The sequence below is a fragment of the Choloepus didactylus genome, chromosome 1, assembly GCF_015220235.1.
Source record: "Choloepus didactylus isolate mChoDid1 chromosome 1, mChoDid1.pri, whole genome shotgun sequence".
In the NCBI taxonomy this organism is placed as follows: Eukaryota; Metazoa; Chordata; class Mammalia; order Pilosa; family Megalonychidae; genus Choloepus; species Choloepus didactylus.
The window spans coordinates 196,351,466-196,495,644 of NC_051307.1; the positions used below are offsets into that span (position 1 = coordinate 196,351,466).

Sequence of the window (144,179 nt, forward strand, 5' to 3'; positions counted from 1 at the left end):
TTTTTTTTGCCCTAAAAGCACTATAATCATAAAATCAGTCCTCTTCGGTTCCTTTAAGAGCCCCAATAAAAAAAAAAAAAATTGAAGGCATAGAGAAATCAGCTACTCTAAATGCTAATTGTTTTAGGTTCTTCATATCGCCCACTAGAGTTAAAATCTGTGCAACATCTCCAAGTAAAATCCTCCCCAAGACTAAATATGAGGGGAGGGTGAAGCCCTCATGCCTATCATTTCTGTGGCTTTTTAAACTAGCCTTTTGCAAAGGCACTGGGCCAGGAATCTCCAACCCAGATTTTAGATTCAACCCATTTCTTCCCCTACTTTCCTGACCCTGAGTCATTTCTCCACTCAGAGCCTCAGTGTCTTCGTCTGAAAATGTGAGGGTTGAATTAGGTTATCCATGATCTTGCCATTCAGTGTGGTCCATGGATCAGCAGTGCTGGCATCACCTGGGAGCGTGTTGGAAGCACAGAATTTGAGACTCCACCCCAGACCTGCTGAATCAGAATCTGCAGGTGATCCCTGTGCCCACGAGAAGCCCTGATCTACAGGGTACCTTCTAGGAGCCTCAAATCCTGTGCCTTTGAAACCAGTTACTCTACTGTGCCTTTCCTGGCATGCTCCTCCCAGTGCCTTTGGTGAAAGCCTGTCTTGAAGGTGGTTCTTGTCTCTGGTGTCTCTGTGGTCGGAAATGATGCTTATTCATAGGGCCACGTTCTAGGTAAAGAGGCCTCATGTTCTTTCACGCCAAGGATGAGGGGCCAGGAAAACTGGAGAAGCTTGTAAGCCATGCAAAGTCAATAAGAGAACTGTACTCAAAATTCCGAGCAAGCCTCATGCAAGTCTGGGTCACTAGGTATGTCAGGATCACAAAATAGATTGAATGTTACAAAAGCAGGAAGGGACAGAAAGCAGGTTAAGGAACCAACAGCAAGGAAAATAGAAGCATGCAGGAAACCTATTTTCCATTACAGCTTGTCAAAAATGTAGGCTGATATATGCCCAGACATAAGAGATTATAAATTTCCTTCACTGTTTTGAAGAGGAGCTTGCCAGGGAGTTGGAGCTGTGTTGATTGGCAATTTGTTTGTGAATTGTTTTCTGAAACTGGAGCCTCCGCTTTTTGGCTCACTGTAGTTTGCAACAAGTAACTGTGGGTTTTGTGAAAATTTCCTTTCTCCATCAAGCTCGGTTCCTGTTCCTACCCTACATACCTCCTTCAAAGGTTGTGACCATTGAAATAACAGGCCCCCAGAAGCTACTGGAAGATATACTTTTCTTGTGTTTGCTTGGTGCCTTCTGAATTATTCCTGCCTCTTCATAGTAGTACATCAGCTATTATTTATTTTCCCATGTTCTTCTGCCTGGAGGCATGGACAGTTTATGCATAAAATCCACAGGATCATCTTTCATTCATGTCTCAAGGCTAGCTCAGGAGCCAAGGACCTTGCAGACATTGGTCAAAATGGCATAGTCATGGTAACAAAGAAGCAAGATGTCTACCCTGAACCAGGAATCATTTTAAAGAAGCAGTTTATTGAGCAGGTACTGGGTGGGCTAAGCTCTTGGTAGTGAAGATTGAGATAGTTGGTGCTGTCACCCTTGTGCAGGTAAGGATGTGGGGGATCAGACAGAACTAATGGTTCAAGGTCACAGGGCCAACAAGTGTGGGTAGAGGTCCAGATGTAGGCCTCTTGGCATCAAGCACATACCCTGAGCCCCTTTCTCGGCGTTTCCAACTAGGTGGCCTTCTTTCTCATCAGACTCGGAGAACCTCCCATTAGAGATCAGGCCAGACTCTCCATTGCCTCCTTCCCAGGCCCCAGAACCCAGAACAGTGATGGCACGAATGGGTCAGGGATGTGCAGGTTCCTTGTGTTAAAACCATCCAGTGGAAGGCATGTGAGTGCTGCATGCATACCTGGGTATTTCTCTCCACACATACCATATTCTACTGTGATCATCACACTTTAAAATGTTTGTAACTTAACAAAGGAGACAGGGCTAAGATGATATCAGTGACTCATGAAAGCAAGATGGCAGGACCCTGTCGGGCTGCCCTCAGTGGCGGGGGAACCTCCGTCAAAACTCAGAGCCTGTCAGCATCCTGATTAATGTTTCGTAAGATGTCCACGGTTTGTTTTTCTCTATCAAGACCCTTATTTTAGCCATTAATCATGCTGAACTGCTCTGGACAGGGGTCAGTGGAGCTTGGCATGTTCATAAAGGTGAGCAAACGTTTGCTTTTCTGTGTGGATTCCCTGTGGAAATGAGACAGCTCAGTTCTGAGACTTGGAAAGGAAGACGACCAAGTGTGACTGTGTGAGATGCAGAGACACCCCCGCCTTGGCTGGTCTCTGGGGAGTCTCTGTTGCACAGTGGTTAAGGCAGGGGTGTTGGAGCCTGACTGTCTGGGTGGGGTCCTGGCCTGCCCAAGTGAGTTTGGGGGAATTGGCACAGTGAGGGGGCTCGGTCGTTTCCTTATTCTGTGATGTGGGGTAATAATAATAATACCTTCCTCAAAGGTATATTAAGTAAAGGTATGTTAAGTAAGTTAATGTAAGTGAAGCATTTAAAAGACCTGTTGACACACTGTGAGTGCTTTTGTTATCTCCAGGTCCTTACAAATCTGCCCGTTGGTAGATGGGAGGCTTCCAGAGGGCAGGCCCGTGTCTCCAGCTTCTTTGTGTCCCCTCTGCCTTCAGCACAGTACATCAGACAGAGGGGGGCAGTCAACAAAGATTTGTTGAATAAACGGGTATTACTCCTGGCCCTGGCGGGCAGGGTAGAATAAGTTATGAGCTGACAAAGAAGCAGTTCACATTGGCTTTGCTGAATTTAGTAGACTCCATTTGTAATCAGTGGCTCAGTTTCTTATAACAAACAGAACTGTCCTTGAGCCCTGTAACTACAACAGGTCATAGCCGAGAATTTTCAGCTGAATCAGTGAAAAGCAGTTGTCCTCCAAACACCAGGAACTGAATCAGGACAGAGGATAACATGACCTGTGACCTTATTAACCACATGAAATCAACTTAAAATGATAATAGGCGGCTCGACAGATGGGTGTTAAAGGCATCTATGCTTTCTAAAGTCCTCCTCTCTCTCTGACATTACCGGGACCCAAGGCACAGTGAGGTGGTCTGCTAGGCAGGGTTAGCGTGGCAGGACAAGCCAGGCCATTGAAGACATGAAGGACGCTGGCGAGAGAGGGCAGACCTGGCTCTCTGTACTCGTTAGATAAGCAGATCCCAGCCCTGGGGGCCTGGCCCAGTTAGCATTTGGTCTGGACGGATACATCCCCTGGTTTCCTTCTCCCCCTGGCTGCTGACGCCCAGGTGAGATAGTGATATACCCGTAGACAATTTTGGTGTCAGAAGGAAGGCAGGGAGCTTGATTTGCTTTGGGCCTGATGGACTCTCAGTTCTCCATCAGAGGCGACGGCCCCAGAGTGGTTGTGGCTTCGCACAGAGGTGGGGATGCTACGTGGTGCTCTTGCCAGGCGAGGCCAGCCATCAGCCGGAAGGACAGCTTGGTTTTTCTGCAGCTGCCGCAGTCCAGAGCCCAGATCAGTCAGAAAAGGCCCTCCCCACTCATTTTCTAAGAGCATTTCTAGGCTGATTTCAGGTCATGATTCCCCCACTGAGTTCTGCCTGCATCCACTGGGAGGGTGGCAATGGGGGTGGCACCACTTAGGGTAAATAATGAGTTTCTCCTTCCACGGAGTCCGTGTTTGTGTCTCCATCTCCTCCTCTGATTTTGCCCTCACATGTGATCAGCGTGATGCCAGCCCTCGGCATAGTGGGTGGTGGGGGTCTGTTTGTTTGGATGGTTGGTCAGTACGTCTTGGTTTGGATTCCCCCAGATGCCAAGAAAGAGACAAGGACTCAAGTGCAAGTGGTTTACCTGGGAGGTGGCCCTGGCAGTGCTGATTAAGGAGGTAGGGAAGTAAGCCAGGGGAGGAAGGCACCCAGGCAGCGGCACTCATTCTGAAATAGGTAGCTGTGTCCCCCCAGGGCTGAAGGAGCCAGGCAGGGCACTCATCCACCAGCTCCCACCCTCGCTGACTGGGGCAGCCCCTGGGGCTGCTGATGCACCAGCACTTCCGCAGAGAAGCCAGGCTTGCTGGGGCGCTGGTGAGGGTTAGGGGGCAGTTTGCCCAGGAACTGTGGGCAGGGCAGCAGTGGCACCTGCAACGTTGATTTGGAGAAGAGTTGTTTAGTTTATCTTTTGAGGCAGATTAAGATTAAGCCCATTGTACAAGAGGGAAAACCAGGGCCCAGCATCTCAGCAACTTATCCAAGGCCACTCAGTGGTTGGTTTTCCTTAGTGAGATGTGTCTGCTACCACTGGCAGGCACTGGAAGCATCACTGGGCTCTGTCACCTCTGCAGCACTCTGAGCATTCCATTGCAGGGCAGAGCAGATTTTTCTGGGTATTATAGGTCAGATTAATTTGAGATGAGAATGAAGTATTTTAGTAGATCAGGGAGTAAGCCCCTTCAAATGGCTCACCTCACTCTAAAGATCATATATATTTAAATACAGCTATTTAGTTTAAATACAGTTTTATCATGAAAAAAGTGAAACTGACTCTCTAAGCTTAGCCTTTTCTGCTCAGGAACTGTGCTATGTACCCATTGCAGTGGGGATTCAGACCAAAACCTCTGCCTCTTCTTTTATGCCCTGCAGGCCAGAGGGCATGTAGAAGGACATTGAGTGACATTTAGGCAAAAACAGGAAGGAGGGGTTACCAAGGCTTCTGGGTGGACAGGTCTGGAAGGAGTTGTGAGCATGGGATGGCCTGGAGGCCTTGGGAGGAACCAAAAGGTCAGAGTTGTAGAGACTGACATGATTAGCTTTGCAATTTTTTTTAGTTTTTTAATCACTCTTGCTGTAATGGGGAAAATGGATTAGACTGGGCAACTGTAAGAGGGGTGGACAGTTGAGAAGAGATTGTAACTCTCCAGGCAAGATGTGACAAGGTGGCTTGCCCCTGAGTACCTGCGTGGGGGTTGGTTACTGTCTCACCTAGGGTCAGGATATAGAAACATTTATCTGTAAGTCATAACCTAAATTTGAATGGAATTTGTACTATATTTAATCAGCTGTAATGAGGCCAGATTTATATAACAAACAGAAACCAGCAATTGGAAATCTCTTTGTAGGTGGTTTGGAGGACAGCAGGGATTGGAATCACTGTCCCTGTGCTTTCTGTGGTTCACAGGACACTCAGAAACCCAAAAGGTCCTGGCAATCTTTTTATTCATGTATGTCCCTGTCATAAAATGGAGGGCCACAGCCCGCATTTTAGGTGTCTTCTGTTGGTATCGCACTCCTGCTAGATGCTGGTAGCAATAGACACACAGATTAAACAGCCACTCTCCAGAGAGCTGTGGATCCGGTTGGGGGCGTTGGATGGAGGCTGCTGAAGAGTTAAATGTGTGACTTTAGTAGCCCTTCAAGGCAGCCAGACAAGAGAAGTCGCAAAGTAGGACATGATTAATTGTTTGATGATAAATGAGGCAGAAAATAAGGAACTTTAGGAAATGAAAAGGAGCACCCCTTTGGGTTTCCTGAAGTGGTCAGGGACTGGGCCGGGGAAGGGGAGGTGCATGGGGCCAAGTTCTCAGTGGGGGTCATGGCGTGAAGGGAGTGGGGGTGGCCAAGGGCTGGTGGGTGGAGGCAGCCAGGGGAGGAGCCCCACGCAGAGAGGAGGTAGAAGGCCTTCATGGGGCTGGAAGGTAGTGGGATACCCCAATTGTAAGCCAGGGGAATGGACTTGTGCAAACCGGGAAGCCAAGGGCAATTTTGAGCTGTTGGGTGAGATGTTCAAAATGGTGTTTTTAAGAGGATTTGTTTGTCGCAGTGGGTGGGGAGACTGAGACTGGAATAGAGAGGCCATCGAGGAGGCCCAGGAGAGGGTGTTGTGAGAGAATCAAGGGCTTGGGATGGGCCTGGGCAGTGGGCATGGAGAGGAGGGGGCAGATGTGAGCATCATTGTCAAGCACATGTCAGGAAAGGGGGATGAGGTGGAAAGAGCGTGGCCTTGTAGTTAGTTCTAAACCAGCCAGCTGACCTTTAGAGCGCTCACTCACCAAGCTTCAGTGCCCTTATTGGGTTGGCCCAGAAGGTCAGAGGCCTCTCTGAGCTCGGCAATTCTGAGACCGTCTGGGACGGGGGAGGTGTGAGAGGGGATGAGGTGATGGCAGTGTGGGGGCCCAAGAGGGGCAAGTGGTGATGCTCGGGAAGGGGGGGGAGGGGAGCCCGTTTGGGAACCAAAATGAGCTTCTGAATGTGATGTGTCGGGGGACTTCTGAGGGGAACAGTCTATCAGATGGAACAGAAAGGGCAAAGAGAACAAAGGTGAAAGAAAAGGCCATTGGGGACCTCTAAGAACATGAGATGTGTTGGGTAGAAGAGCTCTGTGTCAGGGGTCAGGGGCCCAGGGGGGAAGAGATGGCACTCGCCAATTGGGTAACTTGAATTTAATAAAGAGATCGTCATGTACAAAAGCATGGGCAGGGCGTGGGGGAGCCGCAGAGATGGACAGCAGCCGGGACTGGGAGCAGAGCAGCCCCTGGTAGGGACCAGAGGAGCGAGCTGTAACCAGAACCCCGGGACAGAAGGAACTGTGTGGAGAGGGAATTGATGTCCTGACTTCAGTCTTCTCCCGCCAGGAGGGTAGGGAGCCATGGGTGACTGGTCAGTCCCCAAGTGCCCAGAGCTGGGTGACAAAGGGAGGAGAACTGGAGGGGCCAGCAGAAGACCCTTGCTCAGCAGCAGCCAAGCTGCAGGGTGAGGGAGACAGGAGAAGACGCGGGTACAGTGGCAGGTTAATGGAGATGGTGAAGGCAGAAGGGCTGGGTGGGAGGCAGCCTGAGCGGGTGATGGTGGGAGGTGGGAGTGAGCTGTGACACCTCTGCTCAGGGGAAGGAGCAATGCAAAGTGGGGAGAAGGGGAGATGGAAGGCAACTAAGATGAAAGGGGGTGGATTTGTGTCCAGTGACCAGGCACAGGAATATATCACTGGTCAGACTTCCCAGCAGAAAAAAATAAAATAAAAACCTAATTAAAGAGAAGAGAACAAATACACTTTAATAATCCATGAATGATACAAAGTGAGCCCCAAGCAATTTATGAGCCTTTGTATCCCATGACTTGCTTTTATGAAATTAGCAATAGCCATATTCCTGAACTCTTTACTTCCCCTTTTTTCTTTCCCTTGGTACTTGGCAATAATTTTCTTAAATGTAGTAGAAGGAGCCCCTTTCTTCAATTCATCAGAAGCTGCATTTTAGCAAGGATTGCTCTGGAGCCAGGCTCCTCAAGCTTTCACGAGCCCATCCATGAGCTGGGATCTTGTTAAGTGCAGCAGGTCTGGGCTGGGGGCGGAGATTGGCATTTCCAATTAGCTCCACAGTTAGATGCTGTTGGTCCCTGGAGCCACGCTGAGAAGCAAGGTCCTAGGGGACCCTTTCTAAAGCATAAGGAAGAAAAAACAAACAAGAAACCAAGTGACTACAGGTATGAGAACCAGATGGTGAATTTCTACATGAAAAAACGCATCATGTGGCACGAGCACGCGGCTACCCCACCGCTATCGTCCTCGGCAGCCCTTCTGAACAGATAAAGCCCTGCATCTCCAGGTGTTCTCTGGAGCACACTGCAGGTGCTGCTGGGGACAAAGTGGTTCTTGCACGTTGTGAATTACCTGGTAATATCTGAAGGCCCCTCCTCACAGCCCTGGGGTTTGCCGATTAATGACTTCTTGGACTGGTTCTCTAGTTCATACGTTGGACATTTTTCCATTCCCTCTTCCACCCACCACACACACTAAAAGTGTTTTTCTTCAACTTCTTGGGGTGATTTGAGTCCATGGATGAAGGCAGACATCTTGCCAGCTCCTTTCAACGCCTCCTTAACAGCCGCTAACTGTAAGCCTGGCCTCCCCTCCCCTAGACAGTTACCAATACATCTCAAAAGGCAGTTCCCCGGCATCCACTCCACTCATTAGCTGAAGGGGGCTGTGATGCTTTACTGGATTTGAAGAGCAAAGGGCATTTGAGGATAGTGATTTCTCAGACCCTCCCTGAGGCGGCCTTTGCTAAGAGTAAACGGGGTGCGAAGGTGGTCCCACCTTTCGCTTGTCACCTGTTATTATTCAGCTCTTAATCTTTGGGTAACAGCATGAGAGCTAGAGATGTCTTATACTGCCATGAGATAGTTTCTTTTGAAAATTAAGGTTTAGGAGGTGGGAAAACCCCATCCAGCCTCCTCATTCCACCCCAGCCCATCCCCACCCCCTCTTCCACTGTCTTTTCCTAACATTTCTCTTTGAAAAGCAGGTTGTGGCATTTATTAGCATAAGTGGCCTGGACATACTCGGGTCCAGTTGTCATTTCCTGATTACTACTTTTCATCCCCTCAAAAACTCATCAAGGAGAACAGGTTCACTCAACGACCGACCCATGCCGGATTATATGGAGACTTAGTTTACTCCAAGTGGGTTTGGAGAAAGCCCCCCACTCCAGCTTGAAGGGGCAGCATCGGCAGCAATGTTCTAATAGCAAGTGTTATTAAGCACATATGTGTGCCAGGCACGGAACCAAGCACTCTCCATGCAACAGCTCATGGCTGTGCCAGGCACAGCCAGACGCACAGGACTGAGTTTTGAAAGTCTGCCTTGCCCTCTCCTGTCTGTTTCACAAACATCTGTATCTGGAAATGGGTGGGTATTTCTTTTCCACACTGGGGCTTTTGTCTGGGCACATTCCTTCATAAATGAAAAGTCCCACTTCTGCCCCAGATCCCTGGGTGCCTTTTCAGGGATCCTGAGGGATTCTGACGTCTGGTGCCCACCTACAGCCAGCAGGGACTCGTCTTTGGTTCTGGGAGGATCTGGATCCGGCATGCGCCTGATTGGGGTGCACATCTAATACCGTACCACCAGACCCTGACTGGGGGATCTCTGAAAGCTGAGGCATTTAGTTTGGGGCAACACACTTACAGTTCAGCCAAAGCGTGTGTGGACTTACTGAGGGCAAGCCACAGCCAGGGTGAGGCAGAGAGGGCAGAGAGAGGGATAAATAAGACACAACCCTGTGTTCTAGGGCCTCCAGGGCACCGGCAGTGGGACACCTGGCACTTCATAGTGTGTACCGTGGTGGTGCCACAACATGCCAGGGAACGGAAGGGGGAGAGCTGGCTGCAGGGGACTGGAGAGGTCTCATAGAGGAGGTGACATTTGAGACGAGACTGGAATGAGGCAGTAGGACTCAGCGGGACAGAGACTTGAGGTGGGGCATTGCTGGTAGAGGCAGGGACTTGGAAGAATGTCAGTCAGATGGGGAGCACTGGAGGGCCTGGAGCTGGGTTGCCATGTGTACTTGGGGAGAGCCAGACTTCTAAATTCTCTAATACTAGAGCCAACGTGTAGAGTATTAACTCCACCAAGTGCTTCAGAGATACTTAATTCCTCCCCTCACCCTCTGAGGTGGGTTTTATCATCTCTATTTCACAGGCAGAGAAACTGGACCAGAGAGGCTAAGGGACTCACTCAAGGCCACACAGCTAAGAAGTGGCAAAGTGAAGAGTGTTACCCCAGGTGGCCCTTGCAGGTGACTGTGCTCCTTGCCTGGGCTTTTTGCGTCACTGTTGTTAACCCCTGTCAGGAGAGCCGAAAGCTGCTCTGCAAAACCACAGGGCTTTAACACTGTGCAAGCTGCCTCCCTACCATGTGTGAATTGAGGCATCTTCAGCCTGATGGGCCTCTAAACGCACAGCCTGCATGGGGTAGGAGATGGAAGCGCCATCAGGACCTACACAGGCCCCTGCCTGGGTGGCATGAGCCTTCAGGGCAGAAAGCCACACCGTGGGGTGCGGTGCCGAGAAGGTGCTACCAGCTACCGAGAGGCAGGCCACCTCTGGCTGGCGGCTGAACTGTGAGTTCGCCTTGCTGTCTGCAGCCCATTCTCTCCACTTGGCCACGTGCACGGGTGTGCAGAATCCACTGCGCCAGGCAGCTCCTGTCCTCTGAGCACCCCGAGGTGGAGGGAAACAAGGCACAGCAAATTAAAACAGTTCAAGTCACATCACTTGTGCCTCTTTGAGGCAAGCCATAAATACATAAATACTTGAACATGCTATTCAGATTCCACCTAATATGTTTTAACCACAGTCTGTGGGCTCTGGAAGGGATCAGGAAAGCAGCTGTGAGGAGCAGAACAATAAATTGGATTGTAAGAGTGCAGGATAGAAAAATGATTGCAGCAGTTTTACAATTACCTGGTTTTCCTCAGTCCACAGAGGAAAGAGTGCTTTCCCTTTGTACTTCTGCAGTAAAAGCAGATCCAGGTTAAGTCCATTTCATTATTGTATCATCATAATCTAGCACGTACTGATTGCTCACCCTGGGCCGGGATACACGGTAACACATTTAACCCTCACACCCACTCCCCCAGACAGGCTCTCCCAACGTTTCCACGTTTATGCAAGTCTGCTGAACTGCTGAGAAGCTAAGGAATACCCGAGGCCGGGGCTGGTAACTGTGGGAGCCAGGAACCCAACCCAGGGTGTCCACTTTCAGAGCCCACTCCTCCCCAGAGTGAAGGTTTTGTTTTTTTCTTACATTACTGTGAAGAGAGAAGGGAAGTAGGTCAATTTTCATTTTTCAAGTCACATTTTCTTTTTGCACCTAAGGGATTTGAACAGTTTCTGGGCCCCCCAAATTCAAGCACATCCTCTCTAACTGGAGCAGCTGGATCCCCTCTTTGTCCTGGGGGGGCCAGCTGTACCAATGCTTTGTGTTCAAGCACGTTGCTGTGTTCGTTGTCATCCCTGTGCACTATTAAGAATTTCACAAAAGCAAACTTAGATCCATTGTATCAAGCACAAGCCACTTGCTATTTTTTGCTCTGCTACTTAAATTTTCAAAGAATCTAAAATAGCAGTTACCATTTTTTACCATGTTCTCTTCTGAAATATTTAATTCTTCCTTGGGTAGTTTAACATTGTGTTGCCCAAGGATTGACATCCATTTTTGCAGAGTCTATTAGCTGAGAAAGGCAGAAAACGTATTTCACCAAGTGGCAGAGATGGGGCCCAGCAGCACAAGTGGAGAAAGCCGGGAGGTCCCCAGCTTTTCCTTTATCAAGCTGCGTGCCCATCAGCAAAACCAAGCCCAACTTGGGTTATTAAATGTATACTGATTTCTAAAAAGCAAAGTTTCCCTGCAAAGACCAATTGTTAGGAGATTAATGCTAAATGATTAATGCCCTGGGGGAAAGAACTACAACAATAATACTTAATTGGAAGAAGAAAAATCAACTGTGCTGAAGTCGTACAAGTCACCTTCTAGATGCAAAGCAAGTTTTGGAGTCTGTGGGTTTTAAACCAATCGAACTTGAGGGCTGCTTCCAGGTAACCAGCCGGAATGGTGACCTTAGGATCACCGGCCGCTGCTGTGAACTTTGTCTGTTTCTTAATGACGGCCAGAGAAGAGGGTAGAAAAACAAGTATGAAAGAGGCGAAAGCTTTGGTGATGGCCATCTCCTTATTGAAAGTCCTAATCAAAAGCTTAATTTCTCCCTCTTAGATAATTAAGTCAGATGATGTTAGTCTCAGGTTACTCCTTGGAGCTCTTGCTTGAGTCTGTCACTGGCTTCCATATCCCATTCCCCTTGGGCCAAGCCTAGAAAGTTTGAGGTTCATCTCCCCTCCAGGGCAGCTTTTTCTGACAGCCTTTGGTGGATAGCTGTGATAGTTTCACTGCTTTCCTTAGTGTTCCTTTCCCTTCTCTCTTGTTCTGTTCGGCAAACTGTTCCTTATTTCGTTTATGGGATATGCAGTTTTTTCTTTTTTGGCCAAAGGATCAGAATTCATTCACAGTGGTAGCAGGAGAAAGGGATGCTTTTCTCCCTTAATCCTATCTCACTTCATTTTTAAAAGGAAGATTTGTAAGCAGTGATGTTGGAAATGGATTTGCCAGGTCAACAAGGGAAAATGTAATTCTTGGCCAATTAAGTACAAAGCTGATTTTCCCAAATCCAGGTTGGGTAATGATGCATTGCTGACACTTATCAACTATCTTTTTCTTTTTTTCCTTGAAAAAAAAATGAAATGAAATGAAAGGGGGCCTCTGAAAATTAAGAGATAACAAGGATCCCACTTATAGCACATTTCCCACCCTGCAGCTTTCCCCTGTAAGGACACACAGGACACCTGGCACTCTCTGCTTTGCATCAGGATCACTGATTTATAGCCCATGGGTAGGAGGGACACCTATCCCCGAGGAAGCTATGAGTGTGCAGGGTCTCCTGAGGTGCTTCAGAAAGGGCTTCACCTGTGCAGGGAGGGGCCCTGGTGGGAGGGCTGGGCCTCCTGCTCCCAGGTACTGAAATCTTTGTAGTCCCCAGGCTTGCAGTAACCTGAGGACCAGGCACCCGGTGGATGGGGCTGGGGAACACCCCCTGTTCTGTAGCTTCTCGGGTTCAGTGAGGCTCAAACCTTCCTGTCCATTAGAATCAAAGGGGCAGGAGGAAGACTTTTAAAAATCCCCTTCCCAGGCTCCCCCAATACCAATTAATTTGAATCTTTTAAGGTGGGAACAGACATTGCTATTTTTTTAAAAAGCAACCCACATGATTCCATTGTGCAACCTAATTTAAGAACCAGTGATCTCCAAGGACATCCTGAGGCAGCACTGGACAGGGTTTTATTCAGAATAATATCTGCTTGAATCCTAGTCCTCTTTTTTTTAAATAGGATCTCTGGGTCACTTTTTTTCGTACATTTCTCACTGATTTTTTTTTTTTTTAATGCATTTCATGTTGCAGCTCTGCTTCCCTCCAGAGCTGTTCAGGTACAACCTCTAATAGTTGAGTTTCTCACTTAGAAGGTGGTTTAAAGCTTTAAGCAGTACACGAGCTGATGCTTAAATCTGTCTTTTAACAATGGTAACGAAAACTTCAGTAGTTATTTTGTTGTACTTCACCAGATTTTTTTCTAAAAGCAAGGATGTGTTTGGGTTTGTTCTTTAGAATATTGTTTTATAGATATATAGATATGTAGATAAATATTTTTATGTATATATATATTTTTTAATTAAGGGTGCCTTGTGCCTTTGGGCCAGAATTTTAGAATCTTCAGTAGTATTTCTTTAGAAAGTGACTTAAGCTCTTTCACAAATGATATGTTGGGGTCTCTAAATTATTAGATTTTTAATAAATGTCTACCAAGTATATTTTTAAATTTTCTTTTAGAGGGAAGTGCAGGTGTAAAATTGGGGTGTTACGTGACGTGAAAGAGCCATCACTGCAGTTAGCCATTCCTTTATTATAAAACTCTGACAAATAATGTGTTTATTTCCCCACGGTATGCCTTCGTGAACACGTAAGCATGGAATAATGGGAGGCAGAAATCTCTAGCTCATGCACTGTCTAAATGTGAGATAGGTATAATATGTGATTTCTTGAGCTTGTTTCTGTTCTGCCTACCTCACAGGGCTGTTGTATGGTTTCAGAGAGAGGTAAGTGATGGCATCTTGAAAAGGCTCGAACAATATGTGAAATAATGTACATTTTTAATGTTCGTAATAAAGGTTTCTCTTTCTGCCGTGGCATTTTTTACATGGGTGCAAGGCTGCCCTAAAATAGGCACATTCAAGAAATGAATTCAGCTTCCAAGTTGAAGTCCTGAGACGAGCAGGAGGTGAAAGGAACACGGGAGGGTGCACTTCAGTCTCCTTGTCTGGGAGGTAATCAGGGGAAATGTCTTAGAGGAAGTGATGATTAGCTTAGGACCTTAACGAAGAAAAGCTGACCGTGCAAAAGTCACGGGTACTAGAGGATCCAGGAGATGCAATGCTTTAAAATTGCCGTGGACTCAGTTTCATAACAAAAAGACAAGAAGAGTTGGGAAAAGAGAGCGATTCTCAAGTAAGTAGATATTCTTTATATACAATAGTGTCTCATTGAATTTTTAAAGTTATTTCAAAGTTTACTTCCTGGGCTTGTTTTATATGTAGCATACGTTTTCCATCCTGAGGTTCATTATTGTGTGACTGATTTTTCGTAGACAACCGGAAAGTAGAGAGATGTCACAGCTGGAAAATGCTGTGAGCATCATGGCTTGGTTGCTGTCATAACACTCTCGTTTCTGTTTATGCCACAAGGCTCTTCCACTTGTCATCTTCCAGGACAGTAGAATGAAGACACAGAAGGAATTACCTTATATGTATATATCTATGAATTTTTTAGGATGAGCATGTTATAGTTTTTAAAAATCATTAAGATGAGAAAGATCGTCTTTTGGAATGATGGAGGTATAAATGAGTGGAAAACATAGTCTTTAGCTCTGTGTATTTCTGCAGTATTTACAAGATCTCCCTCTCAGTTCCTCCCAACTTCATCTCTTCTGTGTCTCTGTCTGTCCCTGGAAATAACTAGTTATTAACCATGTAGTGTTTATGGCTCCATTCATTTCCTGCTTCCAATCATGTGCCTTTAGAACAAAGCCCCCAAATGAGACCATGCTATATGTATGTATCATACAGTTACCAAATACTGATCATCGACTATGTACCAGGCACCGTTTAGGTGCTGAGGATACGATCACTGAAGGATAGCCAAGGTCACTGGACTTAGGTTACTTGTTTTCCAGTGGTTAGTAACTTTTTAAGAGAACTTTATTTTGAAATAGTTATAGATTCACAGGAAGCTATAAAGATAGTACAGAGAGGTCTTGTGTACCCTTTATCCAGTTTTCCCCAGTGGTTATATCTTATATAGTTATGGTACAATATCAAAAGCAGAAAATTGACATTGATACGTGTTGGTGTAGCTTTGTTGTTTTATTTTATATGTATCTTCTCATAACCAGCACTACAATCAAGATACAGAACTATTTCATTAACACAAAGATCTCCCTCATGCTGCACTTTTATAGTCGCACATACCCTGCACTGCTCACCGTCCTTAACTCCGGCAACCACCAACCTGTTCTCCATCTCTATAATTTTGTCATTTCGAGAATGATATAGTATATGACTTTTGAGATCAGATTTTTTTCACTCAACTAGTTCCTTGAGAGTCATCCAGGTTGTTGCATGTATCAATAGTTGGTTCCTTTTTATTGCTCAGTAGTATTCCATGGTATGCATGTGCCACAGTTTGTGTAACCATTTAGCTTTTTATGGACTTTTTGCTGTTTCCAGTTTGGGGCCATTATAAATAAAGCTGCTCTTAACAATTGCGTACATGTTTTTGTGTAGTCATAATTTTAAATCTTTCAGGGACAGATAACCAGGGATATAATTGCTTGGTCATATATATTTATGACATATATGTTTAATTATAGAGATATCTCATTGTGGTCTCAGTATGCATTTTCCTAGTGAATGGTGATATTGCCTTTTTTTTTCATGTGCTTATTTGCCATCCATATAACCTCTCCAGTCAAATGTCTTTTTCCCATTTTCTGATTGGATTGTTTATTATTTTATTATCGAAGCTTGAGAGTGCTTTATATTTTCTATGTAGTAGTCCTTTGTCAGATATGTAGTTTGGTAATATTTCCTCCCAATTTTTAGCTTGTCTAGTCATTCTCTAGGGTCTTCCATAGAGCAAAAGGTTTTAATTTTATTAAAGCCCAATTTATCAAATTTTTTTTTCTTGTATGGTATCAGGTCAAGTCTACGAAGTCTGCCTGGCCCCAATCCTGAAGATTTTCTTCTATTTTTTTTTTCCTAAAAGTTATATAGTTTTACATTTTACACCTAAGTTCATGATCTATTTTGAGTTAATTTTTGAATAAGGTGTGGGACTCAGGTTGAGGTTTATTTTGTTGCCTATGGATGGCTATTTGCTCCAGTACCATTTGTTGAAAAGGCTATCTTTCCTCCATTGAATTGCTTTTGTACCTTTATTAAAAATAAGCTGGATATATTTATGAGTTCTGGGTTCTGGGTTTTATTCCATTGATTTCTGTGTCTATGCCTTGGCCAGTAGCATAGTCTTGACTAGTGCAGCTATATAGTAAGACGTGAAATCAGGTAACCCAACCCATCTCACTTGATTCTTCTTTTTCAAAATTGTTTTAGCTATTCTAGTTCCTTTGCCTTTACATAAGAATTTTAGAATAATCTTGTCTATAGTTACAGACTATCTTGCTGGAATTTTCACAAGAATTGTATTAATCCTGTTTATCAACTTGGTAAGAATTGAGATCTTTACTAAGTTGAGTCCTCCATTCCATGAACATATGTCTCTCCATTTAGATCTTTGATTTCTTTCATCACCATTTTGTACTTTCAGCATCCAAGTTTTGTACATTTTTTGTTAGATTCTCACCAAAATATTTTTTAGCAATTGTAAATAATATTATATTTAAAAATTCAGTGTCCATTGTTAGCATATAAAAATATAAGTTTTTTTGTATGATTATCTGGTATCCTGTGACCTTACTGAACATACTTAGGCCTCCTAAGAGTTTTCCTGCAGATTCCTTGGGATTTTCCATATAGATAATCATGTCACCTGCAAATAAAGACAGTTTTATTTCTTCCTTTCTGATCTGTATTCCTTCTATTTCTTTTTCTCATCTTATTGCACTAGCTAGAACTTTAACAATACTGTTTTGCATAAGAGTGGTGAAAATAGACGTGCTTTTCTTGTCCTAGTCTTAGGGTGAAAGCATTCAATCTTTTACCATGAAGTATAATGTTAACTGTAGAACATTTTGTAGATGCTTTTTATCCAGTTCCTTTCTATTTGTTTTTTTCGGAATGTTTTCATCTTGAATGGGAATTGAATTATCATGCTTTTTGTTCATCAATTGATATGATCATGTGATTTTTCTTCCTTAGCCTGTTAAGAATGGTGGATTATATAGATTTATTTTAGAATATTGAATAAGCCTAGTATCACTAGAATAAACACTACTTGGTCATAATGTTCCATTCCTTTTATATATTGCTAAATCCTATATGCTAATATTTTGTTATGGATTTTTGCATGAGCGATAGTGGTCTTTAGTTTTCTTTTGTTGTGCCCTCTTTGTCTGGTTTTAGTATCAGGGTAATATTAACATCATAAAATAAATTGATTAGTGTTTCTTTCTCTTCTCTTTACTGGAAGAAAATGTGTAGAATTGGTGTTAACTTTTCTTTGTTAGAATTCTCCTAGGAAACCATCTGAGCCAGATTTCTTAAGAGATTTTAAATTACAAATTCAATATCCTTTAGAGTTATAGGGCTATTCAGATTGTCTGTTTCATATCAGATGAGTTGTGGTAGGTTGTGGGTTTTTTTAAGGAATTTGCTTATTTCATCTGAGTTGTCAAATTTGTGTGTATGTATAGAGTAGGACCTTATTATCCGTTTGATGTCTGCAAGGTCTGTAGTGCTATCCTCTGTTTAATTTCTGATATTGCTAATTTCTGCCCTATTTTCATTGTCAGTCTTGCTAGAGATTTGCCAATATTTTTTAAATTTTTTTTTAAATTTTATTTTGAAATAAATTCAAACTTACAGGAACAGTTGCAAAAACAATACAAACCCCATACACAGAACTCCAGCATACCCTGACCCTCCTCCCCTGATACCCAAATCCACCAACTTTAACATCCTGTCATGCCACCATTTCTTTCCCTCCCTTCCTCCCTCCCTGTCATCCATCATCTATTGCTGTCTTCTGAACATATAAGAGCAAGCTGCACACATCCTTGAACAAACCCTATAATTCACATATACAATTCCCATGAACAAGAACATTCTTTTATGCAATCCCATTAAGCGCAGATAAGAAGTTCAAGAAATTCAACATTGATAAAGAAGTTTAGATTCTATATTTCCTTTTTTTTTTTTCTTATGTCCCAACTGTGTCCTTTTGAGCCTCCTCTCCTTTATCCTCAGATCCCATCCAGGATCATCCTTGGCATTTAATTCTCATTATCTATTTAGACTGTCTTTTTTTTTAATTAAATTCAGTTTTATTGAAATACATTCACACACCATACAATCATCCATGGTATACAATCCGTTGTCCACAGTATGATAACATAGTTATGTGTTCATCACCACAATCTATCTCTGAACATTTTCCTTACATCAGAAAGAACCAGAACAAGAATAAAAAATAAAAGTGAAAAAAGAACACCCAAATCATCCCCCCATTCCACCCCATTTGTCCTTTAGTTTTATCCCCATTTTTCTACTCATCCATGCACTAGATAAAGGGGGTGTGATCCACAAGGTCTTCACAATCACACTGTCACGCCTTGTAGTCTACATTATCATATAATTGTCTTCAGGTAGATTCTTTTTTCTTCTTTCAATTGTGGAAACATATATATACAGCCTAAATCTTCCCATTCCAACCCCTCCCTAGCATTCCATTAGGAGGATTAATCACATTTAGAATGTTGCAATGCTATCACCTTCCACCATCCATTACTAGAAATTTCCCTTCACCCCAAACAGAAATCCTACACTCATTTCTTAACTTCCCATTGCCCCTTCCCCCACTTCTCATAACCCATACTCTACTTTTCATCTCTATGGTTGTATTCTCTGATACTTTCTTCATGTTTACCGTGGGACTTAAATTTAACCTCTTTAATCTGTAACAATCTTGTTTTTCTTTGATACCAACTTAACTTCAATAGGACATGTAAACTATGTTCCTATGCTTCTCCATTCCCTCACCTTTATGTAGTTCTTGTCAAAAATTACATATTTTACATTGAGTCCAAAACCACTGATTTATTATTACACTTTATGTATTTTAGATCCTGTAGGAAGTAAATAGTGGAGTTACAAATCAAAAATACAGTAGTATTGGTATTTATATTTACCATGTGATCTTTACTGGAAATCTGTTTCTTCATATGCTTTCAGTCAATTGTTTAGTGTCTCCTCCTTTCAGCCTGCACAATTCCCTTTAGCATTTCTTTTAGGACTAATCTACTGGTGATGAAGTCCCTCAGCTTTTGATTATCCAGGAATGTTTTCATCTCCCCCTCATTTTTACCCTCCAGTTGTTTGTGAATTTTCTAAGTCTCTGATGGTTATTGCCTTCTATTTGTATACCATTGTGGTCAGAGAATGTGCTTTGAATATATTTAAATTTTTTTTTAATTTATTGAGGCTTTATGTCCCAGCATATGGTCTATTCTGGAGAAGGATCCATGATCACTTGAGAAGAATGTGTGTCCTGGTGATTTGGGATGTAATGTTCCATATATGTCTGTTAAATTTCTCTACATATCTCTCTCCTTTCTTTGTTTCTCTGTCAGTAGGGCTCTCTTTAGTATCTGAAGTAGGGCAGGTCTTTTATTAGCAAAATCTCTCAGCATTTGTTTGTGAAAAATTTAAGCTCTCCCTCAAATTTTAAGGAGAGTTTTGCTGGATAAAGTATTCTTGGTTGGAAATTTTTCTCTCTCAGAATTTTAAATATGTCATGCCACTGCCTTCTCACCTCCATGGTGGCCGCTAAATAGTCACTACTTAGTCTTATGTTGTTTCCTTTGTATGTGGTGAATTGCTTTTTCTCTTGCTGCTTTCAGAACTTGCTCCTTCTCTTCAGTATTTGATAGTCTGATCAGAATATGTCTTGGATTGGGTTTATTTGGATTTATTCTATTTGGAGTTCACTGCGCATTTATGCTTTGTGTATTTATATTGTGTAGAAGGTTGGGGAAGTTTTCCCCAACAATTCTTTGAATACTCTTTCTAGACCTTTACCCTTCTCTTCCCCTTCTGAGACACCAATGAGTCTGAAATTTGGACGTTTTATTTTATCTATCATATCCCAGAGATCCATTTCGATTTTTTCAATTTTTTTCCCCATTCTTTCTTTTGTTCTTTCATTTTCCATTCTGTGGTCATCGAGGAGGCTGAGTCGTTCACCTTCCTCTAATCTTGTATTATGAGTATCCAGAGTGTTTTTAATTTGGCCAACAGTTTCTTTTGTTTCCATAAGAGCTATTTTTTTATTTACTCTTGCTCTTCTAGGGTCTTCTTTATGTCCTTTATATCCTGTGCCATGCTCTTCTTCATGTCCTTTGTGCCATGCTCTCGTTGTTTGACTTTAGTTCTTTGATTAATTGCACCAAGTACTATGTTTCTTTTTTGATTTGAGTGTTTCGGTTTGGGTTCTCCATATTGTCTGGTTTTATCATATGCTTTAAAATTTTCTGTTGTTTTTGGCCTCTTTTGCTTTACTTGATAGGGTTCTTTCTGTATATAAAAAATACTGATCTCTAATTTGTCAGACCTACAGCTTGGTGGCGTACACTTTCTCTAACTAGCCAGCAGATGGTGTCCGTGAGTCACCTATTCCCCTGAAGTCAGTTCTCCCCAACTTTGTCTTTGTGGTGTGTTGGGATCTGGCTCTTGTGGGGTTCAATTGGTGCACTAAGTTTGGGTGTGTTTTTGGTGCTGTCTGCCCTGAATGTGGGGCGTGTGTCTGGGTGGTTAGGGAGGCAGGGCATATTTAATAATCAAACCTCCCAGGTGTTCCTGGAGATTTAAGGCTGTTGCAAGAGTCTAAGCCTTCATTTCGGTCTTGCCACAGATTGTCTCTGCCGCTGACCCACAAGTCCTTGGTATTGGCGTAGGGTCCCTGGGATTTCTGACAGGTTCCCCTTCCCAGCCGTGCTCTTCCAGGACCTCTGCTGAGGGAAGGCTGTGCCATGTCACAAGTGCGCACTGGCCCTCCAGGGAAGCCCTGGGCCACTGGGCCATGCAGGGGCATTCCCAGCCTGTTGTTTCAGAACGCAGACTCCCGGTTTCACCAAATGCACGGTCCCTGTTGATTTAGCAGACCTTGTCTGGCTGGTGCATCACTGGAACTGGTGTTCTGGGTCACTTTCTGACTTTTATCTAGTATTTTTCACAGAGGTGTTTTTCTGCCCTGTCTCACCTAGCCGCCATCTTAGATTCTCCGCCAATTTTCTTGATTGTTTTCCAAAGAACCAGCTTTATGTTTCATTCATTCATACTCTCTCCTCTTCTGTTTTCAGTTTCACTGGTTTCTGCTCTTTATTTCCTTTCTTCTGCTTGTTTTGTGTTTATTTGGTTCTTCCTTTTCTAGGTTCTTAGATGGAAGTTTAGATTGTTGATTTGGGATGTTTCTTCTTTTCTAATGTAAGCATTTAATGCTATAAATTTCCCTCTCAGCACTGCCTTAGCTGTGTCTCACAAATTCTGATATGTTGTATTTTTATTTTCATTCAGTTCTATGTATTTTTTAATTGCCCTTGAGACTTCCTCTTTGACCCATGGTTTACTTAGAAATTCATTTTTAGTTTCCAAGTGTTTGGAGAATTATGTGTTATTTTCTGTTGTTGATTTCTTGTTTAATTCCATAGTGGTCACGTAACACACTCTGTATGGTTTCAGTTCTTTTAAATTTGTTGAAATTTGTTTTATGGCTCTAGATATTACTTTTCTTGGTTGATGTATGTTCCGTGGGCACTTGAAAAGAATATGTATTCTGTTGTCAGTAAGTGGAGTGTTCTATAAATGTCTTTTAGATCTTATTGGTTGATGAGGGTGGTGAGTTCTCTATCCTTACTGATTTTTTTGTTTGATTGTTCTATCAATTATTGAGTTAGGGATGTTGAAGTCTCCAATTATAATTGTATATTTGCTACGAAACTTACTTTATCTGGTATCAGTATAGCTATTCCTGTCATCATTTGATTAATGATTGCATGATTTATCTTTTTCCATCCTTTTTCTTTCAGTCTACCTTTATCATTATAGTTTAAGTAGGTTTTTTGTAAATAGCATATAGTTGAGCCATGTTTCTTTATCCGCTTGGCCAATTGCTGCCTTTTAATTGGTATATTTAGACCATTTACATTTAATGTAATTATTGATATATAAGGACTTAAGTTTGATTTTTTGTTTTTCAACAGCCTGACAAGGGTGGAAGTCTGTGATCCCCACTTGCCCTTTGCTATTATGGGTGGGGTTGGGGCCACACTTTTTTCTGTGGTAGACTGGAGTAGGATGATTATTGTCTAAGTGTGTTTGTCTTGCTAGGCTTGCCCCTTTCTGGTTCTTTGGTAGAACAGCCTTTGTTGGATCTCTTTCCACTGTGCCCATTGGTGTTTCCAGGTTTCCAGCTTCCTCACCTCCAAATCTGGGATACATAAGGCAAAAAGAAAACCCAGTGTTTTAGTTTCCTAGGCTGTGCAAAGCAGACGCCATGAAATGTGTTGACTTTAAACAATGGGAATTTATTATCTTGCAGTTTGAAGCCTTGAGACTGTCCAAATAACAGCAGCATCAAGGTGATGGTTTCTTTCTGAAGACCAGCTGCCAGTGATCCTTGGTCCTCTGCCACATGGCAAGGCACATGGTGGCATCTGCTGGAGTCTCCCTTCTCTTCCAGGTTTCATTGCTTTCAGCTTCTTGCTTCCCTTCCTTTTTCTCTCTTTGTCTCAATTTCATTCTCTTATAAGGGACTCCAGTAAGAGGATTAAGACCCACCCTAGGCCAAACCTTAACTGAAGTAATCTCATCAAAAGGTCCACTTCCAATAGGTTTACACCCACAGGAATGGATAAGATGGTTTTCTGAGGTACTTAGAATTCTAGAACACCACACCTAGGGAACTCACCACCATTTCATTCCTTGAGTTCCAGGGTCCCTAGCTGAGCTGCCTTCTTATCTCCACATTTCAGCTATGTATTTCCATAATGCATGGATGTAAATATGGATATGGATGTTGTTTCGATTTGCTAAAGCTGCTGAAATGCAATATATCAGAAATAGGCTGGCTTTTAATGATGGGGATTTATTAGGTTACAAGTTAAAATTGTAAGGCCATGAAAAATGTCCAAGTTAAGACATCGGCAAGAGGATATCTTCTCTGAAGAAAGGCTGCTGGCATCTGGGGTTCCTCTGTCACATGGGAAAGCCCATGGTGATGTCTGCTGGTCCTTCTCTCCTGAGTTCTGGTTTCAGTGGCTCTCTGTCTCAGCTCATGTGGGTCCTTCTTCCTTCTCTGGCTGTTCCTTTCTCTCTGAGCTCTCTCCAAATGTCTCTGCCTTTTATCCTCTAATAAAGGACTCCAGTAAAGGATTAAGACCCACCTTGTATGGGCTGGCTCACATCTCAATTGAAACAACCTAATCAAAAGGTCCTACCCACAATGGGTCTGCACCCACAAGAATGGATTAAAAGAACAAGGCCTTTTCTGGGGTACATAACAGCTCCAAACTACCACAGATATCCTATCCTATATGTAGGCACCTCACTTAACAATTTTAGAAGTTCTAACCATTTTAAAATTTATGGTCTTGGATTTTGGAGGATGACAATCCCATGCTTTGAAAAGAACTATGCTTTCTTTTCCTAATATCTGTATCTTACTTCAACTTCTGGTCACTGCCTTGCCCAAGACCACTGGTGTAATATGGAATAGCAGTAATGATGATGGCCTTCCCTCTCTTGCTTCTAGTCTTTCAATGTTAAGTTAATGTTATGTAGGTTTCTGTTCATACCCTTTATCAATGTTTTCTCTGAACTTAGCTTATGAAGAATTATTACGAATGGATGTGCAGTTTATCAGAGCCCTTGCTGAATTTATCTAGGTAATCATGTTATTTTTGTCTTCTGATCTATTAATGAGTTAAATTATATATCAATCAGATTTTTCTAATGCTGATGCATCCTTGCATTCTAAGGATAAACCCTCCCAGGTCATGTTATGTTACTCTTTTAAGACACTACTAATTTTGATTTGTTGTTGTATTTAGGAATTTTGCTTATGCATGCATTAATAAAATTGTGTTTATAACCCCTGCTGTACATCAAACTGGTGACCTCCTTCGGATCGGGCACATGCTGTTCATTTTGCCTGGGACCACTCTCTATGGTCACTCTCTTAAATTAATGTGATAAATTTCTTCCTTATTAAGTTTCCTGCCTGGCTTTTGTAGCATCTTGAGTTGTTGAACTCTTGTCTGTAGTTTGCTATTTTAGTGCCATCTTAACCACTTTTGGTATCTAGGTTATACTGACTTTGTAGAATAAATTGAGAAGTTTTACGTATTTTCTATGTTCTATAACAGTCTAGCACAGGAATTAATATGTACTTTAAACTTTAAAGGTTGTTAAACCATCTGGGTCTGGGAACCTGGCTGGCATTGGGAGGAGATGAGGAGGGGGAGCCAGGATCTTTGACTACTCTTGCAATTTTTTGCTGTACTTACATGTCTTTCTTATTGAGTCATTTTAGTAATTTATATGTTCCTAGAAAGTTATTTCTATTTTCAAATTTACTGGTATTTGCATATATAATAATTTTGAAATTTAATCCTTGTCTATAGTCATAGCCTATTTATTATTCCTGATTTCATTTTGTTTTGCTTACCTTTTTTATCAGACTGGTCTCCTATTGGTCTTTAAACATCTTTTGTTTGTATTTCACTAGTTCTTGCTTTTATCTTTATTGATTCCTTCTCTTTGACTTTGTTTTTCTTTCTCATTTCTTCAGTTGCTTGAGTGCATTTTCATCTTTCTTGTTTTCCAAATAAGTTTTAAACTCCTAGTCCCCCTTTGATGCATGCTTTAGACTTTTTGAACTGAGTGTTTTCGTTATTGTTCATTGCTATGCAGTCTTTAAGTTCAGCTTTGATTTTACTTTATAAATAACTCTTCAGTTGGAGTTCCAAGAGGCCTATAGTGTTTCTCCTTTGAGGGTTTTATTGAGATTATTGTGCCTAAATACATACTTTTTCAAAGTGTTATGTAGGTATTTTAATGTGTTTGCAGTTAGCTGGGAATTTAAATGTCAAATTCATGTAGCTTGATGATTTTGTATTCAAATCATGTATATCCTAGCCTTTTTGTTTGTTTTGTTTACTTAACCTGTCAATATTTAAGAAAGATGTGCTAAAGTTTCCCACTAGGATCGTGGATTTATCAGCTTTTCTTTGCATTTCCATGCTGTGTTGCTCAGTGGAAAAAGTTTGTTACTATTATTATCTCTGGATTGTATCTTTAATCAATATGAAATATTCCCTTGCCTTTGGCCTTGAATTCTATTTTTGTCTTATAATACTAGATCTTTGCTTTCTTTTTGCAAACTTACAGGTATATCTCTGTCCATCCTATCTGGTGTTTTGTTTCATGTCTTTTGTGAACAGTGTATAACTGGGTTTTACACATTTCCCAAATGATAGTCTATCTTTTTTTTAAAATTCAATGTATTGAGAGTATTCACATACCATACAGTCATCTAACAATCAATCAGTAATTCATGGTACCATTATATAGTTGTGCATTCATCACCAGAATTAATTTTTTTTTTCAATTTTAGAACATTTTACTCCAGAAACGAAATAAAAATTAAAAAAAAAAAAACTCAAATCCTCCCATACCCCTAGTCCCCCCTCCCCATTATTGACTCATAGTGTTGGTATATTTGTTACTGTTGAAGAAGGAATATTAAAATATTACTAACTGTAGTACATAGTTTGCAATAGGTACATTTTTTCCCTATATACCTCTTTATTATTAACTTCTAGTGTCATACATTTGTTCTAGTTCATGGAAGAAAGTTCCAATATTTATACAGTTAATCATGGACATTGTCCACCACAAGATTCACTGTGTTATACATTCCCATCTTTTAACCTCCAACTTTCCTTCTGGTGACATATGTGACTCTGAAGTTCCCCTTTCCACCACATTCACACACCGTTCAGCACTGTTAGTTATTCTCACAATAATGTGCTACCGTTACCTCTGTCCATTTCCAAATGCTTACGTTCAACCTCATTAAACATTCTGCTCATAGTAAGCAACTGCTCCCCATTCTTTAGCGTCATTCTATATCGTAGTAACCTACATTTCACATCTATGAGTTTACATATTATAATTAGTTCATATCAGTGAGATCATATGATATTTGTCCTTTTGTGTCTGCTGACTTATTTCACTCAACATTATGTCCTCAAGGTTCATCTGTCAACTGGTATTTTTTTGATTAGGATGAAAGGTATAGTGCATGAACAAAACCATCTCAACAGTCAATGGTTCCCTGAATAATCACATAGTTATGCACTCACCACTATCTATATAAGGACATTTCCATTTTTCCACAAAGAAAGAGGAAGAGTTAAAAAAAAAAAAAAAGGTAGAAAGACAAAAGAAAAAGAAATGACAACTAAGAAACAACAAAAGAAAAGATAAAATTAAAATAAAGTATAATAAAAAAGTCAGACAGTATCACCAATGCCAAGAATCTTACACCCCTTCCTAATATCCCCCTCTGAAAGACATTTAGCTGTGGTATATTGCCTTTGCTACATTAAAGGGAGCATAATACAATGTTTCTGTTAACTGTAGACTCTACTTTGCATTGATTGTATTTTTTTCCCCAATACCACCCCAGTTTTAACACCTTGCAAGGTTGACATTCGTTTTCCCTCATATAAAAATATATTTGTACATTTTATCACAACTGTTGACCACTCTAGGTTTCACTAAGTTATACAGTCCCAGTTGTTATCTTCCCTTTTTCCTTCTGGTGTCCCACATGCTCCTAACCTTCCTCTTTCAACCATACTCACAGTCATCTTTGTTCAGTGTACTTACATTGCTGTGCTACCATCACCCAAAATTGTGCTTGAAACCTCTCACTCCAGTCTTTTCCTATCTGTCTGTTGTTGCTCCCTTTAGTATTTCCTGTGGTACAGGTGTCTTGTTCACAGACTCTCCCATTGTCTGTTTGTCAGAGAATATTTTAAACTCTCCCTCTTATTTGAAGGACAGTTTTGCCAGATATAAAATTCTTGGTTGGCAGTTTTTCTCTTTCAGCATCTTGTATATATCACACCATTGCCTTCTTGCCTCCATGGTTTCTACTGAGAAATCCGCACATAGTCTTATCGACCTTCCCTTGTATGTGATGGATCGCTTTTCTCTTGCTTTTAGGATTCTCTGTCTTTGACATTTAATAATCTGATTGTTAGTGTCTTGGCATAGGCCTATTCAGATCTATTCTGTTTGGGGTATGCTGTTGTGCTGGTTTGAATGTATTATGTCCTGCAAAATGCCATTATCTTTGATGTAATCTTGTGTGGGCAGATGTATCAGTGTTGATTAGATTGTAATTCTTTGAGTGTTTCTGAGGAGATGCGCCCCACCCAACTGTGGGTGATGACCCTGACTGGATAATTTCCATGGAGGTGTTACCCCACCCATTCAGGGTGGGTCTAAATTAAATCACTGGAGCCATATAAATGAGCTGACAAATAGAAGGAACTCAGTGCAGCTTAGAGTGACATTTTGAAGAGGAGCCACAGCCAAGAGAGACACTTTGAAGAATGCACTGGAACTGAGAGAGGGGCTTCAGCTTACAGAGACATTTTGGAGATGGCCTTTGAAAGCAGATTTTTGCTCCGGAGAAGCTGAGAGAGGACAAATGCCCCAAGAGCAACTAAGAGTGACATTTTTGAGGAGCTGAAGCCTAGAGAGGAATGTCCTGGGAGAAAGCCATTTTGAAACCAGAACTTGGAGCAGATGCCAGCCACGTGCCTTCCCAGCTAACAGAGGTTTTCCGGACGCCATTGGCCATCCTCCAGTGAAGATACCCGATTGTTGATGCATTACCTTGGACACTTTATGGCCTTAAGACTGTGGCTGTGTAACCAAATAAACCCCCTTTTGTAGAGGCCAATCCATTTCTAGTGTTTTGCATTCTGGCAGCATTAGCAAACTAGAACAGCTGTGCTTCTTGGATCTATAATTTTATGTCTTTCATAAGAGATGGGAAATTTTCAGTGATTATTTCCTCCATTATTGCTTCTGCCCCTTTTCCCATATCTTCTCCTTCTGGGACCTCCCATGGCACATACATTCATATGCTTCATGTTGTCATTCAATTCCCTGAGCTGTTGCTCATATTTTTCCATTTTTTTTCCCCATCTGTTCTTTTGTGTGTAGGATTTCAGGTGTCTTGTTCTCCAGTTCCTGAGTGTTTTCTTCTGCCTCCTGAGATCTGCTGTTGTATATCTCCATTGTGTTTTTCATCTCTTGTGTTGTGCCTTTCATTTCCATAGGTTCTGCCAGTTTTTTCAAACTTTTAAGTTCTTCCTTATGTTCACCCAGTGTTTTCCTTATATCTTTCATCTCTTTTGCCATATCTTCCCTCAACTCCTAGCATATTTATTTGAACATCTTCAAATTCATTGTTTCAATTCCTGTATCTCAGTTGAAGTATAAGTTTGTTCCCTTGCCTGGGCCATCTTTGTTTTTCCTAGTGTGGTTTGTAGTTTCCTGTTGTCTAGGCATCTGATTTCCTTGGCTACCCCAATCAGATTTTCCCAGACCAGAATGTGTTCAGGTCTCAGGAGGGGACTATATTAAGTATCAGGTTTCTGAGGGTGTGTCCTAGAAGACTGACAGACTTTCCTTGCGAGGCCTCTAGCTGCTGTGCTTTTCCTAGCCTGCCCAGAAGGTGGCACCTGTCAGTCTGTTGCTCCCCACTGGTGTAAAGAGGTGTGGTCCCTTTAATTCTCAGCTTAAGTTGTTTCTGATTTGATGATTTTCCCCCAGGCCCTTGGGTTCTGTAAGGGGTGGGGCAGGCACTTGAGCTGAGCTCTGACCCTCTCCTCTTAGGGAAGTTACACCCCCTAGGGATTTATCTTCTGCACTTGAATTACTCCTTTGACTCTCTGACTCTGTTAACTCCATCCCTGCCTGGGCAGCATGCCAAGAATTGAAAATGCCTAAGGTTTTCTCCACTGAGCCACTCAGATTGAGAGAGGAAAAAAGGGGAAAGAAAGCCCCTTTTCAGAGCCAGTCCCTGCCCCCCCAGTTTCGCCTGTCAGTCAGAGATAATACCTGGTCTTCTATGTTCCTTTTCCTGGGACACAGCTGTTTTCCAGTATTCTAAGCTTAGCAGTCTCCAAAAGCCTCTGCCCACCCCCCCGCCCCACCCCGGTCAGCCCCGTCTCCTCTCCACTGGGAACAACCTCAGGGTACTTTGCTGCTTGTTAGGGGTTTGTCTGTGTTTGTAGCTTGTATTCAGCAGTCCACATTTGCTAATTAATACCCCGGTTAGAGCTAGGTTGAGCTATATTCACTTGTTCCCAGCAGGGACTGCTTCTTTCATCCACAGCAAAGTTTTGCAGCTTAGCCTGCCACGGGGGGAGGGAGCTCCCAGCACGGTTCCGCAGTTTTTACTTACAGCTTTTATGCTGCGATCTCAGCCATTCCAGCCCGGTGTACGATGTGTAGACATTCACGGTTGTCCTCCCAACAGTTGTTCCAGACTGTTTACTAGTTGTTCCTGGCTATTTACTAGTGGCTCTAGAGGACTAACTAAATTTTACACCTCTATGTTGCCATCGTGCCCCGCCTCCAATAGTCTGTCTTCTAATAGAGGAATTTAAACTGTTTGTGTTTATTACAAATATTGATATGTTTGGACTTGTTTCTGCCATCTATTTTCATTTTCTACTTACCATGCTTCTTGTTTCTCTCCCTACGTCCCTTTTCTCTATTGCTGTACTCACAAAATTTTCTTTCTCCACCCATCCCCCACTGGAAGTTCTACATCCTACTCTTCTTCTAGTGGTTTAATTCTCATCCTCGTTTAATCCTCATCCTTGATAGGAAGATATAATTTATATTAGAATCTGTAAACTTACCTGCCCCACAAGGTAGAATCTTTAACACATTTTTAACTTCCAAGAATCTTTCTTAGAAGGTCTCTGATTTCTCCCTTTTCACAGTAGCCTATTGTTTTACCAAAGCAGTATCTCTCTGAAGATAGCAGTTGTTTGTGTTTGGGCTCATGTGCATATTTAAGTTCTGTTTTCTGTATTATCTCTTTCCTTGGAATTCTACTTCTGTTGATCTTTACCTTTCTCTATTGTGCTGCAAGTGATTTCCTTGCTTGTCCACTCATATTTTAGAATGCAGAACTATGTGGACTGGTTGGTAACTGTCATGTGTGGTCCTTAGCAGTCGTGCACCTTTGTTTCCACTGTAGATCTGACCTCTGAAAGGGAGATATGACAGAGAATCACGTCAGTTGATGGGTGGTATGACAGCAGATTTCCCCTCAGAGTGCATTGAGGACCCTCATAATGTGTGCCTGCCCACCCACCCACCTACCCAAGGAAGCTTTGCCCTGGGGAGGAGCAATTTCCCATACCTCACTTCTGGGTGGAGTTGCATCTCTCTGTTCCTTTCAACCTGACTCCATGTGCTGAGGTAGCTTGTTCTCTCTTCTGACTAAAGACCAGCATCCAGGAGGATAGCCCCTGCCCCATCCCAGACCAGTCCCCAGCTGCCTTCATGTGCCACTCTCACAGGTCACCTAGGCACACACTGCACCCAGAGTCGTGCACACCTGGGGGAAGGGGCTGGAAGGGCTGGCCCAGGTATCTGTAGATCCCTGACAAGTGCCCTCATGGTCTACCCTTTGTCTAAATTTGGAGTTTTTCCATGATACTGTTAGGAAAACTGTGTTACCTCACTGAGCCTACTGCTGGGCTTATTTTGAGTAGCAGTTTTCACTATTCTAATATTTTTTTATCAACCTGTCCCACCTGCTTTCTGCCTTGCAGAAATTCATCAGTGTATCTGCAGCAGTGATTCTCTTTTTGGGGGAGGGGAAGAAAGCATGTGTATTTACTCGGTCTACCATCTTGAACCAGAAGTCTGAAAGAGGATTTAGGATGTTACAAACATGTAGCTTTTTGAGTGAGGAAAACAAACCACTGAAGTACTTTTTCTATAAATAATTCCAAAAGAGACATCCCTTTTTCTGTAAATATAAGTCAAATAAGTGAAATACAGGGATGTGAGCAGTGTTTTTCTGCATTGGAATGAAGTGGGGAGCACTAACTGCTGCCCAGCAGGAGCTGGGTCCTGGGCTGTGTTTGTCTTGGCAGCCTTGGTCATATATACTGGCTGCCACTATTAAAATGTAACTTTTAGCAAAGGAAATCAAATACTTCTGTTGCCTAGTAACTAATCCAATCTGAGAAAGAAGCAAAAATAGAATACATAAATTTAGAATTTTTAGGCCACATGCCAAGTAAAGTATTCTTGCTTGTATCATCTACAATTTGAATGGAAGAAAGAGTACTTTAGTGTCAAATAGGCAACATTTTATGTTGACATTTCTTGCTAAAAGCGAATACCCCATGCTAGCTGAACATAAATGAAAGGCATGCTTCTCAGGGATCTCTAGCCATATCAGAGCCCCAGATCACCAAGTGGGGACAAGAGAGGTATGAAGCCCAGATTAACGACCAGGAATTTTCTTTTCTGATTTAATTTAAAAGCCAAAGGGTATTATACAATTTAAGCCACATTATACTGTTGGAAGAAAATTATAAGTGATCTGTTCTATCCATTTTCATGTAAAACAAAAATATTGTATTTCTACCCAAGCAGCTTTTCAACAAGACCCAGAAAATTAAGAAGCATTGTAAGATTATGTGGTTCATAGTAATGTCATTACTGGGATCATATAATTTGGCATCCGAAGAAATACCATGATAAATAAATTGACTTTAAATGTGATTATTGTTAAGTTGAAAGATTATTTTTTTAGGGATGTAGGAAAAAAGTAATGAAAAAGAAAAAGACAGTAGCATGAATTCATGGCTGATACATTTCAAAAATAGAAAGTAAAAAGAAAAGAGTGAGAAATTATTCTTCTCCCAAAATAAAATATTTTAAAATGAGGAGAGTTGTAAGAATAATGTATAGAATTCTCATATACCTTTTACCCAGGTTGCTTTTTCACTTTTCTCCCTCTCTGTCATACACATACGCCCACAAACCTTACACACACAGTGTATATTAGTTATCTACTGCTGCAAAACAAATTACCCCAAAACTTAGCAGCTTAAAACAACAAAAAATTTATCTCACAGTTTCTGTGGATCAGAAATCCAGACATGAGTCTCCTGGGTGCCTCCGAGTCAGGGTGTCTAAGAAGGCTGTACTCAGGCATCAGCCTGGCCTGCATGCTTCTGGAGACTGGGCTGGGGAGGACCCATTTCTTAACCATGGCCTCTAGCAACCTCAGGTCCTTGCTTGCTCTCAGACAAAGACATCTGTTCTTTGCCACATGGGCCACTCCCCAGGGCAGCTCAAGCATGGAATCTGGCTTCTCTCAGAGCAAGACAGCAGACAGAACAGGCAAGGTGGAAATCACAGTCTCTTCTTAACCCAGTATCAGTAGAAATAGCCCATCACTTTTGCCATATTCTGTCCATTAGAAGCAAGTAACTTGGTCCAGCCCATACTCTAGGGGAGGAGATGACACAAGGGCAAGAACACCAGGAGGGGGGACTCGTTAGGGACCATAGTAGAGGCTGCCCACCACACACCGCATGTACGTACACATACGCACAGGTGCACATGTACACAAATTTTTTTTTCTAAACCATTTGAGAGTTAATTAAATATTTCAGCATGTATTCCCTGAGAATGTAATCAAGTACAGTTATCAAATTCAGGAAATTTAACATAGATACAATTTTTTTTTTTTTGCCTGTTTGGAATAACCTGCCAAACTAGTCACAGGAAGCCAGGGTACCCTCATCCTCTATTTATGTTATTTTTTAGTAATTTTTTTTAAATTTGAGAAGTCATAGGTTTGCAGAAATATTGTGCATAAAATACATAAAATACAGAGTTCCCTCATAACACTTTATTATTAACACTTTGCATCAGTGTGGTGCATTTGTTATTCATGAAAGAACATATTTCTAATTGCACTAGTCCATCATTTACAGTAGGGTTCACTGTGTTGTATGGTCCTATGTTTTATCTTTCATATTTTTTTCCAGTAACATATGTACGACCTTAAATTTCCCCCTTTGAACCACATATCACCTATATAATTCAGTGCTGTTAATTACATTCACAATGTTTTGCTACCATCACCACCAACTATTACCAAAACTGTACATTTAACCCAAGTAGAAACTCTGTACAATTAACTCCCTAATCCCTACCCCAAACCCAGTCCCTGGTGAACTATATTCTAGATTCTGACGCTATGAGTTTGCTTATTCTGATTATTTCATATCAATGAGATTATACAATAGTTGTCCTTTTGCATCAGGCTTATTTCACTTAACGTAATATCTTCAAGGTTCATCCATGATGTTGCATATATCAGGACTTTATTCCTTTTAAATGCTGACTGATATTCCGTTGTCTCTATATACCACGTTTTGTTTATCCATTCATCGGTTGATGGACACTTTGGTTGCTTCCATCTTTTGGCAATTGTAAATAATGCTGCTATGAACATCAGTGTACAAATATATCTATTTGAGTCCCTACTTTCAATTATTTGGGGTATATACCTAGTAGTGGTATTTCCAGGTCATATGGTAATTCTATACTTAGCTTTCTGAGGATCTGCCAAACAGTCTTCCGCAGCAGCTGCACCATTTTACATTCCTACTAGCAATGAATGAGTGTTCCTGTTACTCCACATCTTCTCAAATATATGTAAATTTCTGTTTTTTTTTTTTAAATACTAGTCATTCTAGTGGATATGAAATGGTATCTCATTAGGGTTTTGATTTGCGTTTCCTTAATAGCTAATGATGTTGAGCATCGTTTCATGTGCTTTTTAGCCATTTGTATATCCTCTTTGGAGAAATGTCTGTTCAAGTCTTTTGCCCATTTTTAAAACTGAGTTGTCTTTTTATTGCTCAGTTGTAGGATTTCTTCATGTATTCTGGATATTAAACTCTTACCAGATACATTTTATCCCATTGAATTGGTTGTCTTTTCACTGTCAACATAAAGTCCTTTGCACAAAAGTTTTTAATTTTTGATGAAGTCACATTTCTTTTATCCCTTGTGCTTTGGCTATAAAGTCATTCATTGCCTGTCAGATATCCTGAAACTGCTTCACTGTTTTCTTATAGGAGTTTTATAGTCCTGGTTATTACATTTAGGTCTTTGGTCCATTTTGAGTTAATTGTTGTATATGGTATGAAACGGGTTCTCCTTCATTCTTTTGTATATGGATATCCATTTCTCCCAGCACCATTTGTTGAAGAGATGATTCTTTCCCAAATGAATGAACTTCACAGCCTTGTCAAGAATCAGTTGGCCATAGATGTGAGGGTCTATTTCGGAACTCTCAATTCAATTCCATTGGTTTGTTTATCTGTCCTTGAACCAGTACTGTGCTGTTTTGACCAATGTGGCTGTGTAATAAATTTAAAGGTCAGGAAATGTGAGTCCTCCAACTCTGATAGTTTTAGCTATCCAGGGCCCCCTTATCCTTCTAAATAAATGATTGGCTTTTCCATTTCTGCAAAGCAGGCTGTTGGAATTGTGATTGGGATTGCATTGAATCTGAATCGATTTGGGTATAATTGACATCTTGACAATATTTAGTTTTCCATTCCATGAGCATGGAATGTCCTTCAATTTATTTTGATCTTTGATTTTCTTTTAGCAACGTTTTATAGTTTTCCATCCTTTGCATCCTTGGTTAAATTTATTCTGACATATTTGATTCTTTTAGTTGCTATTGTTAAATGGAATTTTTTTTTCTTGATTTCCTCCTCAGAATGCTCCTTACTAGTGTATAGAAACAATATTGATATTTGTGTGTTGATCCTGTACCCTGCCACTTTGCTGAATCCATTTATTAGTGCTAGTAGCTTTCTTGTAGATTTTTCAGGATTTCCTATGTGTAGAATCATGTCATTGGCAAATAGTGAACGTTTGATGTCTTCCTTTCCAATTTAGATGTGTTTTATTTCTTTTTCTTGCCTAACAGCTCTGGCTAGAACTTCCAGCACAATGTTGAATAACAGTGGTGACAGTGGGCATCCTTGTCTTGTTCCAGATCTTAGAGGGAAGCTTTCAGTCTTTCACCATTTAGTATAACATTTCGCAGTGGGTTTTTCATATATGGCTTTTATTGTGTTGAGGAAGGTTCTTTCTGTTCCTATTTTTTTTTTAAGTGTTTTTATCAAGAAAGGATGCTGGATTTTGTCACGTGCCTTTTCTGCATCAAGTGAGACAATCGTGGCTTTTTCCCTTCATTTTATTAATGTGGTGAGTTACATTAATTGATTTTTTTAAATCCCACTTGATCATGGAGTATACTTCTTTTAATGTGCTGTTGGATTTGATTTGCTAGTATTGTGTTGAGGATTTTTGCATTTATATTCATAAGAGAGATTGATCTGTTATTTTCTTTTCTTGTAGTTTATTTATCTGACTTTGGTATTAGTGTGATGTTGGCTTCATAGAATGAGTTAGGGTGTGTTCCCTCCTGTTCAATTTTTTTTTAAGAGTTTGAGCAGGATTGGTAATAATTCTTCCTGGAATTATTGATAGATTTCACCCATGAAACGATCTGGTCTTGGACTTTTCTTTGTTGGGAGATTTTGATGACTGATTTAATCTCTTTACTTATAATTGGTATGTTGAGATCTTTTATTTCTTCTAGAGTCAGTGTAGGTTGTTGGCATATTTCTAAGAATTTGTCCACTTTGTCTAGGTTGCCTAATTTGTTGATGTACAGTTGTTCATAATATCCTCTTCTGATCTTTTTTATTCCTGTGAGGTCAGTAATAATGTCCTCCCATTTCATTTATTTTATTAACTGTGTCTTCTCTCTTTTTTCTCTGTCAGTCTAGCTAAAGATTTTTCAATTTTATTGATCTTTTCAAAGAACCAACTTGTGTTCTGTTAATACTCTATTCATTTTTTTTTAATTTTATTGAGATTGTTCACATACCATACAATTATCCAAAGTTCAAAGTGTGCAATCAGTTGCCCATGGTACCATCATACAGCTGTGCATCCATCACAATTATTTTTTTTCAATTTTTAGAACATTTTCATTACTCCAGAAAAGAAATAAAGACAAAAAAAGAAAACTCAAATCCTCCCATACCCCTAACCACCCCCCCTCCATTATTGACTCACAGTATTAGTATAGTACATTCGTTACTATTGATGAAAGAACGTTAAAATACTACTAACTGTAGGATATAGTTTGCAATAGGTATATTTTTTCCCGATATACCCCTCTATTATTAACTTCTAGTTATAGTGTCATACATTTGTTCTAGTTCATGAAAGAGATTTCTAATAATTGTACACTTAATCGTGGACATTGCCCACCATAGGATTCACTGTTTCATACATTCCCATCTTTTAATCTCCAGCTTTCCTTCTGGTGACATACATGACTCTGAGCTTCCCCTTCTCCCATATTCACAGACCATTCAGCACTGTTCATTATTCTCACAACATGCTACCATCACCTGTGTCCATTTTCAAACACTTAAGTTCAACCTAGTTGAACATTCTGCTCATAATAAGCAACCAGTCCCCATTCTTTAACCTCGTTCTATATCCTGGTAACTTATGTTTCATGTCTGAGTTTACATATTATAGTTACTTCTTATCAGTGAGACCTTATGTGTCTGACTTATTTCACTCAGTGTAGTACCCTCAAGGTTTCTTCATCAATCCATTTTTTTTATTACAGATGGGTTTGTTCACCCACCATATGTTCCATTCTAAGTAAATAATCAATGGTTCCCTGTATAGTCATATATTTATGTATTCACCACTATCTATATAAAGACATCTTCATTTCTTCCACAAAGGAGGAGGAAGAGTCAAAGAAGGTAGAGAGACGAAAGAAAAAGAAAGACAAAAACATGACCGCTAAAAAGCAACAAAAGGAAATACAGAGTTAACCTAAAGTAGAATGAAAGAGTCAGACAACACCACCAATGCCAAGAGTCCCACACCCCTCCCTTATGTCCGCCTCTTAAATGCATTTAGCTTTAATCTATTGCCTTTGTTACATTAAAGGAAGCATAATACAATGTTTCTGTCGACTATAGTCTCTAGTTTGCTTTGATTGTTTTTTTTCCCCCAATACCACCCTATTTTAACACCTTGTAAGGCTGACATTCATTTGTTCTCCCTCATGTAAAAACATATTTGTATATTTTATCACAATTGTTGAGCACTCTAGGTTTCACTGACTTATACAGCCCCAGTCTTTATCTTTCCTCTTTCCTTCTGGTGTCCCACATGTGCCTAACCTTCCTCTTTCAACCATGTTCACAGTCATCTTTGTTCAGTGTCCTTACATTGCTGAGCTACCATCAGCCAAATTGTGTTCCATACCTCTCACTCCTGTCTTTTCCTGTCTGTCCGTAGAGCTCCCTTTAGCATTTACTGTGGCGCAGATATCTTGTTCAAAAACTCTCATTGTTTGTCCGAATATTTTAAACTCTCCCTCATATTTGAAGGACAGTTTTGCCAGATATAGGATTCTTTGTGGGCGTTTGTTCTCTTTCAATATCTTAAATATTTCACATCACTGCCTTCTTGCCTCCATGGTTTCTACTGAGAAATCTGCACATAGTCTTATCAAGCTTCCTTTGTATGTGATGGATTGCTTTTTTCTTGCTGCTTTCAGGATTCTCTCTTTATCTTTGTTGTTTGATAATCTGATTATTAAATGTCTTGTCATAGGTCTATTCATATCTATCCTGTTTGGGTACACTGTGCTTCTTGGATCTGTAATTTTATGTTTTTCATAAGAGATGGGAAATTTTCATTGAGTATTTCCTCTATTATTGCTTCTGCCCCTTTTCCCTTCTCCTTCCTGGACACCCATGACACATACATTCATGCGTTACACATTGTCATTCAGTTCTCTGAGACGTTGCTCATAATTTTTCCATTCATTTCCCTATCTGTTCTTCTGTGCATTCAATTTCAGGTGTCTTCTCCAGTTCCGTAGTGTTTTCTTCTGCCTGTTGAGATCCGCTGTTGTATGTCTCCATTGTGTTTTTCATCTCTTGTCTTGTGCCTTTCATTTCCATAGATTCTGCCAGTTTTTTCAAACTTTCCATTTCTACCTTATGCTTGCCCAGTGTTTTCTTCATAGCCTTCATCTCTTTTGTTATAGCTTCCCTTAACTCGTTGATTCAGTTTTTGATTTGATTTAGCATATTTCTTTGAAAATCTTTAATAGATTGTTTCATTAAAGTGAAACAATATCTCAACAGTATCATGATTGAGGTATAGGTTTGTTCCTTTGGGCCATATCTTCGTTTTTCCTAGTATAGATTGTAGTTTTCTGTTGTCTAGGCATCTGGTTTCCTTGGTTACTCCAATCATATTTTCCCAGATCAGAACAGGTTCAAGTCTCAGAATGGGGTTATATTCAGGGTGTATCTTAAAAGAATGACAGGCTTTCCTGTAAGGTCTCCAGTCACTGTGCTTTTCCTAACCTGCCCAGCAGGTGGCGCCTGTCAGCCTGTTGCTCCCAACTGGGGTTAGGACGTGTGGCCTCTTTAGTTTCTGTTTTGGCTGTTTTCCCCCAGGCTCTGGGGTCTGGTTCTGAAGGGAAAGCTGGGCCCCACCTCCTTACTTTTATGGAAGATACCCCCCTTCCCAGGGGGTTATCATCTGCATTTAAATTGTCTCTCTGACACTGTTATCTCCACCCCTGTCTGGGTCAGAGTACTGCAAACTGAAAATGGCTGCAGCTCTCTCTTCGGAGCCCCCCAGGTTGAGGGAGAGCAAAAGGGACAGAAAGCCCCCTTTTTAGAGCCAGGACATGGCCCCCCAGTTTCACTTGTTGGCCACACCTGGTCTTCTGGGCTCCCCCTCCCTGGCTCCAATGATTTGTTTAAATTCTTTCCCTCACTTAGTGTCCCCTTTTGTTATACTTTCCAGTTCTGGGACTCATCCTGTCTTACAGCAGTTAACTCCCCCCACCCGTTTTTTTTTTCTGTGAGGCTTTTCTGCCTCCACTTTCTTCCCTGTTAGGGATCCCACCAGGGAGCCACATGGGGTCAGTCCAGAAAGGTCCATTTTGCATTTAGGTGATCCAGCAGAGACTGGATTGAGAGTATGCACCTCTTGCCAACAGCTCTGTCGCATTCTCTTTTTTTTTTTTTTTTTCTACCAAGAATCCCATATTACTCCCCTATATCCCCTTCTCATATACATTTAGCATTGGCATATTGCCTTTGTTACATTTAATGGAGGTTTATTACAATGTTACTGTTGACCATAGACTCCAGTTTGCTTTGATTATGTTTTTTCCTGAATACCATCCCTTTTTCAAATTTCTACATGGTTGACATTCATTTGCTTTCCCACATGCAAAAACATTTTTATATTTGTATATTTAGTAGCAGTCATTGGCCACTCCAGTTTTTGCCACGTTATACAGTCCCAGTCTTTATCATCTATCTTTACCTCTGGTGTCATACATTCTCCTATCCCACCTCTTTCAGCTTTACTCACAGACATCTTTGTTCAGTGTACTTACAATACCATGCTACCATCACACAGTATTATCCTGTCTATTTCTGGATCTATGCAATCAATCCTAAACATTCTGTAGTCCTTCAGCATCAAATGGCTGATCTCTACCCTCTTTCTATCTCCTGGTCACCTGTGTTGTCAGCTTTTAACTCCCAAAGTTTGTTCATTAATGTCTGTTCATATTAGTGAGACCATACAGAATCTGTCCTTTTGTTTCTGGCTAACTTCACTCAACATAATGTCCTCAAGGTTCATCCACATTATTACATGATCCATGTCTTTGTTCTGTCTTACAGCTGCATAATATTCCATCATGTGTATATACCACAGTTTGTTTATCCACTCGTCCTTTGATGGACATTTGGGCTGTTTCCATCTCTTGGCAATTGTGAATAATGCTGCAATAAACATTGGTTTACAAATGTCTGTTTGTGTCTTAAGTTTCAGTTCCTCTGAGTATATACCCAGCAATGGAATAGCTGGGTCATATGGCAAATCTATATTTAGCTTCCTGAGGAACCTCCATACTGTCTTCCAGAGTGGTTGCACCATTCTACATTCCCACCAACAATGAATAAGTGTGCCTCCAGCACTTGTCATTTTCTGTTTTTCGGATAATGGCCATTCTGGTAGGTGTGAGATGATATCTCATTGTGGTTTTGATTTGCATTTCCTTAATAGCCAGTGAAGTTGAGCATTTTTTCATATGCTTTTGAGCCATTTGTATTTCCTCTTCAGAAAACTGTCTGTTCATGTCTTTTGACCATTTTTTAATTGGATTGTTTGTCTTTCTGTTATTGAGATGCAGGATTCCTTTATATATTCGGGATATTAAACCCTTATCTGATATGTGGTTTCCAAATATCATCTCCCATTGTGTAGGTTGCCTTTTGACTTTTCTGACAAAGTCCTTTGATGTACAAAAGTGTTTAATTTTGAGGAGATCCTATTTGTCTATTTGTTCTTTGGTTGCTCGTGCCTTGGGTGTGAGGTCTAAGAAACCACCTCCTTTCACAAGATCTTTAAGATATTGCCCTACATTTTCTTCTAAGAGTTTTATGGTCTTGGTGCTAATGTTTAGGTCTTTGATCCACTTTGAGTTAATTTTGGTATAAGGTGTGAGATGGACATCCTCTTTCATTCTTTTGGAAATGGATATCCAGTTCTTCAAACACCATTTATTGAACAGGCTGCTCTTTCCCAGTTGCTTCGGCTTCACTGCCTTATCAAAGATCAGTTGTCCATAGATGTGAGGGTCTACTTCTGAACACTCAATTCGATTCCATTGATCAGTATATCTGTCCTTATGCCAGTACCATGCTGTTTTGAGCACTGTAGCTTTGTAATATGCTTCAAAGTCAGGTAGTGTGAGACCTCCCACTTCACTCCTCTTTCTCAAGACATTTTTGGCTATTCGGGGCATCTTACCCTTCCAAATAGATTTAGTTATTGGTTTTTCTATTTCTGTAAAGTAAGTTGTTGGGATTTGAATTGGTATTGCATTGAATCTGTAAATCAGTTTAGGTAAAATTGCCATCTTAACTATATTTAGTCTTCCAATCCATGAACATGGTATGTTCTTCCATTTTTTCAGGTCTTGTTCAATTTCTTTTTGCAGTTTCTTATAGTTTTCTATGTAAAGGTCTTTTGTGTCCTTGGTTAAGTTTATTCCTAAATACTTGATTCTTTTGGTTGCTATTGTAAATGGGATTTTTTTCTTGATTTCCTCCTCTTGTTGCACATTACTTGTGTATAGGAACACTACAGATTTTTGCGTGTTGATCTTGTAGCCTGCTACTTTGCTGTATTCATTGACTAGTTCTAGTAGCTTTGCTGTAGATTTTTCTGGATTTCCTACATATAGAATCATGTCATCTGCAAATAGTGAAAGTTTTACTTCTTCCTCTCCAATTTGGATGCCTTTTATTTCTTTTTCTTGCCTAATTGCTCTAGCTAGAACTTCCAGCACAATGTTGAATAGCAATGGTGATAGTGGGCATCCCTGTCTTGTTCCTGATCTTAGAGGAAAAGCTTTCAGTCTCTCCCCATTGAGTGTGATGTTAGCTGTGGGTTTTTCATATATTGCCTTTATCATATTGAAAAAGTTCCCTTCTATTCCTATCCTTTGAAGTGTTTTCATCAGGAAAGGATGTTGAATTTTGTCAAATGCCTTTTCTGCATCAATCGAGATGATCATGTGGTTCTTCTGCTTTGATTTATTGATGTGGTGTATTACATTAATTGATTTTCTTGTGTTGAACCAGCCTTGCATACCTGGAATAAATCCCACCTGGTGTATAATTCTTTTAATGTGCTGCTGGATTCGATTTGCGAGTATTTTGTTGAGGATTTTTGCGTCTATATTCATTAAAGAAATTGGTCTATAATTTTCTTTTTTTGTAGTATCTTTGCCTGGTTTTGGTATTAGGGTGATGATGGCTTCATAGAAAGAGTTAGGTAGCTTTCCCTCTTCTTCAATTTTTTTGAAGAGATTGAGCAGGATTGGTACTAATTCGTTCTTGAATGCTTGGTAGAATTCACATGTGAAACCATCTGGTCCTGGGCTTTTCCTTTTTGGGAGCTTTTTGATGACTGACTCAATCTCTTTACTTGTGATTGGTTTGTTGAGGTCATCTATTTCTTCTTGAGTTAATGTTGGTTGTTTATGCTTTTCTAGGAAGTTGTCCATTTCATCTAAGTTGTCTAGTTTATTAGCATATAGTTGCTCATAGTATCTTCTCATTATCTCCTTAATTTCTGCAGGGTCAGTAGTTATATTTCCTTTCCCATTTCTGATTGCATTTATTTGCATCTGCTCTCTCTTTTTTTTTGTTAGCCTAGCCAGTGGTCCATCGATTTTATTGATTTTCTCAAAGAACCAACTTCTGGTTTTGTTGATTCTCTCTATTGTTTTCCTGTTCTCAATTGCATTTATTTCTGCTCTAATCTTTGTTATTTCTTCCCTTCTGCTTGCTTTGGGGTTAGTTTGCTGTTCTTTCTCTAATTCCTCCAGGTGAGCAGTTAACTCTTCAATTTTTGCTCTCTCTTCTCTTTTAATATAGGCATTTAGGGCAATAAATTTCCCTCTCAGCACCGCCTTTGCTGCATCCCATAAGTTTTGATAAGTTGTGTTTTCATTGTCATTTGCCTAGAGGTATTTACTAATTTCTCTTGTAATTTCTTCCTTTACCCACTGGTTTTCTAAGAGGGTGTTGTTTAGCCTCCATATGTTTGTGAATTTTATGACCTTCTGCCTTTTATTTATTTCCAACTTCATTCCATTGTGGTCTGAAAAAGTGTTTTGTATAATATCAATATTTTTGAATTTGTTGAGACTTGCTTTGTGACCCAACATGTGGTCTATCCTAGAGAATGTTCCATGAGCACTTGAGAAAAAAGTGTATCCTGCTGTTGTTGGATGTAGTGTTCTATAAATGTCTGTCAAGTCTAGTTCATTTATCATACAATTCAACATCTGTTTCTTTAGTGATCCTCTGTCTAGATGTTCTATCCATTGATGAGAGTGGTGTATTGAAGTCTCCAACTATTATTGTAGAAGTATCTATTTCTCCTTTCAGTGATTGCAGTGTTTGCCTCATGAATTTTGGGGCATTCTGGTTTGGTGCATAAATATTTATGACTGTTATGTTTTCTTGATGAATTGACCCTTTTATTAATATATAGTGTCCTTCTTTGTCTCTTTTAATTGTTTCGCTTTTGAAGTCTAACTTGTCTGATATTAATATAGCTACTCCTGCTTTTTTCTGGTTGTTGTTTGCGTGAAATATCTTTTTCCAACCTTTCACTTTCAGTCTATGTTTGTCCTTGTGTCTAAAGTGAGTTTCTTGTAGACAGCATATAGATGGGTCCTGTTTTTTAATCCATTCTGCCAGTCTGTGTCTTTTTATTGGGGAGTTTAATCCATTTACATTTAGTGTTATTACTCTAAGGGCAGTACTTTCTACTACCATTTTGTTTTTTGGAATTTATATGTCATATCTTATTTTTTCCTCTCTTTTACCTTTCCTGATAATCTTCATTTCTGCACTCTTCTCCAACTCTCTCTCTCCTGTCTTTTCCTGTCAGCCTGTAACGCTCCCTTTAGTATTTCTTGTAGTGTTGATCTCTTATTCACAAACTCTCTCAGTGTCTGTTTGTCTGAAAATGTTTTAATCTCTCCCTCATTTTTGAAGGAAAGTTTTGCTGGGTATAGAATTCTTGGTTGGCAGTTTTCCTCTTTCAGTATCTTAAATATATCATGCCACTGTCTTCTTGCCTCCATGGTTTCTGCAGAGAAATCTGTACATAGTCTTATTGACTTTCCCTTGTATGTGATGGATTGCTTTTCTCTTGCTGCTTTCAGAATCCTTTCTGTCTTTGACATTGGACAATCTGACCAGTAAGTGTCTTGGAGTAGTTCTATTGAGATCTATTCTATTTGGGGTACGTTGTACTTCTTGAATCTCTAATTTTCTGTCTTTTATAAGAGTTGGGAAATTTTCAGTGAATATGTCTTCTATTACTCTTTCTGCCCCTTTTCCCCTCTCTTCTCCTTCTGGGATACCCATAACACGTATATTTGTGCGTTTCATGTTGTCACTCAGCTCCCTAAGACCCTGCTCATATTTTTCCATTTTTTTCACCATCTGTTCTTTTGTGTGTATGAATTCGAATGACCTGTCTTCCAGTTCACTGATCCTTTCTTCTGCCTGTTCAAATCTACTGTTGTGTCCCTCCATTGTGTTTTTCATCTCCTCCATTGTGGCCTTCATTCCCATGAGTTCTGCCATTTGTTTTTTTAAGTTTATGAATTCTTCTTTATGGTCAGCCAGTGTCTTCTTTATATCCTTCAGCTCTTTTGCTATATCTTCCTTCATTTCATCAAATTTATTTAGCATTAGTTGCCTCCACTCCTGTGTCTCAGCTGAGCTATTAGTTTGTTCCTTTGGCTGGTCCATGTTTTCATGTTTCCTGGTATGGCTTGTTATCTTAAGTTGTCTAGGCATCTGATTCTCTTGATTAGTTTATTTTGGAGCTTGTTTTCTGTCTTTTACCTAGTGGTTTTCTTGTTGGTTGGCTTTGTTTTCTGGCCTCTGTTATTCAGTTCAGCTTATTCTAGACCTCTAACTTAGGTTCTATTTAGTTGATCAGAATTTTTCCCCTCTTGTTTTTTCTGTTTCTTGCTCTGCCTCTATGTAACCTTTTTGTGAGTGGGTCTCCTCAGATATGGTCGACCCTAGTCAGATTTTCCCAGTCTAGTGAGGCCCAGGTCTCAGTGGGAAGGTATGGAGTTTTCCTGAGAATGAGACCCTCCTATGAGGCCTTTAGAATTGGTGCTTTTCCTCTCCTGTCCAGCAGGTGGCGCTGGCCAGCCCACAGCTCCCCCACCAGTGTAAGGAGGTGTGGAGCCTTTAGTTCTCCTGGTGACTCTGATCCTGTCGGGGGCGTGGCTGACTGAAGCAATGTTCGCTGTGATCTCAGCTTTTCCTCCAATTCCAAACTTGTGTCCAATGTGTGACTGGTTACTGGAGACCCCGAAAACACTGTTTCATATAGTTCTTGGGTAATTGCCAGCTGCTCTAGGGGAGAGACAAAATTCTGCTCCTCACCACTCTGCCATCTTGCCCTGCCTCCGCTCTTCAAGACTTAGGGCTTCCCCAATATTTGCAGGGAGTTGAACAGGGCGTGAGAGCCTGCTTCTACCCAGCAGAGTGCACACCGAGTATTTACGCTGTGACTGGTGCAACGCCGAGTCCTTCCTGTGAACTCTCCTTTTAATTTCTTCTTCCCAGCAACCCCATTGTAATAACCTCCCCTTTACAGGTGGGGAAGCTGATGCTTAGTTTAAGTAATTCTCCCGAGGTCACTCAGCTAGTGAGTAGCCAGCTGTGAGCTGGGCTTTGCATCTGATGGAAACATCCAGCACCTTAACCAGTACAGAGCCTCTGCTTCTCTGAGAAAGCCATTTTGCTCAGAACTCCACTCCAGGAGGACCTTGGGCAAAACAGCCTAACTGGAGCCAGCTCTGTCGCATTCTCTTTTATTTCTTGGGGACCTTTTTGTATATAAGCACTAGTCAGCCACTTGTGTTCCACCTGAGTCTCTGCAGATTTGTTTCCCTGTGCCTGGATGCATGGGGCTCTAATCTGCTGCTGCTAGTGCCTCTGTGGTCTGCGTCCACGACAGGAGGGACCCACGTCATGCTGTCTGTGCAATTCCAAAGCTGCATGGGGCCAAATGAGGGGGAGGGGTCCAGACTGGTGGATTCAGGTTGTGGATCACCTACCTGTTTTGGGTAGTTTTATTTCTTTTTCTTTGATTCAGCATTTGAAGAGTCCTTTTCCATCTCTTTTACTCCAGAGATCGAAGCAAGTGGGGTTTTCCTTTCATTAGTTGATTCTGTGGGGAAATTTTCCAGGGGATGTCTTATGTCACCATGTCGAGGACGTCAACTTGATATCAATATTACTGTCTAACATATTATCCATATTCAAATTTTGCCTGTTTCCCAATAATGTCCTCTGCAGTCATTTCTTTTCCCCTTGATCTGGGATCCAATCCAGGAATGTGCATTATGTTTGGGCATCATGTCCCTTTGATCTCCTTTAATCTGGAACAGTTCCTCAGCCTTTCTTGTCCTTCACGCCATTGACATTATTTGAAGAGAATAGAGAATGTGTCTCATCTGGGATTTTTCTGATATTTCCTCAAGATTAAATAGAAGACACACTTTAATCATTAATTTTTTTTTTCTTTTTTTTTTTGGATAGCCTAAGTTCTTGAGGGGTTCATCGAGTGGAGGATGGTTAGCAAGCGTCAGAGTCTCGTCACCCCACAGGGTGCCTTGGTTGGCCGTGGCTGGTGGTCCTGCCGGCCCAGGTTCTGTGTCCAAGGCCTCTGGCCTCAGCTCCCTGGCATGACACCACTTAGCACACAGCAAGTGTTTTCTAACCAAGTATCCATGGACTCATTCCAAAATGGAATTTTGATTCTGAAACCTATTTTTTTCACTCCATATTACAAGTGTTTTATAGATATAAAAGATTATAAAAGAAAAGGCCACATTAGCAAAAATATGTAGGTTATCTAAATGTTCTTTTACCATGAATACAGACGTACCTTGGAGATATTGCAGATTGAGTCCCAGAGCACTGTAATAAAGCAGGTATCATAGTAAAGTGATTCACACGAATTTTTTGGTTTTCCAGTGCATATAAAAGTTACGTGTTTACACTATGCTATAGTCTATTAAGTGTGCAATAAAAGCATTGGGTCTAAATAAAAAATGTGCATACCTTAATTTAATAGTACTTTTTGCTAAAAACGCTAACCATTATCTGAGCCTTCAGCAAGTCGTAATCTTTTTGCTGGTGGAGGGTCTTGCCTTGAAGTTGATGGCTGCTGATTGATCGGGGTGGTGATTGCTGAAGGGTGGGGTGGCTGTGGCAATTTCTTAAAATAAGTTTGCTGCATCAATTGACTCTTCCTTTCACAAAAAAAATTTCCTATAGCATCTAATGCTGTTTGATAGCATTTTAACCACAATAGAACTCTGAAGATTGGAGTCAGTCTTCTCAATGATTTTAGCTACATCTTCTGGATAACTTGCTGCTTCACCTTGCACTTTAATTTTATAGAGATGGTTTCTTTCCTTAAAGCTCATGAACCACCCTCTGCTAGCTTCAAACTTTTCTTCTGCAGCTTCCTCACCTGTCTCAGCTTTCATAGAACTGAAGGGAGTTAGGGCCTTGCTCTGGATTAGGTTTTGGCTTAAGGGAACATTGTGGCTGGTTTGATCTTCTGTCCAGAACACCAGTACGTTCTTCTTATCAGCAATAAAGCTGTTCCGCTTTCCTAAAACTCATGTATTCACTGGAGTAGCACTTTCAATTTCCTTCAAGAACCTTTCCTTTGCATTCACAGCCTGGCTAACTGTTTGGTGCAAAAGGTCTAGCTTTCTACTTATCCCAGCTTTCAACCTACATGCTTTCCTCACTAAGCTTAATCATTTCTAGCTCTTGATTTAAAGTGAGAGACATGGCTCTTCCTTTCACTTGAACACTTAGGAGCCATTGTAGGGTTATTAGTTGGTCTAATTTCAATATTGTTGTGTCTCAGGGAATAGGGAGGCCTGAGGAAAGGGGAGAGGTGGGGCGATGGCCAGTCAGTGGAGCTGTCAGTACCCACCCAACGTTCGTCAGTTAAGCTCGCCGTCTTATATGGGCGTGCTTCATGGTGCCCCAAAACAACTAAAATAGTAACTTCAAAGATCATTGATCACAGATCACCATAACAGATATAAAATAATGAAAAGGTATGAAGTATTTCAAGAATTACCCGAATGTGACAGAGAGACAAGCACATGCTGTTGGAAAAATGGTGTCGATAGCCTTGCTCAGTGCAGAGTTGCCACAAACCTTCAATTTGTAAGAAACACAATAACTGCAAAGTGCAATAAAGGAAAGCACAATAAAACGAGGTATGCTTGTAAAGAGTTAGCGAGTTAATTTTTTTTTAATGGATACCAACTTTAGCTGCAACTAAAGGAAAGCTGGCTCCTAAATTGAAGGGCTGAGAATTATGAGAAAACTTCACTGGAAATGCAACAAAATTAGTAAGTGAGATTTAAAAGGCAAGTCCCCACATTCAGTCCAGTAAACTAAATCTATAGCCTGCCAATTTCAAATCAGACTTTATCCTACATACAGGTTTTTTAAATTATGGATTAGGATAGGGAAGATTTTTGTGGGAAATATGTTTGTGTGTGTAGAAGTTTATATATTCACATGTAGCTTTTGGATTTGGAAGAAGAAATATTCAAATAACTGTTTCTTGTCCTTTGGACTGAATAAGTTCATATCTGAATCTTCCAAAGCCACAGGTTTTCTACTGACATGAGCCATTTTCACCCAAACCCACAGGCCCCTGCACAGTATAAATTCTGAAAACCATCACGTTTCTTCTTGGCCTCTATGTGGGAGTTCTTTGTTCAGTGTACAACTTAATATGTTAAGTATTATTAAAGTTTCTCTTTCCTTCTTCCCCTCCCCTTGCCTTTTTTTTTTTTTTTTTTTTTTTGCAGTTATTTTTAGTCTTAAAAATACATACCAGAAAAATCATAGCAATCATCTCTGGGCAGTGATGCCATGTTCTTGGGGCTTTAAACCAGCATAAAGTACTGATTTATAACTCTTATCTCTGCCATAATTCTGAGCTTAGGTTCTCACCTGTTGTCCTTCGGCTTCTGTAAGAACCTCCTCAGCTGCTTCTTCATTCCCTTGCTCTATGCAACGCCGGGGTTCTTGCAAAGACCAGGATTGGAAGGGAAATAATAGGCAGCTCTTTGGACCAGAAATTTTGCTTCCCATTCATTCATTCGGCAAGCCTTTATTGAGCATCTACTATGTGCCAAGAACTGTTCTTGCACTAGAGATATGGAACTGAGAAAGACAGATGAGATTCCCACCCTCATGGAGCTTATGTTTCAGCAGGGAATTATTTGATAAACTGGTGCATAGATACAGGAAGAACATAATTCCAGAAGATGATAAGTGCTGTGATGAGAATCATGGCAGTCTGATGTGAAAGATGGTGGGAAATGGTTAGGGCATGCACCCTGGCTTCCCCAGTCTGTTGTGTCAACCGCATCCCCACTCTGACAGAGGGTTTTGCTTTGTTGACTTTCACCAAGGAAGGACTTCTCTACCCTGCCCACACTTAGATAGCACCAGTTTACAACATAGACTTTTTCAGGGAACTTGTGGTAAATTCTAAGCATCCCTGTGATACCCTGCTGACCTCTCGTATCACCCCCTCCATCCCATGGCCCACCGCCCTTTCTCCCCCTCCTGGATCCCTGTTCCTGAGCTTGGCTGGCTGCGGTGTAGGAAGTGTGGGCCACTCACGTGGTGCCTTACCCCAAGAACAGCCTCCTCCTATGGAACAAAACATTCCCAACAAAGAAAAAATATCCTCCATCTGTGAGAAAGGAACCTGAAAGATAAAGAGAAAACTTTAGGAGCCAAAGGCAAGCACCGTACACACGTTCTTGCACTCTGCTACTGTCAGACTTCAGCAAGCAGCATCCCTGTCCCTTGCAGGCACGCGCACCCATCAGCATGGCGCCCTTCCTTTGTAGCGGCGCTTGGTGACAGTCTCTGCAGGGAAGCTCAGCCCATGTTGGCCACAGTTAGCTGGCCATAGCATACCTTCCCAAGGCGGAGCCCACCGATAACACCTTATTAAAAAAAAACCAACAAACCCCACCTTTAATTTTAATCTCTGGTGCTGGTACAGAAGCACAAGATATGTCTTATAAGTTTATAGACAGTCCTAACAAAAGCTTCACTCGCCAAGGAAAATTAAATGTTAAGTTTTCATAGACGATGATGGTGGGGGTGGGGTGTAAACTGCAGAAGGCTGGGTAGGATAGGGGACGTGTCATTTCCTTTCCTGTAGGAAAGAAAAATAGGGAATAAGCCACAAACATAGCTTCATTCCCAAGCCAGCAATTCTTACACTTAATATGTTCTGTCGGGCAAATCTTCAATACTGATTAAAATGAAATGCCAAGTAATTTCCACCTCCTGGCCACTTGCGTCTGGGAACAATAGAAAGTGTTTTGATGAATGTCACTTAATGGCACTTACACTCTTGTAAATTTGGTCCTAGCAGCAAGGAGTAAGAAATTGAGGCTTTGGGTGGGGGGTAGGGGGCAGGTTATAGACGAGGGTTGGGAAAGATTGTTCCATAATCCCTTTTGTGACTGATTTGGTTCATGATAATCCAAATTGAAAATGAACCAAAAACAAAATCAGGATGCCAAGATGAGGTGACCCTTTGTTGTTAATTAGGCTCAAAGCATAAAACATGATTTCCAAGAGCTGAATGAGTCCACTCGACAGAGGATTTCTTTGCATTTGAGATGTTTGTCAGGCAGACCCTACTTTAGTGGAAGGAAAGGGGGCAGCTGCATAGCAGGGGTCTAAGCCTCCGGTTCAGTTGGTATTTTTGCAGCCAGTCTCAAAAGTTGCACTTTTGAGTCTGCCCCTTTCCCACTAGGTTGCATCCTGCCAAAAATCAGGCACGGTGAAACCCACAGGCTGAACCATGTTATCTCATCCTCCCGCACATCACTGCCTTTGCAATTTTGCATTCTAAACTCCCAGAGTGGGATAATTTTGAAGAGTAGGATAAAAATTGAAGCACCAGCAGAATTCTGTCACCCAGGGATTTAAATCCTCACTTTTGTCCTGACTGGCATGTGCAGTGAACTTATTTCTCTCATACTATTCGTAAGCTTGATTGGGAGGATTTGGTTCTCATTTGGAATAGGAGCTTTAACTGGAAATCGCTGACTAATTTTATGGTTGTGTGGGTAACAGTTAACGCTTCTGTCCAGTCATCGTTGGGAACAGAGTCTCAGTATTCAGAGTCTAGTAGGTTAAATTGGTCTTTCCGAAACAGCAGCACGGATCAGCCTCTGATGACTTGGCTCTGGGGCTGACACATTTTTTGTTTGATTTTTTTGGATCAGTGGCTAGCAAATTGGTACTACAAGTACCCAGCCCAGTTTTTTACATGTTGAATCAGAAAGCAACTTGTAGGAATTCTTGGGACATGTGGAAAAAGTCTCTTTCTGTAACCAGATGGGAGTTCCAAAGGCAAGGGGAATAAAACTAAGGTTCATTGGGCCAAACTGTTCGTGGAATTAGTTAATATTAAGTATTTGTTCCCTGTGCTGGTTCCTCCTCCCCCCACCTCCTCTTTGAGCCTCACAACAACTCCCTGCGGGGGTTACTTTCCCCATTTTACAGAGGAAGAGAATGGGCTCCTACGGCCCATTCAATACCCACCGCCACAGCCAGGAGTGATGGCGCCAGGAGTCAAGCGTTTGAGTCAGTCTAACACAAAGCCCCAGCTCTCACCAAACCCTTATCATCTTTAAAAAACTCAACTGTAATTCAGGGATTGAGCCTGCTTGCTAAAAAACTGACTGGAGAAGGAAGTAGTTTTCTTTATACTTATATATATATATGATGCTGAAATCCTGTTTGAAAATTCTTTACCTTACACACTCTGGGTCAGTAATTGGAAACATGATTTCCAAGAGCAGATCCATCTGCAGAGGATTGAGTCACATTTAAGGAGCATACAATTGTTCATGTACATTTCAGAAGCAGCGTAAGTCTCTTAAATTCCCAGATAATCTGAAAGATTTCGTTTGCTGCCAATTCCAGGCTTTTCAAAACTAAAGTTTAAGGAGGTGCTCTTGAAGCAGGAGTAAAATGGAGTCTGAGTTTGTGACCTTCTACATCCAGGGAATCTGGAAAAGCAAAAGGGAGAGCAGGGAGCTGCTGAGAAAAGGAAGGGTGGTGAGGACTTTGGGGATTGCTTCCTGACTAGGCCCCGGGACTGAGGACTGTAGCCAGAACCCAAATCATATCTCCCAGGATTGACCTAGAAGCCCACTTTCCTCCCCGTCCCTCCCCTCCATGACCTGGAGGTACATTTTGTCATCTCTTCAGCTGGGGAAAGTAAACCCACCAGTAGGATTTGTCTTCACTGTCAATGGAAGCACATCTGGATGTGGGGGGAGCACATGAGTAAGCCTGAGCCTGTTTCTTCACCCATAAAAGTGGGGCGGTGATATCTATCTCACCAGTTACCACGTGGCTTTGCAAGAAGGCGTGTGGGCCACCTGGCACAGCAGGCTTGGGTAGAGGCAGAGCAGAAGCTACCAGCTCCTCCAGCCATCTCTGTCCCTTCCCAGAAGGCTTAAGCTCAGCTATCACAAAGTTTTCACCATCTGTCTTTATGCCTTTGATAACAATTCAAGATCAACTTCTAGCCCTTGGAGGAAGTATAAACATAGGAGTTTAAGGTGCCAGGGAGGTACATACTGCTTGAGACGCAATTTAGAAAAGCAGCGTCTTTGGGTTAGAGAACTCCAGGGCACTTCCTCAAGCTCGTTCTTCTGGGACCTTCTCAATTTCAAAATCGAAGTAAAATTTCTGGCAGAACACCAGTACAGAGCTATGTGTCTATGTTAGCAAATTTTGGTTCCTGAAAAAGTGTCCCCCAGGCCGAAACACCAGTGGTAGCTGGAGGAGCAAAAAGGTTTGAGGTGCAGAAGTCCTGCCTCGGCATAGACCCATCCTCCCAGGAGGGGACAGGCTGAGTCTGCCCCACCAGGACACAGGAGTGGAGAGAGGACTGGAGGGGCCTGCTGCCAGGGGAGTCTTGCTTGAACAGGGCATGAGGTCAGTCATCCCTGCTTAGCCTTTGGACAAAATAGATGTTCACTTATTGAGGATGTAGTTACTTTTTTCATTCAACATGAAGAACATGCTTGGGTAGTTATAAGGGAGTAAGGTATCAAGCTGGATCCTGAGGAGACAATTTAAGTTTATGGATTTTATGTATACAAATACTTTGCATTTCCTCAGATCTAAAAGGAAGAATTCTTTTATTTCACCTTTTAACTTTTTCAAAATCAGAAGGCAATGTCAAAATGATGGCTAACAGGTTTTCTTTTAGCATTCATTGTTACCGCCCCCCCCCACCCCACCCCGCACATAAGATGACCCAGATTCCAACTGCAAAAGGCAATAGAACTGGTGTTTGGGAAGGTCTGTCAGGGCTCTGGGTGCAGCTCAGTGATGCATCTTCCCTCCATGTCCTCCTGCTCACCGGAACATCCCTGCCCACTTCTCTGAAAAAATAATGTGGCAACTGCCTCTTTCTTCATCACCTCTTCAATTTGCTAGTCTGAACACACTGTAAGAGTACAGAAAATAAAAATTATTAGCGCTCTAGATCTCTCGTTGCTCAAGCAAATACCATGCATTGGGTTAGCTTAAACAATAAGAATTTATTTGCTCACGGTTTTGAGGCTAGGGGAAGTCCAAATCAAGGCATCCTCAAGGCAATGCTGTCTTCCTGAAGACTGTGGCGTTCTGGGGTCCTTGGCTCCTCTGTCACATGGCGGCCTCTCCTGGCTTCTCCCTTGGTTTCCGAGTTCTGTGGACTTTCAGCTTCGAGCTGCTCCCTTTGTGGCTTTTGTGTCGGACTTTCACTTGGCTTATAAAGGACTCCAGTAATTCAGATTAAAATCCCACCTGATTCATTTGGGCCATATCTTAACTAAAGTAACATCTTGAAGAGATCTTATTTACGAGTCCACGCCCACTGGAATGGATTAAGTTTAAGAACATGTTCTGGGATACACAGCTCCAAACCACTACCATCCATCTCTGGACTCCAGAAACACGTTCTTCCCACATACAAAATACAGTCATTCCATCACAACATCCCAAAAGCCTTGAGTCATTTCAGTAACAATGCTAAGTACAAAGTCTCCTCAAAATTGGTTATGGGTGTGGTCTGTCCCGGAGTACAATTCCCCTCCATCTATAGACCTGTGAAAGCTAGAGAGCAAATTACCTGCTTCCAGTAAACAAGAGAGGGCAGGCATAGGATAGACATTGCCGTTCCAGAAGGGAGACATTGGAAAGAAAACAGGGGTCATGGGTCCCAAGCAATTCCAAAACCCTGCAGAGCAAACTCTATTAGATTTCAAGGTCTGAGAGTCATCTATGGATGGATGTTTTGTCCCCTGGGCCTGAGAGAGCAGCAGTCCCACCCCTTCCAAGCACTTGTGCAGTGGCCATGCTCTCCCCAAACACTGGGGTGAAGATCCCACCCTCTCTGAGCATCAGGATGCCGGCGAGGCAACACAGAAACGCCAGGACACAGGCCCCACCTCCTCTCAGCTTTGGAGTGGCAGCACTCTGCCTGAACAATGAGGTGGAAGGCCTCCAAGCACTGGGGCAGATGGACTGCCCCCCCCCCTCCAAATACAGGGGTGAGCCTGCCCTTTCCACATACATGGGTAGACCTGCTGTCTTGACCTGAGGAGAGCTCTGCAGTCCAGACCTCAGCTTCCATGGCTCTGCTCTTAAATTCATTCTCCCTTTGATTTGTCCCTTCTCTGTCCCTTTCAGTCCAGGGTGGCAATGGTGCCATTCAAACAAATTCCACAGAAACATGGTGGGCTGTGTATGCAGTTCACAGGGATCCCTTTCCTATAAGCAACAAGGGGAAACCAGGCTGCACCTTCCATCCTTAGCTTGGAAATCTCGTTTAAGTATCCAAGTTCATCGCATTCAAGTTCTGCCTTCCATCTGACGTTAGAACTCAATTTTGCCAAGTTCTCTACCACTTGAAAACAAGGATTGCCTTTCCTCCAGTTTCCAATAACACACTCCTCATGTCCTTCTAAGGCCTCATCAGAAGTACCTTTAGCATCCATATTTCTACCAACAGTCTCTCCAAAGCAATCTAGGCCTTTTCTGCTAAGTGCCTCACAATTCTTCCACCTCTACCCATTACCCAACCCCAAAGCCATTTCCACATTTTTCATATTTGCAATAGCAGAACCCTGCTTTCCCGGTACCAAAAACTGTTTTAGTTTCCTTGTTGTTAAACAATTACTATGCAATAGGTTGGCTTAAACAATGGGGATTTATTGGCTCATGGTTCTGAGGCCGCAGAAAGGCGACGCTTTCTTCTGAAGACTGACCTGCCAGGGCTGGCTCCTCTGCCTCATGGCAGTGCACATGGCGATGCCTCTCCTGGTTCTCCCTTCTAACGCAGCTTCTGTTGACTTTCAGTTTCTGGCTGCTCCTCTGTGGCTTGTGTGTCTGTCACTCTGCTTATAAAGGATTCCAGTAATTCAGATTAAAGGCCAACCTGATTCATTTCAACCATGTCTTAACTAAAGTAGTATCCTGAAGAGATCTTATTTAGAGTGGGTCCATACCCACAGGAATGGATTCAGTTTAAGAGCATGTTTTTCTGGGATACATAGTTCCAAACCACTACAGCTGTGAAACACATTTTGCTTGAAAAGAAAGTTAAAAGAGTTTTGTAAAATATGTATGATTGGTTCCTGCCAATCTGTGATTTTCATAAAGGTTAAATAGGCTGTCCCTAGAAAAGGGTTGCTTTAAACCCTACTGCCTCAGTTTCTCCCGTTTGCAAAATGGGGACAAAACTGTGACCCATTCCCCACATCTCCCCGGATCAGGTGTATCTTTAGCTGAGTAGGCGAGCTTTACAGATGATTTTCTTGTTCCGCCCCTATCGCTGTAGGTAACCCTGAAAATCCCCACTTCTCCCGGCCCCATCCCTCCCCAGGTCTGCAGCTGTTGCCTGAGCCTCTGGAGGACAGGACGATGGAATAACATCAACTAGGCTGTGAACTCAGTCCTTTGAAGAGTATGGAATCATCCTCCTGCCTGATCTTTTCTGTCTAGGGATATGGAATGGGGTTGGAGGTGGGAGAGATGATGTCACAAACAATCTGAGCATCCCAGCCCCAAAAGAGGAAACTCTTGTCTTCTCTCACTACCTATGCTTAAAAGGCCCATAAAAGCCTTTTACTAGAAGCATCGTGTCCACCAAGAGCCACAAGGGACTTTAGGGTGCTGTGATGATGTTAGCTGTGCCCCAACACTTTGTCAAGGAACAAGCAGGTGCAGGAGAGAATCCAGCGGTGAATGCCCAGGATGGCAGAATTCCCCACCTGCCCTGCCCACCCACCCCTAGGATTAGGACAGCAAGTCAGTCACGAGGTGGGCCTCCTTTGGGGCAGAATGGCCCCCGGGTTGCCTTTGCTATGTCTAAAGGACTTGCCCTGAAGTCAAGATGACTATGAAGGTGACCAGTTTCTGAAACTTTCTTACAGAATGAAGAATGAAGCTGGACATCTGCTTTGTATCCAGAACAAGGATGGAGAGGCCCAGCAGTACCGAGAAGTAGGTAGGTTTTGGGTCACGTGGTGGGATTCTGAATTGGCCTCAGCAGTGAGGAAATCAGAGAGCCCAAGCCCAGCACTTTCTGACCTCAGGCAAGGCACCTGTCCTCTGGTTCTGAAGCTCAAGGATACTGTTATTCCCATTCTAGGAATAAGGCATGGAGTGAGGCAGAGCGTGTGAGCAGCATTACAAGGCTGTGGAATGCAGCCAGGTGCGACGAGCATCAGCTCTGGGGAGCAGAGGCCATCTTACCATCCATGCTGCTCTCCACCCCCTCCATGGCATCGCCATTCCCACAGGCAAAGGGCCCTTAATCTTTTCTGCATCGTAGACCCCTTCTCAGAATGCTGTCTTTAAATGCTTACGTTAAAATACCTAGGATTACAAAAGGGATTTACTTTGAGCAGTGTCTCGGGGATATTTGTCTAAGCATTCTTCATTCAATTGCATCAATAAATAATTACAGAAATATTTCTTAAAAATACATAATGTTACCAAGGAAACTGCATGGACACCCCCTGAGTTCTACCCTCTGCCTGGGTCCATCCGAGGACTCAGAAGCTCCTTTGCAGTGAGGTGCATCAGGCTGGGTTTCCAGAGGAATCCATGGCCTGTATCTCCTTTAGTGGCTCACAGAGGTGACTCCTTGAGCTGCTCCAATTGTGACATTCCAGAAGGGTCACCTCTGCATAGGTGCCTGAGCCTAGAGTCTGGGGAGAGGACCCCCATGGTGCTGCAGCTCCCAGCCTCCAAGGAGCTGGCTGGTAAACGTAGAAAGATTTGGGCTTGTGATTGGTTCCTCAATTTTGCTAGTGAGTTCCCTAAATAATGGCCAGACTCCTAACAGCCGGTGACAGTGAGACTGAAGCTAGTCGTGGCAGGTGTGCGAGCACAGATAGGAGCATGTGTGTGCCAGTGGCTCCCCCAGCTTGTGTGGCAGAGTGTGAAATAAGTGCGACTCATTCATTTGCAGAAGGCTATTCACTTCTGTTTGCTGAATATTTAACTCATTCTGTTTTTGAATATCCTAAAAACCACGTTTCGTTAAAGGGTTTTCTTCCCCCATGATTACATTAGTTGGTGCATTTTTAAAATGAGAATTTCTTGGGAGAACAGCTGGAGAGGAGAATGCAAACCTGTCGTGACAGAGGCCTTAAAGAACCTCTCATTGGAAATTCTAGGGGCTTCCTGGCCAGTCATTGTACAAAGGGAGCAGGACTCAAAAGGAAAAATTATGCCTCTGCTCATTCCAGAAATGCCCAGGCAGGCCTTTGTGGCTCAGTGACAGTAAGGTTTTTCAAATAACAACTTATGTTCTTCCATGAGAAAAATAATTTTGTCTGACGAGAAAGCATTTTGTCCTCTAGCCACAGAAACGCCAAGGAGAAGGGAGAAAGCTCCCCACCTAGTTGGTGGACCCCAGGGCCCCCTCTCAGCAGCCTGTAGTCTAAGTCGGAGGGCCTCAGGCTTGCCCCACAGGATCCCAGTCCTGGTCAGTGGGTGCTTGGGCTTTGTGTTTGAGAGAAAATGGAGATGGGGGCTGTCTTGTTCATTTGTTAATGGGCTTTTGTCACACACCAGGTTAGGAAATAATCCTCCTATTGTCAATCGGTCTCAGTCCTCCTGTTGTCAATATATCTTCCGGGGCTTGCTGGGAGGGGGATGTTTTAAGGAAGAAATCCCTTTTCAGAGAGGAATGCAGAGGTGCCTCTCTCTACACAATGGGTGTGTCTCTAAAAGGAAGTGTGTCGCACACATTGACATTTAGGGTAGTGAGGAAACTTGCTTTTTGAAGGATTTCTAGTAAAATCCCTTGAAGAAGTCACTCCTTTGATGGTATTTGTGTAAATAGAGGCTTCTATGTATTGGGTTTCTTTAAAGCAAGATTTTCCTGCATTTTGCTTGGTTCCTAAAATAGTAACAAACAGCAGGAAAGGCAAGGAGCTGACAACCTGTTTGGAAGCTCTTAGCTCACCTCTGATGAATGCATGTGGGATTTTCATTTTCTGTTATCCCTTTCCTCACCAGCCTGTCCCCCCACCCCCAACAAGCCCAGCAACTAAGATGACTGTAATAAAGAAAAAAAGAAAGGAAAGGAAATTCAACAACCTCTCAAACCTTTTAGATTCAAAGAAGAATTAGAAAAGCAGAGTCTCTGAATGGTAAGTCAAAAGCTGGTCTCTTTCAATTGCATGAAATAGCCACAGTTCAATCCTTTTGAGTAGAGAAACCCAAATACTTTCTCTCCCTCTGACAGAACACAGTATACTGAGCACATCCCTAGAACCACAGACTTAGGATTTAGCCAACTTTGATTTGGCTAAAGAACATCAGAAACACGCAAACAAACACACTGTAGAAAAGAAGAAATCATCAATTCCTTCCCGAATGCTAAGAAGCATTCACAGCAAAAGGAAATTTTCTGACAGCTAATCAACCACTAAAAAAAAACTTCCTGTGGCATGTGGCCCAGAGCAGCCTTCTGGAAACATCGGTGCTTATTAGTCTGCTCCCAGCCTTTATTTTCCTCCCCCCCACCCTCTCCCCAGAAGGCTGCACTCAGATACAGCAATCCATCGATTAATTACAGGCAGGCGGGTGCTGCAAGTCTGGCTAGGCTGCGTCATTGATCCTGTAGGAGGAAGTGCAATGAGAAGCTAATGCTGCCTTTATCCAGTAAGCAAAGTTCAGCAGTGTTTGCATTCTGCTAGGTAAGCATAGCTCTCTCCACACAAGGTGGATGGACTGTCCCATCGGCTCGAGTTCTCACCAGGGCCACACAGTGGGTGAGCCTCGGAGGACTGAGCCTGAGCCACAGAGGCCAGAGGGTCAGAACTGCTGATTTTGCAAACAGCTTAATTCTATCATGTTTTAATTAGTGCGAAGTATTGCAAACCGGTTCTATTCAAGAGATTGGCAAGTGGAAACTGGATTAAGATCAGTTAAGACCTGGGATAGAGCGTGTTTCTAATCACTGGAGCATGGTAAATGCTAGGATTGACATGAAGTGTCAAGCCTGATAACAGACATATAACAAGTACTCAACTAATGATGGGATCTTCATTTATTAGAAGATAGAATAGGACTGGAGACAAATAGGAAGTGGTGGTTAGTGGCTGGATTGCCAAGGGAAGCATGCAGCTCTTCCTCGTAGCAAAATACTCTCTTCACACCAAGGGCAAAAATCGTGTCCTGACAGATCTGATACCAAATAGGTTTAATCGTCCATCCTCAAGGTTATCACATCAGGGTGCATATTCAGCTTTGTCCAAACACAAATCCACACATGCACATTGCCATTTCAACACCACTAACAAGTCTTAACAGGGTTCATTTTAGAGTAGCACAAAAGGGACTAAATGGAGCTGAAGATATTTGGACAAGCAACGAGCCAGGGGGAGCTACTGCTTAGCAGCAGTGAGCCCAGCCTCATCCCTTGATGCTTTTTCAGAAGCAGCCAGGCCTTGTGCAGATGGCTTTCCCTGCACGATCCTCCGAAGGCTGTGGGGAGATTAAGGAGGCTGCTGGATGGAGGCTGGGAGAGGGAAGCCCAGGCGCCTTGCAGGGCTCCAGGGTCAGAAGAGCCATCATTTATAGGGCAACGTGCAGAGCACCTCACATGTGCTCTTTCATTTAATCCTCACAATAAGCCTGCAATGTAGGAACAAGTCTCCCTATTCCTAACGTGGGGATATAAGTCCCAGAGGTTGAGACTTGCCCAGAGTCACAGCAGCAGGCCCAGGAACTCACCCTCGGGGATCTGATCACACATCCTTACACTTCTCCACTCTGGAATGCTGCCTCACACCCACCAAAGGCTGCTAGATGCAAAACTAAGACCTGTGGCAGGGGACCTGGAAAGGTTCCTCATAGCTGCATTTCTGTGATTAGCAGGCCAGAGAGTGGAGATCCTAAAAGATATGCCTGGGTGGAATGTGACCATGCAGTTTGCATATGCACCAGTGTAATCTGCAAATGGGAGTGGGTTTGGCTAATCTATGCTATACATTAACCCAGTGCCTGCTGTGTGAGTGCCAGCACCTTTCTGAGTAATCACCATTTTCAGTTCACTAAATCCTCACAGCCATCCTAATAGGCGGATGCTGTAGTTATGCCCATTTTACAAACAAGGAAAGTGAGGCAAAGTCACTTGCCTAAGGTCACAAAGGTAGAAAGTAGACTAGCCAGGGTTTGAACTGGGCAAACCTGGCTACTAGGATCCTGCTCTTAACCCCACTCTGGGCCACAGGCTGGAAGACCTGTGACATGCTGTGAGGCCTGGAGACCACCAGACAAAGGCGATTACAGGGATGTGTCTCTTACAGTAATTCATGCCAGTGACGATGCCTCTGGACTGAAAAGAGGGTGGCACCAAAGATAATAGGTGATGTGTCACCTCCATTCAGCTGTCTTCTGGGACGTAAGCTGTGGAGAGCCTTGGAAAAGAGACATTTCACTTATTTTCCTGTTCTAACCCTTCCCGTTTAGCATATTCCGCTGACAGCTGGGCGGGGCTGCTGGGAAGAGTTTGGAGTTCTTTGACATTCTTGTCTGAAGGACACTGGCAGTTATCCAAACACTGTTTGACTTCCAGACCACTTCATTGAAACCATATTTAAAAAAAGAGGAAGGGATGGGTACCAGAGTAGGAAAAACGTCTTGGCATCAACTTACATTGACCAGACAGGGCCACAACGCTGAGACAAGAGGATTAGCACAACTGCATTGTTGGGCATAGTCACAGCATGACATGTGCTACTGCAAAGGAATTTGGCAGGATTAACTTGCCAAGGATAAAGATGTAGCAGACAAGGAGCTGAATTAAGGGAGTGCCATGACCAAGGCGGGGAAATCTATTTGCATGCGATATTAACTGTGCTAATAAACTTGGCCTGGCAAGCTCCGCAACCCTTGTTGAATCAGTTTTTATTTTAAAGTCCACTGAGACGGCATCTGCCAAGATGGGCTAGAGCAAGCAAGCTTTAGAGATTACCTTTTGGTTTATTTTTGCCATCACGTTCAAGTATATATGCTGTGTTAAATGCCTGCAACAGTACGTGTGACTTAATGACCCTGCAGAACAATCCCAATACCTCAGAATTCTAGTGCCAAAAGGTCTCCCATTTAGAGTGTTATTGCCTATAAAAAAGCAAAGAGGAAACATAGGTGCAACCCAAAAGAAACTCACACCCTAGAAAATACCAGTGTAGGATAGACTGTTTTGCCTGATTTGTGTATTCCGGTTCCCTGAAAGTCAGGGTGGGACTAAGGTGAGGCAGGCAAGGTGCCAAGTCTGCAGAATTTCAAGAGACACTCACGGGCTGGCTTATGAACTAGCAAGGTCAGTGGGTGCTATGCTCACCTCCCTCTGTTCCCCACTGCTGAGAGTTACTGTGGGAACCATTCAGAAACATGGGTGCACTTAACTACACTTAACACAGACACTAACTGAATGGCTGAGTGTGGGTGCCCCCAAAGCAGTCTCTAAGGAAATTATTTGAGCGCAGGTAATTTATATGGGCGGTGGTCCCAGGAAGCAGTGTGAGAGACCAGGGAGGTGAGACGGGAAGGGAGCCAGTAAGCTTTGTGTTCTCCATCAGGTTACTTGCCCAGGCAAGCGGGGACCTCTGGGAGCCAGTGTCAGACATAGGGGCCAGAGAGCCGGGGCATGTGTCTGCCAGCTTCCTGGTTGAGGGCTGCTCGGGGGTGTTAACTCTGTGGCACCAAGGTGGTCCCTGGGCCCAGAGTAGCATCCTTTGTACCTGCAGTGGTGCCAGGCACCAACAGTGCCTGCCATGTGCCCAAGATTTAATTTTCCTCTGAAGATGTCAAAGGAAGATCAGAGCCCCACTGTGCTGCAGCTCAATAGGAACACTGGTTTTTTACAGAGCCCTAGATTTATAGTAGTAGTTCCCAAACCTGGGGTGAGACGTGGATCCCTGGGTTTCATTCCTAAACTGACGGAATCAGGGTCTTGGAGTAGGGGTGGAGCCCCGAGTCTGTGCAATTTCAAGCCCCCACCACAGCCCCCTCAGGTGATCCTGAGTCAGCCAGATTCACAGTTGATACCAACAACTGCATGGAATCTGTGTTGAGCCATGATGAACCTCGGAGACCACTGATGAGGAAATACATCCTACATTTTGTTGCAGTCATCTTTTCCAGAAGTAACAGACAGAAAAACATTCCCTTGATGTGAGAGCTCTGATGCTATAAAGTTTAGATAAATGTCATGTCTTTGGTGTTGCCTACACCAAGTGATGATTATGTGATGTTAAAAAAAAATTAGAAGTAGCTGGCTTGACCCTGCCAAGCTAGACGTAAGGAAGGAATAACATAAGCAGGCCAGAGTGGAAAATAAGAGATTAAAGGGCATTGATTAAATCACTGCAGAATTTGGAATACTAGAAATCTTGCATTCTCTTCAGATACCCCTGGGGTAGCTGAGGTCCTTAAGGAGAAAACAGGTAAAGATGCCCCAAGGTGAGAGAGAGCAGGGCAAGGTCCAGCATGGCCACTGGGTGCAGCTGTATCACAGGGCACCCTGCCCAGAAGCAAGTAGGGGCTGAAATCCAGCTCCACTCCCCAAGTGGCCCACCTTGGCACAGAGTTGCATCTGTCCAGGGGAAGAGGCATCTTCTTCAAGCTCTCCAGGCAGAGGAAACCATTTTTTTCCATCACAAAAGGTGCCATATGGACCAGCATTATGTTTCCAGATCTGGAGGAAAGACAGTATGGCTGGAGTACACGAGGAGGGGGAGATGCGGGTGGGTAGGTGGGCAAGGCTGGACAACCAGGGCCTGTGGGCCTTTGCAGGGAATGTGGATTTTATTCTGGGTATGATGGGAAGTGAATGAGGATCCAAGGCAGGAGAGTGATATGATCTGATTCATGTTTAAAAAGGATCACTCAAGCTGCCGTGTGAAGGATGAGTCACAGACGGACAGGAGTGGGTTCTGAGACACAAGTGAGAAATGTACTGCATTGTCCAGGCTAGGGGTGTGGGGTGTCCATGGACATGAAGAAATGTCACTTCAATGACAAAATATTGAGATTTTCAGTACATTTTGATGGTTTATAGGGGACAAGAAAAAAAATTCATCATCATAATGTCCACTCACCCCAGCTTTCCGGGACTTCCTCACTGAACAAAAGCATGTCCAGGCTGAAGGCCCCTGTGTTCTGGGTGCTGTGTGGGCTCTGGGATGCCAGGGTGGCCTTTGTCCTCAGGGTCATCATCTAGTAAGACAAACTGAAAAGCTAAATGATGATGGAAGTAACACAGAAGGTGTAAAGTCACAGAGGTCAGGCAAAGAGCTGGGGCTGAGCACCAGTCAAGGAAGACTTTCTTGAGAGCCGACTCAAAAGCCCAGACTGCAGGAATGAGGAGGAGTTTGCTGAATAGAGGGGGCCGAGGAACATTCCTGTCAGGGCTCAAAGCCACCGAAGCATGCACACGGCCTGTGATAGAGGCATTGAAAGTTTTGCTTCACCAAAAAGTGGGAGAGAGGGCTGAGAGGCAGACAGGAAAAGGAGCTCAGAGGAAGTGAGGGAAGTGAGGGGTCTCAGAATCTGGGACTCTGTCCTGGGGGCCATGGGGGGCCATGCGGAGCCTTGGAAAAGTTAAGCTAGGTCAGGTTTACCCTCTGGAAGAATCCCTCTGGTTCCCTATGGATCAGGGTCGGGTTTGCCTGGAGGCAGGGTCATTAAAAAATAACACTGTACATCTGTAGTATATTTATGCCATTTTGATTCTCCTGAGGGATTCATTTAAGCTTCTTAGAAAAGAGTAGCTAGGCCACAAAAGTCTTGGTTTGAATCATTCATTTAACTATTATTTATCAGGTGTCTCCCACGTGGCCGGTGCTGGGGTCCAATGTTGAGCTCAGAGTTGAGTGGAGATGTCAGTTCTCGCCCTACCTGGTAAGTGCTTTGAAGGAAGAGTACAGGATGCTGGGAGAGCATGTTACAGAGGAATCCATTCTGGTCCAGGGAGGGGCTGAGGGTCTCGGAAGTGACTTTGGAGCTGAGATCTGAAGGAGAAGTTGATACTAAACTTTGCCACATGGGGCTAGGGGAGGGAGCTGCTTGCACAAGCTCGCACAAAGGACTGGTGTTGGGAGGGAACACATTTGAGAAGTTCAGAAACCCCAGAGAGCAAGGAGGAGAGAGATGAGGGAGGAGGAAGGAGAGGAAAGAAAGGGATGTGGATAGGTCCAGTCCTTGAGGGACGCCATCTCCTTGAAAGCATTTGGTTAAAACATGAAGGACATTTGTTACTTTGGAGACAGTCATCTCTTGATCTCTCCTTGAGCTCTGGAGGGCTTGAGTCAGAACCAAGAAGCAGAGTTGGCTGAAAATAGGAGTATTCATGATCCCAGTTCCTCACTTACTCCCGGGTCACCTTTTGCCCATCAGATGCAAGGATAGTGCCAGGAGGTGGCCTCGTGGTATTTCACTTCCTCGGGTTTGTGCAGCTTTCACCTCGTACTGACGTCTCCATCCCACGTAACAGTCTTGCCCAAAAGAACACATTAACTTTGCTGAAGGCTCTGGGCACCCTGCCGTGGCAATTCATGGCCCCTGCTTTATTTTACAAGGAGCTAATCCCACTTTCCGGAACTTGCTCATTCTCAGAATGAGAAGCTGTTAGTCCTCAGGGCAGTCTGCAGAAAGTTCAGGCCCACAAGAAAGAATTTTGATGTCTAGCCAGTGCTCAGAAAGCCAGCCACATTAACTCAGTTGGCCCCAACACTCATCAAATACTTAACATTTACTGAGCATTTGCTGTGTGCCAGGTGTTCTGATTTTATTACCCCATTAATCAGCATTTTGCAGATGCTGAAACTGAGGCCCAGAAGGTTTCAGTAACTTGCTCTAGGAGCACAGGTAGGAAGGGACAGAGTGCAAACCCAGCCCGGTCTGTTTCCAGAGCCCCAGGGTCTAACCATGGTGTCACCCACTAGGCCATACTATGTGTCCGGACCGCAGGCACCCAGCCTGCATACTGGGAAGGGTCCTTCTGCCCCTCTGTCAACAGAGGAGGACTCTGAATAGGGAGAGGCACTGGGTTCGGCCGTGTCCACCTGGGAGGCAAGCTGGCAGCCGAGCTGGAGCTGGAGCTGAAGCCCAAGACCCACTCCCCCATGCTCCTCCCTCTGCTCCTTGACCTCACACAAATTCCTTCATCCCTCTGAACCTCCTAATCACCTGGGCACAGTGATAGATCATGAACCTCATGATGTGGTAAGGAATCAAGGAGTTAAGGCATATGTTGTGCTTGGAGCCAGGCCTGGCCCGGATGTCCGCTGTCCTCCCGTCCCTGACCCACAGTGAGCTGCACGCCTGGCTCCGTGTCTGGGAGTCTGGCACAGGGCAACCTACATTTGGTAGAAATCCCCAGCGTAGTAATTCTGTGGATCACATTGGCCCCAAGTGTAGAGATTATGGCTAATGTTCCAGCAAGGCTGCTTTGATTATAAATGTGAAAATCCAGACATTTCTCTTCTCCAAGGCCATACTGTTAACCTATGATTAATGGATTAGTCAAAGTTTCTGCCTCCCCCGACTCTGCAAGAACTTTGGCAGAACTTCTGTACCACATCCAGAACTAGGAACTTGCCAAGTTTGCATCCTTAAAATAAAGCAGGTTCCAAGATAGATGGCAGAAAGTGGAAAATGTGATTTTTCTCGATTGGGTAACGAAGAACCACGCAGCAGGCAAGAGCCATTTTGGGCCAAAGAGCTGTTCATTTAAAAGTGTTTTTTGACACCTGGAAATAGGGATTAAACTTCAAACGCTATTTTCACATCAATCGACATTACATAATTTTGCAACGGTGATAAAATCCAGGCAGATACCAAAATGAAATTTCCAATGTCATTTTACTGCCGGGTTTCTCTAGTAGAGAGACTGGGCCCCTGGATCAGGGACAGCTCTAGGAAGAAGAGCCCAGGTCCGGCCTCTGCCGAGAGGAAGGCAAAACGCAGTGACTGCCAGTGGTTCTTAGGTTGACTGCCTTGTTTCTTTTTGGCCAGTCTCCGCTTTTGTTGGTTTGCATGACTGCCCTGAATCCTGAGTCCCCGCCCTTATTTTGTATTCAGGATGTGTTTCCCACACTTTAGGGGACTGAGTCAGGGAGACTGGCTCCTTCCTTGGAGGTGTTTGTTTTGGTCGCTTTTGAAGTAGCCTTTCATTTAAGCGTTAAAGGGAATGATGACACTGCAGCTTCCTGCATGCTTCTAAGTATACATTCTATATTGGCCTCATTTGATTCTCAACCCCATGAAGTACTTTCCTCATTTTTGTAAAAGGGTTAAATACCCAGAGCCCCCAAAGGTTACATAAGCTGTCCAAAGACCCTGGTATTAGAATGTGCTGGGGCGGGGCTTGAACCCAGGTCTTGCCTAAGTTCAAGCCCACCCTTCCTGCTCTATCGCCTCCCTCCCTCTTTTTCAAATTCAAAGAGTCAAACCGAGATTTCTGGAGATCTGTGAAATTTAAGCCTCCCTGTGAGATTTCTCATAGAACAAAGGGTTTGTGATAAAGCATTACTTATTTGCAGGCAGGAAGAGAGAATTTATGTTATGAGAACAGCGAAATGATCCCCTTCCGTCTGCCCACCACACAGCATCAGGCATTTGATTCATTCCTAGCAGAGATTTTCTCCCCAGAGCTGACCCAAAGATGCAGCCCCCACTCAGGAGAGTGGTCATGAGTCACATGCAGCTTGTCTTGTCTTGAGCCAGGCAAGGATGGCTTTGAGATGGGGTCCTTTTTCCCTACCCCAGTTACTGTGCACCCACTGTGTGGGTGGCTGGTGAAGCAATTTGCTGAGGGCTCTCCTCCCACAAGCTTCTTTCTCTTGACAGCTCTGGAGCACTGCAAATGAGGGGTGGGAATGGGAATTGTGGCCCAAGGCCATTGGGATTTCTGCTGCAACCATCTCATATCCCCTCCCACCCCCTTCACAGGCAGAGGGAGGGCTTGGGACAGTGGTGGAAATATGTGGCTTCCAAATCAGAGACCTGAGTTCAAATCCCAGCCTTGCCCCTTACTGGCTGTGAGATCTCGGGCGAGTCACCTGCATCCTAATGGTCCCCACGTGAGGTAAGCACTGTTGCTCCCATTTTATCGACAGGGAGACTGAGGATCATGCATGGGGAGCACCTGGCATATACCAACATAGTGGTAATGGTAGAGATCTTCACCAAGGAGGCTGCACTATGGTGAGCCTCCCATCAGGAGGATGCATCAAGCAAAGGGTACATCAGAATGGCCTCAACCACCACCCGGCACACTGACAACCTAGCACTATGAGTACCTGTTTTCTTTTTCATGAGCTCCTCTGGGGAGTGATCTTCTCAGGTACAGTGGGGACAGGAAGGGTTGGAATGAATGGGTGTGTGTAGACAGGCAGGTTCCCCCCCACCCCCTGGCTCTGACCTCAAGCGCGCTATCTCCTCAGCCATTCCCTGCAGAATTACCCCCTTTGAGGTGTGGTACAGCGGCCACACTTGTACCTCCAGTTGGGGGAACAGAGTCAGGACCTAAGGGTGATAGTGGCACAAATCCAAGGCCCCACTTGCTTTCACTTTCCCAGGAACAAACCTCTTTGCCCTCTTGACCTGTAAACTTAAATGTGTTTCTTCAGATGGAAAGGCGGAAGGACGCAGAGATCCAGACGAGGTTTAGGAACCAGGAGGAATCAGGGGATTCATCCCTGGCTGGTTCCCTCCATGTCGGGGCTGCCAAGATCTGAGTCTCAGGCTTGAGTCGTTTCACTTTGCACAAGGAAGAGGAAAGAGGAAGAAGAGAAAGGCAGTTTCTACTAGGTAGGTCTCTTGGAAATGTCCCTCTCTTTGTTCACAGGAGACCACAGGGAGAGGAAAAATGGAGGTGACACCCAGCAGACGCCTCTTATCAGCTCACCTGCCGGGGGTGGGACTTTGTCTCTGACACGGAAATTTTCCAGTAGAAAAGGATTCCATTTTGAACCAGAGTCATCCTCAGAAGACACTTGCACTACTTGGGGTGTGGCCCTGGAGGTCTGGGGACCCAGCCTGCACACAAATCAAGAGGGTGGGAGTCTCAGCAGACAATGAGGCAGGAACGCTCTGGTTTCTATGTTTGGCAAGAGATAAGTGTTGGGGGTGGGAAGGAGTTTACTGATGGGCCTGAAAAATATTTTGTTACCGTACCTCGCAAGTTAGAGATACTCAACGTTTATGACAGTTGTGTTTCCCTCTGAGGATTTGTTGAAGGCAGTAGACCCTCTTCCCAGAGAAGCACCAGTGCATGATTTTGTGTTGAGAGTCCAGGGCTTCTTGGAGCCACTGAGACCCGCCCATGAACTCTATGAGATGGGAGAATTGGCAACGACAAAACAAAAAAGTAATGTCTGTTGGATGGGGGTAGGGAGGGGGAGGGGATGATTGACTGTTTGCTCTCCTGTTCTAACCCACAGCTGCTTTCTGCCCTCTCTCCACCTCACCCCCATCCCCCCACCGGACCCCAAAGCAGCAGCAGCAGAGGTGACCCCGCGACCTCCCCGGCAGGGTGTGGTGGGGCAGCTGGTGTTGTGAATCAGGCCGTTGCCAATCAGAGAACGGCTACTTCACAACACCAGGGTCGCACCGCACCGCAGGCAGCGCAGCAGCACCACCACGCGGCGCAGCGAGGGACCCCCGCCGGGCTCCGCGCCCCCCTCTCCGCCCCCCACCGGAACCCTCTGCTCAGTCCAGATCGCTCGCGGCTTCCCGTGTCCATCCTGCCTGGGAGGGCGCCACCAAACGCAGGCCCTCCGAGGCTGCTCCGTAGCCCACGCTCCCCAACACAAATAGCTCCACTTGTAAAGAAAAAGTCACTCCTGGCAGCATTAGCCTCCCACAGAGAAAACGGCGTTACCGGGCTTCCCGCGGCGAAAATGGAGTTTTGGCCCCTCAGAAGGGTTAAGCGCCACTAAACTAAACATTTCTTCACAGATGCTAGAAATGCACAGCAGTTGGCGGAGCTGGGACATTTGTTTTGACACGTAGCAATGGTAGCTTTTGAATAGGACAAAGTGGGAGGAAAGGGAATAATAGTTCATTATAAGGATGGTGGCTTCGGGAAACATTCCTGCAGAGGGGAGGGCCTCTTGTAGCAGCATATCCAGGGAATGCATCTATTTCCTAGATTTCCTAGAAAGCAGCTGCCTTCTTTTGGGGTTATCGTTCCACTCTTCACTGGGCGTGTGTTCCAGTGATCTGAACGCTGGGTGAGAACCAGACGCGAAGAGCTTGTTCTCTGGCCATCGGTCTGCCAGGCACTCGGGGAGAGACGTGCTTGTACCTGGGCTGACTGAGGGCTTCCTTTCCCCAGGTCCTCAAAGCCAGGACCTGACAGGTTTGGAAAAATAACGGGGGTGCTTTTATGCCTAATTTCAAGCTTACATGGCCACCGCCATGTTTCAGAGCCAAGGCAGAAGTTTCCAAGACTGGGTGGCTGGGTCCTTTCTGCAGCTAAGAAGAGGAGAATGTCCATCTCTGACTTTCTATAGGACAGGCCCAAGGTCACTCTGATGCACCCCAGCTCTGTGTATCCTCAGGGTTGTGCAGTGTTTTCACAGGGCTTTTGACTGCTGTTCCACAGAAAGCCAGAGAGCTGGACAAAAACAAGGCCCGTCCGCACCCTGAGCCACCACTCCATGCCCCTGAGGATCAGAGTGAAGGGGGCAGAACTGAGCACAGAAGCCCTCCAGGGGGACTCTGATGCACTCCACAAAGCCCTCACCATTCTTAGAGACCTCCACTCTGCTTTCTTAACCTGGGAAGACATGGGAGTGTTCTCCCCCATTGCCTTTCTAAAAGGCTAGATTCTAACCTTGTTTAAAGCACTTCATAATAGAACCTGATTAAAAACCTAATCAAATCTAAAATGGGGCCACGTCCAGAGAGAATGTGGGTTTTGAAAACCGTTTAAGAACCAGAGGAATCACCACTGAATTTTGTTGTTAAGCTGGTGAATTCATTTGATGTTGCACAGTAGCTTCAGAGGTCTGAGGCTGCAGAGGCAAACCCCTGTCCATCAGCACTGAATGTTTTCGGGAGCCCAGCCTAGGGGTGCACAGGCCTTCCGGCTCTCAGCGCTAGCCAGAGTCTTAGCCGAGATCCACACGCCTCTGCCCACAATGTGGCTTCTTTTCCAAAATGCACCCTGCCTCACTGAGAACAGTCTCCCTTCCTCTGCACATTCCATACCCTCCAGCTGGGTAGACTTGATGCAGCCTGGCCAGAAACTGGAGAATTTGCCCTACCCTCCCCCTTTCTTTTCTGAAGCCTGGATTTAGTGATCTCCACTGAAGTTAGACTATAACTTCCTTGGGGCCCTACATTTGCTGCTAGCCCATTGCAGCCAACCAGAAGCCTTGGGGGTACAGGGAATTTGTGGGCCACATACCATCTTGTCCTCTCAGACTGGTCACCACCTGCTGACCCCAGTCAGCACTCCTGGGAGAGCTGGGTTTAGAAGGGAGATTTCCTCAGTAAAATTTAATACCAAATAGAACAGTGGTTCTTGAAGTGTGGTCCCTGGACCAGCAGCACCAAGGAGCTAGTTAGAGAGGCAAGTCCTCCAGCCCTGCTGGATTGGAAACTCTGGGGTGGGGCCCAGCAATCTGTGTGTTAAGCCCTCCCGGGGATCTGATGCTGGCTCAAGTTTAAGAACCACTGAAATAGAGTTAAAGAGGGCAAATAAATAAATACAAGCATCAAATGATGAAATGGTGAGGTAGTAGACGGTCTCTGCCTACTGTTTTGTTTGCAACATACAGTAAGTGCCCTAATTTTTTTTAAAAAGTGAACTTTAAAAGCAAACCCCCAAGTGTTCTGGGGCTGTGGGAACCCACCATGTCCCTTCTTCACTTGAATACCCGCACATGGGACATCTTCCCCGATCCCCCAAAGCAGAGAAGTTGCAAGGTAAAAGTCAATTTCCCCCAACTTAAAGGCTTAGATGATATATTTTTCTCATAATTTGTTTAATTCTTAACAGTACATGGCACATTTTAAGTGCTTTACAGTTCTTTAATCTGAGCTCACAATAACCCACACAAGGAGCTAGAGGCAGACAGAGGTTAAGGAACCTGCCTCCAGAGGTGTGAGCATCTCCACGCTGGAGCAGAGAGATTTGAGCCCCTGTGGTGCCTCCACATCTGCTTTTGATTTGCTACCTCCACAGTGAACAAATGGGAACTAGAAAAGTCAGCTGTGCCCAGCTCAGAGCACTCTGAGTCCATCTGAGCAATGAAAAGCCGTTGACAGTTGGCAGCTAACTTGGGAAAAGCCTGAACCTAAAATGTGTAGCACCTTAAAGACTAAACTGACTGGGCAGTAATTTCATTCAAACTCGAAAAACTTTCTTTTGCCTTGAGGTGGGTTCCATTTTTTGGAGGTGATCCTTGAGACTCAGGAAGGTTAAGTATAACCCGCCCTTGGCCACACAGCTGGGCCCTCTAGTTCCAGAACCTCTAGTTCTCCAGAACAAGGACTGACCACAGCTAGCCTTCTGGCATTAACTGCATGCCAGGCACTTCACCTGCATCATCTCATTTAGCCTCACAGCAGCCTGGGGACAGGTACTGTAGTTCCCATTTTTCAGGCGAGAAAATGGTTCAGAGAGGTTGAGAGACTTGCTCAAGGTCACACAGCTGGTGAGTGGGTTGTGGGCTGCTAACCCTGCCCAGCGGGCTTTGTCCTCCTCTCTCCTTCCTTGCAGCTCTCCTCCTCCCACTGGCTACAGAGGTGTGACCATCCTTAAAGGTTCCCACCTATCTCTAGCTTGAAACATTGGAGCCCGAGGAGGCAAAGCCCTGCAGGTGAGTAAAGCACCAGTACCTTCCTGAGGAGGATTCCAGGCTGTTCCCTCAGGCCTGACTCCCAACTGGAAGAGGCATCGTTATGTGTGTGTTTGGAATTGACTTATGACTGTGAAACTCAGTCAGTATCTATCTTTGCTTGTGTATTTTGTTTGTCTTTGCTGTATGCTGCCTATAGGAATATCCGTCAATGGTTACAGACAAAAAACAAACAACAAAAGATACATCTGTTCAAAGACTAAACTTAAAGAAAAAAAAAACCCATTATAGGCATAGGATAGAAAATGAAAGTGCATTATATTCCTATCCCCAGAGATAGTCACTTGCCTTTTTTTTTTTTTTTTAGCAATTTGAATATTTTTAAGATTACAAAGTAATACACATTTAAAAATACCTACATCAAAACAAACTGAAAGTAAATAAACACTTTATTCTTAAATTACCTTGGCAGGTTCAGGGTCTGTGAACATACCTCAACAAGGTCTCCCCACCACTGACCCCCCTCCCCTTTTTTTTTAGAATAAGCAGTGGAAAATTCATTGGGTACCCATGTGAGAGGAATTTGAGTGCTCTTGCAACAACAGGTAAAGAAAGGTGAGAGGCCTCAGCAGTGTGGGGCCATTTGCTTTTATAGATTAGCTGACCCCCTTGATTTTTGACTGCATGGATAGAATGGGCAAGGGCTGACCTTGTAATTCTTTGAAAACCCAAGTCAGATCCCATCACTCTGACCGCCACTGTTCACAGCCCCCCTCTCGCTACCCTACCCCCCATTCCTCAGAAGGGCCTGCCTGGGGCGTTTGCACACACTGTTCCCCTTCAGGGATTTCTCTTCCCCCAGGTGTCTGTGGTCATCATCTCCTCCTTCGGGCCCCCCAGACCTCCCTATTCAACATGCGCCACCCATCCACAGTAAGAACCCCTTCTCTCCCTTACCCTGCCCTGCCTTTTTTTCCTTCAAATTCTTACATAATTTACTTGTCATCGTTCATCTCCTACTTCTACACCATTGGAGGTGATCCAGGGATTATTGTCTGATTTGTTGACTGGTAAATCCCCAGCTCCCAGAATAGTGCTAAGTGCATAATAAGTGTTCGATAAATCCTTGTTGAATAAATAAATGAGACCCATCTTCACCAAGGCTGGGAAATAAACAGCCTATCTCCTAACAGTCCCCAGATTCACCAACCCAGCTGCATCTGCACTATTCCAATGGATGGCTCCTCTCTCAGCCACTTCCACATTTCATTTAAGCTCTGAAGAAGCTAAAAGTTCATCTAATATAGTACCCTCATTTTACTGATTTAGACAATAAGACCCAAAGGTGAGGGTTCTTGCCTTCCATAGGGTTTTGTGACAAGGAAGCTGCCACAGACAAATCCAGGCATTTTGGGTGCATCTTGCTAAGCTTAAGGACACAGAAAAGGCTTGTAGGCTTCCTACCTTGAGTCTCAGACAAGTTCAGACTCCCCATCACAAATTCACGTAACACACACCTCCCCACACCCCCATCTTTTAAAACACTGTATAATAAAGCAAATAATTAGCTACTCATAACTTTGTAATATCCAAACAGGGTACAGGTCTACTTTGGCCTTTTGCCTTCCCAACACCATGCTTGACTCCCAGGACATAGTAGGTGCTTTGGGGGACAGCTGACTCCATCTCGTGCAGTACCCTGCTCTGCCCTGGCACTCAGGCATGCTTTACACTCTCCTCATCCTATAGGAGATATGTAGTACCTCTCCTCACAGAGCCACCAAACAAATGCAGGTCCTGATGCCAAATAGATGGCACCACCAGCTTTGGAAGAGTATCTTGGTGAGGACAACCCTCTTTCTTTCCATGGAGGGAGCATGGAATAGTGGGAGTAATTTAGGACCTAAAAGAGAAATCTGAACTCTGTTACTTGCAGCCCAAAGCATTCTTAACTGGTCTAACCAGAGCCACTATATCAAAATTATCACCCGTAACAAACAGCTTGAAGATGAGGATGTCCAGGGTTGAGAAAATCATTCAAAGATGCCACAAAAGCCCAGGTCTTCTGCTCCAGCACCCTTTCTACCTTAGGGTCACAAGATGGCTACTGCTGTTCAAGACATCACTTTCACATTTCAGGAGGAAGCGAGGGGAAGCAGGGAGTCAGTGACATCCCCTCCTTTTATCAGGAGACATAGCTTTCCCAAAAACCATCAACTGCCTCCACCCAGGAGATCTCCACTTTCATCTCCCTGTCTGTCAGGGAAGCTGGAAAGATAAGGATTCCATTATAGAGAATGGAAAAGTTGAAGCAGCAAGGATGGAGGGGAGGGGGTCAATATTACTGTAGAGTTAGCCAGCCATGTAAACTATTTTTATTACTTGTTTTGCAGGTTTTCTTATTGCAAAAGCAATGAATGCACATCATTACTTTGGAAGATAAAGAACTTTAAATCTCTGTAATCCCATCACATAGAAGTAACCACTGTTTATTCCTGATTTATTATCCTTCCAGATTTTCTTGTTTGTATTTTTTAACACAGATGAAACTAGACAAAGAGGGGCTCTATAATCAGTCTTTTCACTTATCTGCTATTGTGAAAAATCTTTCCAAATCATTAAATGTTATTTGCAGAATCACTTTTGGTGTCTGTATATTCCACTGAATTGGGTACCATGATTTGTTTACCCAGTCTCTTGTTGGGCACTTGGTTTCTCGCATTTCATTCTTATAAACATCTAACACTGGTAGCTCCTCATAGCTAAGTCTTTGATCCCTTCAGGGAATTTATCATGAGGGAATAATCTTGGAGGTTCACATTCTTTGGAGCTTTTAAAAGATTCTACCAAATTGCCTTCCCAGATATATGGTTTCTGTGTAGGTATGAGTGCCCGTTTCTCTCAATACTTTCACCAACACAAAAAATAAATAGGGGGATTCAAGATGGTCAGTTCAAGAGAGGCTGGGCTCACTTCTCTCCCAGAACAACTAGGGAGCAGGCAGTAACTGTCCATAACAATAGTTTTGGGGCTCTGGAGATCAGGGACGGTGCTCTACAACACCCAGTAAAGGGCAGAACAAAGAGACAGGGAAGCTGCAGTGAGAGGTCATGAGTAACCCCTGCAGTCCTGGCTCCTGGCCCTCTCCTGGGAGAGAAAGCATCCAGTTCTCCAGTTTCTGGTGGGCAGGCTGCTCCAGACTGAAAGGGCAGTGGAAGTTCACCCTCCCAAGAATATGGCCCGACATGGTCTAGCACTGTGCTAGCTTTTGGCCAGTGAATTTGGACTGCTGGGACCACCCATGGTTTCAACCTACCCTGTCAAGCACAGCTATACCAATATCTGGAGTCCCCAGGAAGATAAGAAGAGCCTGCCACCTGAGGGCTGAGGGGAATAGGTTGCTTAGGGGTCCCATCTGCTGGCAGATGAGGAAAGTGCACCTCCAGGAAAACATCAAAAAGACTTTTGGGTGAAAAGCCATATATGCTGGGCAGGCCAGGAAAGTGTACCCTTCAGAAGTGGAATCGAAGGCTTTTAGGTATCTTTACCTGGCCTCCCTGAGCCATACGGATCTGGTATGTGCCCCTTTGTGGGTCCCTGACCTAGCTCTGGTTGGGTAATACTGACAAACCAAGCGTCAAAAAGAGCATTAACACAAATCTAATCAACAACAAAAGCTTCGAGGGAATCTGACCCACAGAGGAAACTCACCCAGATAATCTGACATCCAGACATCAGCAAAAAATAAGCCATATTAAGAAACAGGAAGATATGGCCCAATGACAGGGGCAAATAAAAAAAAGAGGAGATACCAAATCTGGAACTAATGAAAGATGTTCAAACAAATTTCCTAAACATATTCAGCAAGATGGCTAAAAAGAAAAAGGATACTAAGAAGATACTGGGTGAACATAAAGAAGAATTTGAAAGCGTGCAAAGAAAATTAATAGAACTTACGGGAATGAAAGGCACAACAGATGAAATTAAAATACAGTAGAAGCAGACAACAGCAGATTTCAACAGGCAGAAAAGGGACGAGTGATCTGGAAGACAGAGCATCTGAATTCAAACAAAAGAGCAGATAGAGAAAATAATGGGAAAAATTGAGGCACACAAACATGGGTGTCTCAGAAGGAATATTTGAGTAAATAATGACCAGAAACTTCCCAACTCTTATGAAAGACATTGATACCTGGGTCTAAGAAGGGCAGTGTACCCCAAACTGCATAAATCTGAATAGACTACTCCCAGATACATACTAATCTGAAACTCAAATGCCAAAAATAAACAATTCTGAAAACAGCAAGAGAAAAGCGATTCACTACATACAAGGGATGCCCAATAAGACTAAGTGCCAATTTGTCATCAGAAACCATGGAGGCAAGGTGGCAGTGGGATATGTTCAAGATACTGAAGAGAGACACTGCCAGCCAAGGTTCTCTGTCCAGCAAAACTGTCCTTGAAAAATGAGGGGGAGTTTAAGATATTCACAGATAAGCAGAAGCTCAGAGAGTTCATTAACAAGAGACCTGCCCTACCTAGAAATACTAAAGGGAGTTTTGCAGTCTGAAAGAAAAGAACAGGAGCAAGAGGCTTGGAGGAGAGAGTAGAAATGAAGATTATTAGTAACAGTAACTAAAAGGGTAAAAGAAAAAAAAATAAGATATGACATATAAAAGCTAAAGGACAATGGACTTCCGGTAAGATGGCAGATTAGGAGAGACAGAGAAAAATTCTCCTCTGTGAAAAACACTAGATGAAGGACAGAAAGTGCTCCAGAGAAGCATTTCCAGGGTGCCACCAACTGGGTAGGGGCTTCCATGCCACATAGTGAGTACGTAGCTGGAGAAGCTGAGAAACTATGTTTAGGAAGGGTGAGTGTTTGGCCCAGAACGCTGCCAGGGAATTGGTGGTTGGAGCCAGCTGACTAGTGCAGAAAGGAGCAGCCTTCCATGCCCTTTGCACCCTTAACAGCTGTTGGCTGGGGTAATAACCCTTCATACCCTGTGGCCAAGAGCCCCCATGTCAGGAACTGGCAGTTGGAGCAGGTAGACAAGCACAAAAGGGGGCAGCTTTCCACACCCCATGCAGTCATCTCAGCAGTTGGCTGGGGAAATAAGCCTTCACAGCCCCACAGTCGAGAGCTCCTGTGAGGCAACTTGGGATTTGGCGGACTTGTGCAGCATCCGTTGTTCCTCCGCAGAAGCCCACAGTGTGCACAGCCTAGAGGCAAGGGCATGGCATCGAAGTGCTAGGAGCTCTTCCCCAGTCCCAGGGACTTGTGGGTGCATGGCCGACAGGGACTGTGGGGTATTTAGCTGGGAGGTGAGACACACAGCTCTGCAGCCCCAGAGTACGCCACCTACAGCCCTGAGAACTGCCGGGACCACTGTGTCCTGGAGTAGGTTCCCTGCCAAACTGCTCAGGGCATACCCTCCACCCACAGGGCTAGCAGTCGCCAGTGCACAGGGAAAATTGGTGCACCAATAGGATTTCCACCTGGTTTGAACCCTGCTCAGTGCATAGACGAAGTTGGGGGAGAAGTGGCTTGAGTGTAAGAAGTGGCTCAAGAGCACCACCTTCTGGTAGGACAAGGAAAGTGCACTCAACCAATCTGTACCTCTTCCAAATTACAGATAAATGTTCAAATAATCTTGCATATCCTAAAATAACCCTATCAAGATAATCAAATGCCAAGAGGCCAAGAACAACAGAAAATTTTAAAGCATATGAAGAAACCAGAAGATACAGACAAACCAATGTCCAAGTTTAAAAACTAGAGGAGACAAAAGAACTTCGAACAATTAATCAAAGAAGTATACACAAATCTCCAAAAGAACATCAATGTGATGGCTAAGGATATAAAGGACATGAAGACCCTACAAGAACATAAAGAAGAATGTGAAACAGTTAATTTAAAAATAGCAGATCTTCTGGAATTAAAAGATACTGTTGATCAAATTAAAAATATTCTTGAGATACGCAACAGATCTGACGAGGCAAAAGAAAGAATTGGTGAACTAGAAGACAGGGTGATGGAATGCGAAAGCACAAAAGAACAAATGGTGAAAAAAATCAAAAAAATTGAAATGGATTTCAGGGAAAAGATAGACAACATGAAGCGCACAAATATAAGTATCATTGTTGTTCCAGAAGGTGAAGAGAAGAGTGAAGGGCTAGGAAGAGTATTTGAAGACACTGTTGAAAATTTCCCAGCCCTTCTAAATGACATAAATATGCAAATCATAGATGCCCAATGAACTCCAAACAGAATAAATCCAAATAAACCCACTCTGAGACATATTCTGATCAGATTGTCAAATGCTGAAGAAAAGGAACAAGTTCTGAAAGCAGCAAGAGAGAAGCAATTCACCACATACAAGGGAAACAACATAAAGACTAAGTAGTGACTACTCAGCAGGCACCATGGAGGCAAAAAAAGGCAGTGGTATGACATTTAAAATTCTGAAAGAGAAAAATTACAAGGTGAGAATACTTTATCCAGCAAAGCTCTCCTTCAAAACTGAGGAAGAGCTTAAAATTTTCACAAACAAATGCTGAGAGTATTTGTTAAGAAGATACCTGCCCTGTAAGAAATACTAAAGGGAGCTCAACCAAAAAAAAAAAAAAAAAAAAAAAGACAGGAGAGAGACCTGGTGAAGGGTACAGAACTGAAGAGTATTAGTAAGGGTAACATATAGGAAATAGAGACAGGGAAAAAATAGATCTGACAACTAAAAACCAAAGGATAAGATGGCTGATTAAAGAACTGCCTTCACAGTAATAACATTGAATGTGAATGGATTAAACTCCCCAATTAAAAGATATAATTTGGCAGAATGAATTAAACAATATGAACCATCAATATGCTGTTAACAAGAGACTCATCTTAGAATCAGTGACACAAAGAGATAGGAAGTGAAAGGTTGGAAAAAAAATATTCCACACAAGCTACGACCAAAAGAAAGCAGGGGTAGCAGTACTAATTTCAGATAAAATAGACTTGAAATGCAAGGATGTCTTAAGAGACAAAGAAGGAGACTATATAATAATAAAAGGGACAATTCACCAAGAAGAAATAACAATTATTAATGTTTATGCACCCAATCAAGGTGCTCCAAAGACATGAGACAAACATTGGCCAAACTGAAGGAAACAACAGATATTTCCACAATAATCATGGGAGACATCAATACATCACTCTCCTTTAGATAGAACAACCAGACAGAGGACCAGTAAGGAAATTGGGAACCTAAATGATGTGATAAATGAATTAGACTTAATAGACATATATAGAGTGTTGCATCCCAAATAACCAGGATATATATTCTTCCCTGGTGCTCATGGAAAGTTCTCCAGGATAAATCATGCTGAGGCATAAAACAAGCCTCAATAAATTTAAAAAGATTGAAATTATTCAAAGCACCTTCTCTGACCACAATGGAATGCAACTAGAAGTCAATAACCTTCAAAGATCCAGAACATACACAAATATGTGGAGATTAAACAAAACACACTTAAACAATAATTGGGCGAAGAGGAAATTGCAAGAGAAATTGCTAAATATCTAGAGATGAATGAAAATGAGAATACAACATACCAAAACCTGTAGGATGCAGTGAAGACAGTGTTGAGGGGAAATTTACAGCTCTAAATGCTTCACATTAAAAAGGAAGAAAGAGCTAAAATCAAAGAACTAATGGAAGAACTGAAGAAGCTAGAAAATGATCAGCAAACTAACCCTAAAGCAAGTAAAAGAAAAGAAATAACAAGGGGTAAAGCAGAAATAAACGTGGAGAACAACAACAATACAATAAATAAAACCAAAAGCTGGCTCTTTGAGAAGATCAACAAGATTGACAAACCCTTAGCTAGACTGACAAAGTAAAAAAGAAGACCCAAATAAACAAATTCAGAAATGAGAGAGGGGACATTACTGTGGATCCCAAAGAATTTTTTTAAAAATCATAAGAGGATACTATGAACAACTGTGTGCCCAGAAACTAGACAGTTTAGAGGAAGCTGATAATTTCCTGGAAACACAAACAACCTAGACTAACAAGAGAAGAAATAGAAGACCTCAACAAACCAATCACAAATAGAGGGATCCAGTCAGTCATCAAAAAGCTTCCTACAAATAAAAGCTCAGGGCCAGATGGCTTCAAAGGTGAATTTTACCAAACTTTCCAGAAAGAACTGACACCATTCCTCCTCAAACTCTTTCAAAAATTGAACAAAAAGGAACACTACCTAACTCATTTTATGAAACCAACATCACTCTAATACCAAAACCAGATAAAGATGATACAAGAAGGGAAAAGTACAGGCCAATCTCCCTAATGAATATAGATGCAGAAATTCTGAACAAAACACTTGCAAATTGAATCCAAAGGCACATTAAAAAAAAAATCATACACTATGTGCCGGTTTGTACATATTATGTCCCCCAGAAAAAGCCATATTCTCTAATGCATTCTTGGATGGGCAGACATATTAGTGTTGATCAAGTTGGAAACTTTGGATTACGTTGTGTCCATGGAGATGTGACCCACCCAACTGTAGGTGATAACTGATAATTTCCATGGAGGCATGGCCCCACCTATTCAGCATGGGCCTTGATTAGTTTACTAGAGCACTATATAAGCTCAGACAGAAGGAACGAGCTTGCTACAGCCAAGAGGGACACTTTGAAGAATGCACAGGAGCTGAGAGACGAACATCCTTGGAGAAAGCCATTTTGAAACCAGAACTCCAGAGCAGGTGCCAGCTATGTGCCTTCCCAGCTAACAGAGGTTTTTGGGCGCCATCAGCCATCCTTTAGTGAAGGTACCCTGTGTTGATGCCTTACCTTGGACACTTTATGGCCTTAAGACTGTAACTCTGTAACCAAATAAACCCCCTTTATAAAAGCCAATCCATCTCTGGTATTTTGCATTCTGGCAGCATTAGCAAACCAGAACACACCATGACCAAGTCAGGTTGATCCCAGGCATGGAAGGGTGGTTCAACATTAGAAAACCAATCAATGTGATACAATCCTAACAAATTGAAAGAGAAAAATCAAGTGATCCTCTCGATAGATGCTGAAAAAGCATTCAACAAAATTTAGCATCCTTTTTTGATAAAAACACTTCAAAAAGTAGGAATTGAAGGAAACCTCCTCAATATGATAAAAGATGTATATGAAAACCCCACAGCCAGCATAGTACTCAATGGTTGAGAGACTGAAAGCCTTCCCCCTAAAATTGGGAACAAGACAAGGATGCTCACTGTCACCACTATTATTCAACATTGTGCTAGAAGTTCTAGCCAGAGCAATCCAGCAAGACAAAGAAATGAAAGGCATCCAATTGGAAAGGAAGAAGTAAAACTCATTATTTGCAGATGATTTGATTGTATATCTGGAAAATCCTGAGAAATCGATGACACGTACTCGAGCTAATAAACTCAGCAAAGTGGCAGGATACAAAATTAACACACAAAATTCAGTAATGTTCCTATACTCTAGATATGACCTAGTTGAAGACACACTCAAGAAAAAAATTCCTTTCACAATAGCAACTGAAAGAATCAAGTACCTAGGAATAAACTTAATCAAGGAGATAAAAGACTTTTACACAGAAAATTACATAACTGTACTAAAAGAAATAAAAGGAGACCTAAAGAGATGGAAAGATATTCCAGGTTCATGGATAGGAAGGTTAAACATCATTAAGATGCCAATCCTTCCCAAGCTGATCTACAGATTCAATGCAATTCAAATCAATATAACAACATAATTTGCAGACATGGAAAAGCTAGTTACTAAATTTATTTGGAAGGGAAAGGGCCTCAAATTGCTAAAAACATTCTAAAAAAGAAAAATGAAGTGGGAGGACTTACATTTCCTGACTTAGAAGCCTACTATAAAGCCACAGTTGTCAAAACAATTGATATTGGCAGAAAGATAGACATATTAATCAATGTTATCAAATTGAGAATTTGGAAATAGACCCCCAGATCTATGGTCGACTAATTTTTTATAAGCCCCCCAAATCAACTGAACTGGGATATAACTGTCTTCTTCAAAACAGGGCTGGGAGAATTTGATATCCATATCCAAAAGAATGAAAGAGGATCCTTACCTCATACCCTATACAAAAATGAACTCAAAGTGGATCAGTATAAGAGACAGTACTATAAAACTCCTAGAAGATAATGCAGGGAAACATCTTCAAGACCTGGTATTAGGTGGTAGCTTTTTACACCCAAAGCACAAGCAACGAAAGAAAGGAATTTGTCAAAAAGGTGAAGAGGCAGCCAACACAATGGGAGAAAATATTTGGAAACCATATATCTGATAAGAGACTGATATCTTGCATATCAACTCAACAACAATAGGACAATTCTAGGCAAAAGATATGAAAAGACATTTCTCCAAAGAGGAAATACAAATGACTAAAAAAACACATGAAAAAAAATGTTCATATTCACTAGCTATTAGGGAAATGCAAATTAGGACCACAATAAGGTAAAATCTCACACCAATAAGAATAACTGCCATTAAGCAAACAGGAAACTACAAATGCTGGAGAGGATGTAGAGAAATTGAAGCACTTATTCATTGCTGGTGGGAATGTATAATGGTACAGCCACTGTGGAAGACAGTTTGGCAGTTCCTCAGAAAACTAGATACGAGTTACCCTATGATCCAGCAATTTCACTTTGCAGTATATACCCAGAAATCTGAAAGCGGTGACAAAAACAGACATTTGCACACCAATGTTCATAGCAGTATTGTTCACAATTCCTTGGAGATGGACACAATCCAAGTAGCCTTCAACAGATGAGTGGATAAACAAAATGTGGTGTATATATATAATGGAATACTACACAGCAGTAAGATGGAACAAGGTCATGAAACATATGACAACACGGATGAACCTTGAAGACATAATGCTGCGTGAAATAAGCCAGACACAAAGAGAGAGAGATTGTATGTTACCCCTAATGTGAACTCCATGAAAAATGTAGAATAACTGTATAATGTAGGATATAGGGACCTAGAGATAGACAGAAGCTAGTGAAGGGGGAAATGATAGCCTAATATGTACAGACATAATGGTGAACTTAATGGTATGGGAATGGATGGGTGTGATTATGGTTCATTAATGTGATTATAAGTTATCAGTGACACACTGAAGGTGAACATGTTTGTAAATAGTTGTTTGAAGGCATGTAACACACAGAGTAGCAGTTCAAACATAAATGTTACCATGATATACTATGAAATTATGAAATAAGTGAAATTAGGAACCCACTACTTAATAAATCAGGCCCTCAACTTGACGCTTGCTCTTGTGAAACTTAGGGCTGTAAATGGGAGGCCAAGTATTCCTATAATTATGCCTAAGAGGAACCTTTTTTGTTGCTCAGATGCGGCCTTTCTCCAACATGAATTTGGCCAATAAATTCATTATCCATCCACCCATATGGGACATGATTTCCTGGGGAATGAATCTCCTTGGTGTTGTGGGACATGGCTCCCAGGAATGAGTCTGGCCCTGACAGCGAGAGATTGAAGATGCCTACTTGACAAAAAGGGGGAAAAAGAAAGGTAACAAAATAAGGTTACAGTGGTTAAGAGATTTCAAACAGAATTGAGATTACTGTTATACAAGCTGTGGAGGTTACTCTTTTATACAAGCTCTAGCTAGTTACCCCAAATGGCCACAGTATTCCATGCCCTTACCAACAGTAGTCCCGAAATTCCTAGGTCCCTATCTGAGATTCTGTAAAAGATTCATTAAGTTTTATCTCTCAGAAACAAATCCACCAGAGTATTGCTATACCAGATAAGTCCTAAAACCCAGAGGCAACAGCCTGTTTAAGAACAACAATCAGATGCAGCCCCCTTCCCTATACTGTTGACACCCCCTTTTCAATATGAAGGAGTTAGGGTGGTTGCTGCCTAGACATCCCTGAAGATGGAGAAAGAGATTAAATGAGAGGAAGGGGTACCAATAGACAAGATAGGATTATAGGATTTAACAAAGGATTATGAATACTGAAACTTAATATATATATATATATATATATATATATATATTAGATGTTGGGGTATTAGAATAGCTAGAAGAAAATAAATGAAATGGTGGAATTGTAACCTGTAACATGCTTTGAAACTTGCTCTGTAATTGTTGAATTGTGCTTTGAAAGTTTTCACCTTTGTGTATATACCCTATATTTCACAATAAGTAAAGAACTGAAACTGTAACCCATAACAATGTTTGAAATTACTAATATAACTGCCTGTTGAGCTGTATGTTGATAGTTAACACCTTTCTATATATATGTTGTATTTTACAATAATGGAAATAACTGAAATTGTAGAACTGAAACCTTTGAAATTTGCTCCCTAACTACTTGTTGAATCATACTTTGAAAGTTATCACTGTATGTATATATGTTAAAGTTCACAATTTAAAAATGCATTTAAAAGAACTAAAGGATAAACTGGTTGAAGTAAATACTGCCTTTATAACAGTAACATTGATGGATTAAACTCCCCAATCAAAAGACACAGACCGGCAGAGTGGATAAAAATATGAGACCCAAGGATACAAACAGGTTGAAAGAGAAAGACTGGAAAAAGATACTCCATGCAAACTATCAAAAAAAAAAAAAAAATTCTAGAGTAACTATACTAATATGGGATAAAATAGACTTTAGATGCAAACCTGTTATAAGAGACAAAAAAGGTCATTGTACACTAATAATAAAGGGCAATCCACCAAGAAGACAGAACGGTCATAAATATACATGCACCAAACCAGGGTGCCCCAAAATACATGAAGCAAACACTATCAAAACTGAAGTGCAAAATAGATGTTTCTACAATGATGGTTGGAGACTTCAGTACACAACTCACATCAATAGATAGAAGATCTAGGCAGAATCGATAAGGAAATAGAGAACTTGAATAAGGTGATAAATGAACTAAACCTAGCAGACATAAGGACAATGCAGCCCAAGACACCAGGATATGCATTCTTCTCAAGTGCTCATGGATCATTCTTCAGTATATACTACATGTTGGAGCACAAAACAGGTCATAATAAATTTAAAAGAACTGAAATTATACAAAACATTCTCTCTGATCATAATGGAATGAAGCCGGAAGTCAATAACAGGCAGAGGACCAGAAAGTGCAGAAATTTATGAAGGTTAAACAACATGGTTAAACAATCAGTGGGTCATAGAAGAAATCGCAAAAGAAATGAGTAAATATCTCGAGACAAATGAAAACAAGAATGCAACATATCAAAACACAGGCAGTGTTAAGAGGTAAATGTATATCCCTAAATACCTACATTAAAAGAAGAAAGAGCTAAAATAAAAGACATAACTACACACCTGGAGGAACTAGGAAACAAATAGAAAACTAACCCCAAAGCAAGCAGAAATAAAAAAATGACTACAGCAGAAATAAATGAAATTGAGAACAACAAAACCACAATAGAATAAAAACCAAATGCTGATTCTTAGAGAAGATCAACAAAATTGACAAACATTTAGCTAGACTGCCAAGAAAAGAGAGGATGCTGCAAATAAATAAAATCAGAAATGAGAGAGAGGACATTACTATTGACTCCACAGAAATGAAAAAATGTCATAAGAAAATATGAACAACTGTATGCCAACAAACTAGACAACTTAGATGAAATGGACAATTTTCTAGAAACACATGAACAATCCACACTGACTCCAGAAGGAATGGGAGTTTTCAACAAACTAATTACAAGTAAAGACATTGAAACAGTCATCAAAAACCTCCCAAAAAAAGAAAAGCCCAGGACCAGATGACGTCATAGGTGAATTCTACTGAAAAGAAGAATTAATACCAATCATGTCCAAACTCTTCCAGGAAATTGAAGAGGAGGGAACGCTACCTAACTCATTCTATGAAGCTAAAATCATCATAATACCAAAGCCTGATAAAGATACTACAAGAAAGGAAGACTAAAGCCCAATCTTTCTAATGAATATAGATGCAAAAATCCTCAACAAAATACTTGCAAATCAAATCCAATGGCAAATTAAAAGAACTGTACACCCTCAATTTTGTTTTATACCAGGTATGCAAGGGTGGTTCAACACAAGAAAATCAATCAATACAATACACCACATTAACAAATCGAAGGAGAAGAACCACATGATCATCTCGATTGATGCAGTAAGGGTGTTTAAGATAATATGCAAAAATCAATACTGTTTCCCTTTATGCACTGTATGGACAGATGAGTAGAAAAATGGGGACAAAAAGTAAATGAATAATAAGGAGGGATGGGGGTATGGGATGTTTTGGGTGTTCTTTTTAACTTTAATTTTTATTCTTTTTTTGCAGCAATGAAAATGTTCAAAAATTAATTGTGTGATGAATGCCCAACTATGTATTGGTACTATGAACAACTGATTGTACACTTTGAATGATTATATGGTATGTGAATATACCTCAATAAAATTGAATTTAAATAAAAATCAATAGTATTTCTATACACTAGTAATACACAATTTGAGGAGGAATCAAGTAAAAAAATTCCATTTACAATAGCAACTAAAAGAATCGAATAACTAGGAATAAAGTTAACCAAAGATGTAAGGGACCTGTATTCAGAAAACTACAAAATTGCTGAAAGAAATTTTAAAAGACCTAAAATAAATGGAAGGACATTCCATGTTCATGGATTGGAAGTCTAAACATTATTAAGATGTCAATTCTACCCAAACTGATTTACAAATTCAACGCAATCCCAATAAAAATTCCAACAGCCTACTTTGCAGAATTCAGAAAAGTCAACTGCTAAATTTATTTGGAAGGCTAGGGGGCCCTGAATAGCCAAAAACATCTTGAAAAAGAAAAATGAAGTTGGAGGACTCTCACTTCCTGACTTTAAAACATATTACAAAGCTACAGTGATAAAAACAGCATGGTATTGGCATAAAGATAGACATAATGACCAGTGGAATAAAATTGAGAGTTCGGAAATAGACCCTCACATTTAGAGTCAATTGATTTTTGACAATGCTGCCAAGTCCATGCAACTGGGATGGAGCAGTTTCTTCAACAAGTGGTACTGGGAGAACTGGATATCCACATTCAAAAAAATGAGAGAGGACCCCTATCTTATACCTTATACAAAAATCAAAATGAATCGAACTAAATATAAGACCAGTACCATAAAACTCCTAGCAGAAAATGTAGGGAAGCGTCTTCAAGATTTAGTGATAGGAGGTGATTTCTTAGACCTCACACCCAAAGCACTAGAAACGAAAGAAAAAATAGATAAATAGGACCTCCTCAAAACTGAATACTTCTGTGCTTCAAAGGACTTTGTCAAAAGGGTGAAAAGGCACCCTACCCAATGGGAGAAAATATTTGGAAACCACACATCTGATAAGGGTTAAATATCCAGAATATATAAAGGAATCCTACAATTCAATGATAAAAAGACAAACAGCACAATTATAAAATAGGCAAAAGACATGAATAGACTGTTCTCCAAAGAGGATATACAAATGGCTAAAAAGCCCATGAAAAGATGTTCAACATCACTACCTATTAGGGAAATGCAAATTAAAACTACAATGAGAGACCATTTCATACCTGCTAGAATGGCCGTGAGGGGAAAAAAAAAAAAAAAGAAAACTGCAAGTTTTGGAGAGGATGTGGAGACATAGGAACATTTATTCACTGCTGGTGCGAAAGTAGAATGATGCAGCTACTGTGAAGACAGTTTGGTGGTTTCTCGGGAAGCTAAATATAGAATTGCCATATGATTCAGCAATCCCACTACTATGTATATACTGAGAAGAACTGAAAGTAGGGATGTGAACAGACATTTGCACACCAGTGTTCAGAGTGGCATTATTTACAATCGACAAACGTTGGAAACAACCCAGGTGTACATCAACTGATGAATGGATAAAACAAAATGTGGTATATACACACAATGGAGTATTATGCAGCTCTAAGAGGGAGTGAAGTCATGAAGCATGTGACTGCTTGGATGAAATGTCAAGACATTATGTTGAGTGAAATAAATCAGACACAAAAAGATAAATATTGAATGACCTCATTAATTTGAACTAAATATAGCTAGCAAACTCGTGGTGTTAATGCCTACAAGATAGGTCATCAGAAGATATAATGAAGACATAGAATGGGGAGTTGATGCTTAATGTTTAATTTGTGCAGAATATGGAATAAGCATTGATTGTAATAAGGATGACTGGAAATGTTTGGAAATGGAGAGAGGTGATGGGAGCACATTATAGTGAATGTACCTAACAGCGACAATGTGTGAGTGTGACTGTGGTTGAAAGGGAATGTTTAGGGTCATATATGTCACTAGAAGGAAAGCCAGAGGATGAAACATAGGACTTTATAGCATAGTGAACCCTCTTGAGGGTGAGGGTGTTCTAGAATCGACTGTGCTTATACTAGAAGACATTGTACACTTCACATGATTGCATGGTATGTGAATTGATCTCAATAAAAATGCTTTTAAAAATAAAATAAATTACATACACAGTGCCCCCCCCCCCAAACAAACAAAAAAAATCTCCTTTCCAGAACCTTCAATCCAGGTCTCTCTGGGCTGGAAGCAATCTTTGCTAGACTTTTCTTATATCCTATATAGTAACTCTTTTGTCATAGTTTATTCTTTATGTTAAACTTTGTGTCACTATGTGATTTCTATCTCCTGATTGGAACCAAACTGATACAGTAGAAAGGAGAAATTAACAGGCTAAGCAGAAGGAACACTGCAATCAACTCAGCAGGACATCATCATCCATCTACTAATGTTGATTTGAATTTATTAATGCAGCCATCCTGTGACTTTTCTGGCTTCCTCCTTCTTTAATTACTGTCTCAATTTGCTAGGGTACATCCTCAAATATCTCCTCAAGAAAGGGTGCATCCAAGGTCATTTTTGGAGACCATGCATGGCTAAAAACATCTTTAGGCTACCTTTTTGTTTGACTGGTGTCTTGGCTAAGTATAGAATGCTAGGTTGAAAATTGGTTTTGAAGGCATTGTGCCACTGTAGTCTAGCATCAAGTACTACTCAAGAGAAATCTGTTGCCATTTTGATTTTCACTCCTTTTTAGGTTATATTTTCTTTGTATGGAAGCATATAGCATCTCTTTATCCCTAGGGTTCTGAAATTTCATCATGACCCTAGTTGTGGTCCCTCCTCCAGACCTACTTAGCTTTTGGTTGACCCTTTCAATATAGAGACATATGACATATCTTTCAGCTCTCTATTTACTTGAAAATGTCTTCCATTTTATATTTTAAATGATCACACATTGAACCTCATGAAATAATCCTCTATAACTTATCTTTTCTCTTACATTTTCTGCTCTACATCTTTTTTGTTGTTATTGTTACTGTTGTTCTGTGTTCCAGGTACTTTAGTGAGTTTCTTATTTTGTGATAACATTTTTTTTTAATAACTTTCCTGTTCTCTGCTCCTTTCCCACAACATCTTGTTCTGATTTTTTTGGATGCACAATCATCTCTATTCTATCTGAGGATATTGGTGGGTGTGTCTGAAGTTCTTTTTTGTTTCCTGCATTACCTCTGTTTATTTTGTAGACTCTTTCTTTTAGACTCTCTTTGATGTAGGGGCCTTTTCTCAACTGTCTGGTAATCCTTGGGTGTCTGTTCAGGCTTAAAAGTGAGGTAATGAAAACCAATTAGGAGCTTTCTGTGCATGAGCTGAACTTTGTTTAATGGTGAGCTTTGATTTATAGAGACCAGGTAGGGAGCTGGCTATTTTGCTAGAGTATCCTCAGATTCCAAAGTGTGAAGGTTTTTTTTCATGATTACCAGGGTACTTAATCTCTAGTATTAGCTACTATACCTTAACCATCCAGAACTATCCCACTGCTAAAATTTTAGATGTCATCAGCCTACCTTCTGACCTCAACTTTTTAGCCTTATTCCTATTTCTATTGTACCTTTCTTTATTTTCATTTACATCTTCTAATGTCCTGACTCTTCCATTGTCTTCTAAGCTATGTTTACCAGGCCCTTTCCTAGAAATCCTAAACCTCAAGATCATTTTGTATATTCACTAATTCAATAAAAAACAAACAAAAATAAATAAATAAATAGACTGGAGGAACTGAATTGCAGCCTAACGTGGTCCCCATTTCACAGAAAAGAGAGAGGGAAGCACTTGCACAAGGGCACACTTCAAGGCCAGCCCTAGACCCAGGGCCTCAGCACTGCAGGCCAAATTGCTCAGCACCACAACATGCCACCTCCTGGAGCCCCAAGAAGGGTAGGAGAAGCTCTGGGGCTGAAGCCAGGGAACTTCAAGGGCTGGATGCCTAGTGGGCTATGGGTGCAGCCAGCCCCCGGTCTGAGAGTCACACTTGGCAAACAAACTTGTCTCTGACTTGACACTATATAAACACTCACAAGCTGTGTGGCCTTGGCCTTTTCATTTCCCTGTCTCAGATCATTTTCTCTTAGTAAAATGAGGAAATGTGGCTAAGCCAGGCCCTCTTTCCAGCCATTTGTGTCCAAACAGGTGCGTGAACTGATGCTGCTTCTCCTGAACCTCAAACCCTGAGCCACAGTGTAAGACACCCTGAAACTGGAGGCAGATCCTTGCAATAAATCTTGAATACATGGTTTGGCAGATGCCATTGCTGCCCCACTCATTATTCCATCCCGCCTGGGTTCCATGCAGCTGTGGTGGACAGTTCCCTGCAGACTGACTGCATCCCACCTCAAGCTCTGTGGGAGTTTTTCCTGGGTCCTGCTCAGCCTGTGTGCGGGCCCTACATGCCAGGGTAGTACCAGGAAGCTAATGCCCCTGGGGCTGCGTTCTACCACAATGGATGGTGTACTGTCCTAAAAGTCTGCACAGCTCCTCAGAGAACCACCAGTGGGATCAGGCTCCAGTTGGCCAGTTCCCTGTTGCCTCTTACTGGCTTGTCCTCTCCCCTCTCTCACTCTCCCCCTCCCTCCCTCCTGTGTCTAGGGATATCCTCTGAAATAAACCATTTGTCTCAAGTTTTGCCTTTGAAAAAACCCAAACTAAGATATATGGGAAAGAGAGCTGTGTTTCTGACCTAAATTAGAGCCAGATACAGAGACACACTAGCCAGACAGTGCATTTGAGGCACTGAGCAGCCACTGACACAATGGCTGCCTCCATAGGACATCAAAGCAGAAGCATTTGTGCCAGACAGACCTGGGTTCAAATCCCAGCTCCACTACTCACTAGCAGTGCAATCTTAAATTACTTGCTTGGTCTCCATTTCATTCAACTGTGGGAGTGGGAACAGCACTGACTTAACAGGATTTGGTGAGAGGCTTGAACAAGGGACAAGGTAGGTACCCTTCAGAAGGAAGACCAGCCTCCTTTTTTTCTAAGGCAGCCATGGGGCTGTGCTGCTCAAATCTCCCTTCAAGAAAGAGCTTGCTGTTCAGCTGCAAGGAATGCAGAGAACTGACAGACCAGCTGCAGTGCCTTCAGATCCACCTCACCTTTTCAGCTGAGGCCATACTTTTTCCAGGGCAGCTCCCAGCTAAAGACTGAGCATGGCAGTGCACTAGGGCTCAGCCATTTCCATCAAACACAGGATTTCTCCAAGGGGAGATCTTTGCTCAGGAGCTCGCCAGTGGGCTGGCTTAGATTTTATCCAACCTGTATGGCAATCTGAGGCTCTCACTGCCCAATCCTTCTTCCTCCTCTTTTTATCTTTCAGACACACACCCTTTCCCTCACCTCAAATAAACCTCTTTCACTCCTAAGCACCCTCTCAGTTGGGTCCTCTGAAAAGATGAGACTAACACATCTTTCTCTTCTTCCCTCGTTTCTAAATAGACCTGGCTGCATAAAATGCTGTATCATTTGGCAGCAACAGCTAGAAGTTTTCATAGGGCTTTGTTTGAGAGTCTCTAGGCTTTTGAACCCAAGTGGAATCCATGCAAAGGAATCAGGATTAATCAGGGTTCTTCCACTGCAAGTAAGAGAAATAGACCCTGGTTTATTTAATAAGAAAAGGAACATAAATGCATTGGAATGCTATACTCGGAAACTTTAAGGAAAAGCTAAGGAATCAGGCTCAGAAAGAAGAAATTGACAGCTCACAATCTCCTGGAATTAGAGTACTCTTTTCTCAGAACACCACTATTGAGATCAATAAGCTTCAGTAAATTTTTAGTCCTTATAACATCCTAATTAGGGTTCAAATTCTAGGGAGAAGGTGTCTAATTGACTCAGGAGGTGGTAGACCAATTCCTCTTACATTGATGGACAGACCCACTGACCCTGTATCCAAAGCAAAATCAGGGTGCCTGTAATCAGGTGGTGAATGGATTCTGCCAGACAGTTAACTGTATTCACAGAATTTGATAGAACTTAACAAAAGAAGGAAAAGTGTCTGTCCTGTCCCAATTCGTGCCAAGAACTCAAAGCAATATATCTCTGACGCATTTTCACCTATTCTCTCCTGCTTAAACTACCATCCATTCCTTCACTAAGTATTTGAGTTTTGGGGATTCAATACCATTTTGCATCATCTAAATGTTTTCATCCCCTAAAGTATCAGATATGGAGCCAAAGAATCAAACTCTTTCAAAAATACTAGTTTGGGTTGTAGTAAGCTGCCTCCCTTTCCCCTGAAAGAGAAAACCTCCCCTGTCCTTGGTATGGAAGGACCACCAGCCTGGGTGGTCCCAATGTCATCATCAGGCCCACTGGGATTCCGGCACCCTTCTAACGGTCTTGAGCTTTATTAAAATTTTTAATGACCATTTTACATTCCTTTGATTTTTCAGATTAAACTCCTTGCCCCAACCATAAAGAGCCTCCGATAGGTGGGAAGATCCTTTAACATGCAGAAGGCTGACAGCTCAGCCCAGAGGCCCAAAGAAGATATGGTGCCCTGCCCACATCCTGCAGGAAGGTATTCACCTTTAAGTCCTGACACCTGCTCCTCCCGGTACCTGGGACTCTCTGCCTAAGGACTTCTGAGGGTTTTGTTTTGTTTTGTTTTGATTGCTCTCAGATCGAACTGGAAACACAGGAGAATTAATACCTATGGGAGGAGCCCTTGACCAATGACATATGGGGATTTGCTAGGTAAATGCATCTTGCCCCTTGGTAGGACGATGTGCATTACATCGTCTCCCAAAGTTCCTCTGCAGGACTGAGCTCCACTCTTCTACTTTTGAAAATGCATCTTTATCAGCTGCCTTCCCTCCCTGTTTCACTTTCTCACTGCACTGATGTTTCCTGGGATCACCTCCCAAATAAACTACATGCACACATATCCTTGTATTCCCCAGAAGTAGAAACTAAGGCAGAGCCAATCTTTAATCAATGAAGATTTCTGTCCCGAAAAGACTTAGGGAACAGGAGCACCCCTCCATCACAGGAGAGGAGGCACCAAGGAGCATCCCCTGGGCAGTTATAGGGAAACTGTTCATTCAAACCACCCTCCTCCTCCTCTAAATGACCCAGGAGCCCCACCCTTATGTGCTGAGCAGTTTCGGCTCTAGCGGCCTGGGGGATGCCAGGAGGGTGCTGCTAGGAATTGAAGGGTTGCAGGTGCCAACAGCCTTTCACTGCCTATAGGCACATTTCACACTGACATGCTATTGGGGGGTGTGGGACTATTTTTATTTAAAACACTAGTTGCCATAGTAACATCCTACAAGACCCAATACTTATTCCAAGTCACGCAGAAAATACCCTTGGGAAGGGAGAGAGAGAAGCCCCATGAGAGTGCAGCATAGCTTTGGGACTCAAACAGCAAGCAGGCAGCCACCTGGGAAAGAGAAGGCTGCGCCAGCCCTGCACATCTGAGATCGCCCTCCAAACACCTGCCCAAAGATTTCGACTGTTGACTTTGCAACCCATGAAACAAGCAGATTCAAAGGTCTTGAGGCAGGTTGCAATCCACCCAGGGACCCAATGAATCGCAGCTCCTCCTAGGAGGCTAGAAATGTCCACTGGAGTGGCGTCAGCCATGGCTCAAGACACCGTTGCTGGAACAACCTTCGATCCTGGGCACAGCAGTGAGAAACAGACAGGGAAACCAGCTCACAGCCCTGCAGAGGCCTGACACGCCTCACCCCCCAACCCCCACCGGAGATCCCGCAGGGGAGGAGTCTGAGGTCTGGGAAGGCGGGGCCTGGACAAGTCACCTGGACAGCACCCCGACCCCAGGAGAAAAGGGGAAATCTGAAAAGAGTGGCTTTTAAGGGCCACAGGAAAAGCTTACCTCCAGGGGTCCCCACCCAGGCATGCTCTCCTTGACCCTGGGCCTGATTTAGGTTTCTGCTCTCCTTTAGTGGCGTCCATACTTTCCCATTATCATAAGACCTCAGAAGGTAATGCCAATATCTGAGGCCCTCGACACTGAGGACCCCTGGAGTGTCCTCCTTTGAGGGTTTGGACAGAGGTCCTGCTGGCTGTAGCAGCTGAGTGCAGCTTGGGGTCACCCGTCGGGCGCCTGGGCAGCTCAGCATGCCCTGCCTTGGCTGTGCTGGGCCAGTTACTTCCCTGCTCTGAGCCACAGGTTTTCATCTGTAACCTGGGCACAACAGGACTCCCTTCACAGCTTTTGTTTTTTTTTTTCTTGAGAACTAAATAGTGATTCTAAAATACTTAACACAGAGCTCTCAGTGATTAATGATTGTTAAATATTATTATTGGGAGAAGCTCTAGCTGGAGAAATCACATTGCCTCTCCCCTCCTCCAAACGTTTCAGTAATAACAGCTACTAACTTTATTGCCCGTTTAATATATGCAAGGGCCTGACTCAATTAATGATCTCAATAACCCTTCCAGGAGTCACTGTCATATGCAGTATACAAATGGAGAGGCTCCAGTTTTCCTCATCACAGAGGTTAGGTAACCTGCCCAAGGTCACACAGCTGGAAAGCCATGAAGCTGGCATTTGACCCCAGAGCTCTCTAACTCTTGAATTTAAGCATCATCTCATGACAGTAATCACTCGGGTATGCCTTGTTCAGGAAGATGGTAACAAAAGAGCAGGGGCCAGCTCTGGCTTTGTGGATAATGGTAGGGTGGTGCTTGTATGTTAGTCTTAGCTCTTTGCCTGCCCTTGTTACTGAGTCTTTAAGCCTGGGCCTGGTTTGGCAGCCATAAAGACCCATCCAGATTATTAATGTCTGTTGTTCTGGATCAAGGCCTAGAGTGAAGAGTAGTAGTCTCCAGGGCATAGTTGAGCAAGTGCTGCTATTGTGAGGCAGCTGAGAAACTTGTCCTGGGCCAGAGGTGTGGGTCCCCTGCAGGGAGTGTCCTCATAGGCTGCAGGCTCTGTGGGGCAGATGGGGGCTCTCATAGGCTGGCTCCTGCCTGTGGGTGCTGCCACTGGGAGCATTACACAGGGGAGAGGAGGTTCCAGGGATACAGCAGGGCCTTGCCAGAGCTGGAATCTGCCCTTCTCTACAATCTAGTGGTGATTAGCATAGCCTTGAAGATGGAGGCGAAGGTTGAATGGGCCCTCAGGCCCCACCATCACTTGCCCTTGGAGCCCTCTAACAGAATAGACATCAAGCAGCGTCTTAGTCCAGCCGGCCTGGGCAAGACTCGCTGTTTGACAACAGTATTTCCTAAACCTCTGAAAATCTGTTTTCTCATCTTTCAGGTGGAAACGATGCCCACCTATAGGAGATGCTGCTGGGGTCCCGTCTATAACCACTTGACCTCAGGAGGTTACAGAAGGACAGTTCCAGAAAACCCACAGCTTCCTGCCTAAGGGCATCCTCTGGCCACAGCAGCGAGCTCATCTGCAGCTCTCAACCAGTGAGGGAGGGGAGCTGGTGGGTAGACAGCCCCGTCCCCCCCCCCCTTGGTGGGAAGAGTCTGAGGCGTGCCACACACATTCTTTCAGAGGTTCCCATCAGAAAGGGGCTGTGGTTGCCCACTGTGTGGCCTGCTCCTTAGTGTGCCCTGGATCAGCTCTCCACTCTTCCCTGACATACCCACGCCATCACCGTGCTTCCTAGGACCACCACCCAAATAAACTACTCGAGTCTTAGGGTCTGCTTTTCCGAGAACCCAATCTAAAACGCCACCTCATACAGTTTGAGAAAGATTGAATGAGGAGGTAAGTCAAGCTCTCAATGAAGTGAACACTTTAATACCATTTAAACTCCCTTGTTATATAGAATACATGCTTGGGGTGGGGTGGGGTTTAGCTGGGAATTTGTACATTTTTGGGCTCATTAGGTATTCTACATTCCCTAAGCCTCAGAGTCCTATAGTCTGGGATTAAATTTGGCTATGGATGATCCTCCACCAAACTTGTGATCCTCACATGAATAACTGAGAAAAACTTCATCTTCTAGATCAGTTTTTCCAATGAAGTTCTCCTATAGCACCAAGCAGAAGTTGCATGGAACCGGTAAGACCTTAGACAAAATGATGCCGAAGCCACCCTTTACCTCTCACCCTTGAGGCTTACATTCCTTCCTGCTGCCCAGAGAGAGACCTTCTCTTATGCAGGGGAACGCCTGTGCTCCCCAAGTTTAACTTCCCTCCACTACTAAAATAGGAAACCGGAACATGAACAAATTCATAAATGTGTGACTGACAGTTTTCCATTGCACTAAGAGGTCTCATTGAGGAGGAGTGAGAAATCTCCTTGGCGCTCCGGGCGTAGCTGGAAGCTGGTCTTCCCCATCACACTTGCGCCAGTCTTAAAATTTCCTTTCAGTATCCTGTTTCAGCTGAAACTTTCATATGTTTTTTGAATTCTACTTGATAATTACCCATATTTTAGAAAAACGGAATTGTGGCCACAAACTTGCCAACATGCTGAACATGTGTCACACTGCCTGACCTCTAAAAAAAAAACCTTGGTTGTATTTTAAGCTCATGACTTTTGAGTCCTCTAATTCCACAGGGCTGCTTTGTGTGTTTATAGAAAAGAAAAAAAGAAAAAATCAGGACGCAGTGCAAAATGTTTACATCAGAAAATTAAAGAGAGGTTAGCTTCCTCCATCCATGGTTCTGTCTCCTATTTAGAGCAGAGATTCTCAAACCTCAGTGTAGATGAGAGTCTTTGAGAAAAGAATTGCTTTTAAAAATGCAGATCCCCATGTCCCACTCCAGGAGACTGGCTGTGTTGGTCAGGGGTAGGAGTTGAGATTCTGTATCAAGCTGGGATGTTAGTCATTGCAATGAAAGTCATTGGATTCTCACTTTGTTCTCAAAGGGAACTGTCCCTAGCAGAGCTTGAAAGTCTGATGTTTCACAAGGAATAGTGTACTTCAAGCATTAAAAACCCATAAATGAACCAGTCATCCTATAGCATGAATTTTTTTTAATATTTTGAAATAATTTCAAATTTACAGGACACTTGCAAAACTAAATCATACCCCATATAAGAACCCCAACATATCCAGCCCTTAGATAACCAGATCCACCAACTTTAACATTTTGCCACCTTTGCTATATTGTTCTATCTATCCATCTATCTATTTATCTATCAATCCATTTTCTGAACATGTGAGGGTAGGTTGTATACATCATGCTCCTTGAACACTTAATACGGCCATGAACGTTTCCTAAGAACGAGGATATTCACTTATGTTACCACCTTAAATGCAGTTATCAAGTTCAAGAAACTTAACTTTGATATAAAGCTTACATACTATATTCCAATTTTTTCATATGCCTTAACAATGTCCTTTTGAGCCTTTTGTCCTACATTCTTAGATTCTACCCAGTATAATGTATTACATTTAACTGTCATTATCGATAGTTTCTCTTTGTTTTTGTAATTATTGTAACATATATACAACATAAATCTTCCCATCCCCAGCCCTCCCAACCATAGTATTCAGTGGAATTAATCAAATTCACAATGCTACAGCATCCTCATCAATATCCATTACTATAACTCTCCCTTTGGCTCAACCAGAAACCTTACACTCATTTTGCATTAACTCTCCATTGCCCCTGCTCTTTACCTCTGGTACACTGTGCTCTGCTTTCTGTCTTTAAGAGCCTGCATATTCTCTGATATTTTCTTTGTGGTAACTATGGGGCTTAAATGTAACATCCTAAATCTATAACAAACTTGTTTGCTTAGATACCAACTTAACTTCAATAGCAGGAATAAACTATGTTCCTATAACCCTACATTCCCCAACACTTATGTAGCTCTTCTTACAAATTACATATTTATACATTGTGAGTCTATTGATTAGTCATTACATTTTGTGCATTTGCCTTTTAGATCCCATGTAAAGTGAAAAGTGGAATTACAAGCCAAAAATACAATAGTACTGTATTTATATTTGCCCATGTCCTTATCTTTATTGGACAGCTTTCTTTCTTCATGTGGCCTGTGATCTTGTCTAGTGTCCTTTCCTTTTAACCTATAGCACTTCCTTTAACAGTTTTATAGGGCTGGTCTAATGGTGATGAATTTCCTCAGCTTTTGCTTATCTGGGAATGTCTTAATCCCTTCCCCATTTTTGAAAGACAGTTTTGCCAAATACAGAATTTTTGGTGGGTAATTTTTTACTTTCAGCACTTTAAAAGTCTCCCACTGCCTTCTTGCCTCCACGGTATCCAGTGAGAAATCGGGACTTAGTATTAACAGGGCTCCCTTGTATGTGAAATGTTGTTTCTCTCTTGTGGCTCTCAGGATTCTCTATCTTAAACAAAATGATGCCGTGGCCACCCTTTACCTCTCACCCTTCAGGCTTACATTCCTTCCTACTGCCCAGAGAGAGACCTTGTACGATGTAGGAGAACCCCTGTGCTCTCAGAATTCTCTCTCTTTGGCAGTTGAAAGTTTATAACATGTCACAGTGTGAGTTTATCCTGTTTGGAATTCACTGAGTATCTTGGATATGTCTATTCATATCTTTCATCAAATTTGGGAAGCTTTCAGCCATTATTTCTTTGAATATTCTCTCTGCCCTTTCTCTCTTTCCGGGATTCTCACAATGCGTATATTGGTACACTTGATGGTGTCCCACAGGTTCCTCCTGCCCTGTTCACTTTTCTTCATTCTTTCTTCCTTCTGCTCCTCAAACTAGAGGATTTCAACTGTCATATCTTTAAGTTCTCTGATTCTTTTTCTGCCATCTCCAATCTGCTGCTGAGATGTAGAGGGTTCTAGGGAGTTTTTTATTTCTGTTACTGTGGTCTTCAGCTCTTTTTGTTTCCTTTTCATAATTTCCACTTCTCTTTGTGTTCATCTATCATTTACCTGATTTATTTTAGTTCTTTGCCATGTCTTCCTTTAGCTCTTTGAGCATATTTAGGACCATTTAAAAAAAAGAAAGTCTTTTCTGGTATGCCCCAGCTCTGATCCTCTTCATTCATTATTTCTAACACTTTAATCTTCTCCTTTGTCCAGACCATCACTTCCTGTTACTTTGTTTTATAATCTTTTGTTGAAACATGAACATTTTGATATTTTAAGACATTATCACTGAAATTTAGACTAAGGCATCTGTTCCTTAAGCTTCTATCAAGCTAGTATTATGACAGACATTTCTTTGAATGTCAGGAGCTAACAAAACAAAACAAAACAAAACAAAAAAAAAAAAAAGGAAAAACAAAAAAAACACCTTTCCCAGTCTGCAGATTGACTTGTGCAAACCTCTCCTTCAGAGCTTATCCATAAAATGGATTTAGAGAATAACTCCAGGCCATATCTTAGAGGCCTCCCTGATCCACATGCATCTTGTCTGGGGCATTCCTGTGTGGCCATAAATATTCCCCTGTTTACACAGATACAACTGTTCCCTGTTCCCCAGGAAAGTTTCCTCATGGTCTCTTGCACTATATTCTATGTCCTACAGTCAGTAATCCCTTGTCTCAGGAAGCCACTTGATTCCTCTTCTGCAGTGTTCTGTAGTAGAGCTCTGTGAACCGCCAGACAGGAGCCCAACAGGCAAGGTTAAGTGGAAAGGCAGCCTCCTCACATCAAGCCTTCACAGTGAAGATTGTGAAGGAGAACACTGGAGGATTGAAATGAGGTTGAGTAGCAGCAAACGATTCCTGGGCTGGAGAGCAATGTAATCTTTACTGTCAGTGGATGGTACTGTCTCATGCAGGGTCAGGTGTCTTTGTCCCATAGAGATGGTAAGATGGAGAAGGGAGAGCACTGAGCTTGGAATCTGCCAATAAAACCACTAAGTGACCTTGGACAAGTAATGTGACTTCTTTTAGCTCAGTGATCTCATTAGTAAGGCAGAGGTTGGATGAAACTAGAGATTTTCAAATAATGTTCCAAAGAACCCAAAACACCACATCCTTTCAGGGGTTACAGAGCAGTTTGGGAGGCCAAATCCAGCTGAAGTTGAGTAGCCCCAAATTTATCTGATTCCTATTTTAGGATTTTAGAGGATTTTCTCTGAAGCTAAAAATAAAAGTTTGAAAACTATGTTAGTTTAATCATGTACCCCAACAAACACATAATCTTAATCCATGCCATTCTGGGTATGAACCCCTTGTAAAAAGGACATCTTGAAGATGTTATTTTCAGTTAAAGTCTGGAGAAATAAAACAGGGTGGGTGTGGTGGTTTGGAGATGTGTGTACCCCAGAAAAACATGTTCTTAAACCAAATCCATTCCTGTGGGTATGAGCACATTGTAAGTAGGACATTTTGATGGTGTTACTTCGATTAAGGTGTTGCCCACCTTAATCAGGATGGGCCTTAATCTTATTATTAGACTCCTTTAGAAGGAGAATGAAATTAAGACAGATATAGAGAGAAAGCCATGGGAAGCAAGAAGCTGAAATTCAACAGAACCTGGAAGAGAAGGAAAGGCCAGGCTGCCAACTTCATTGCCGTATGACAGAAGATCCCAGGACCGAGGATCACTGGCAGCCAGCCCTAGGACACTAATCTTCAAGAAGAAAGCATCAGCTTGATAACTCTTTGATTTGGACTTTGTCTTAGCCTCAAAACTGTCACCAAACAAATGCCCATTGTTTAAGCCAACATATTGTATAGCATTTGCTTGAGCAACCAAAGGAAACTAAAACAGTGCACCTTCATGCAGATTACTTGGGTCCTAATAAAGAAAAAGCCAGAGAGAGGGAGCAGAAGATGGAAGTCAGTGGTACACATTAGCAAACAGAGAGGACATCACCACATAAACGGGAAGCCAAGGAAACCCAAGGATTTTCTGCATCTGGCACCAGAACACGAATATTTTCAGGGAGACAGCAAATCTTGTCAATGTCTAGATTCTGGACTTCTCATAGCCTTAAAACCATGAGCCAATAAATTCTCATAATGTAAGCCAAACCAATTTTGTGGTATTGTGATAGCCACTAAGGCAAACTAAGACAAAAACCTTAATCCCAGATTATCTTTAAGGTTCTTTCTACCCTTATCTTTCCTATGTCTATGGGACTTGAATCAAAATTTGGGTCCTGCCACAACCTTGGGAAGCCATCGAACATCTCTGACTAAGTCTTCTCATCTGTAAAATCATGAGGCCATCAATAAACAAATACTTGGATGTGCTAGGTAACAGACCTATTCCACATCCATTCCTGCAAGAGAGACACCATCAGTATCCCCGTCTTACAACTGAGGAAGCTGAGACTCAAAGAGGCTGAGAAACACACTGCATTATTCAACCAGCAGCGACTCAAGATTTACATCCATCAGGCTCCAACATATATGCCTTTTCAACTCTGATGCCTGCCCATTTAGAGTGGTATGAGGAGTCAGTGAAAGCATGAATGCAAAAACATTTGCAAAAATTCAAATCATAGTGTGAGCATAAAGAATTATTCTCTTTTAGTCAGAATTACTTTCACCCAAGTGGATCTAACTCCCTACCAACAGCTTCACAGTATAATATGGAAAAATCTTTCTGGTTTATAATCTGCTTTTAACAGAATTTACAGTCCTTGTCATCATTTACTCTGGACCTAATTATGCACTGCCCTGACCTACACACAGGGACCTGCCTCTTCACTCCACTGGGGCTTTGGCCACTTTCCTTGCTTCCTGGCTGGAGTCCTAGCAATAGTTCACACTATTTCCTTGCTTGTAAAGCCTTGGCTGCTGCCTCTGCTACTGTCACCAAGACTGAGGAGAAGTCTCCAAAGACTGAGGAGAAGTCCCCATGCTAGGACTGGAAAGACTGACCAAGGTGCCTGTGCTCCAGTTTCTCCAGTGACTTTCCTGGGAGTGCAATCGAGTTAATACTCCAGAGAGCACTCTGATCAATAAGAGACTGGCAACTGGAAGGAGTCAGCAGATCAACTGCCCACATTTCTCCCCAGCATACTGTTCCAAGATGCATTGGTTTCCTACAAACTCTCTGGAGATCTCCGAAGGTTGAGCAACTAGCTATGTTCATTATGAAACTGTGTCCAGCTCAGAAAAGGGCTCCTTCCTCCTTTCCTGCATCTCTTTACTTTTCCCCCTCACTCTTTCCTGGCAATGCAACCCCCACCCCAAAAAGCATGAGCACATAAGTTTTGCTCCAGGCTACGTTTTTTTAGGGAACTCATACTGAGATATCATTAAATGTTTTATATAAACAGCATAGAAAGGATGGAGGAAAGAAAATCTGGAGCCTGTGTGTTATGGTTTGTTGCTGTATGCACCCCAGAAAAACATGTTCTTAAGCTTAATCCATTCCTATGGGTGTGAACTCATTGTAAGTAGGACTTTTTGATGAGCTTATTCAATAAGGTGTGACCCAACTCAAACAGGATGAGATCTAATCCTATTCTGGAATCATTAATAAGTGGAATAAAATTCAGACAGAGAGAAATCCAAAGAGGGAGTGGCCAGAAACTGCATATTAATGGAACTGGAGGAGAAAGGAGAGACTAGGAGGCACCAGCATGTTGCTTGCCATGTGACAAGCTAAGGATCAAGTATCACCGGCAGCCAACCCCCAAACACCAGTCTTCAGAAAGAAAGCATCACCTTGATGACACCTTGATTTGGACTTCCTTTTAGCTTCAAAACTGTATGCTAATAAATTCCAATTTCTTTTTTTTAGCTGACCCATTGCATGGTATTTTCTTTAGCAGCCATGGAAACTAAAACTGATTTTAATACTAGGAGTGGGGTGCTGTTATTGCAAAGTCCAAAAATACAGAAATGGCTTTGGAATCAGGTAATGGGTAGAGGCTGGAAGAATTGTGAGATGTTTGATAGGAAAAGTCTAGATTGCTTTGAAGAAACTGCTGGTAGAAATGTGGATGCTAAAGGTACTTCTGATGAGGCCTTAGAAGACAATGATGGGGAGAACCTAAGATGGCGGCTAGGGGAGACAGGGCAAAAAAACACCTCCGTGAAAAATACTAGATAAAAACCAGAAAGTGACCCAGAATACCACTTCCAGCAATGCACTGGCCAGACAAGGTCTGCTAAATCCACAGGGGCCGTGCACTTGGTGAAACCGGGAGTCTGCATTCTGAAATGAGTGAGTAAGCTGGCTGAAAGTTCCGTGGCTGTGCTGTGGTGTGGGGAAACTGCGGGTTGGCGTTTGAAGACAGACTAGTTCTTTTTTAAAAAAACAAAAACAAAAACAAAAAAACCTGGGAAAGGCTGCAGATACGGCAATGAGAACTGTGCAGTGAAGCACCGCAGGAGCGGGCTGTAGCCAACGCCTCGGTGTCTGGCATGGAGGATAGCCCTCCCCACACCTGCTGCTGATTGTCCTGGGGTTAGAGGGACAGAGGGGAGAGCCAAAAGGAGAAAGAAACCACACCCCTTGCAGCCAGCTTCCTGGCGGGCTGGTAACACTCCTGCCCGAGGCTGTACCCACAGCCCAGAGCCACACCATGAAACCCAGTCTGATGGGGAGTGTATCTGACAGCACCCCGCACACGCCACAATATTGGCCATGGACAGTGGCCTTGGGTGCAACCACAGCTAGTTGTCCTGGAGCTGGGAAGGTGGAGCTGTGCAAAAAGTGGGGGGTTGAGATGCCCCATTAAGCCATTTTTGCATCAGGCTGGGAGCACCCCTGCACAACCTGGTGGCCCAGGGCTTCCCTTGAGGGAAGGCACACACTTGTGACGTAGCACAGCCTTCCCTCAGCAGAGATCCTGGAAGATCACAGCTATCAAGCAAAGCAAATGCCAAGAGGCCAAAAACAACAGAAAATTTTAAAGCATTTGCTAAAATCAGATAATATGGAGAACCCAATCCCAAACACCCAAATCAAAATATCAGAAGAGACACAGTACTTGGTGCAATTAATCAAAGGACTGCAATCAAAGAATGAGAGCATGGCACAGGATATAAAGGACATGAAGAAGAATATGGCACAGGATATAAAGGACATAAAGAAGACCCTAGAAGAGCATAAAGAAGAAATTGCAAGAGTAAATAAAAAAATAGAAGATCTTATGGAAATAAAAGAAACTGTTGGCCAAATTAAAAAGACTCTGGATACTCATAATACAAGATTAGAGGAAGTTGAACAACAACTCAGTGTCCTAGAAGACCACAGAACAGAAAATGAAGAACAAAAGAAAGAATGGAGAAAAAATCAAAAAAATTGAAATGGATCTCAGGGACATGACAGATAAAATAAAATGCCCAAATTTAAGACTCTTTGGTGTCCCAGAAGGGGAAGAGAAGGGTAAAGGTCTAGAAAGAGTATTCAATATACACAATATAATTACACAAAGCATAAATGCCCAGAAAACTCCAAATAGAATAAATCCAAATAAACCCACTCCAAGACATATTCTGATCAGACTGTCAAATACTGAAGAGAAGGAGCAAGTTCTGAAAGCAGCAAGAGAAAAGCAATTCACCACATACAAAGGAAACAACATAAGACTAAGTTGTGACTACTCAGCGGCCACCATGGAGGCGAGAAGGCAGTGGCATGACATATTTAAAATTCTGAGAGAGAAAAATTTCCAACCAAGAATACTTTAACCAGCAAAATCCTCCTTCAAAATTGAGGGAGAGTTTGAATTTTTCACAGACAAACAAATGCTGAGAGATTTTGCCAATAAAAGACCTGCCCTACTTCAGATACTAAAGGGAGCCCTACTGACAGAGAAACAAAGAAAGGAGAGAGATATGGAGAATTTTAACAGACATATATAAAACCTTACATCCCAAGTCACCAGGACACACATTTTTCTCTAGTGTTCATGGATCTTTCTGCAGAATGGACCATATTCTGGGACATAAAACAAGCCTCAATAAATTAAAAAAAACAACAACAATATACTCAAAGCACATTCTCTGACCACAATGGAATACAAACAGAAGTCAATTTTTGATTTGTAACTCCACTATTTACTTCCTACAGGATATAAAATACATAAACTGTAATGACAAATCAGTGGTTTTGGACTCAATGTAAAATATGTAATATTTGACAAGAACTATACAAAGGTGGGGGAATGGAGGAGTATAGGAACATAGTTTACATGTCCTATAGAAGTTAAGTTGGTATCAAAGAAAAATAAGATTGTTATGGATTTAAGAGGTTAAATTTAAGCCCCACAGTAAACACAAAGAAATTATCAGAGAATATTACCATAGAGATGAAAAGTAGAGTATGGGTTACAAGAAATGGGGGAAGGGGCAATGGGGAGTTAAGAAATGAGTGTAGGGTTGCTGTTTGAGGTGAAGGGAAATTTCTGGTAATGGATGGTGGGAAGGTGATAGCATTACAACATTCTAAATGTGATTAATCCCACTAATGGAATGCTAAGGAGGGGGTGGAATGGGAAGATTTAGGCTGTATATATGTTTCCACAATTGAAAAAAGAAAAAAAAGAGAGTCTAAATAGATGACAATTGAATGCCAAGGATGATTCTGGATGGGATCTGAGGATGGAGGACAGGAGGCTCAAAGGGACAGTTGGGACATAAGGAAAAAAAAAAAAAAAGGAAATATAGAAGTAAGCCTTGTATCAATGTTGAATTTCTTGAACTTCTTAGCTGCGCTTAACGGGATTGCATAAAAGAATGTTCTTGTTCATGGGAATTGTATATGTGAATTATAGTGTATGTTCAAGGATGTGTGCAGCTTGCTCTTATATGTTCAGAAGACAGAGCAATAGATGATGGATGATAGATAGGGAGGGAGGAAGGGAAAGAGAAATGGTGGTGTAACAGCATGTTAAAGTTGATGGATCGGGGTATCGGGGGAGGGGGGTTAGGGTATGCTGTGTATGGGGTTTGTATTGTTTTTGCAACTGTTCCTGTAACTTTGAATTTATTAAAAAAAAAAAAAATCTTTGCAAGCAAAAAAAAAAAAAGGCTACATAGTGTATAATTGCTTTTATAAGACATTCATACAAATCCAAAATCATAGGGACAAAAATAGGTCAGCGATCGCCAAGGGCTGGAGGTAGAAGGAGGGAATGGCTACCAAAGAGGCACAACGACTTTTTTGGGTGATGGAGCTATTCAATATCTTGATGGTAGGGGTTACATGACTATATATAAAAATTCAATGAACTGGATGGGTTTTAGTGTGTGTAAATTGTGTCAATAAAAAATGGAAAATAATTGTTTGAAATCCTGTGATTTCATGATGGTATTGGCTTCAGTGAAAGTGTCGCTAAATATGAGTTTTGAACATATTAGCTGTTTAGTAATATAGCCTTGTGGTCTTGAATGATCTAGTACAGAATTTTAGGAAAGGTTTTTGGTGGGTTAGTAATTCCTTTGCAGAAAGCTAAACCAATAATAGGTTAAAGTGCAGCTGGTTTTCAACATTTGTTTTGTGGGTGTACTAAGCTCAAGTAGCTTCAGTGAACACCCCCTGGTCCTTACATATAGCTCTTGCTGCCATCTTAACATGAGAACCTTTTAATATGCAGGATCACTATTTCTCTGTGTCATAAAAATAACTAGAGAGAAAAATAAGATGTCAAGTATCCCTATTATGCTTATAAAATGTCTATGTTCTATAAAATTTTTCAAGTATGGCATGTTGTAAAAATACATCTGAAATTATCTGAGAAGAAACTGAAGCCATCTCTCCTTTAAAAATCAAGGATTTTTTTGTTAGAAATGGATATCTGTGATTTTTTTTCACTAATATATTGTTTGTATTTGCATAAATAAAGCATAATGAAAATTGTAAAATTACTCTACCCCTTCTTCAGGCATATACTAGCTGCATTAACTTTTTATAAGTTTCAACTCTAATTTACAATCAAAAGATCATTTGGAATCAGGAAGTGAAATCTATTGAACTGTTAAAAACTGAGTGAATGGAAATGCTTAATGGCAAGAGGAAACCTAAGAATAAAAAGAGAGAAGAAAACAAAACAAACAAACAAACAAAAAGACGACAATGACAAATGTGTTATCAGAAACTGGAGGAAAGGTGATCCTTGTTTGAAAGTGGCAGTTAACTTGGTGAAATTGAATTCTGACATCAGATGAAAGGCAGAATTTGAAAATGATGAACTTGGGTATTAAGCTGAGGAGGCTAAGGGTGGAAAGTACAGACTGGTTTCTCCTTGCAGCATATAGTGAAATCATAAAGGAAAGGGACAAGTTGAGAACTGAACTCCTGGGCACAAATAAATTAGATTGATGGTTTGGAAAATTCTGAGCCTCTTCAGATAGTTTGCTCTGAGACTAGGTACAAGAGCCTCTATGGACCAATCTGAGTTTCAGGAAAGCAAATCCCTGGAAAATAGGGCTACATGTGAGGGTTTAACTGAACCTGGAACCAGTCAGCTATTTCCATAGAAGTCAGAATTGGAAATGCAGTTACCCAAGAAGGATCTGTATAATGTCCTTTTGTCTAATGGTTTGGATCCCTGTGAACCTACATGCATAGCTGACAAATTTTTTTTGCAAAATTTATATGAAATCTAACAGAATTTGCCCTGCTAGGTTAAAAACATGTTCTTAAACTTAATCCATTCCTGGGGGTGTGAACCAATTGTAATAGGACTTTTTGATGAGATTATTCAGTTAAGGTGTGGCCCACCTCAATCAGGATGGGTCTGAATCCTATTACTGGAGTTCTTTACAAGTGGAATGAAATTCACACAGAAAGAGAAAGAGCCGCAGAGGGAGCAGCCAGAATCTGCATATCAACAGAACCCCAAAAAGAAGGGGGAGACCAGGAGATGCTGCCATGTGTTTTGCCATGTGACAAGCTAAGGACCAAGGATTATCAGCAGCCAGCCCCAGAACACCACGGTCTTCAGGAAGAAAGCCTTGCCTTGATAATGCCTTGATTTGGACTTGGACTTTCTTTTAGCCTCAAAACTGTGAGCTAACAAATTCCCATTGTTTAAGCTGACCCATTGCATGGTATTTGCTTGAGCAGCCAAGGAATCTAAAACACTGCATTTACTCAAAATAAATGTCACTTTCTCAGAACACCGTATCTAAATTACTCCTTCTCTTCCTTAGCTTTACACTTTGTATTTGCTTTGATTCCAACCATCAATGAAGCCCACCATATGGTGGGCCCAGCATGCTGCCTAATGCCAAATAATCTTGAACTTCCAAGAGGTTTTATTAGCCATTTGTAAATAGATGGATTTTTTTTTTGGAACTTGATAAAATTATGCTAAAGTTCATCTGAAAGAATAAATGTGCTATAATTGCCAATAGAAATTGTTTTATATATAAAACAAGCTTTGTTCATAAACATTATCCCATATAAAGTTAAAAATAAAGAGAGCCTTCTAAAAAGGGATTATAAGAAGGTAACTGGTGATTTCTTTTTTTAAAAAGTAGAAGATAGCATATGGCATAATTAGACCCTACACCAGCTTCCTGAAAACTTCTAAGTGGCACATCTGATGCACAATCCTTAATCAGCTACAGAAATAGATGCTGAGTTCCCATTTATGCAAGTAGATAGCCAGGTTTCCTCTCTCATGAAAGAGAAGTCACATGATTTGATGAGCAAGGGAATGACCCTATGGTATATATTCAGATTCCTCAGCCCCCTTGAAAAACATCTCTCCCACCCGCTCTTTTGCCTGGGCTTGCAAAATTTTTTCTCCCTTTGGACTCCAAATTGAAGGCAATTCTTAGAAAATGTTTTTTTTCTTTGGACTTCTCCTGTAAGATTGGCCTGGATATGGGAAAGATAGTTCAGTTATCTCAATTCAGTTGTTTAAGGCGGTTGAGATATATATGATTTTAGTTATATGTTGTACAATATCCCCTAGAAGAATTGTTGTTTTGATGCCACACTGAGGAACACTGTAGAAAAGCTCATGACTCATTTAGATCCTTGGTGACAGGGTGTTCCTCTCCCAGAAACACTTCATCACGGCGTGCATGCAGTTTGTCAAATATAATTGCTATAATTCTGACCTGGACCCAAGAAAGGTCACATTGTTCATATACTTTCTACCCTACAGAATTATTGCTCCATCTCACAAAAAGGTTGCTCCTTTCATCATCCAAGCAGCTAAATAAACCAAGTCTCTACCTGTCAAGTGCAGGTGGAAAGAAAAGAATCCTTTATCCATGGGCTCCCACCTCCCCTTGGTCAAGGTGTGGCCCCACGGGGATGTGAAATCCCCCACACTCCGGGGTGGCATGAGTGGGCACCAGGCTGGGTGTCACAGTGTCTCCACATCAAGCCCCAGGGCAGGAGGGGAGAGGTGCACTGTGCTGTGGACGGTTCCTTGCACTGGCTGCATAAAGTTGATCAGAGCCCTGGCAGAGCTGGTTGCCACAGAAGCTTCTGGAACAAGGGGATCTAAGAGCTGCCCAAGATGTGTCTGATACATGCAAATGCAGAAAAATAGCTGCCTATACTCCATGCGCAGATGTATATTTAATACCCTCATTTATTAAACTTTAAATATTGTTGTGTATTACTAGCTTTTGGTTATACAGCTACATTTTTACATGCTTCACATTAACTTCTTATTTGTTGACAATCATTATAAATTAATGGCAAAACAGATTCAAGTTGTTACAATTATTGTTTACTATTATTGTCTTTCTCCAATTGCCACAAGGTGGGCCATGGAAGGCCCTTCAAAGTGACCTCTTTGTACTTTCGGTGCTAGCCCAGACGTGTTTAAAGTATTTTTGCTTTTCAAAAATAACAGGATGTACCAGGCCCTGTATTTATATTTCCTTAACAAATAAGCTAAAAGATATGAGCTGCTCTCTAAGGAGCCTGGGTTCCTTTTAGTGGGGACTGGTACTAGAGACCAAAATCAGTCTGTCAGAGGCACACATCAAATTGACCCATGTCAATACTAATGGCAGGGGAATGACACTGCTGCTGGGTCACTTTAGTGATAAAGCTGGAAAAATGCTTATGTTTAGCATCATGAGTTTCATGATATTTTTAATTTAACTCTAAAATGACATGTTAGCCTTGTAGGTTTAAATTCATTTTTTTTCTACAACACTACTACTATAATTGGATAATCCTTTTTTTGTTTGTTTTGTTTTTTCCCTTTTTAAAAATAATCCTTATATGTGTCATTGAGCACCATTCTTTACTCATTTTTAATGGTTAAGTTTATTTTTTAATTAGAGAAGTTACAAGTTTACAAAAAAAAACATGCAAAAAGGACAGTTTCCATATGCCACCCCCCCTCACACATATGGTTTTCCTTATTGTTAATACTTTGCATTAGCATGGTAAGTTTGTGACAATTGATGAAACCATATTATTATACTTATACTATTAACTATAGTCCATTTTGACATAAAAAGACAAATTCACCAATAGAAAAAGAACAAAGGGCAATTCACAAAAGAGGAAATAGAGGGGACCAACAAAACTTTAAAAAGTCATGTTTATTGTTATTGAAATATGTTAAACTAAAACAATATTTTGCTAGTAATGATGTTAGATTTGCAAAGAAAGAATAATATGCAAAGTGGGATATTATTTGGCATCTCTGATTCTGTCTGGGTTTCTGTGCCATTCTCCTCTGTGGATTAACATCATCTACTTTCTCATAGTTACTACTCCCATATACCTGTGGCTTCCATATATCTGGGTTAGCTGGCTCTACCTACCTCTGATCTAATCTGTTTTGATCATGAAGGCACATAGCACAAAACACAGCCACCTAGGCCCACCCCTTCAGCAGGTTGCATGAACAATCAGGCATTGTGAAGCTTGGTCTATCTCGTTCATTCAGGGAGGAGAATTATGTTTTTGCTTGTGTCATTTCCCGGTTTTGTTTTCAATTGCCAAACAAAGTGCATCATTAAAAAACCAACAGAAGTGGGGGGGAAGAAATTTAAGAAATAGGCTCAGAGCAGCAGACTCTACTTCTCTCCTGAAAGCAGCAAGTAGCCAGGCAGAAACCATCCAGATCAACCCTTTTGGGGCTCCAGAGACTAGGTGAGTTTGTACAACTTCTGAGGAACTACAGGACAAAGAGACTGAGAAACTGTGGTCAGAAACTGTGAATAATTCTGTCTGTGGATTCTGACTGCCACCCCCTACCCCCAAGAAAAGCAGCAGTGGGCAGCCCAATCCTTGCCTGGGTGGTGGCTGAAGACTGGATGGCTGTGGGAGTCCTCTGCCCTAAGCACAGAGGGGGACACAGCACAACACTGAGCCAGATATTGGCCAGTGAAATTAGAACACGGGATCCTGCAGTCCCAGCCTGTCCCAGTCAGATGCTGCCAGGCGCCATCATTTCAACTGCATCAGAGGCAGAACTGCCAAAGAGCCATAACAGCTGCCTTCATAGGGCTGAGGGTTATAGGTTGCCAAAGACCTCCATCTGCTGGCTAGGCCAGGAAGTGGAACCTGGTGACATGGAGGGAAATAAAAAGGGCTTTTTGGAGTCTTTCCTGACCCTCTTCCAGGGCCCTTTGGATCTAGTCTTCACCCCTTTCATAGTACCTGGAACTGTTTTGGCAAGGAAATACTGATGGACCTCTGTCAAAGAAGAGTCTTAACACAAACTTAACAACAAAATCCTAGAAAAGAGAGAGAAACCGACTTCAGAGTAAACCCTTCAAGATAATCAGAGAAACAGATACCGGCAGAAAACTGAAAGCCAGACTAAAACTTGGGAAGATATGGTCCAGTCAAAGGAACAAATTAGAAAGTAGGAGGAAACACATTACTTGGAACAACTAATCAAACATATTCAAACAAATCTCCCAAATCAATTTAAGGAGGTAGCTAAAGAGTTAAATGATATTAAGAAGACACTGAGTGAGCACCAAAGAGAATTTAAAAGAATATAAGGAAAAATAGAAGATCTTATGGAAATGAAAGACACATTAGATGAAATTTAAAATACACTAGAGACACACAAGAGCAGATCTGAAGAGGCAGAAGAAAGGATCAGCAAGCCAAAAGACAGAATATTCAAATTTGAACAAACAAAAAACAGAGAAAAGAATGGAAAAAGTGGGACAGGTTTTTGGGGAACTGATTGACAACACAAAGCACACAAACATATGCACAATGGGTGTCCTAGAAGGAAAAGATAAGGGAAAAGTGCCAGAAATAAAATTTGAGGAAATAATGCCCCAAAATTTCCCAACCCTTATAAAAGACATAAATATGCAAACCCAAGAAGCCCAATGAAGTCCAAACAGAATAAATCCAAATGGACCCACTCCAAGATACTTACTAAACAGACTGTCAAATGCCGAAGAGAAAGAGAGAATTCTGAAAACAGGAAGAGACAAGTGATTTGCCACATGCAAGAAAAGCCAAATAAGATTAAGTCCTGATTCCTTATCCAAAACCATGGTGGCATTTTCTCCAACTAAACAGAAATTGTGGTTCATGAGTTAATTTACCTTGATTAAAGAGAAATCAAATTACCTCTTAGCTTACCTGACTTTTGTGATTGTAAAAATATATTCCCTCAACACATTTTAGTGTAAATTAATTCACTGTTACCATTTAAATTATATCAGAATGAGTGTCTTGAAGCCTTCTTAAAGGAGTTTTAATCATCAGTACAGGAATTAGAAGGAATTGGTATCTTTTTGGAGATGAACATGGAGCCAGCCATAGGTTGACGTTGATACCATAGAAGGCAGAGACGAGGGAAGATGTCTGGCTAGTTACTAATTCAAACCAACACTGAAATCACTACTTCTGAACTTTCCAGTGCTGAGCAAATAAGTCTATTGTATTATTTAAAAAAAAAAAAAAAAAAGAAATAAACCATGAAGGCAAGAATGCAGTGGTATGGCATATTGAAAATACTGAAATAGAAAAATTACCAGCCAAGAATGCATTATTTGCCAAAGCTTTCCATGAAAAATGAGGGAGAGTTTAAAATAGTCACAGATAAACAAATGCTGAGAGAGTTTGTTAATAAGAGTCCTTCCCTACAAGAAATACCAAGGGAGCTCTGCAGGCTGAATAGGAAAGACAGGAGTAAAAGGCTTGGGGGAGAGTACAGAAATGAAGATTATCAGTAAGGGTAACTAAAAGGATAAAAAGAGAAAAAAAATAGATATGACAAATAAAAGCTGTTTCAGTTTGCTAAAGCTTTCAGAATACAAAATACCAGAAACAGATTGGCTTTTACAATGGGGGTTTATTAGTTCACAAATTAACAGTTCTAAGGCCATGAAAATGTCCAAATTAAGGCATCAAGAGGTAGACAGCTTCTCTGAGGAAAGGCCAATGGCATCTGGGATTCTGCTGTCACATGGGAAGACACATGGAAATGTCTCCTGGCCCTTCTCTCCAGCTTCTGTTTCCAAAATGGCTTTCTCCAAAATTTCTCCCTCATCTTCTCTCTTAGCTGCCCTACTTGTTCCTCCTAGGGTGTTTTTTTCTAAGCATCTTTGAGTTCTTTATAAAATGTCTCTACCTTTTATCCTCTCATAGAGGATGCCAGTAAAGATGATTAAGGCCCACCTTGAATGAGTGAGGTCACATTTCCATGGAAACAATATAATCAAAAGGTCCCACCCACAAAGGTCTGCCCCACAAGATTGGGTTAAAAGAAAACATGGCATTTCTGGTATACATAACAGTTTCAAACCAGCATGAAAGCCAAAGAATAAAGTGATTGGAGTAAATACTGCCTTTACAGTAACAACATAGAATGTTAATGGAGTAAACTCCCCAATCAAAACACACAGATTGACAGAATGAATAAAAAAAATATTACCCATCTATATGCTGTTTAGAAGAGACTTGTTTTAGAACTAAAGATTCAAATAGATTGAGAGTAAAAGGCTGGAGAAAGACATTCCACATAAGCAGCAAACAAAAAAAGCTGGGGTAGCTATACTAATCTCAGACAAAATATACTTTAAATGCAATAAGGTTATAAGAGAGACAAAGAAGGACATTACATATTAATAAAAGGGGTACTTCACCAAGACAAAATAACAATCATGAATATCTATGCACCTAACCAAGTTGCCCCAAAGAACATGAGGCAAACACTGGCAAAACTGTAGGGAGTAATAGACATCTCTGAAATAATAGAGGGAGACTCCAATACACTACTCTCATCAATGGATAGTACATCTACACAAAGGATCAGTAAGGAAAGAGAACATAAATAATATGATAAGTGAACCAGAACTAACAGACATATATACAACCTTGTATTCCCAAACAGCAGAATATACATTCCTCTCAAGTGTTCATGGAATGTTCCTCAGGATGCACCACATCATTGGGCACAAAACAGATTTAATAAATTTTTAAAAGGTTGAAATTATACAAAGTACATTCTCTGATAATAATGGAATGAAGCTGGAAATCAATAACAGCTGGAGAACTGGAAAATGCACAAATATATGGAGGTTAAACAAAATGCTCTTAAACAGTGAGCGGATCAAAGAAAAATTATAAGAGCAATCAGTAAATATCTCAAGACAGATGAAAACAAGAACACAACAAATCAAATCAATGTGATGCAGTGAAGGCAGTGCTGAAAGGGAAACTTATAGCCCGAAATGCCTACATTCAAAAGGAAGAAAGAGCTAAAATCAAAGACCTAAGTACACACCTGGGGAAACTAGAGAAAGAATTTCAAACTAATCCCAAAGTGAGCAGGAAGAAAGAAATAACAAAGAGTAGAACAGAAATAAATGAAATTGAAAACAAACAAAAAAAAAAGAGAAAAATCAATAAAACCAAAAGTTGGTTCTTCGAGATCAATAAAATTGGAAAACCCTTAGATAGACTGCCAAAGAGTAAAAGAGAGAAGATGCAAATAAATAAAACCAGAAATGAGAGGGAGTCATTACCACTGACCCCATAGAAATAAAGATCATAAGAGGATACTATGAACAACCATATGTCAACACATTAGACAACATAGATGAAATGGACAATTTCCTAGAAAGATACAATCTACATTGACTCAAGAAGAAATAGAAGACCTCAACAAACTACAATCTACATTGACTCAAGAAGAAATAGAAGACCTCAACAAATCACTCATAAGTAAAGAGATTGAAACAGTCATCAAAAAATCGCCCAAAGAAGTAAAGCAGAGAAAAAGATGTCTTTACATGTGAATTCTAGGAATCATTCCCAGAAGAATTAAAACCAATCCTAACCTAAGATGGTGGCTAGGTGAGACAGGGCAAAAAAACACCTCTGTGAAAAATACTAGATAAAAACCAAAAAATTACCCAGAACACTAGTTTCAGTGATACACCAGCTGGACAAGGTCTGCTAAAAACACAGGGAACATGCACTTGGTGAAACTGGGAGTCTGCATTCTGAAACAAGTGAGTAAGCTGGCTGAAAGTCCCGCGGCTGCACTGTGGTGTGGGGAAACTGGGAGTTGGTGTTTGGAGATGGACTAGTTCTTTAAAAAAAAAAAAAAAAACCCAGGAGTGGCTGAAGTTACAACAGTGAGAACCGCGCAGTGAAGCACGGCAGGAGCAGCCTGCGCCAACCTCTCAGTGTCTGGCTTAGAGGATAGACTGCTGCTGATTCCCTCAGGGCCAGGGGGCCAGAGGGGAGAACCAAAAGGAGAAAGAAACTGCGCTCCTTGCAGCCAGCTCCTTGGGGGGGCTGGAGATACTCCTGCCTGGGGCCATACCCACAGCCCAGAGCTGTGCCAGGAAACCCAGTGTGATGGGGAGTGTATCCCACGGCAGCATGCACACACCACAATATTGGCCGTGGACAGTGGCCTTGGGTGCATACACAGCTAGTTGTCCCAGAGCTGGGAAGGTGGAGCTGTGCAAAAGGGGAGGAGGGATTGAGATGCCCCATTCAGCCATCTTTGCATCAGGCTGGGAATGCCCCTGAATGGCCCAGCAGCCCGGGGCTTCCCTTGAGGGATGGTGCACACTTGTGATGTAGCACACCCTTCCCTCAGCAGAGGTCCTGGAAGATCACAGCTGAGAAAGGGGCCCACTCAGAAAACCCAGGGACGCTACATCAATGCCGGCGACTTGTGAGTCAGAGGCAGAGAAAATCTGGGGCAAAACTGAAATGAAGGCTTAGGCTCTTGCAACAGCCTTGAATCTCCGGGAACACCCGTGAGGTTTGAATATTAAAGCTGCCCTGCCTCCCTAACCACCCAGACACACACTCCACATTCAGGGCAGACAGCACCAAAAACACACCCAAACTGAGTTCACCAATTGAACCCCACAAGAATCATTTCCACACACACCACCGAGACAAAGTTGAGGAGAACTGACTTGAGGGGAACAGGTGACTTGCAGACGCCACCTGTTGGTTAGTTAGAGAAAGTATACACCACCAAGTTGTAGTTCTGAAAAATGAGACTGATATTTTTTATAACTTGAAAGAACCATATCAAGCAAAGCAAATGCCAAGAGGCCAAAAACAACAGAAAATCTTAAAGCCTATGATAAAACCAGACGATATGGAGAACCCAATCCCAAACACCCAAATCAAAATATCAGAAGAGACACAGTACTTGTTGCAATTAATCAAAGGACTACAATCAAAGAATGAGAGCATGGCACAGGATATAAAGGACATGAAGAAGAACATGGCACAGGATATAAAGGACATAAAGAAGACCCTAGAAGAGCATAAAGAAGAAATTGCAAGAGTAAATAAAAAAATAGAAGATCTTATGGAAATAAAAGAAACTGTTGGCCAAATTAAAAAGACTCTGGATACTCATAATACAAGATTAGAGGAAGATGAACAACAACTCAGTGTCCTAGAAGACCACAGAACAGAAAATGAAGAACAAAAGAAAGAATGGGGAAAAAATCGAAAAAATCAAAATGGATCTCGGGGATATGATAGATAAATAAAACATCCAAATTTAAGACTCTTTGGTGTCCCAGAAGGGGAAGAGAAGGGTAAAAGGTCTAGAAAGAGTATTCAAAGAAATTGTTGGGGGAAACTTCCCAAACCTTCTACACAATATAAATACACAAAGCATAAATGCACAGCAAACTCCAAATAGAATAAATCCAAATAAACCCACTCCAAGACATGTTCTGATCAGATTGTCAAATACTGAAGAGAAGGAGCAAGTTCTGAAAGCAGCAAGGGAAAAGCAATTCACCACATACAAAGGAAACAACATAAGACTAAGTAGTGACTACTCAGTGGCCACCATGGAGGCGAGAAGGCAGTGGCATGACATATTTAAAATTCTGAGAGAGAAAAATTTCCAACCAAGAATACTTTATCCAGCAAAACTCTCCTTCAGAATTGAGGGAGAGCTTTAATTCTTCACAGACAAACAAATGCTGACAGATTTTGCCAATAAAAGACCTGCCCTACTTCAGATACTAAAGGGAGCATTACTGACAGAGAAACAAAGAAAGGAGCGAGAGATATGGAGAATTTAAACAGACATATATAGAACCTTACATCCCAAACCAGCAGGACACACATTTTTCTCTAGTGATCACAGATCTTTCTCCAGAATAGACCATATCCTGGGACATAAAACAAGCCTCAATAAATTAAAAAAAAAAAAAAAACTTGAATATATTCAAAGCACATTCTCTGACCACAATGGAATACAAATAGAAGTCAATAATTTTTGATTTGTAACTCCACTATTTACTTCCTATATGATATAAATTACACAAACTCTAATGACAAATCAGTGGTTTGGGACTCAGTGTAAAATATGTAATTTTTGACAAGAACTATATAAAGGTGGGGGAATGGAGGAGTATAGGAACACAGTTTATGGGTCCTATAGAAGTTAAGTTGGTATCAAAGAAAAACAAGATTGTTATGGATTTAAGAGGTTAATTTTAAGCCCCACAGTAAACACAAAGAAATTATCAGAGAATATGACCATAGAGATGAAAAGTAGAGTATGGGTTACGAGAAGTGGGGGAAGGGACAATGGGGAGTTAAGAAATGAGTGTAGGGTTGCTGTTTGAGGTGACGGGAAATTTCTAGTAATGGATGGTGGGAAGGTGATAGCATTACAACATTCTAAATGTCATTAATCCCACTAATGGAATGCTAGGGAGGGGGTGGAATGGGAAGATTTAGGCTGTATATATGTTCCCACAATTGAAAAAAAAAAAAAAAAAAAAAGAAAGTCTAAATAGATGACAATTGAATACCAAGGATGATTCTGGATGGGATCTGAGGATGGAGGACAGGAGGCTCAAAGGGACACAGTTGAGACATAAAAAAAAAAAAAAGGAAATATAGAATGTAAGCTTTGTATCAATGTTGAATTTCTTGAACTTCTTAGCTGTGCTTAATGGGATTGCATAAAAGAATGTTCTTGTTCATGGGAAGTGTATATGTGAATTATAGTGTATGTTCAAGTATGTGTGCAGCTTGCTCTCATATGTTCAGAAGACAGAGCAATAGATGATGAATGATAGGGAGGGAGGGAGGGAAAGAGAAATGGCCGTGTGACAGTATGTTAAAGTTGGTGGATTGGGGTATCGGGGGAGGGGGGTCAGGGTATGCTGGAGTTCTATGTATGGGGTTTGTATTGTTTTTGCAACTGTTCCTATAACTTTGAATTTATATCAAAATTAAAAAAAAAAAAAAAAACAATCCTGCTCAAACTCTTCCAAAAAATTTAACAGGAGAGAACACTACCTAACTCATTCTGTGAAGTCAACATCACCCTAATACCATCCCTGATAAAGATACTACAAGAAAGGAAAATTATAGATCACTCTCTCTAATGAATATAGATGCAAGAATCCTCAACAAAATACTTGAAAATTGTATCCAAGAGCACATTAACTGAATTATACACCATGACCAAGTAGGGTTTATTCATTTATGCAAGATGGTTCAACACAAGAAAATCTACTAATTTAATATACCACATTAACAGATCAAAAAGGAAAAATCACATGATCATCCTGATTGATGCAGAAAAGGCATTTGACATAATCCAGCATCCTTTCTTGATAATAACACTTCAAAAGGAAGGAATCAAAGGAAACTTCCTCAATATAAAGGGCATATATATGGAAAACCCACAGCTAACATCATACTTTCCCTCTAAGATCAGGAACAAGACAAGGATGCCCACTGTCACCACTGTTAATCAACAATATACTAGAAGTACTAGGTACGGAAATTTGGCAAAAAATAAATAAATAAATGAAATAAAATAAAATAAAAGGCAATCAAATCAGAAAGGATGAAGTAAAAACTTTCATTATCTGCAGATAACATGATCCTATATTTAGAAAGCCCCCCAAAATCTATGGAAAAGCTACTAGCAATGTGGTGGGATCCAATATCAGCATGCAAAAATCAGTAGTGTTTCTAAAACCTATCATTGAGCTATCCAAGGAAGAAATCAAGAAAAATATTCTATTTATGATAGCATCTAAAAGAATCAAATATCTAAGAGTAAACTGAACCAAGGATGTTCAGCAAACTATGAAACATCATATAAGAAATCAAAGACGACCTAAATAAATGGAAGGACATTCTGAGTTCACGGATTGGAGGGCTAAATGTCATTAAGATGTCAATTCTACGCAAATTATTTATGGATTCAATGCAACACCAATAAAAATTCCAACAGCCTACTCTGCAGAAATGGCAATGCTAAATATCAAATTTATTTGGAAGGGTAAGGGTTTTTGGAAAGCCAAGACATCTTGAAAAAGAAGAACAAAGTTGGAGAACTCACACTTCCTGACTTTAAAGCTACAGTTGTCAAAACAGCATGGAACTGTCAAAAAGAAAGACATTGTTCTTTGGAATCAAACTAAGAGTTCTGAAACAGATACTCATATCTACGGTCAATTTATTTTTGATGAGGTTCCCAAGTCCACTCAACTGGGACAGAGCAGTCTCTTCAACAAATGCTTCTGGAAAAACTGGACACCCAAATCCCCTAAAAGTGAAACAGGACCCCTATCTCATACCCTGCACAAAAATTAATTCAACATGGATCTAAGATTTAAATACAAGACCCAGTACTGTAAAACTCCTAGAAGAAAATGTAGGGAAGCACCTTCAAGGTCTACTGAGAGGAGGTGGTTTCCTAGGCCTTACATCCAAAGAGCAAGCAAGAAAAGGAAAAACAGATAAATGGGACCTCCTCAAAATTAAATACTTCTGTGCTTCAAAGGACTTTATCAGATGGGTGAAAAGACAGCCAAGTCAATGGGAGAAAATACTTGGAAATCACATATCTGATAAGGGTTTGATATACAGCATATATAAATAAGTCCTACAACTCAACGATAAAAAGACAATCAGCCCAATTTAAAAATGGGCTAAACCTTACCCTGGCAGTGAGGGATTGAAAATGCCTACTTGATCAGAAAGGGGGAAAAGAAAAGCAACAAGCTGAGGTTACAGTGGCTGAGAGATCCCAAATAGAGTCCAGAGGCTATCCTGGAGGTTTCTCTCATGCAAGCTCCCGATAGACATCCTGAATGGCCAGAGTATGTCACACCCTTACCAAAAGTAGTCCCCAAATTCCTAGGTCACTACCTGAGATTCTATAAAAGATCAACTCACTAAGTTTTATCTCTCAGAAACTTAAATCCACCAGAGTGTTCCTCTGCCAGACAAGCCCTAAAAATCAGAGGCAACAGCCTCTTTAAGAACAGTCAGATGCAGCCCCCTTCCCCATATTGTTGAGACCCCCTTTCAATATGAACAAGCTATGGTGCTCACAGTCTAGACTCCCCTGAAGATGGAGAAAGAGATTAAGTGAGAGGAAGGGGTAGCAACAAACAATATAAGATTTAGCAAAGGTCTACAAATAGTGAAACTTTATATAAATGTGTGTGTGTGTGTGTGTGTGTGTGTGTGTATAGATGCTGGGGTGTTGGAATAGTTGGAAGGAGGTAGTGGAACTGTAACCTATAACATTCTTTGCAATTTACTCTTTAGCTATTCATTGAATTTTGCTTTGAAAGTCTTCACCTTTCTGTATACACCCTATATTTTATAAGGAAAGAACTGAAACTGTGGAGCTGTAACTCATAACAATTTTTGAAATTACCTATATAACTAACTGCTTGCTGAGATGTACATAGAAAGTGAACACCTTTCTGTATGTTATATTTTACAATAATGGAAATAGCTGAAGTTGGGGGGGGGGAGAAATGGGGTATAGACAATGATTACACATTTTCCAAACAGGAAATACTAATGACTAAAAAGTACATGAAAAGATGTTCCACTATTAGGGAAATGCAAATCAAAACTACAATGAGATATCATTTCACATCTACTAGAATGGCCACTATTAAACAAACAGGAAACTACAAGTGTTGGAGAGGATGTAGAGAAATAGGAATGTTTATCCACTATTGGTTAGAATGTAAAATTGTACAGCTGCTGTGGAGGACCATTTGTCAGGTCCTCAGGAAGCGAAATATAGAACAGCCATATAGCCAACAATCCTGCTGCTAGGTATATACTCAGAAGAACTGAAAGCAGGGACATGAACAGACATCTGCACACTGATGTTCACAGTGCCATTATTCACAATTGCTAAAATATGGAACTAACCCAGGTGTCCATCAACCAATGAATGGATAAACAAAATGTGGTATATACTTATGATGGAATATTATCCAACAGTAAGAATGAATGAAGTCCTCAAGCATACAACAACATGGATAAACCTTGAGGGCATTATGCTGAGTGAAATAAGTCAGACACAAATACTATATGATCTCACTAATATGATCTAATTATAATAAGTAAACTCAAAGAGATAAAATATAGGTTACCAGGAGATAGAATGAGGGTAGAGAATAGGGGAGTGGATGCTCAATGTGTGCAGAATTTTTAACTAGGTTTAATTTAAATGTTTGGAAATGGATGGGGGTAATGGTAGCATATTATGGCAACTATAACTAACAGCACTGAATTATGCATGTGATTGTGGTTGAAAGGGGAAATTCAGAGTCATGTATGTCACTAAAATAAAGCTAGAGGTTAAAACATGGACTGTGTAACTGAGTGAAACCGTGGAGGACAATGACTGTGATTAACAGTACAAATATAAAAATGCTGTTTCATGAACTGGAACAAATGTACATCAATATTATAAGGAGTTATTAATAGAGTGGTATATGGGAAAAATGTATCTATGCAAATGAGGACTAAAGTTAACAGTGATATTTTAATATTCTTTCATTAACAGTAACAAACATACCACATCAATACTAGGGGTCGATAGTAGAGGGGTATAAGGAATATGGGATGATTTGGCCTTTTTGTATGTGCAATGAAAATGTTCTAAAATTGATTGTGGTAATGAATGCACAACTCTGTGACGATACTGTAACCACTGATTGTATACTTTGGATGGATTATACACTATTTGAATATTTCTCAATGAAACTGCAAAAAACAAAAATAAAAATAAAAAGAGGGGGATCCAAGATGGCAGATTAGGAGAGACAGAGCAAAATTCTCCTCCTTGAAAAACAGTAGCTAAAGGACAGAAAGTGCTCCAGAACAGCAGTTCCAGTGTTTCACTGGCTGGGCAGGGACTTTTATACCCATAGTGAGTGTGTACTTGCAGAAACCCCAGAGTCTGTGTTTAAGACGGGTGAGTGTTTGGCCCAGAATGCTGCCGAGGAATGGGCAGCTGGAGTCGGCTGATGGCACAGAGTGGAGTAACCTTCATGCACTGCGCACACTCCTCAGTACCTGGCATGGGTGACAACCCTTTGCACACCCACAGCCACGAGTCCCTGTGCCAGGGACTGGCCATTGGAGCAGGCAGATGATCACGGAAGAGCGTAGCTCTTTCCATGCCGCATGCAGCCATCTTTGCAGCTGGCTGGGAGACAACCCTTCATAGGCCTGTGGCCGAGAGATTCCTTGAGGGAATTCAGGACTCAGTGGGCTTGAGATGACACCCAGTCTTCCTCCATAGAAGCCCAGAGTGTACACAGCCTAGAGTCAGAGGTGCCACATGGAAATGACAGGAGCCCTCCCCCAATCCCAGGGACTCGTGGGTGCATAGCAGAGAGGGACTATGGGACATTTGAGCTGGAAGGTGAGATGTGCAGCTCTAAAGCCCCCAAGTACTCCACCCATAGCCCCAGGAATGGCCAGGACCACTGTGTCCTGGAGTGGACTCCCTATCAAACTGCACAGGGCATGCACTCCACCCACAGGGCTGGCAGTCTGCAGTGCACACAGAAAATTGGGGCACTTATTGGACCTCCACATGGTTTGTACCCCCACTCAGTGTGTAGATGAAATTGGGAAGAACTGGCTTGAGCATAAGAGGTGGTTCAGGAGTGCCATCTGCTGGTAGGTCAGGGAAAGTGCACTCCATAAAACCGTAGCTCTGTCAAATTATAGATAAATGTTCAAATAATCTGGCATATCCTAAAAGAACCCTATTAAGATAAGCAAATTCCAAAAGGCCAAAAACAACAGAAAATTATAAAGCATATGAAGAAACCAGATGATATGGGTAACCCAAATATCCAAATTAAAAAGCCCAAGGAAACACAGAACTTGGAATAGTTAATCAAAGAAGTACATACAAACATCAATATCATGGATCAGAATATAAAGGACATGAAGAAGACCCTAGAAAAGCATAAAGAAGAATTTGAAAGAGTAAATTTTAAAATATCAGAGCTTATGGAAATAAAAGGTACTGTTGATCAAATTAAAAATATTCTTGAGACACATAACACCAGATTTGAAGAGATAGAGGAATGAATTAGCAAACTTGAGGACTGAGTGATGGAAAGTGAAAGCACAAAAAAATGAATGGTAAAAAAACAATCAAAAAATTTGAAATGGATCTCAGGGAAAGGATGGACAACATGAAGTGCACAAATAAAAGAATCATTGGTGTTCCAGAAGGGGAAGAGAATAGTAAAGGGCTAGGAAGAGTATTCAAAGACATTGTTGGGGAAAACTTTCCAATCCTTCTAAATGACATAAATATGCAAATCAAAGATGCCCAACAAACTCCAAATAGAATAAATCCAAATAAACTTACTCTGATACATATTCTGATCAGATTGTCAAATGCTGAAGAGAAGGGGCAAGTTCTGAAAGCAGCAAGAGAGAAGCAATTCACCACATACAAGGGAAACAACATAAAGCCTAAGTAGTGACTACTCAGTGGGCAACATGGAGGCAAAAAAAGGCAGTGGTATGACATATTTAAAATTCTGAAAGAGAAAAATTGCAAGCCAAGAATATCCAGCAAAGCTCCCCTTTCAAATTGAGAGAGCACTTAAAATTTTCATAGACAAAAAATTCTGAGACATTTTGTTAACAAGAGACCTGCCCTATAAGAAATACTAAAAGGAGCTCTACCAGCTGAGAAAAAAAGAAAGGAGAGAGAGGTCTGGAGAAGGGCACAGAACTGAAAAGTTTTTGTGAGGGTACCTTAAAGGAAATAAAGAGAGAGGGGGGTAAATACATCTGATAAATAAAAACCAAAGGATAAGAAGGCTGATTCAGTTATAAAATTGAATGTGAATGGATTAAACTCCCTAATTAAGAGATACAGGTTGGAAGAATGGATTACAAAATATGAACCATCAATATGCTGTTTACAAGAGACTAATCTTAGACCCAGTGACACAAAGAAATTGAAAGTGAAAGGATGGAAAAAAATATTACATGCACTCTACAGCCTAAAGAAAGCAGGGGGAGCATTACTAATTTCAGATCAAGTAGACTTTAAATTCAAGGCTGTCATAAGAGGCAAAGAAAGACACTATCTACTAATAAAAAGGACAATTCACAAGAAGAAACAACAATCATAAATGTTTATGCATGCAATCAAAGGCTCCAAAGTACATGAGACAAACATTGGCAAAACTGGAAGAAGCAACAGATGTCTCCAAAATAACTGTGGGGGACTTCAATACATCACTCTCTCCTATAGATAGATCAACCAGACAGAGGACCAATAAGGAAATTGAGAACTTAATGTGATAAATGAATCAGACTTAATAGACATATATAGAGCATTACATCCCAAATCACCAGGATATACATTCTTCTCTAGTGCTCACGGAACTTTCTCCAGGATAGATCATATGCTGGGGTATAAACAAGCCTCAATAAATTTAAGATTGAAATTATTTAAAGCACATTCTCTGACCACAATGGAATGCAACTAGAAGTCAATAACCATCAAAGATCCAGAACATTCATAAATATCTGGTGGTTAAACAACACACTCTTAAAAAATCAGTGTGTCAAAGAAGAAATTGCTAAATATTTAGAGATGAATGAAAACGAGAACACAACATATCAAAACTTATGGGATGCAGCAAAGGCAGTATTGAGGGGAAAATTTGTAGCTCTAAATGCATACATTAAAAAGGAAGAAAGAGCTCAAATGAAAGAACTAATGGAACAACTGAAGAAGCTAGAAAATGATCAGCAAACTAATCCTAAAGCAAGTAGAAGAAAAAGAAATAACAAGATTAAATCAGAAATAAATTATATGGAGAACAAAACAAAAAAATAGAGAAAATAAAAAAGTTGGTTCTTTGAGAAGAGCAACAAGATTGATAAACCCTTAGCTAGACTGACAAAATAAGAGAGAACACCTAAATAAACAAAATAATAAATTAGAAGGGACATTACTGTGGATCCCAAAGCAATTTTAAAAATCATAAGAGGATACTACAAACAAGTGTACACCAACAAATTAGATAATTTAGAAGAAATGATTAATTTCCTGGAAACACATGAACCACCTAGACTGACCAGAGAAGAAATAGAAGACCTCAAGAAACCAATCACAAGTAAAGAGATCCAATCACTCATCAAAAAGCTTCCTACAAATAAAAGTCCAGGGCCAGATGGTTTCATAGTGGAACTCTACCAAACTTTCCAAAAAGAATTGACACCAATCCTACTTAAATTCTTTCAAAAAACTGAAGAAAATGGAACACTACCTAACTCATTTTATGAAGCCAACATCATTCTAATACCAAAACCAGATAAAGATGCCTCAAGAAAGGAAAACTACAGGCCAATACCCCTAATGAATATAGATGTGAAAATTCTCAACAAAATACTTGCAAACTGAATCCAAAGACACATTTAAAAAATCATACACCATGACCAAGTAGGGTTAATTCCAGGCATGCATGGTGGTTCAACAAAAGAAAATCAATCAGTGTAATACAAATCTTTAGCAAATCAAAAGGGAAAAATCAAATGATCATCTCAATAGATGCTGAAAAAGCATTCAACAAATTTCAGCATCCTTTTTTGGTAAAAACATTTCAAAAGGTAGGAATTGAAGGAAACTTTCTCAATATGATAAAGAGCATATATGAAAAACCCACAGCCAGCATAGTACTCAATGGCGAGAGACTGAAAGCCTTCCCTCTAAGATCAGGGATGAAGCAAGGATGCCCACTGTTACCATTATTATTCAGCATTGTGCTAGAAGTGCTCGTCAGAGCAATCTGGCAAGACAAAGAAATAAAAGGCATCCAAATTGGAAAGGAAGAAGTAAAACTGTCATTATTTGCAGATGATATGATCTTATATTTAGAAAACCATGAGCAATCAATGACACAGCTACTTGAGCTAATAAACAAATTCAACAAAGTAGCGGGATACAAGATTAATGCACATAAGTCAGTAATGTTCTATACACGAGAAATGACCTAACTGAAGAGACACTCAAGAAAAAGATTCCATTCTCAATAGCAACTAAAAAAATCAGGTACCTAGGAATAAACTTAACCAAGGATATAAAAGACCTGTATGCAGAGTATTATATCACTTTACTAAAAGAAAGAAAAGGGAGACCTAAAGAGATGAAAGATATTGTGTTCACGGATAGGATGGCTAAACGTTAAGATGTCAATCCAACGCAAACTGATCCACAGATTCAATGCAATTCAAATCAAAATTCCAACAACCTACTTTGCAGACTTGGAAAAACTAGTTATCAAATTTATCCAGAAGAGAAAAATGCCTCGAATTGCTTAAAACATTCTAAAAAAGAAAAACGAAGTGGGAGGACTTATGCTTCCTGACTTTGAAGCTTACTATAAAGCCACAGTATTCAAAACAGTATGGTATTGGTACACAGATAGATATATTGATCAATGGAATTGAATAGAGATTCGGAAATAGACGCCCAGATCTCCATCGACTGATTTTTGATAATGCCCCAAAATCCACTGAACTGGGACATAATAGTCCTTTCAACAAATGGAGCCAGGAGAACTGGATATCCATATCCAAAAGAATAAAGAGGACCCCTACCTCACACACTATACAAAAATGAACTCAAAGTGGATCAAAGACCTCAATTTAAGAGACAGAACCATAAAACTCCTAGACGATAATGTAGGGAAACATCTTCAAGACCTAGTATTAGGAGGCTGCTTCTTAGACCTTACACCCAAGGCACAAGCAATGAAAGAAAAAGTAGATAAATGGAAACTCCTCAAAATCTAAAGCTTCTATACCCCAAAGGAATTTGTCAAAAAGGTGAAGAGGGAGCCAGTGCAATGGGAGAAAATATTTGGAAACCATATATCTGGTAAGAGACTGATTTCATGCCTATATAAAGAAATCCTACAACTCAACAACAATAGTACAAACAGCCCAAATATAAAATGGGCACAAGATATGGAAACATTTCTCTGAAGAGGAAATACAAATGGCTAAAAAACACATGAAAAAATGTACATCTTCACTAGCTATTAGGGAGATGCAAATTAAGACCACAATGAGATACCATCTCACACCAATTAGAATGGCTGCCATTAAACAAACAGAAAACTACAAATGCTGGAGAGGATGTGGAGAAATTGAAACTCTTATTCATTGCTGGTGGGACTGTATAATGGTATAGCCACTGTGGAAGACAGTTTGGCAGTTCCTCAGAAAACTAGATATCAAATTATCCTACTGTCCAGCAATTTCACTTCTTGGTATACACCCTGAAGATCTGAAAGCAGTGACACAAACAGAAATTTGCACACCAATGTTCATAGTGGCATTGCTCACAATTGCCAAGAGGTGGAAACAATCCAAATGTCCTTCAATAGATGAGTGGATAAACAAAATGTGGCATATACATATGATGGAATACTATGCAGCAGTAAGAAGGAATGAGGTCGTAAAACATATGACAACCTGGATGAACCTTGAAGACATAATGCTGAGTGAAATGAATCAGACACAAAAGGAGAAACATTGTATGTTACCACTAATGTGAACTCTGAAAAATATAAATAGGGGCCTAGAGATAGTCAGAAGCTAGTGAAGGGGGAACAATAATCTATTATGTAAAGATATGAAAATGAGGGTGATCTTAATGGTATGGGGATGGTCAGGTGTGACTATGGTTCATTAATGGGATTATAAGTATCAGTGACACATTGAAGGCGAACATGTTTGTAAATGGTTGTTTAAAAGCATATAACCCATAGAGTAGCACCACAAACCTAAATACATGTTAGCATGATATAAGGTATGACACTAGAGCAGAGGGTTAACAACAGAGCGGTATGGAAAAACTACCCATTATGTATTAAAGACTATAGTTAATAGGAATGTCTTACCAACTCTACACTAATACTAGGGATGAATAATTAGCAGCTGATAACTCTGGAATGTATTATGTTATGATAATTATTTAAAGTTGGGAGTGATGACTGTACAACTAAGTGAAGATAATGTAAGAAACTGACCATTTATCTTGGGATAGAATATATATATTAAGTAAAATTAGGAACCCACTACTTAATAAATCAAGCCCTTGACTTGAGGATTACTCTTGTGAAATTTAGGGTTGTAAATAGGAGGCTGAGACCTAAAATGCACCTCCAGGGAACCTCTTCTGTTGCTCAGATATGGCCCTTCTCTCTCTAATCCCAACTCGGCAAATAAACTCATTTATCCCCCACCCTCCAGCCATGAGGAACATGACTCCCAGGGGAATAAATCTCCCTGGCAACATGGGACACGACTCCCAGGAATGAGCCTGGCCCTGGCAGCAAGGGACTGAAAATGCCTACTTGACCAAAAGGGAAAAAAAGAAAGGTAACAAGCTGAGTTCACAGTGGCTGAGAGACCCCAAATAGAGTCGAGAAGCGATCCTGGAGGTTTCTCTCATGCAAGCTCCAGATAGACATCCTGAATGGCCGCAGTATCCCATGCCCTTACCAAAAGTAGTCCCCAGATACCTGGGTCCCTACCTGAGATTCTATACAAGAGTCACTCACTAAGTTTTATCTTTCAGAAACTAAAATCCACCAGAATATTCCTATGCCAGACAAGTCCTAAAACCCAGAGGCAACAGCCTCTTTAAGATCAACAATCTGATGCAGCCCCCTTCTCCAAACTCTCGACACCCCTTTCAATATGAACAAGTTAGGACGATCACTGCCTAGAAACCCCTGAAGATGGAGAAAGAGAATAAGTGAGATGAAGGGTAGCAACAAACAAGATAAGATTTAACAAAGGTCTATGAATACTGAAAGTTTATGTAATTATATATATATTTTTGGATGCTGGGGTGTTGGAATGGCTGGAAGGAGGTAAATGACATGGTGGAACTGTAGCCTATAGCATCCTTAGGAATTTGCTCTATGGCTGCTTGTTGATTTGTGCCTTGAAGGTCTTCACCTTTCTGTATATACCTTATATTGCATAATATGGAAGGGACTCAGACTGTGAAACTGTAATCCAAAACAATTTTTGAAATTACTTATATAACTACTTGTTGAGCTATACATTGAGATTTGACACCTTTCTGTATGTATATTTTACAATAATGGAAATGGCTAAAGTTGCAGAACTGTGACCAATGACATCCTTTGAAATTTGCTCTCCACTTGTGAAATTGTACTTTGAAGGTTCTCACTATTATTTATATATGTTAAAGTTCACAATTAACAAAAAAAAGTCAAAGAAAAAAAAACAAAAACAAAAACAAGAAATAGGCTCCTAACTAAGACATTTTCCATTCATAGTTTAATATGTATTCAGCAGAATACTCTTTTATTTAGATATGTCACTCTAAAATATGTCCTCTCCTCCTTCAAATTTGAAGTACAAGCTAACTGTTACTGAGTTACTTGTGTTACTGCACAAGTGTCACCCAGTGGGTTAAGGTCACAGCTCTGCTCTGGAGCCAATGGAAGCACTTCAATCAGCTCCTCCATTTACTAGATGTGACCTGGAGCAAGTTACTCATATTCCTAGCTTCAGTTTGCTCATCTGGATAATGGAGATAATAACTATTCCTATTTTGTGGGGTTTTTGTGAGGATTAAATGAAATAACACATATCTACATTGTTTATCTGCAATTCCAAACTTCCAAATGCTCTGAAAACTGGAAGTTTTTTCATAAATCATCTAATGGCAAAACTTACATGAGGATATCAATTGAGCCCTGCCCTGATTGAGATGGTGGCATGAGATACTTCAGGGTTCCCTCCGCAAAAGCTTTGAACAACCAGCAATAACATCTTTTCTCAAAGCTCCAGAAAATAGTTAAAGGACTGCAGCAACAGAGCAAGTGCTGAATCAAGAAAAAGTCCACTTAAAAGCAGTACAGTCTCCAAGCACACAGGCTCACCCCTCCCATGTCTTTACCAACTTGGCATGGAGACCACCTGTGCTCCCAGTGTGGGATCCTTGTCCCAGTTCTGGAGGGAGAAGAGTAATCTTCATGCACACACTGGTATGTCTGATCTGATCTTTCTGGTGGCAGCCTGAGGGACTAAACCAGGACACTCATCAGAGGCTCACTATCCCAGAATTTGCCCTGTGTGTAAAAGGCAGCTCACAGAGCTCTCTGACAGAATGTTGTGGGAGATAAGTCAAATCAGACAGCCTGGAGAAAGGGATTACTGGCTGTAGGAAACAAAGTGCAGGGCCTGGAACCATGAGGAAACTGTTTTCTAGGGAAGAGGGGACAGTCACATCCATGTAAATGGAGGAATTCCTAGTGCCACACATGCATGCCCAAGATGAGAGGCATGTGCAGACAGGACCAGAGTGGCCCCTGCACTCTGTCTGGAGCTCTCTCTAAACTCACTGTATGGATAAGCTCTGAAGGAGAGCACTCGCACAGGTCAATCTGCAAAGGCTGGGAAAGGTGGGTTTTTTTTTTTGTTTTTCCTTTTTTTTTGGTTTGTTAGCTCCTGGCATTCAAGGAAAGCTCTTTCATAACACCAGATGGATACACGCTTAAGAAACAGATGTCTCAGAGTCTAAATTCCAGCCATAACACAATAAAACATCAAAATATCCAGGTTTCAACAAAAGACTACAAAACACACAAAGAAACAGGAAGTCATGATTCAGGCAAAGGAGAAGAATAATGCATTAGAAAATATCAATGAGGAGGACCAGACTTTTGTCTGACATACCAGACTTTAAATAAATGGTCTTAAATATGCTCAAAAAGCTAACGGAAAACATGGACAAAGAACTAAAGGTAAGAGAATATCAGTAAAGAGATGAAAATCATGAAAAGGAACCAAACAGACCTGAAGTCCACAGTAACAAAAATTTTAAATTCCATAGATTGGTTCAACAGCAGATTGGAGACAAAGAAGGGCAGATCTGGGGTGTGTGTTGCCTTGGCCACCTCAGAGATTCAGAAAGGTGAATCCGGGAAGCCCCTCTTTGCCAGGGGCAGGCATGGGAGTTGTTGCATCTTCCCAAGCCCAGAAAAGAGAACTCATTGTGTAAAGCAATGAGCACCACACTAGCTCTGCTTTTGAGAAGGCATTTTGTTTATGTGGAAGTGTTTTTGTCACTCTGATCTGATTTCTTTTGTTTAAATTATCAGTAAAAGCATTACCGAATTTTAAAATAATGTGGCCCAGTTTTCCTACCACCCCGCCCCCTCAGTTCACCAAAGGTATTTAATCTCTTTGTTCTGAAAATGCAACTGTTCTCTGGATTTATATGTGCTCTGATAGGAAATTTCTTAAGTAAAATAAAAATCATTCCCTTTGGTAGAATAAAAAAAAAAAAAAAAAAAAAAACCCAGCAGATTGGAGCTGGCAGAAGAAAGAATTACTGATCTTAAAAAAAAGACAATTGAAATCACTTTTTGAGGAGCAGAAGGGAGAATGAATGGAGAAAAGTGAACAGATCTGAGGAACCTGTGGGACACCATCAAGTGTACTAATATATTCATTGTGGGAATCCCATAAGGAGAAGAAGCAGAGAACGGGGCAGAAAGAGTATTCAAAGAAATACTGGCTGAAAACTTCAAATATTTGATGAAGGATATGAATACAAACATCCAAGAAGCTCAACAAACTCCAAACAGGATAAACCCAAATAGATCCAACACCAAAACACATTATAATCAAATGCCAAAGATAAAGAAAGAACTCTAAAAGCCACAAAAGAGAAAAAACATGTCACATACAAGGGAGCTCCAATAGGATTAAGTGCCAGTTTCTCATCATAAACCATGGAGGCAAGATGGCAGTGGGATGACATATTTAATGTACCAAAAGCAAAGACTACCAACCAAGAATTCTATGTCTGGCAAAAATACCTTTCAAATATGAAGGAGAGATTAAGATGTTCTCAGATAAACAAAAGCTGAGGGAGTTCATCACCACTAGATTGGTTTTACAGGAGATACTAAAGAGAGTTCTACAGGTTGGAATGAAAGAATAGATTAAAGGTGCATAAAGAAATAAAGATCTCCAGTAAGGGTAACGACATAGGTAAATATAAATGTCAGTCCTATTGTACTTTTGGTTTGTAACTCCACTTTTTACTTCCTATAGGATCTAAAAGGTGAATGTATAAAATGCAATGACAAATAAGTGGTTTTAGACTCACAATGTATAAATATGTAATTTGTGACAAGAACTACATAAAGGTAGATGGACAGAGAGGTATAGAAACATAGTTTACGCATGCTGTTGAAGTTAAGTTGGTATATAAGCAAACAACAAAGTTATAGATTTAGGATGTTACATTTAAGCCCCATGATAACTATAAAAGTAAATATTGGAGAACAGGGAAGCACATATTAGAGGGCAGCTTGGCAGGGGCAAGAGTGAGGGAATGGAGATTTAATGCATCATGGATGTCGGGTTTCTGTTTGGGGAGATGGAAAAGGTTTAGTAATAGAAGGTAGTGAGGGTACCACAACATTGCGAATGTGATTAATCCCACTGATTGGGAGTAGTTGAAGGGGAAAGTTTATGTTGTATATATGTTCTCACAATTAAAAGAAGAATGAGCAACTAAAGAGACAAGACAATTAAATGCAATACATGATCCTGGATGGGATCTAACAAGGGAGGAGAAAAGGCTCAAAAAGACATTATTGGAACACATGAAAAAATTTCAATATAGAATATAAGCTTTCTATTAATGTTAAATTTCTTAAACTTGATAACTGCATTTAAGGTGGTAACATAAATGAATATCTTTGTTCTTAGGAAATGTTCATGGCAGTATTAATGTTTAAGGGGAATGATGTATACAACCTATACCCAAGTGTTCAGAAAATGGATAGAAAGATGGATGGATGGATATATAGATGGCTAGATAAAATGTTTTGGCAAATGTGGCAAAAAGTCAAATTGTGTATCGGGGGATAGGGGTATGTTGAAGATCTCTGTATGGTGTACGTATTATTTTATAACTGTCTTGTAAGTTTGAAAGTATTTCAAAATAAGTTTTAAAAAACTTACATGAGGCTATTTATATTTTTAAAATCCCAGTTAGCAGGAATTTTCATACATTTTCCTGTGTCTGATTTCAGGGATGGTACCCAAAACCAGATGGGGGGGGTCAGTCTACCACCCATCACCTTTTTAAAACCAAAACACACATCTGGCCCCAAGGAATTTGGATAAGGGAGTGTGGGCCTGTAAATGTAGGTGCTAGTAACAGTCCCTAGCATATAGTAACTGCTCATTAAATGCAAACTATTCTTATTTTCTGCTAAGATAAATACAAATGTAGCATTTTTAAAGAAAAAAATCCCCCAAAAGTGATCAAAGTCATTGATTTAATAACCCTTTGGCAAAATTTTACCCCAACTCAAATTTTCTTGTGAAAATTCCAGGGGAATGTATAGTGAGAATGGGAGCTAATTAACCTCGTAGAAGATTTATCTTATTAGGTTTATTCCATAAATATTATATATTCTATATTAACATATTATAATAAATTATGCTTGAACATTGCCACAGGCTCAAGCACAGTTAAGCAGGGATGGCCAAGGATGTGGGTGCAGAGAAGGTACCCTGAGTCCTGAGTCTGCTGCAGGCTTCCAGCCCTGTGTGTATATTGACAAACACTTGCTGTGTATCTTGTCACCTGGAGAATTTCTTAGAAGTTCTATGAATTTTTAGACAATTCAATTCATTGTTTAACAAGCTCACAATTAAGCATTCATATTTTTCTTTTTCTTCCCCTTTCTAGAAAGGTGCTTGTGTGTGTGTGTGTGTGTGTGTGTGTTTTAAAGTATATCCTCTTCTATTTGTGTCAAAAGTGTAGAGTTATGCCTAACTCAGATCCCGAGGAGAAGCAAATCAGCATTAAAAATGTCAAAGAAGAAAGAAAAATTCACAAGAGCACACCTACATCACGAGCAGGGAGGAAAACGAACCTTTCCATATGCATCACCCCAATACCTGATCCTTCTGGAACCAGGTGGAAAAGGATGGCTGGACGCAGAAATTGTCTCATCACAGACCATAGCCTTCACATCGAAAAAGCTCTGAAAACTGAACAATTTATTCACAATTCAGTTATAACCTTGCCCTGGATTGATGGGGGACTATTTTTAGCCTTAAGGACACTCAGCGTGAATATTCAAAGGTTCCGCTGCAGAAATATTATTGTGTTAGATTACAGGGTTCTTTCCCAGGGATGTTAAATAATATCTTATATACATATATGCTGAATTTCCTCCCTACAATCCAAAAAAAAAAAAAAAAAGATCTGACCTCCAAAATACATCATGGATTTTTGGATAAGGGCTTACAGACTTGTATTACATGAAATCCCAAAGGCTGGGTGTTATCTTTATAAAGCAGATTTAGAGATGTTAAGTAATGTGCCTGGGGTTCTACAGTAAGTAGCAAACTATCATACACTTTGACAGGATAAGCATGTCGGTTGAGAATTCCTATAGACAAGACTTTGCATGATGCAGTCAGGAAGCATGATATCTGAAGGTGCTGGTACAATTTAATGGACTGAAAATTATGAAGAGAGGCTGTTAGAATTTCAGACCAGTTCCCAGAAAGGCCTTCCCATCTCCAATGTCAAGGAAACAGTAACCTCCGATTTAAAGGAGACCTATTTCTTCTCATCCCTCAACAGCAGAGAAATTTGATAAGAAGTTGCCTGGGAAAGAAAAAAAAAACCCACTAGACCAAAATCAAAACAAATCATTTTTTTTTACATATTAATCAGGCTCCTGATTGAAGGCGTTAGCTGCTTAGAGAGAGGAATATTAAAAGTAAAGCGCTGCTAATTTAAGCACCACTAATTTTAAAAGATGTACCTAGAAACAACCACATGAGAATCACTTAAGCTGCATCAACCACCCACTTCATTTGATGGAATATGCCTGGGTTGGGAGCCCCAATGTCATGACATTTGCTTTGTCCCCATGGATAGAATTCCCTGTAATCTGCAGGGCTACAGGTTTTCATGGATACATCCCAATTTACATCTGAGCAAGAGAAGTCCTCAGAACAGACACAAAAAGGGAAGACCGTGGCCACGCAGGAGCCGGAAGGCCACTTCTTCCAAGAAGGCAGTGCCATAAAAACAGCCGCTGGGACTCATGGCAAACCTCACCTGTAGCTGACACTGTCAGGGTTCTTCCCAGATGCCCTAGGTCCCTTTGTTTCTGGTGCCTCTCCCCGAGCTTCTCAAGCCTGTACCTACAGCTCTCCAGGAAGGATTGTGCTGGGGCCACTGGAGCAGCCTTGGCTGCAGGCACAGGGAGTTTGTCGCCTCCCACCCACCCCCATCCCCTGCTCCCAGAGCCTCAGCCTTGCACTCAACTGACTGGTGTAAGAGAATGAAAGCCCAGCTCTCTTGCCTCTAGCCCGGGTATAATTCATGCTCCAGACCAAGGCCTTGGATTTGCCCGGAATCACCCCCTTTCTGAGTTTCTTCTCCACCCCTTTCCCGCTTCTCCCATTCCCTCAGTGATTTCTCCCGTTCTTTAAAAAGGCATTGCTTCTGGGTTACTCCACCTAAGACACCATTGTGAGATGAATAATGAACCTCAACTAAATACTCCAGATGGGTAGGAAGGACCTACTTACTTAAATATCAAGTGTTCTACTGATATTTGTCACCTGGGCCTGCATGGAGACAGGGCAAAAGATTCAGAACAAGCCAGAACCAGAGCAGAGAAAATGACCCAGTGAAGTGCCTGTCTCTCCTCTCTCCAGAGCCATGAATAACACGCACATACATCTGTGGTGGAGGCTACTAGCTATCCCCAAGGTCTGTTCTCCCTTCTTTCTCACAACTATGGAGCCCCCAGTTTTAAACTGGATAAGACTACCCAGCCTGCCTCCATTCCAGCTAGATGTGGCCACACAACTAATTTTCAGTTGGTGGGATGTGCATGTCAGTGGGTCATCACCCTGTTTGGATATGGCAGGGAACCATCTCAGACCCCGTGGATGAGGGCCATCCTTGAGGAATGGGGGAAAAAGATACAGAAGGGTCCCGGCTCCTCAACAATATGGATTTGCTCAGACAGTTTCATGAGAGAGATTAAAAAAATAAAAAAAAATAAAAAAAAAGTCTAGCCAGGTGTGCCAGTTTGAATGTACTGTGTCCCCCAAATGCCATTATCTTTGTGGTCTTGTGGGACAGACGTTTTGGTGCTGATTAGACTTGCTTGGAATGTGCCCCACCCAGCTGTGGGTGGTGACTTTGGTGGGATACTCCCATGGAGGTGTGACTCCACCCATTCAGGGTGGGCCTTGATCAGTGGAGCCATATAAAACATGCTGACTCAAAGAGACTGAACGGAGTGCAGCTGTGAGTGACGTTTTGAAGAGGAGCAAGCTTGCTAGAGAGGAACGTCCTGGGAGAAAGCCATTTTGAAACCTGAACTTTGGAGCAGATGCCAGCCACGTGCCTTCGTAGCTAGCAGAGGTTTTCCGGACGCCATTGGCCATCCTCTGGTGAAGGTACCGGATTGCTGGTGTGTTAGTTTGGATGCTTTGTGGCCTTAAGACTGTAACTGTGTAGCAAAATAAATCCCCGTTTTATAAAAGCCTATCCATCTCTGGTGTTTTGCATTCTGCAGCATTAGCAAACTAGAACACCAGGTAAGCAAAGTTATTTCTGTTTCTAACAGGACAGTCAAATCAAGATTCTAAATAATACAATTACTTAGAATGGAGTAGGATTATACATTTTTCAATTGTGTCATGGATAAAGAGAAAAGAGGCTGTCTTAGGTTGGATTTCCCATAAAAGGCCCTGAGATGAGGATCCATATCAAAGTGATTTATGATTTATGAGACAACATTTCCAGGAAAAACTGGTAGTGGAGTAAGGAAGTAGGGAGGGAAGGGGGCCAAGCAAGGGTACATCAGATCAAGTCCCACAGAGGGTAACTGTGGCTCAATCCATGGGAAATTCTGGGGGCAGTGTAGGGCACATCTCAGATACAGGTAAGGGGGCTGGAGAATCTATACTCTAATATTGCACCCAGGAGAACATAAATTCCCTGGCACTTCCAGTCATTCACACACGCAGGCAGAGCAGGGTCCAGCAGCCTGTGGGCAGCCTTCCAACAAAGAGATGCAGGTGCTGGCCACTGGGAGTGGAAGCGCCCGAGGAGCCAATGTGCACAAAAATGGTAAATGGATACGAGGAGGCATGGTGGAGTGCTGACAGTGTCTGCCCTTTCTAAAAATCTTTGTCTAGAGGTCAGTATTAGCAGCACTACTCCTTTTTGCCATTACAATGTATATAGTAGGATCTCATCATGGTTTTAATTTGCATCTCCCTAGAGGCTAATGATGTTGAACATCTTTTCATGTGCTTATTTGCCATTGTATATCCTCTTTGGCGAAGTGTCTGTTCATGTCTTTTGCCATTTTTATTGGGGTGTTTGTTTTCTTACTATGAGTTCTGGGAATTCTTTATATATTCAGGATACAAGTCCTTTGTAATTTTTGTGAATTGAAAATATTTTCTTCTAGTCTGTAACTTGTCTTTTCATTCTCTTAACAGCGCTTTTTGAACACAAACTCTTCAATTTTCGTGAAGTCCAGTTTATAAATATTTTATTTTATGGATCATACTTTTAGTGTCATGTCTAAGAACTCTTCACTTAATTTCTGGTCATGGAAATTTTCTGTTTTCTTTTAAAAGTTTTATAATTTTATGTTTCACATTTATATCTATTATCCATTTTCAGTTAAATCTTGTGTAAGATGTGAGATGTAGGTTGAGATTTATTTTTTTTCCTTCTTGTGGATGTTCAATTGTTCCAACACCATTTTTAGAAAAGACTATCCTTTCCCCCATTTAATTGCTTTGTCAATCAATTGGGCATAGTTGTAATTTCTGTACTCTACAATCTATTTCTTTGAACTTATGTTTATCTCTTTACCAATCCCATACTCTCTTGATTATTGTAGCTTTATAGTAAGTCTTAAAATCAAGTAGCATAATTTATCCAAGTTAATTCTTTTTCAAAATTGTTTTAGCTATTCTAGTTCAATTGCTTTCCCATAAAACTTTAGAATCAGTTTTATACTAAAAACCTCGCTGGGATTTGAATTGGTATTGCATTAAACCCTTGGGTCAATTTGAGGAAAACTGACATCTCTACTATATCGAATCTTCCAATTCATGAACACAATATCTCTCCCCATTTGTAGGTCTTCTTTGATTTCTTTCATCAGCATTTTGTAGTTTTCAGCCCACAGATCTTGAACATACATTGTCAGATTTATATGTAAGCATTTTGTGTTTTAATTTTTGCTTTCCAATTGTACATTGCTAGTGTATAGCAAACTGATTTTGACCTTATACCCCGTGATCTTGCTAAACTCACTTAATAGTTCCAGGAGTTTTTTGGTGTATTCCTTGACATTTTTTATGTAGAAAATTGTTTGCAAAAAAGAGAATTTTATTTCTTCCTTTGTAATCTGTATAGGGTGGTTTGCCTTATTTTGTTGTTTGTTCATTTGTTTTTGGCCTGGTTACACTGGCTAAGACTTCCAGTGTGATGTTGAATAGCAGTTGAAAGAGTGGACATCGTTGCCCGGTTCCTGATGTCAGGGGAAATAATTCAGTCGTTCACCAGTAAGTATGAAGTTCATTGTAGGTTTTTTGTAGATGCCCTATATCAGGATGAGGAGGTTCCCTCCTATTCTTAGTTTGTTGAGAATTTTATTTTTAAATCAAGAATGGATGTTGGAAATTATCAAATGCTTTTTTCCTCATCTATTGATTTGATCAAATGGTTTTTCTTCTTTATATTATTAAAATAGTGAGCTACATGGATTCGTTTCTGAAAATTAAACTAGCTTGCAGTCCCAGGCTAAATCCCACTTTGTCCCAGTGCACTATACATTATATATATTGCTTTTATAATTTAATATATTTTTTAGTATTTTTGCATCCATGTTCCTGAGCAATATTGATCTGTAGTTTTCTTTTTTGTATTGTCTTTGTCTAGTTTAGGTATTAGGGTAATGCTGGGCTCATAAAATGAGTTGTGAAGTGTTCCCTTCTCTTCTATTTCCTGGAAGAGAATGTTCAGAATTGGTATTTAGTAGAATTTGCCCATGAAACCAACTGGATCTAAAGATTTCTTTTTGGAAGGATTTTAACTACAAATTCAATTTCTTCAATAGTTATAGGATATATTCAGGTTCTCTATTTAATCTTAGGTGAAGTTTGATTCCTTGTTCTTCCCCAATCTACATGCTGCTATTTACTTTTCAAAGTCCTTAAATAGCTATGCTATGCATTCTGTCCAGGGTGGATCGTGAGGAATTGGTCCATTTCATCTAAGTTGTTAAATTTATGTGTATAGAATAGATTAAGGTATTCCCTTATCCTTTTTTGTTTTGTTTTGTTTTCTTGCAATTTTATTGAGATACAGTCACATACCATACAATCATCCAAAGTGTACTATCAGTTGTTCACAGTATCACCCTTATCCTTTTAATAGCTGTAGAGTCTGTAGTGATATTTGCTCTTTCAATCCTAATATTGGTATTTGTGTCTTCTTTCTTTTTGCTGTTTCCCAAAGGTTTATTAATTGTACTAGTCCTTTCAAAATGCCAGTGTGTGTTTTCATTGATTTTCTCTATTGTTTATCTGTTCCAATTTCACTGATTTCTGCTCTTTCTGTTAGAGCTTTTGTTATTATCTCATGGGTTCCTGAGGCTCTTTTCATTTTTTTTATTTTTACTTTTTTTCTCTGTTTCTCAGATTAAATAAATTCTATCAATCCATCCTAAAGTTTACTGACTCCTCTATCACCTCTATTCTGCTATTGAGTCCATCCAGTTTTTTGTTTTTTTTTGGAGGTTGTATTTTTCAATCCTAAAATTTCCACTTAATTCTTTATATTCTTTTTCTTTGCTGAGACTTTCTACTTTTAACATTTTAAAGAGTATTTATAATTGCTTAGTTGGGCATTTTTATACTGGTTGCTTTAAGGTCTTTGTCATATAATTCTGTCATCTTTAAACATTAGGCATCTGTCTTCTCCCATACAAGTTGAAATTTTTATGGTTCTTTATATGCTGAACAATTTTGGGTTGTATCTTGGACATTTTGAATATTATGTTATAAGACTCTAAGTCTTGTTTAAATCCTATAGAAAAGGTTGATTTTTTTGTTTTAGCAGGCAATGGACCTGGTTAGGTTCAGGTTGTAAGTTTCAACCTGGAGGCCATTTCCAATGTCAGAGTTTTCAAAACCTTTGGAATTCTCTTTGGATCCATCCTGGATGTACATCACTCAGCCTAGAACCTAGATGTTAATCTATCCATTATTTCAGTTCTCAAAGTCTTTGGTATGCAGATTATAATCAGATCCACACCTGCAGGAGTCAGCCCTGGAGTTCATAAACAGAGTCCTTTCCTGAAACCCTGCCTCTCCACAATCTCCCTGGTACTTTTTGGTTTCTTGGGGCTCCTCTTTTCAGTCTGCCAGCCAGAAACCTGGAGCTATAGTTATCCCAGTCTTCTGTACACTTCTGTGATTGGGCCCTGTTCAGGTTTGCTAACGCTGCCATTATGCAAAATAGCAGAAATGGATTGGCTTTTATAAAGGGGATTTATTAAGTTACAAATTTACAGTTCTAAGGCCATAAAAGTGTCCAAACTAAGGTATCAACAGATGATACCTTCACTGAAGGATGGCCAATGGCATCCGGAAAACGTCTGTTAGCTGGGAAGGCACGTGGCTGGTGCCTGCTAATCCCGGGTTGTGTTCCAGCTCTTCTCTCAGCTCCTGTGCGTTCTTGGTTCTTTCTCCCAGAACGTTGCTACGTGCCTGGGGGTCTTGTCTTAGCATATCCCAGGGCAAACTCTGGGCTTCATCTCGTAGCTAAATAGCCTTCTGTCTGCATCTCCAAGTATCTCTGAGTGTCAGTGTCAGCAAGCATCTGGGCCTGTGTGACTCTTTTTAAAGGACTCCAGTAAACTCATCCAGACCCACCCTGAATGGGCAGGGCAAAATCTCCATGGGAACATTTAATCAAGAGGTCACACCCTAATAAAAAATATTAATCAATCTGCCACCACAAGATTGCATTAAAGAATATGGCTTTTTCTGGGGAACATAATATATCCAAACCAGCACAGGCCCATATTTGGGCCAAGTGGTGAGAAGCCAGTGATAAAAAGGCAACATGAGTTGGCCTCACCCTCTTGGGATTACAGATCTACCACTGCCCCATGCCACAGGATTAGGATGGCCTGGACCTGGGGTGTGAGAGAACAAAGAAAAGAGAAGAATAAATCCGGGAGGATTTTGGCACTCCTGTATTAGGAGTTCCCTTTCCAACTCCTCAAGTTAGAACAGAAGGATCCTCATGGAGCTCCTCCATGCCACGGTTGCACATTCTCAAGTTTCTGGCTGCACTGAGTTCAGGTGGGGAGATACTGGAGGGAAAAATGGCAAACTCACTGCCAGGTTGGTGGTACTTAGATTTCCTTTGTTCTTCCCCAATCTGCATGTTCCTGTTTGCTTTTCAAAGTTCTGGAAAGCTATGCCATTCATTCTGTCCAGGGTTTTTAGCCAAATTCAGTAGGAGTGATGGGTGAAGTCTACTTACTCCACCTTACTCAGAACCTGAAACCTGGGTTAAGGAATTTATTCTAAGGAAATAAAGGTGTGTGCAAAGAACAGTGTTGTTTACAATAGTTATATAGCCTGTGTTATTCTTTGCAAGCAACACAGCCTGGTTGTTTTAAAGTAAAACTGGCTGATTTAAGCAGAAATATATTTTTAAAGGGGTATCAGGTAGCTTATGGAATGCCTAGAAGAGCAGAAAACTAACCTTAGAGGTTAGGAAGCCCAGAACAATGCCCAAATTCATGTCGCAGAGATGATTTAGTGGTACCTCCCGGCACCCCTGTCCAGAAAATGGCATCTGGCTCTGGTCACCACTTATCATATGGTTGCCACTGCTGCTGCCAGAAAATTATCTTCCTGCCTCTGCTGCCACCACCAAGGACAACTCACTGCTATTCCCACTTCTTTGCATCTCTATGACCCATTTCATAGTGTTTCTTCTGTGTTACACTCCCACAAAGCAAGTAGACATTTTGCTTTTTAATTTCTTTTTACTAACACAAGATATTAACTTTAAGCACCAACTTGCATACCAAAGGTGATAAAGGCTGTAGAATTTTAGAGAGGGACCTCATTGAGAACATGAGTTGAAGGCAAGAAGACTTTTTGAAGAGTAGGAACAGAGCTAGGTCTTTAAATATGATCTCAAGAGGAGGGTTGTGTCAGCCATCTATTGCTGCACAGTTGAGGTATAAAAACCTATCTCAAAGCAATATTTCTCACTTATGGATATGGAATCAAGTGTGGCAGTTCTGCTTCTGATTTTGTCCTTTCTACAGTTTCTGTGAGTTCCTTTGATTTATTTCTTTTTCTTTCGCACAGCTTTTGACATGGCATCATACTTTGTCCTGGGTTTGTCCTGCACCAACCTGGCTTCACCAGTTTCCACAAGAATATACTCATGTCAGGTATTTTGGGATTTGACGAGACTTCACCAAGGATTTGAGGAGTGGCCTTGGAGCACATAGTCTTCAGCCATCTTGCTGGCTAGCCCCTATTTTTCTCTATCCTTCTATTCATCACCACTTCCCCTTCCCCCAGATTCAAGTCAATCCATAAATTCCTTCTTTTGTCTTTCACAGACTATTCCATTCTCACCCAAGCTCCTCTAGGTCTCACCCGCTACCTAATAGTTTAACAAAGTATTTCTTTCAACACACCCAGTGCTCCCCGCCCCAAGAGAATATTTGGTAAATAATACACTGTCTCAAAACAACCACAGTTATGCTTTTCTTCTTATCCCTCCAATCAGTTATTCTTATTCAACAATAACTAGACAAGCAACAAGCAAATATTTATGGAAGATTCAGCGTGCTCAAAAGGTTGAGAAATGAGAAATGGCTACCTGTGTATTATCCCTTGAAGAATCTTATAGAAGTACAGCCCCAGTAGCTGGGATGCCCTGAGAAGAACCCCACTGGGGAGAACAATGGCTAAAAATAGGAGCTAACCTTGGGTATTTGAAAGGAAAATGATGAAAAATGCTGACCAAAGAGTTTAAAGTGTCTTTGAAGAAAAAAGAAAAATAAAA

At 41.4% G+C, this 144,179-nt stretch overlaps 3 long non-coding RNA genes across 3 annotated transcripts; 2 read left to right on the plus strand and 1 right to left on the minus strand.

The window, feature by feature from the left end:
* Positions 1–7,196: 7,196 nt before the first annotated feature.
* On the minus strand, positions 7,197–54,608 carry LOC119543649. Its single transcript, XR_005218675.1, has 7 exons — positions 53,228–54,608; positions 53,035–53,121; positions 51,411–51,667; positions 49,260–49,335; positions 48,570–48,643; positions 29,888–30,025; positions 7,197–7,479 (listed from the first exon to the last, which is right to left on the minus strand). It is a non-coding gene; the product is annotated as an uncharacterized LOC119543649 (long non-coding RNA).
* A 9,087-nt stretch (positions 54,609–63,695) lies between these two features.
* Positions 63,696–68,725, plus strand: LOC119543652. The gene is made up of 3 exons (XR_005218677.1): positions 63,696–64,085; positions 67,304–67,530; positions 67,817–68,725. It is a non-coding gene; the product is annotated as an uncharacterized LOC119543652 (long non-coding RNA).
* An 83-nt stretch (positions 68,726–68,808) lies between these two features.
* On the plus strand, positions 68,809–74,813 carry LOC119543643. Its single transcript, XR_005218674.1, has 3 exons — positions 68,809–72,019; positions 72,539–72,603; positions 74,392–74,813. It is a non-coding gene; the product is annotated as an uncharacterized LOC119543643 (long non-coding RNA).
* The last annotated feature ends 69,366 nt before the right edge of the window (positions 74,814–144,179 follow it).